This window comes from Oncorhynchus gorbuscha, linkage group LG15, assembly GCF_021184085.1.
Source record: "Oncorhynchus gorbuscha isolate QuinsamMale2020 ecotype Even-year linkage group LG15, OgorEven_v1.0, whole genome shotgun sequence".
In the NCBI taxonomy this organism is placed as follows: Eukaryota; Metazoa; Chordata; class Actinopteri; order Salmoniformes; family Salmonidae; genus Oncorhynchus; species Oncorhynchus gorbuscha.
This window is the reverse complement of record NC_060187.1, coordinates 49,467,734-49,585,669: the sequence shown is the minus strand read 5'-3', so window position 1 is coordinate 49,585,669 and position 117,936 is coordinate 49,467,734. Positions and strand designations below refer to the sequence as shown.

Genomic DNA, 117,936 nt, shown 5'->3' with positions numbered 1-117,936 from the left:
ATTTTCCTCATTAAATGACATTGCATAATTTTTTGTTGGCATTCATTTGCATTTTAGTTGGGGATTGTATGGTGACTAACCACAACCTGTGAAATCATTTAAGCAGATGATAAGTTGTAAAATTATGCATCTGTTCTGCTGAAAAATGTAAATAAAGTGAATGTACACAAGTGCGTCAAATTAGTTGCAAGTGTCAAAACAAGAAAATCACTTAACAAATATTCATTTTATTTTCAAGACAGCAAATAGCCAATCAAATATAAAACATGAGCGAAATTAAATACAAATTTCATTTGCAGTGAATAATTGTCTTGGCATCATTAGAGAAGCTAATTCACTACCCCAAAATGGAAAGGTTTAAAGACAAATGACATTCACCTGACACCACATTATATAATGCATAACCACGAACACTGCCCAAGTGTTTCTACCTGTCAAGAGGATTGATATCAAAATATCAGTCCTCTTATTAAATATACTGAAAATTATGTGGAATCAAAAAGGAATTTAGCCTCTCCCTCTCTCTTCATAGCAATGTGACACGGTTTGTTAGTCAACGTTTTCTACATAAAATTATAAAAAAAGACAGACTTATCCGGTTTTTTTTTAATCGTCAAAAACAGCAACCGTCCTTGGGTGCTCCGGAGTCCACATTAAAATGTTAAACTAGACACGTTGTTCTGGAGTTCTGGAGGCAGCAGAACATCGTTGGCGGTCAATCAAGGGCACTTTCTGTCCACACACTGCTTACCGCCCTCCTCGTACTCTTGTTTCGAGATCCACATTTGCTGGAAAGTTCCCTAGGGTAAAATAAAACATGACACTTATTAGGTCAAAGTAATATCATGTTATAATAAAAAAATGTAAAAATCCGGCAAACACACAAATCATAGTGAGCTAGTGACCAGAAGCATTGCAATACAGTAAAAGTATATGGAAGTGAACTCACTAGTGATGCCAGGATTGAGCCTCCTATCCAGGCACTGAACCTGCGCTCCACTGTTGTGTTGTTGGCTATCAACTTCAGCCTCATGCTCTGAACAGAGGAGAGAAGACGGGCACCGAGATTACTAACTTTAAGAGTACTACAAATGGATGAAGTAAGTATTTGAGTAATAGTTTAGTGTAGCACTCACAGGGGGGGTCTTCTGAGAGAGTTCTCTGGTGAGTCGGTCCGTGAAGCCAGAGATGAGTGTGTTGCCGCCGGTGACCACCACACTACCATAAAGACCCTGGGACAAAGATCAAAAGTCAGTTCTGTAGAACCTCTTCATTCAAGTGGGGGGAAAAGGTCAACTGGCCTCAACCTTGCTTTAACATGTCATTCAGAATGACAAACATACAAAGTGTCACTCACAAAATACATAGGTCTTGAATGTAGGCACCTACCGGCCGAATATCAATGTCACACATTCCCACACTGGTGGTCACCACGTGGCCGACTCCCAACATGGTGTTGCCAGACAGACCCTGTGGAGGAGAACCGGAACAGACGGTTAGAACACTGAACATTCTGAACACCACATTTCAGACAGGTCCGGTCACATAGGATGATTAAGGCTTTTTGACAATCGGTGATTCTTACCTTGGCATTGGAAGGGTCGAAAAGGCCCTCTGGAATCTTCAGCCTCTCTGCCCCAAAGTCACAGTTGTATCCATTGGGCAGCTCGTAGTGAACTGTGGGCATCTGGGCTGCAACTCTGTGGGAGAGAGGATTACATTTCAAAACAATGGAGAAATAACCCTTTAAGGGATGGAACTATTCTGCGGTGGTTATTGTGAAATGTTTGAATGGAGTAGATTATGGTGGACTCACTGTTCATCGTACGGAGAGTCTGAGACCTGCAGCACGGAGGCCTGGAAATCCTGGATCACAGTCTGGAGACAGGGCAAAAAACATTAAATACTCAAGCAGCAGGGCCTGACATTAACTTTTTTTAGCCACTTGTAGGACACATTTTCTTACTTGTCCAAAAGCTCAATTCACTTATCCCACCCCCCCCCCCCAAAAAAGATCCGTTATATATTAAGAGGGTCGATCTAAAGATGCATCAAAGAGCATGGGTAATATGACTCGGATTATGGCCTTTGACTGATTGTTAATTTGAAAATGAATAGAACATAAGAGAAATGATGGTTTCAATTAAGTGTTTTAAATCATTCTCAACATTTTCATGGTCGTATTTTTGGTTAGGCTAGGTTACTTTAAACCAAGGTGAGACACGATTCATAAAATGACATAAAACGTTCAGGTTTTAAACAATAACATTTATGGTTAAATAGTTTCCAAATGCTGACCACCTATGCACAGATTCAAGGTGGGTGATGTGCAAACAGGCACTATTTTATCTAAATGAACCGTGCCGAGTACATCGACAGAAACAAGCCTTTAGATGTTAATGTTAATTATGTTTGTCAAAAAATTACTGGCATTTAGCCTATATTTATGTAATTAGAAAGTCTCATTAAAGTTTGGCTACATTTTCTGGTGCCTCACTTGTGTCAGCATCAGTTTAGACATGAGGCTGTAGGCCATACGCACTTACAGGGCCTTCAGAAAGTATTCACACCCCTGTGACTTATTCCACATTTTGTTGTGTTACAGCATGAATTTAAAAAGGATTCAATTGAGATTTTATGTCATTGACCTAAACACAATAACATAAATTCCACTTTGACATTATGTTTTAGATGATTTACTTTTGAATATTAATACAAAATTGAAAAGCTGAAATATCTTGAGTCAATAACTATTCAACCTCTTATGGCAAGCCTAAATAAGTTCAGTCATATTTTTTTGCTTAAGAAGTAAGATAGTAAGTGGCAAGGATGTACTCTGTGCAATAGTGTTAAACATGATTTTTGAATGACTACCTCATCTTTGTAACCCACACATACAATTATCTGTAGGGTCCCTCAGTAGAGCAGTGCATTTCAAACACAGATTCAACCACAAAGACCAGGGAGGTTTAATGCCTTGCAAAAGGGCACCTATTGGTTGTTAGATGGGTAATATAAAAATATATACACTACATCAAATTGATGTTGTAAATTACCATTGTAGCTGGGTCAAAATGGCCAGAAACTAAGAACTTTCTTCTGAAACTCGTCAGTCAATTCTTGTTCTGAGAAATTAAGGCTATTCCATGTCAGAAATTGCCAAGAAACTGAAGATCTCGTACAACGCTGTGTCCTACTCCAATTACAGAACAGTGCAATCTGGCTCAAACCAGAATAGAAAAGGGGTGGGAGGCCCCGGTGCACTGAGCAAGAGGTCCACCAGTACATTAGTGTCTAGTTTGAGAAACAGACGCCTCACAAGCCCTCAACTGGCAGCTTCATTAAATAGTACCCGCAAAACACCAGTCTCAACGTCAACAGTGAAGAGTCGTCTCCGGGATGCTGGCCTTCTAGGCAGAGCCCCTCTGTCCAGTGTCTGTTCTTTTGCCCATCTTTTCTTTTATTGGCCAGTCTGAGATATGTATTTTTCTTTGCAACTCTGCCTAGAAGGCCAGCATCCTGGAGTGGCCTGTACGAGATCTTCAGTTTCTTGGCAATTTCTCGCATGGAATAGCCTTCATGTCTCAGAACAAGAATAGACTGACGAGTTTCAGAAGAAAGTTATTTGTTTCTGGCCATTTTGAGCCTGTGATCGAACCAGCAAACGCTTATGCTCCAGATACTCAACTACTCTAAAGGCCATTTTTTTTGCTTCTTTAAATCAGAACAACAGTTTTCAGCTGTGCTAATATAACTGCAAAAGGGTTTTCTAATGATCAATTAGCCTTTTAAAATAATACACTTGGATTAGCTAACACAATAAACTTAAGCACAGGGCCAAATATACACTGGGGTTGTTTACCAAAGATGACATTGAGTGTTCCTGAGTAGCCTAGTTACAGTTTTGACCTAAATCAGCTTGAAAATCTATGACAAGAATTGAAAATGGCTGTCTAGCAATGATCAACAACCAACATGACAGACCTTGAAACATTAAAAAAAAAGAATAATGTGTAAATATTGTACAATCCATGTGTTCAAAGTTATTTGAGACATACCCAGAAAGACTCACAGCTGTAAATCGCTGCCAAAGGTGATTTAACACGTATTGACTCAGGGGGGTTGACTACTTATGTAAGCGTTTTCTCATTGGTATTTTATTTCTTTGCCTTTTAAATTCATTTTAATCCTACATTGTAACAAAACATTGTGGAAAAAGTCAAAGGGATGAGAATATTTTCCAAAGCCACTGTAATAATAAATCCCCTACACTTTGACATGCAGCTAGGTTTTATTGTTTATGTACATGAACATGTGATTTGAATATTATTCCAATGTTGGCCTCTCTGATCCAATTCTGATCGGAGTAATTGTTTGATAGGCCTACTGTGATTCCCCCCCCCCCCCCCCCCCCCCTTCTTGTCCATACGGACAAAGTAAATCTATATTCTTCTTCTCCAACAAGAGGACAAGTGTTAACTCACAAGCCCTGTAGCAGTAATGAAAATTCACGAAAGAAAATGTAAATGATAAAGGCAGGTTTATATCACGTCTATGATCCATATGATTCGGTGACACATAGGACTGTTTATGACTTTCTGTTTATGATAGCACACATAACTACTTACATTACACATGTAGTTGTGCCAGGAACGGGTGACTTGGGGTAGTTTCTCCTTCTTCTTCCAGCTTGCTGGGGCTCCTTCACGTACTGCATCCTACAATGAGAAACGCTAAGATTAGCAGTGTGCCATCTCAATGGAAGAGAAGCACCCTGGTCCCAGATCTGTTTGTGCCGTTTATGGAAATGACCATAGGAGTTGGCGAGACAGCACAAACAGATCTGGGACCAGGCATAAGAGAGTGTAATAATACGGAGCCAGGGATAAAAGGCTACCAAGTCTTGATGTCAGGAATATGAGGAATTCCTGATAAATTCAGAGAAATCGCATCTCAGAGTGTGACGGGCGAAGACAATCGCAGGACAATGAAGAATGTCACATTTTGTGGTATGAGAAATCAAAAATATGAAGGATGAATGGGATTCCTGTGAAGTCGGGTTCCTAATCATGTTTCTTTCCCCTAGTGCTTATTCAATTATGGATATCGCTTTAGATTTTGTAGATTATGACTTTTTCAAGCATGCTGTGTGACATGCTCATTTAAATTCATGCTAATGCAAGTACAAGACAACAGAGAATGACAAGGGAATTCCAATTAACTAGACCACTAGACCAATGTAGGGCTTTTGGTATAGAGTTGATCAAACAAATTTTGTCTATACCAATTTTATGGCCCATGTCAACTTGATGTTCATGCACACAGTGTATGGGAACCAAAGACCTGAGTTAGAGCATCACTTGTATTAATTGTTATTGGTCAATCATTAAATTACAGACAGCCTTAATATTACATGCAGATACCCAAACAGACCCAAGTGACTAATGAAACGTCGAGCGGATGAAGGAAAATCCATGAGACAACATGAACATGTAAAGATATTTTTTAAATATCTAAGTACTTACACCACCCCACCACCGTAACTTGAGGAATAGCACCAAAAAAAAGTGAGATGTGGAATCTCTGAAATGAGTAGTTTTGACTTACTTTAGCAGGTCTCACCTTTGAGGCAATCATGTAAGGAGGGACTATTTCAACATTTAACTCTTGAAATAGCTCTCTACATTGCATGCTCATAAAATCCCCAGCAAGGGGAGACTTGACAATGCCTGAAACAAAATACCAAAAAGGTGTCACTGATTGTTTTGGGGAAAGGATATTGAAGACAGCATCATTTTCATTTGTCGTCATATCCAAAACACATTTAGAAAAAAAAAATGCTGTATCATCTATCATTTTATTTTCCTATCATTGGAACATACACTCCGTGCACAAAACATTATGAACACCTGCTCTATCCATGACAGACTAGCCAAGTGAAAACTATATTGGCGGTCAACTCTTAATCTACACTGATTTAAGTGAATGTATGCTTTTTGCTGGGGTTTTCACGCTCAACATTATCCTGTGTGTGTGTGTGTATCAAGAATGGTCCACCACCCAAAGGACCACCAGAGAACTGTGGGAAGCATTGGAGTCAACATGGGCCAGCATCCCTGTGGAACGCTTTCGATTCTTTGTAGAGTCCATTCCCCAACGAATCGAGGCTGTTCCGAGGTCAAGGGGGGATGCAACTAAATATTAGGAAGGCGTTCCTAGTGTTTTGTACACTCAGTGTATACACCAGCTAGGATGGCTTATAACATCTATGACATACACAGGCCAAGAAAACTGAATGACTTAACACCACTGTGAACGGAGGCCTTGTCCTTTAATGACCCTAACCTAATACTCCTTTTCCGAATTAACATTCCCTCATATTATATCAACTAAAAAGGCTTCATTGATTTCTGGGTAACACAATCCCCTAATTAATATGCCAGCCTGGACTCCTGTGCCATTCTCCTCAGTCTTGAATTTCAATGCAGCTCCGAAATGGCCTCACTGCAGAAAGCCTAGCCCTTGATACTTTGCCAATATGGTTGCTATAACCTAATAAAATAAAAAAATATGTATCTTTACTGTAAGGGGATGATTTGGAGGTGTATACAATGTCAAACCTCTTTCCTGCGTCTCTTTACTTAATCTTACTGCTACCATACTTTCTATGGGGGTTCAATTTGTTGTAGGGAGAGACAGAGGTGTTACCCAGTTAATAGATTTTTGGAGTTTCCACAAGCTTGGTATTCAAAACCAAATATGTATCTATATTAATTCATTTATACCCACATCATGAGACACAATAGCTTCAATGTGGATGGATGACATTTCTGGTCAAGTGTGTCCAAAAAGATTGTTATTGCAACTAACTCATAAGGGTAAGAGTTTATCATTCCTTTATTAGACAAATGTGTGGACATGTCCCATGAAAAGTAAAAACCACAAATCAAAATAGGAAGAGAGGGTGGCCGAAGAAGTGACAATTTACCTTGCTGAAGCACGTAACCGTCATGCACTGGAATGGCTGTTGTGTGTGTGGCTCCGCTGTCTAACACCAACCCTGTGGATCGTCCATTGGCAAAGCTCAGGCACTCAGAGTTAAGGAAAAGGCACATTTCCACAGAGATGAAAATGTATTTTAGGCCAAACCCTTGTGTCAAAGTCACATGAGCAATAGATAATGGCAAAATACAAATCTACTTTGGACGAGAGAAGTTTTCAATGAGACAAACCTGGATAAATAAAGGTTAAATAAAAGGAATAGAAAAACAAAACTATTCAGGAGATGTTGGGGTCATTATTAAACAGCAGATGAATCGAATTTGACTAGTGTTTTATTACAGTAACACCACCAATCCACCACTTCAAACTTCCAACAACATCCCCATTTCATGTCAATCTACTCTGCAAGCCTGGATGGCTTAAGGATACGAAGACAGCACTGCCGTTTTACACAGGAAGAAGGCGGGAATGTTGTAATGCTCAAACATTAGCTCGGTTAGCTTCTCCCGCTTGGCTCGTGTGTTCCACTGCACAGAGATGAGAGAAAAGAAGGGAAAACAGTGCTGTGTTCTTTAGGGCACACCATAGCAAAACGATTTTCAACTGAAAACGTGAACTAGCGTTTCTTACTGAACAAATATAGATAGTACCTTCTGTTTCAGAGTGTTTTTTTTTAATTTGGTGCCTAAACCAGCAGGACACCATATATACTTAATACCATATATCACAGTACTATATCACAGTATAGTAATTCCATAGTGGTTTGTTGTGATTCAAAATCAGGTGAGCCACTTTGGACATTGATGGCACGAGTGGCAGTTGGTGTTCACTGTCATTTCAACTTACATGGGGCTCATTCCATACTGAATGAGGTTATCACAAATCCAATGCACTATTACGGGGGGGGGGGGGGGGGGGTGAAAAAAATGACACAAGGCTCATTCCAAACTGAAGGTGAGGCCTACTCACCGAGGCTTCTGACATGAGTACAGGATGCATGCTGGGTTCCGACTTGAAGTGCATCTTGTAGGTGTGGTCTAGGATGGCCTGGAAGCTGTCCCAGTCCTCGACTTCACAGATAAGAAAACAAAAACGCAAATGAATGAGTAAGAGGATGTCACTGGTATCCAGTGAAAAATTGGCACAAAAATCTATAGACAACAGGGTGGGCCAAGGTAGTTTTCCTTGTATAAAATAAATAATAGACCGGGCTCGACATTAACACAAAAAATTGTCGGACAATAAGAATAGATTTGAGTTGTCTGAATGGACATGAAAAATAAAAATCACACAAATCGCAATATCAATAAATTACTCCAAATTAGAATTTGATCATTGTTCTATGGATGCAATGTATTGCTGTTTTCCCAATTTCTGCAGAGCACATCGAGTAGGATTGTAATTGCATTGACAGGCAGGAGAGGGCTTTCGATCATCCCCGGTTGTGCGCTTTGGAGATCAAAGCATGTGTGCACATTTGTTGATATTCCTTGCTAATTAGTGCATTACTTGCACAGTTAAGAGTTGTCACGATAGCAGAATTTTGACTACGATGCCAGGTTTAATCAGGCGTTGGAACTGGTTCAGGGAACAGAACTGAAAACAACTAAATTATTCAAGCAACAGAATCAGAACGAAAGTTAACTTTTTTTTTGTTCCGGGCATTTTACTCCAGTCCCACAAAAATCACAACAAAATGTCCATGCAAAGTCCTTACTCGGTCACTTAGAAACATATTCCAGGGTCTGCCTGCCAGCTGGAAATCTTTGCCGGTGGGTGTAGGGTACCTGCCCCTCTTCCTCCAAAGCCTAGGTTGCAGTAGCCTACTGATGATGTAGGCCTTTTAATTATAGAAGAATGGATAAACTTTTAATGATAGCCCAACTAAAGCTATCACGTTTCACATTGGATTAATTAACCACAAAAAGGTAAGAAGTGTTTTTAATTCTAGTGCTGCTCTGCACACACAAGCTAACTAGCTAAAGTTTGCTCTGGTCCAACATTAAGACAAGTCTCTGAAGTTCAAAGACTTGTCTGTCCATGGTGACTGGCAGCACAGTGCACAGTGTGTACGTTTGTTTTTCATTAGGATTAAACCATGCTTTTATGGCAGAAGACAATTTGCTCTTCACGGCTTTCCTATAAAGATTCAATAGTTTACCTGCTCTATAACAAGCTGCTCTATCTGCACTGATTGGTGAAGTAATTTAATGTTGAGCTAAATTAACAAAAAAAAAAGATTTGAGTTTTAAAAACTGACAGAGGAGCGATATGGGCCTCCCGAGAGGTGCAGCAGTCTAAGGCACTGCATCGTAGTGCTTGAGGCGTTACTACAGACCCGGGTTTGATCCCAGGCTGTGTCACAGCTGGCCGTGACTGTGAGACCCATGAGGCGGTGCACAATTAGTTTAGCGTAGTTCGGGTTAAGGGAGGTTTTGGCTGGGATTCCCGAGTCCAATCCCGCTCTAGTGACTCCTTGTGGCGGGCCGGGCGCCTACAAGCTGACTTCAGTTGGCAGCTGAACGGTGTTCTCTGACACATTGGTGCAGCTGCCTTCCAGGTTAAGCAAGCAGTGTGTAAAGAAGTAGTGTGGCTTGACAGGGCGTGTTTAGGAGGACGCATGGCTCTCGACCTTCGCCTCTCGAGTCCGTAGGGGACTTTTGTGATTTTGGATATCTCAAAATTGGGGAGATAAAGGGTTAAAAGTACAACAAAAATTATACAAATGATAATAATTGTATAAAAAAAAGGAATGATTATAAACCAATATTTCTTTGATGCGAACCGGTTCAGAACTTTATTTTTCTGGTCAGAACAACAACACAAAAAAAATGGTTATGTTCAAAATGAAACGATGGGGAAATAATTTGTTTCAATTCCTGGGTTTACTGTCACGAACACAAAACAAATATATAAAACGCAACATGCAACAATTTAAGATTTTACTGAGTTACAGTTCATAAGGAACACAGTCAACTGAAAGAAATGTATTCAACTCTAATCTATGTATTCCACAACTGGGAATACAGATTTGCATGTTTTGGTCAAAAATACCTTAAAAAAAAAAAAAAGAGTTAGGGGGTGTGGATCAGAAAACAAGTCTGTTTCTGGTGTGACCACCATTTTCATGCAGTGCGACACATCTCCTTTGCATATAGTTGATATTGCAAAGTTTGCTTGATATTGTCAGGAACTGGAACACGCAGTCGTACACGTCGATCCAGAGCATCCCAAATATGCTCAATGAGTGACATGTCTGGTGAGTATGCAGGCCATGGAAGAACTGGGACAATTTCAGCATCCAGGAATTGTGTACAGATCCTTGCGACATGGGGGAGTGCATTATCATTCTGAAACATGAGGTGATGGCAGCGGATGAATAGCATGGTTATGGTACTCAGGATCTCATCACCGTATCTCTGTGCATTCAAATTACCATTGACAAAATGTGTTCATTGTCGGTAGCTTATGCCTGCCCATACCATAACCCCACCATGGGTCACTTTGTTCACCCATCTACACACAATACCCAATAATGACAAAGTAAAAACATGTTTTTAGCAAATATTAGCTAATTTATTGAAAAGAAAATATAGAAATATTTAATTTACACTCAATACATTGTAGAAACACCTTGGGCAGCAATAATGGTTGTGAGTATTTCTGGGTAAGACTAAGAGATTTCCACACCTGGATTGTGCAACATTTGCCCATTATTCTTTTCAATATTCTTCAAGCTCGGTCAACTTGGTTGTTGATCATTGCTAAACAACCATTTTCAGGTCTTTGCCAAATAATTTCAAGTAGATTTAAATCAAAATGGTAACTCGGCCACTGAGGAACATTCACTTTCTTCATCGGTAAGCAACTCCAGTGTATATTTGGTCTTGTGTTTTAGGTTATTGTACTGCTGAATTAATCTCCCAGTGTCTGGTGGAAAGCAGACAATCAGATTTTCCTCTAGGATTACATTCATTTTTTTATCCTGAAAAACTCCCCAGTCCTTAACGTTTACAAGTATACCCATAACATGATGCAGCCACCATTGTGATTGAAAATATGGAGAGTGGTACTTAGTAATGTGTTGTATTGGATTTGCCCCTATAACATAACACTTTGTATTCAGGACAAAAAGAGAATTGCTTTGCCACATTTTTCGCAGTATTACTTTAGTGACTTATTGCAAAGAGGATGAATGTTTTAGAATATGTTTTATTTTATACAATGTTGTTGATTCATCCTCAGTTTTCTCCTATCACAGCCATTAAACTGATAACTGTTTTAAAGTCACCATTAGCCTCACAGAGAAATCCCTAAATGCGGCTTCCTTTTTCTGAGTTTAACTGAGTTAGGATGGACGTCTGTATCTTTGTAGTGACTGGGTGTATTGATACACCATCCAAAGTGTAATTAATGACTTCACCATGCTCAAATGGATATTCAATGTCTGCCTTTAATTTGTGTGTATGTATGTATGTATATATATATATATATATATATATATATACATACACATATATATATACATATATATACATATATATATATAAATACACCATCCAAATATATATTTGTATATATATATACATATATATATATATACAAATATATATATATACAAATATATATATATATATACAAATTAAAGGCAGACATTGAATATCCATTTGAGCATGGTGAAGTCATTAATTACACTTTGGATGGTGTATCAATACACCATCCAAATATATATATATTTGTATATATATATATATATATATATATTTTTTTTTTTTACCCATCTACCAATAGCTGCCCTTCTTTGTGACGCATTGGAAAATCTCCCTAGTCTTTGTGGTTGAACCGGTGTTTGAAATTCACTGTTTGACTGAGGGACCTTACAGATAATTATATGGGAGTACAGAGATGTGGTAGTCATCCAAAAATCATGTTAAATACTATTACTGCACACCGAGTGAGGCCATGCAACTTGTGACTTTAAAAAAATATAAAATGTACATTTCTAATCCTGAACTTAATTTAGGCTTGCCATAATAAAGGGGTTGAATACTTATTGACTCAAGATGTTCCTGCTTTTCATTAATAAAAAAATGTATCAAAACATAATTCCACTTTGACAATATGGGGAATTTTAAACTCAGGCTATAACACAACAAAATGTTAAATAAGTCAAGGGATGTGAATACTTTCTGAAGGCACTGCATACAGGTCATTTGCTGCTACAAATAAGGCCCAGTACTGTTGAATAATTAAGGTGTGCATGCATAGTGCATACGTCTCGTCACACAACTGAATCTTATTAGCCTACCTCTCATCTCTGTTGCTGGGTCAGATACTGAAAAGAAAAAAAAAGACTGATGAAATTTGCTAATTTTAGCGAAGTGTGCGAATAATGATCCAGGTCAGCACTCTAAGGAGGTTTCTGGTGCCAAAGTGCTCCTCTGCGTCAATTAAGATTGCTGTCACACTTCTCTAAATAGTCCAACTCCCCTGTACTGAATTCAGATTAACAACAGTCAGGTCATCATTACCTCCATATCGACAGCTTGAAGGACCATGTAAGCAATGTCCTAAATGGCAATCTCATAAAAATATTTAAAATGGGGTGGACAAAAACAACACCTCGTTTTCAGTTACTTCCCATTTCCCATTTGAGATGGCTAGCCTGTTATATTTACTGGCATCAAATTAGCACCATGGAAAGTTTGTGAGAAAGAAACCCAACACCTACGCCATGATGGCTCTCAGTCTGACCAATGAACAACCATCATTTCTCTTTTCTAACAAAGACCACCCTCTTCATAAACCTCAAATCACTGTTGAATGCTGATCATTTCAACATAGTGGCAAAGCATATACAGGGGAAGCCTCTGGAGACACTGACCACAGACAAACAGAGCAGTCCAGATAAGGATCCTCTCCCAAAACATTGTGCAGTGTCATAGATGATGAAGGCATCACTGAGCCTGGCATTCCCTCTACCATACTATCTAGGGGCCACTTCACAGGACCAGCAGCATTTGCTCCACCAACTTTGAGGATTTTAATTTCATCACAGCAGAATACTGTCTATACAACTTACACATTGCCTACGATCAAGTCAGGGAAGAGAGACTCACTCATGCCGTTTTTGAGCGGTGACATGACCTCCATGTTCTCGCGGGCCACCCTCAGCTGGTTGGTGTCGATGAAGTAGTTGGTGCCCTGCTTGCCCTTGTCCCCGCCGTCTGTCTCCATCGGGGTGCTGCCATCCTCTCTGTCCAGGGTCACGCCGATCACTGTGGGGAAGTCAGCCTATGTGCAGAAAGAAATGTATATAACATGGGCCAACTCAGAGGAATGGAGCAGGAGCACTCGGTTGTGTAAGTAGGCTAATTCTTGGGGCAGGTCTGAGATAATGGCATTTTAATCCATTGTTTCTATCACTACTGTCCAGAATACTGTCAGTGAAACATGAATGTATTTTCTCCAACTAAAGGTGGAACACCTTTTTGCTAGTTTGCAGAACAATGTAATTTGTTATGGCAAACAGCATCAGCAACAATGAAACAACTATAGCCTCGCCCTAGCCCTTGATCATGACTTTCAGTTCTATTACATTACACATGTGGGGGTCATAAGGCAACACTGAAAACACCAACGCGTTCGTGAGATTCTCATCTTTCCATATAGTGGTCATATATTAGACTGTAGACCGCTTGGATGCTACAGACATTTTCGTGAGAAGACCAATTTTCGGGACGCTTCATGTTCTGACAAACACTGCTGTAGCCTGGCCGCCTTCCACCGCAGATGTGGAAGACTGACACAGGCAGATGGATTGAGACGCAGCCTATGCAAAAAAAACATATTTTGATGGGGACTTTTAAAAAATTATGTTACTTGGATTGGTCAACAGACTTCTTAATAGAACATGTAAGGTCCTTGGACTAAGAAGTAATGTTAGGCTATCCTGTAGTCCAACTTTTTGTTGATTATGGTTTACCGTTGCCAACTGTTTCGCTACTGTGTGCACTAATGAATAGACCCCTAGATAGTGGCACCTTCATGTCTACTGATGGCAGAGGTGTTAATGGAGTTGGGCAAATGGGCAATTCCACAATAACAGTGATTCTGAAACTCAGATTTTTCAAACAAAAAAACAATTATTGCAATATTAAATCCTAAAACAATGCACAAGGACTGCGTTTAACAATTTCCACATCAAATTGTTACAAAAACATATTTACTTGAAGAACAGTGCAGTTTCAAAGTTTGGTACACACCATTCTGTTATCAAACTTTGGATGGACTGTTCTTCAAGTCTCAGCAGTTTGTTACCATGGAATTGCCCAAAAGCAAGTATGACAGGAACTGACTACCTAAAACTAATTCATGCTCACTGTCATGGGTTACAGTCCTCATTTCCTGACATTGATATACCCTCTAATTGAAAATGAATATGTAGAGGAAGATGCATAGTTAATCAGGTCACTAGACTAGGACACTTACCTTGGGACAATCTTCTCCAGCATAGCCAGCTCTCACTGTGTATGATCCTATGTCAAACACCAGGGCTCCAACCTCATCTGCAGAGAGAGTAAGCACAAGTGTATAAATGACACAACAGTAAGCAATGTGTTTACTTACGTCAAGACCAGAGGCTAGCTTAACACACTTGGCAACTAACGTTAGTTACATTTCTACTAAGGAAGCTAGAGAACGTTTTAAAAAGTCACTGAAAGCAATCTAAACTTGTTTTGGTAGAACTTGCAGATAGCCTAACTAGCTAAAATAGAAAGCAAGCTAACGTTATCGTGTAATTCATCTGCAAAGGGCTGTTAGCCATGCAGCTAGCGAGTTAGCTAGTAGCATCTTTCAGTTATTGTTGGCAGGCACGCTGGCAGTTCTGTTCGGTAAATCACAAAGTAAGAAGTGCATGAGAGAAAATAAATGATTTTGCCCGTCATTGATAACTAGCTATTAAGCTAGCTATATGCTAAAGATAACGCCAGTCTGCAGATCACCTACTAACAGGTTAGCTAGCTAGCAAGCTAGTTGTATGTAGTTGTCTCCTACTACTGTTAGCTAGTTATTGGTAGCTAACTACGGCACAACGTGGCGAGTTCATTCATTTAATTTTGACCGCAAAATCACACTCACCGCCTCCATACACTCCGCCACTCATCCTCTCAAATTATAAAAACAGACAAATATAACTTTGTGGATAATACGATTAACGAAAATTGCCCGTCAGCTAGCTAAACGTTTTATCACAACAAAAGAAATGCATAAACGTGAATCAACGTAACAGGCGCCATATAGCTGTTTACCAGGCAATCCAATCAAACGTTTCAACGGCACCACTAAATCCGCCTCTGTACGTGACGTCAAAGTTAAGTTACTATGAGAGGAAGAGGGGCTGTTTCAGATGACAGGGAATACATTTTGATAGAGTGAACCTAACTGTGTTTGACATTGTGTAAAATTTGAGCACAATTCAGTCCCTATACATCAATGGTTAGAGACTTGAAGAATGGTATGGTAAATATGACCAGTCAAATTGTCCATATTTGTTCATTTGTTTTAGTGTAATGGGCCTTATTATTTGACTGTCAATTGGTAGGGCAACTAACTGTGTTTGTGTGTGTGCGCGCGTGCATGTCAAAGACATTCATTTATAAATCAAAATAATATTGTATTTGTCATAAACAACAGGTGTAGACGAACAGTGAAATGCTTACTTACGGCCCTTCTCAACAATGCAGAAACAAAAAAAGAGAAATAGAAAAATAATAACACATGGAATAAATACACAACGAGTAACAGTAACTTGGCTACTATTAGCAGCCATTATCATGTATTTGCATATTTTGGCCAGGTGATTAATTGAATCAGGTTGCTGTCAGCTCTGACGGTTGCAGTGTGCAACTTGCATGGTATTTTAATGATTGCCATTATCAAGCTGCCCTCAGAAATAAAGTTCTATCCCTTTAAAAAAAATACTACCCACGGTCTCTTTTGCTCATGCCCCCCTCCAACACCCACCCACCCACCGCCTGCCAACACACACACACACACACACACACACACACACACACACACACACACACACACACACACACACACACACACACACACACACACACACACACACACACACACACACACACACACACACACACACACACATCCAGCCCTCAGCCTCATGCATCAGCTCTCTCTACATTACTGCTCTTCCTTGCAACATCCACAGTCACTGAGCATAGAGGAAGAACTGAAACCACACACCGTCTGTCTGCTTACAGTCCATGTACTTAAGGACGTATGTGGAAAACGCCTACTTCCTCTCCCACTTATCTGCACTGAAAAAAAGGTAAAAGCTGAATGCATTTTACTGTCAATGCTGTTTTTGTACATATTGTCTTATGTGTGTATGGCATGAGAAGATTATGTAGTAGGCAAGTCAGACTCACATCAGCTGTGAGTGTGGCTTCAAGCAAGGTGTGGTCTGTGTGTGTGTGTGTGTGTGTGTGTGTGTGTGTGTGTGTGTGTGTGTGTGTGTGTGTGTGTGTGTGTGTGTGTGTGTGTGTGTGTGTGTGTGTGTGTGTGTGTGTGTGTGTGTGTGTGATTATGTGTGAGTATGTGTGAGTATGTGTGTGTGTGCATTTGTGTGTGCATCATTGCCACGCAAGTCTGAGGTAATGGCTTGGTCTTTTCTTATGTCTTGAGCCTGGGGTGCACCAAAATGTCAAATCAAATTAATTGCGGGCTTATGCTTACTAATGAATTAGTAATCGAGTATCACAGGGTTTCGACTGTGAAGGGAGGTACAGTTTTTTTGTGTGTATCATTTTTTGATGAAGAGAGAGGGGCCAAGTGGAATTCATTTTTAAAATATCTTGACAGTTAATAGAATCAGAACAGTTACTGTCAATTCAGATCTGGAATGACCTTTTCCTCATTTCTCAAAAAGAGATGGAGAGCATGTCTCTGTTGAACATTTCAGAGATTCAACAGAGACATGACTTTGTCCTGAGTCACTTCATAGGAAACATACTGCAGGTCAGCTCAAGTCTTGTATTTTTAATTACATCTCTGATTTGAGCAAGTGTTATTGGGATTCCCCTGGACTGCCACACTGTCCTTTTCTCACTTCTTCTCATAGTCCATTTCCTCTTGAGCTTCCTCCCTAAAAACAAAAACAAATACTCATGCAGTTTAAGAGGCTACATCGCCTCAATTTGGTTGTTGTCTTTGAATGTGGAAACACTGCTGGTAGGTTCTCCCACAAAGTCAGAACCATTTAAAGTAAGGCACCATAGCAACTTTCCTGTGCCTGTGTTTATCCCTTGGCAGTGTACATCTGGTGTATACTTGGCCAACTCCATCTGCATAGTACTGAGGTGCACTATTACGATCAGTGTCACGCTTCTCTAGTGTGTGACTCAGACACCGCACGAGAGGCATTATCACAGAAATGATGAGGACACTTCAGCAAGCTGCCACTGTGACAGCCTCTTATGGGCCAACAATAGCTGTGAGATAAGACATTAACCTTCCAATGGAGCAGAGGTATTGCCTGTAGTTATGCTTTATGTTCACCAAGAGATTCGGATTGATTAATTGTTTTGGAAAACTACAGCATCAGTGGGTCCCGTTGGAATAGGTTATAGGGTTTATCACATTTAGGATAGGGAGCGAGGTTTACTGTTCATCTTATTGTCTTTTCAGACTTTGTTTCAGTGAGTATACAATCATCTTATGCATTCACATGTAGAAATACAGAGCAGGGCCCATATTTTCTATCATATGCAAAAGAGCACCAGTGTATATATAAGCAACGCCCGCACACAAGGCGAGACCAACCATCGCAAAACAATGGATGCCAAATTATATAAATGTTAAAGGATTTATTTTACAGTCTGTTCATCAGATGGCGAGATGGTTGATGAATAGTTGTTCCGAATGGCTCGTTTCAAATGGGTCGGGCCATGCCAGGCAGTGAAAACATGTGCAACTCTAGATGTGTCAATGTCTATTCTCCTCCACAGATGTAGAGTGGCAGAGAGGGAGGCGCTGAACCAGAGAGGTGCGCATATTTTAAGTCACTTTAGCACTCTTCAAGAGGGCCTTTTTCAATGATCCATTATGCATACAACTCTGGCTCTCCCTGGTATTTCTCCTACCTTCTTGACGTCAGTTGCCATTTGTGAGGGTTGCCCAGGCAACGGCCAACCTCCCCTGGAGATATGTCTGGTGGCCTGATATAGCCTTTTAAGGGTTTACTGTTTGCACACGTTTTAATTGCCTTTGATACACTGGCAGTACTACATATAGGTCATTGGAGTACATCAGGCATGAAAAAAAATGGGAACGCATATAAAAATAGCATATCAAAAGCTATTCTGGCATGATATCCCATTAGTGCTTCTCATCTCCTCTCAACTTGGGCACCTACATATTGTGTTAATGGCTGTTTCGGAGCAGTCCTCCAAGGGCATTATGTACCCTAAAATGGTAGCAATGAAGTTCAAAGTGAGATTATGTGATCTGGTATGATTGCTTGTTGCAGGCTATTAATTTGTAACACCCTATATGTGCTATTATAGTGTATGGTATTAAAGTAGGCATTGCCTAATTACTTTACCTACACTTGTATTATTACAGTCACATTTTTTACCATAATGTAAATAATTCCAGCAATCAAGGGGACATTTGTTAATTAAGGATATCAATGCATCATCGTCATCAGATACAGTATTTAAGCAAGCAAAATTCCCCAATCTCTCAATTTTCTCCTAAGTGTTTTATGAAGTGTTACTGTGTCTCAGTTTTAGACAGTTCCCATTGCAATGGTAGGTTAGGATGTGTGAAAATGGTTATCTGTCATGGCTGGAAGACAATAGAGATATTGTACACACAGGGTACCTGGTCCAGAGCTCTGAGGCTATTTATAGCTTCTGCAGCATCTTTTTTTTTCCAGACATCAAGCTATTGATGTTCTATTTTTACAGTGCAATTCGCTCCCTCCCTCTACTTTTGGTTGCCAAGCGATTGACCAAGGGATCAGATTGAAGAATGATGTGCCGCTTGCTGGACACCCTGACTCTGATTTTCAGTTGGTTAATGAACTCTTTCAATAAGGGATGGATGACACCTATGAGATGGTTGGAGGGTTGATTACAAAAACAATTACAAAAAAACCCAATGTGATTTAAGATAATAAATGCCATTGCTATTTTACCCTTCACATCTAATCACCAAGCCCGAAAGAAAGAAAGCCACTGGGATGCATTTCAGTTCATTTACTTGATAGTTTACTGACTTGATTGTTGTGGCCTTGCTTTTATTGGAAATAGAAATCTGTTATGATTTTTCATAGATTCATCTGAATTTGATTATTGGCTACAAAGCTACTAACATTATTGTTTAGTTGTCAAGGTGAGCCAGGTTGTCTCTACAACATTTATATACGGCAATATTAGGGCTGCCCAGGCCAGAATATTGCATTTAGCCACACCTAGGTGAAAAGGTTACAAAACAAAACTAAATGTAATTTCCCTGTGTTGTGTTACAGGGGACGTGACTAACACACAGGAATAGATTATGTTCTGTCTTGTTGTGGTGATGTTCACACCTCAGAATAGTTAAATGTTACATCATTTCAGTCATGAATTGGCAAAATCATTCGGTTGCATTTAAAGTTATGACATCCTGTGATTTTCATCAGTCTTTTTGATTGATGTTAATGGCCTCCACAGCATATCAAACCCTGCAACATAGGCCTACATCCTCGAATTAACAACATGTGACTCTCTACTAGCTATTATTTTAATCCTAATCCCTATAATGCATTTAGGAAAAGGGATCGACTGAGGTAATCTACTGCTGTGTGAATTCAATTAGACTTAATCTGACCCCATGCTATTCCAAAAGGAAACCAAGGGCTGTGCAACTTTAATCTCCCCTTCATTGATTATAGCTCTCGCAGAGATGAGGAAAAGCCTATCCCACTGCTCTCTTTCATTTGCTCCATAAAAAATTCAGCATGTCCTAATGGAGAGAAATCCTATTCTACTATTTACCCCCTTTACACTGGAGCCAGACCAGACACACCTTTCCCTGGTGCTATCTAGAATGATCAGAAATTACTAAACACGTACATGATGAATCATATGATACAGGTTCAGAACACCAGAAACATATAGCTACATTTAACTGGCACTTTTAGTATGTGCACAATGTGAGAGATCTCCAGGATTGGATGAATGCGCAGGCTTATAGGTAGTCTGTATAAGTATGCCCTAGGTGTGTATAATGGTTATCCCAATAATCATTTTATTTCAGTACTACAATATATCTAGATAATTAATTGGTACTTGCCTACATAAGCCAAAACATTTAGCCTATTACAGTAAGAAGTGTTTTTAAGTGTTTTGTATTGTAAGAACATAGTATTCAATATGGCAATTCATGTTTTGCATATCAAGAGAAAAATGGTGAAGGCCTAATCACACAGAACTGACAAAGTCTTCAAAACAACTTGCATTGATAATCACTTATGAACATTTAGAAAACACTGAATTACATTGTAATTGCCTGATAGTAAAGCACTCTGTCATCCCCTTCCTGCACACTTTAGCCTACTTCCCAATGCTTAATCCACTATATGGCTCCGAAGCCACAACTGTAACCATACAACATGATGAAGGAAGGAATAAAAGATGTAGTCGGCGTTACAAGCTCATTAAACCAAGAATAACATTTTAAAACAATATCGTATCGTTCAGACCTCCGCGATAGGTGTTCACCTACACTGTAACAATTTGTTTCCTGTACTCAGTTCTTTCTTTTTGTTGAGGGAGCTGACAGTCAATACCATTTTCCTGTGGGTGAAACAAAGCTATTGCGACACGATTGATTTGGTCCTTATTGTACAAGAAAACGGGACACTTCTCTAAGTGGAGAAAAATCACTGATATAAATCAAGATATTGTCTTAAGAATACGTTTAAACGTGTTTTAGGAAAGAGTAAAATGAACATGTACGACATCTCTGCGAGTGCACCCCTCGGCGTAGGCTGTTGCCATGTTCCCAGTTTCTTCATGGGTGTGGTGATTAGATTGCTTGGTGAACGTTCAGTCTAATCCTGCCAGAGTTGCGCGACTGGCTGGCCCTTTAAATCTGTTAAATTGTCTGAAAACTAATAGCGCTATCTTGACATTTCTTTCACAGCTGGGACCATGTATGCCATTTGAAAACGGACTACTGTGACACAGATTGGAACGACGTGGAAATCCCCCCCCCCTCAAAAAAATCCAGTTTCAGGTAATAACGTGTGCTCTGAAGAGCTGTATCTCTTAGCATTTTCTTTTCTGCCTTTTATTTCCTGCTTTGGGTAAACCCTAGGCTATAGCCTACAATACGGCGCGATGTCGGCCTTTGTTTTGCGTTGAGGTTGCAAAACATTAGGGGAGCAATTGATACGTTAAAAAGCGACGTGTTGAGTAGTGGTCATCTTAATAGCTAATTATATCTATTTCAAGGCTTGCTGTTTTTCTCGGTGAAGCTTTTATTGGTGAAAATTCGGTGTTATCGAAACGCGGCCTTTTACTGTCAAATCACCGTCGGACGGAAATTAACTAGCCTACTGTAGGCTATAGGATAAAAATATATATTCACGTATATAACGAAGCCTTATTCAGGTATGTAGAGCAAGATAACGGGAGTATTTTACATATATATTTTTACATTTACATTAATCAATTATAGATGACATTCTGCCTTCATTCGAGCGGCAATTTGTAGCAAGGCTGCCAATGTAACGGCGCGCATATTGCTTAGTTTCCTAGTCTTGAAAATGCATGCCACCATCATTGATATTGTTTGGAGATGATATAAAATCGAATATATCTCAATATTTAATCTTGTCAAAGCAACACGTGTTCAAGATTCTGTCAGAACCCGAGAACAGATAACCTTCCAGTTCTCTGTGTGTGTGTGTTGTGGTGCTGTTTGTAACAGTATTGTAACAAAGTTGGAACTTTCATGTATCTGCTAACGTTATCTGTCTTAATATTATCCACAATCCGCATCGAAATGACAGCCATCTTTTTAATCGTTATAGTCTAAGCCTATAACTAGCGCAGTGTTTGTTTTAGCTGTATGCCTATCAGTTATTGTTATACTTCTGCAGTATTATAGAGTTTTAAGCAATATCCTGACAAGACGGGTTTAATGAGTCCTCCAACAAGATCAGTGAGGTACAGATGTAGGACCTTAATTTGATCGCCCTGTTGCAGGAGAACTTGCCTGCAATGCAGGACATTTAAAACTTGTAGTGTATTTGAGGTTTTAAAAGGATTCTGAAGTTTGTAATTTTAACTTTGACATTTCAGATGTGATTTTCCTTTACGAAAATGTATCAACCCTTCCCAAAATGTCCATGAATTATAATTCACATAATAATTCACATTTCTTTATAATTTTTCTGCTGTAGCAAACTGGCTCAAATTAAGATCCTATATCTGTAGTGAAGTGTTGTAAAAGGGTAAACAGCATTACAACTGCTGTTATCATAGTATGCAAACTTTGACCAGTAATACTGTAGCTCTTTGTGCACAGGTAGGCTGTAGAAAAAACATACTGGGCAAATATTTTCATGGTCACAATTACAGTGGATTTGTGGTAGGCCTAAGTGGCAAATGATTTATTAGAGAACATATGAAGACCATGATTGATATCCATATGTGTCTGTCATATACTGAATGTATTTAATGTATTTCCATATGGCTGCACTTGACCAATGTAAATACTCAGCTTGTCCAGCAAATAATTTGAGAAGTCAAGTCACCTGATATTTGCGCCATTCTCCAGATGTTTTGGGTGTTCTGTGAACTGAACAAGTCGTCACCTGGTGGGGCTGCCCTGCCTCCTTTTGCTTTCACCCAATGTTTAGGCCACCTCCACCTCTCTGCAGAGATGTGTCACCTCATTGGAGTTAGAAGAACATACACATGGACATACGATTTCATCCCAAGAACATGTACACACACACACACACACACACACACACACACACACACACACACACACACACACACACACACACACACACACACACACACACACACACACACACACACACACACACACACACACACACACACACACACACACACACACACACACACACACACACGTGTGTTTGCACACAATGTCATTTAATTCTCTCAAGACATTTCCTACTCATATCACACTTTCATTGCATGATATGACCAACATCTACCACTCCAAACATTAACAATAACAAACATGGCTTTAGCCTATTGCAGGGGTTTTAACATGAAATCACACACATATCAGACCAAACCCATGCATTACACGTTAATGAATCCTATTCAGCCAGCAATACCTATTCACCAGAGACACTGTTACTTGGAAAATCAATCCACTTATTCAATATGAAGCTGGATACATTACACAAATATGAAACCATGGTAATCCCTAGGATTAGGTTACAGACAAGTCTGACATGGTGACCTTCCCAGGAGAGGTCAAGTTAATGGCCTTGTGATCAGACACAATATTCCCAATAGTATTACACTTCAAAATTGTAACTAAAAGTGGGTGTGCTAATTTCAGATGCAAGTGTAACGGTACAAATAAAAAATCTATTACTGCTCGGGCAACGTTGTTTAAATAGAGTGGATGTCAGGGAAGATGCAGCCTGGTAGTACTATGTGCTTTGAGGTCATCTAGGTGAATTCTGCTTTACCCCAGCAGACAGCGTCAGCGTGTGTCTGTGTTTGAGAGAGAGTCATATTTATGTATTTCATGTTGATTTGTGAATGCATTTATGCGCACACACACGTGTGTGTGTCTCGACATTGGTTACATTTGTGCTGAACAGGGCGGGCGGGCGGGCAGTGGCTGTCTTCACTGGGTAGAGTGGAGAGCTTCCCACCCATGGCCAGTCTTAGGGCCTGCCTGCTGAGGTGGTGCCAAGCAGCACTGCCACACACTGAACAATAGGGAGCCAGCGCAGAGCTCCCCTTTGTCATCCCTGTTTCTGTGCCATTCTCTGGGCCTCCCAATCTCCCACCACTGGAGGAAAGCTAGTCGGCCAGTCTGTATCCCACACACCACTAAATATGGGCAATTCGATTCTGGAACGGGGGGATAAGTGTGTCATTTGACCACAAACTGAAGTTTTAGAGTAGTTTACAAATTGTGAGAACAATTCAGATTGAACCATTAGGGCCGACTTTTAAAGTCTGTCGTTGTAGAAATGTAGTACCTACCTATTGAGGATTTTTGTTTTCGATTTGCATGTCATATGCGCAAGCTTTTGTGCATAGTCTTCTGCCTAATAGTTTAAATTAAATTAGCTTTTATGTTGGCCAGTGAGACATGTACACTAGTGTATAGCATAGGACCCACGTATTGTTGTTATATTCAGTGTTTAAGAAATATATTACCTTCAACAGTTTATTTATTTGATTTATTCTTATTTTTTAACAATGGCCTAAGAACAGTGGGTTAATTGCCTTGTTCAGGGGCAGAATGACAGATTTTTACCTCATCAGCTCGGGGATTTGACCTCGCAACCTTCCGGTTACTAACCCAATGCTCTAACCACTAGGCTACTTACTGCCCCTAACAGTGTTATATTGTGATCAAGCCATGTTTTGTGATTACTGGTGTCGTAAAAATGTTAGATAAGGCGTTACATGTTTGACATTTCAGTGGAAATGCTACTACTATCAGCTTTTTAGCAACAAAAGCAGTTTAGCAACAAAAATACTTCCCATATTATCGGCAGTTATTGGCTACCTTACTATTTTGTTCAATTACAAGATATATCTGTTTAATTTTGTTCTTAAAAGAGACACCAACCTCGTATCCGAACTGTTTACTTGATAGTTGACTAAAGTTAGTTGCCTAGCCTTCCAGTAAAAACAAAAAAAGACTTGCCTGTCAACTTTTCAGTGCGTAGACTTCTTCAGTGTTGTAACCAAATAATGTCTCATTATTTATTTTACAGATTAATCTTATGTTTTGAGAAAGTAGATTGACAGTTTAATACTAACATATAAACGAGTATGAATAATTTAGGTAAAAAACTGGATATTAAATTATGTGTAGTCTGTCGCGCAGTCAATTTTTACAATATACAGCGTGTCCCACAAAATGTGCATATATATATGACTTCTTTGAAGACTCTCAAAACCTAACTTAGCTATACATACGCTGCAATGAAATTGGTGGTCAGCTAGCTAGAAGGGTGTCTTTAGTTGCAAAACGTACAGTTATTTTCCCGGCCATTTAACTGTTGACCTCAAAGTGATTTAATCCTCCAGCCGCTAGAGAGTGTCGGAAGTTAGGGGGTGTCCGATGTTGGGGGGAAATGAGCTAGTGGATTATTTATTCAAGGATCAGAGTGCAGTAAGGCACCAGCAGCAGCATTTCACTGGTAAACTGACGTCAGGGGCTCTGCAGGTGGCTTGCGTCAGCAGGTGTCATGAAGGAAACGTAATTCCCAGGCAAAAGTGTTTCTTTCTCCACTGTCTTATTTTTGTCAGTGCGCTTCCTACCTGACGCCAAAAGCATGCAGACTTTTTGTAATTCTGCAGTCAGAAAAAATGGCAAACAGTCTCGACCTAAGCCCTAAATAATGTCGATTTTGAATGAAGTTGTAGAATAGCATTCAAGTGCATTATGTAGGCTATATGGAAGGAGTATGCTGTTATGTTTTTATTTTATCTTTATTTAACTAGGCAAGTCAGTTAAGAACAAATTCTTATTTTCAATGACGGCCTAGGAACAGTGAGTTAACTGCCTGTTAATGAGGGGCAGAACGACAGATTTTGTACCTTGTCAGCTCGGGGATTTGAACTTGCAATCTTTCGGTTACAATGATCTAACCACTAGGCTACGCTGCCGCCCCCCCAATTAAGATTATTTAAAACTGGACAACCTGACCAAATTCACATAGAAATATGTGTTAGATCTGTCATTCTAAGAAGTCTAAGAAGTGGTAAATCTGTTCTATGTGCGCAATGTCTGTGCTTTTAGCTACCAGGAAATAGCGGAGCGATTTCTGCATAGTGCAGAACATGGTTTAACATGGTTATTAGCGAAAAGGCCATTGACGCTTGGTTATTAATGCTTATTTAACACTTATTTAACACTTATTTGTTAACCTTATTTCATAAAGCATCATACACCCATGGGCATTAAATAAACAGAAATACCACCTGCTATGAATGCTTTGATGAGCGCTATTAAATGTGTAGCAAATCTTTTTGTTTTACTACATCATGAACGTTATTTGTTTTCCAATGTGGAACAAAAGAAATACATCTTACAGGCATGCTGCCCTAGCTGCTAATTATAGAAATGGAACTAAAACATTAACCCAGGGCTGTATTCTGGACAGCAGGCTGCAAAATGTCCTGGAAAATGAGGGGGGCCCAGTGCTCCAACAATTTCTGGAGAGTGTGTAAGTGCCTCGTGACCCACATTCAGAATCCCCTAGGTAAAGGATGTGGCGACACACACACAGCCCAGTGTGTGTATGTACAGTTTGTGTGCGTGCGAGCGTGGGTGTGTGTATAAACGCAGTCCACTCAATAGAGCTACAGTACAGTTACAGTACAGTTACACCCCTCCTTTGCACGTCAAATTATATTCAAACAGAATCAATTGCAGCACAGGGAGCTAATACAGCACAATGCAAAACACCCCGCTTGATTGAATTGAAAAGGTCAGTGACTCAGAGCCTTGTGCATTTAAATGGCCTTTTGAACCAGACTGGAGGTGATTGGTGCCTGTGTCTGGGTACAGGCCGGCGCCCCACGATTCGGGCCAAAGCAGCCCCATCCGCAGGATGTCTGTGTTTGTTACAGCCCAGGGAAGTGCTCCTCTGAAAGTGTGTCTGTCCGTCTGACTGACTGTCTATCTATCTGTCTGTGTTTTTCAGGTGTCAGCTGGTCTGTGTGATTTTTACAAACCCAGTTTTCCAAGTGGAGCGTGGCCTGAACACATCACAGAGGGACAATGAGCGAACTGGAACAGTTACGGCAGGAAGCGGAGCAACTACGCAATCAAATCCGGGTATGGGGCGTGTGTGTGTTTGAGTGTGTGTGTGTGCATGTGTGTCTGTATTGAATCCTTGACTCAAGAAATCTGAACAGTAAAGTTTCAGGTGATTATTTGATAGTATTGCTTGGCATTTTCAATCAGCCATTTAAATCATATTATAATATTAACACTGGACCACTTTCTGCAATATACTCTTTCTGTCTCTCGCAAACTCTGAACATTGCCATGTTGCTGTTGTGTTACAGGATGCTAGGAAAGCCTGTAGTGACTCCACTCTTTCGCAGGTAAGGGATTCAACAAGTTAAGATGACACATTTACTTACAATACATATAAATGCCGGTTATAGCTTGGATCAAGCTATCATGTGTGCTTGATATAAAATACAGCCAAACATTTACCTTTGTCTAAATAAACAGGACCCCCCTTAGGCTCTTTCCAATCACAACCAGTGAGCAGGTTCTTTTTTGTTACACTTGAATTTGATCCTCTTTTGACCACCTGAAATCCCAAGGTCTTTGTAGTCTTACCATGTACCATGTATCAGGGCGTACCATGTATGTCCAATCAAATTGTAGAAACATCTCAAGGCTGTGTGTAGATTGATTAGGGGAAAAAACAATGTAATCCATTTTAGAATAAGGCTATAACGTAACAAAATGTGAACAAAGTTGAGGGGTCTGAATAGTTTCCGAATGCACTGTAGGTATAAAGCAAATAGCCTAGCAATTAGTCTATGAAACTCACATGTTCATATTTGGACTAGCGTGAAGTTTATGAATGACCATGCTGGGTTATGCTGATGTTGTTTCTTTTGGACCTGGCGTATTGGTAGATCACAGCTGGTCTGGACTCAGTGGGCCGGATACAGATGAGAACGCGACGCACTCTCAGGGGCCACCTCGCCAAGATCTATGCAATGCACTGGGGCACCGACTCCAGGTCTGACAATACTACTGTTACTACTACTACTACTACTACTACTGCAATACTTCTACTGCTACTATGCTTCTATTGCTAATATACTTCTACTTCTGCTGTTGTTATTTTACCCCCCTTGATTCTAAATGATCTTTTATTTTCTTTTTATTGTTGCATAAGTCCTATGAGGTAACTCTAATGAAAAGTACTATACAAATGAAATGTATTATTATTATTAGTACTACTACTAGTTAGTACCACTACTACTAGTACTACTACTGCTACTATCCTACTAATATACTACTACTACTACCACTACTGCTTCAAAACTACACTACTACTACTACTAGTACTACTACTACTACTACTACTACTACTACTACTACTACTACTAAACCTCCATATTCTTAAGCACTGGCTGCTTGTGTCCTGTGGGTTTTGGACAGAAACTTTGTTCCAAACCAAAGCCATTAACATTTAAATGACAAAAAAGTCCATAGACTGCTAGTTCAATACTACTGTACATAGAGCAGTGGCACATTTTTACCAGTCAGTGTACTGTTGCCAGTCACACTAGTACAGTTGGACCGACTGATTTCCAATTGAGGCTTGATTTATATGTGAGCCATGGGACTACAAGTATGTATGCTTACCAGCTCATTCTTACTGCTCCCAAATACTTCTGAGTGTGCGTCTGCACTCTGGGTGAACCACCTGGAGGACAAACAGCCTGTGTTTATTTTATATACAGCAGTTGACATTTCAGCGGCACAGCTCTCCCTTTATTGTGTGCTTGGCTCGCTACAGATGGGTGCCAACCCACTTCCTATCACTGGAGAGACGGAAACACAAGCAGTTGGTGGCAGGGGGATGGGGGGTGGGGCAGGCTCTCTGTTTATCTTTCTCCCTCTCTCTTTCTTTCCTTCATTCTCTCTATCACCTCCCCTCTCTATTCTTCCTCCCTCTTTCTCTCTATTGTTTCCCCCCCCTCTCTCCACTTTTCTCTTGATCTCCATCCCCTCCTCTATCCTTCTCTCGTTCTATCTCCCTCTGTCTCTCCCTGCCCCCCCCTCGACTGTAGAGCCTTTCAGATGACTGAGGCCATGAATATTACATGAAATGGCTCATCCAAAGTGGTCGCTATCCTGGACGGTTCACACTGCGATCCTGGCATGTGGGGTGTCCCACCGGAGGGAGGGAGGGAGGGAGAGAAAGAGGGAGAGGGCTCTGGAGTTCACACCACATTTAAACTGCTTTGGAAGCAGCAGCCTTTCTGGCTACATTAGTTATGCATGCATTAGGTATGCTCTAACTAGTTTCATTGCTTTTTTTGTTCCTGTGAATATATGCCAGTGTGCTGTGCTGACAGGTCAAACTCTTCTTCAATATATTGAAACCATTCTCTTTTTTAAAATGGCGTCTAGGTTACTTGTAAGTGCCTCCCAGGATGGCAAATTGATCATTTGGGACAGCTACACAACAAACAAGGTGAGACCTACATTAAACTGCACCTGTGTAACCTTTCTCAAATAACATCAAAGACAAACAATCACCAGTAAAGTATCCTCTATATCTCCCCTCACACTGTAGCAAACAGTGCCATCCTCGTTGTCCTTGATTCTCCTCTGTATACTGCATGACATTCCACTCCCCTGGGTGATTGAGCTAAGGCACGTTTGGGGTCAATTCAATTACCATTTAGGTTATATTAGGAAGTGAATTCGCCTGAAAATAATTTCCTCCTATTTTCTACCAGGATATTTCTATTCCCAAATTGAATGGCAATTCACATCAGGAAGGTTCCTAACATAAGATCTGCACGCGTAACTTGCAGATCAGGTTACAGGTTATGCATTCAGATCTCAAGTTAGGATTTGGTCCTTCCTTTCAAGTCTTAACGCTTATGAATTTTTGATTGCAACCCTGGAGGTAACAGACGTTGATCGTGTGTGTGTATTCCGTAGATGCATGCCATCCCGCTGCGCTCCTCCTGGGTGATGACCTGTGCATACGCGCCCTCTGGGAACTATGTGGCGTGCGGAGGCCTGGACAACATCTGCTCCATCTACAGCCTGAAGACCCGTGAGGGCAATGTGCGTGTCACCCGCGAGCTGCCCGGACACACAGGTACACACTGGAGAAGGCTCTTTTTAAGAGGCGGAATACCTCAATTTTAGAAAGGAAATAGCACAATTTCACCTCATCAACTTTTTTGAGTGGTTTAAACCCAGATAACCTTTTTTCATTCCAAAAGCATTTCTCACCTCTGCCCTTATTCAATATCCCCTGCAGATCTTGGCCCGTTTCATAAAGCATCTCGGAGTAGGAGTGCTGGTCTAGGATCAGTTACACCCATAATTAATATAATCTTATTCATTATGATCTAAAAGGAAAAAACAATATTAGATCAGCACTCCTACTCTGAGATAGTTTATGAATACGGGTGAGACTAGTTCTTCTCCATATTGTTTACACCTGTCCACTACTGTCAAATATGTGGGGTGAACAAGGGCAGTGGATGCACTGAGGACCACAGTGATGGCTTGTTATGGTATTGATGTCAATCGTGTGGATTAAGCCTGCATGGTTATTTTCAACCTTTATTTTTCAGGCTATTTGTCTTGCTGTCGTTTCCTGGACGACAACCAGATTGTGACTAGTTCCGGGGACACCACCTGGTGAGTTTGTTGATCTAGTGTGGGAAGAACACTTATTTGGGGAACACAACTTGTGTCTAGATGATATCCTTTGTCCAATAGCTTTGCATCCACCGCTCTTATAAGGCTTTGTCTTGGTTTTGTTCTGCCAGCTCCCGTGAATACTACTCACACAGACTATTAGGGTTATGATAATACGATAGCATCGTCTAGTGACAATGATTGACATCCATCGTCAATGGTAACGGCATCGTGATGTGACCGACAATGCTTTAGCCTATTTAAACTTGACTGGTTGCCCCGCAGTAAAGAACGGGAGTCTCCAGCACACAGCAGGGCAGCACACAAGTGACATTCCGAGTAATTTGCTTATTCCTATTTGCTATAACCTATTTCAATAAATATGTTGTATACAGAATGCAAGGGAGGAATGTAGGGTAAACAGAGCAGAGAATTCCACCAAAACAGTACAAAAGGTCCAATATTCTCTCGCTCTCTCTCTCGGATGCATCGGCTTTTAGTCTATAGCCTGAACCTATTCATGTTTAATTAAAAAAAATAAGACAATCCTTATTAACCATCTTGTGTTTAGCTGTTTTAAAAGAACGTAGCCTATATTCCCTTCTCTCTCCATTCGATAGGCTACGCTTCATTTTATGCATGGCTTTTTCCCGATAAAACAATGAATGTAACGGCATTCCGTCTCAAAACGTAATTTGAGCCTAAAAACACAAGGTAGCCAGGGGACTAATAATGAGAGAGAACAAACAATATCAATAGCCTATAGGAAAATTGAATGACAAGTTTAATCAAGTTTGAGTTTATTAAGAAAGAAATTATCCATATGGGCCGGGAAAATCCCTCCAAACGAGATTAAAAAACCAAATGGCCAATAACTTATACTCATTCCTCTTACTGGCCTATCATAAAAGCTTTATGGCCAATTCAAGTTATGAGCAGCAGTTTAATTCCCAAATATTCTAGCCTATGAAGATGTTGTCCTAAAGTTGTGGCTTTCAAGAATGAAAGTCTATTGCCTAAGCCTAGGCATTTATGATAGATTGTATGATAGAACAAACTATTATTTATTTTTCTATTATTTTACGAGGCAAAATAAAGCATTTATTATCCAGTTTTGAGGACTGTAGACGGTTTCTATCCAGCCAATGACGTCACTGCGTTGACAGCCCATTCCTCAGAGAATCACGTCTCCATCACAGAGCGACAGACACACAAACCTGCTCTATGCTGAAGCTCCTCCACCAGAAAGGAATACTAGGACAAGATTTGCCTGCACTTAGCCTCTGCCCAGGATATCGTTGTGGTCCGTCCAGTCACATTCGATTTCACTCTATAGCCCAACTTATTTTCAATAAAAAACTCAATCAAATTGGGTTGGCCAATATGGGGCGGTAGCATCATATATCACAATGATTTATAGGTTACATAATCACGAGAGGACAAAGGTTGACATCGCTCAACCCTACAGACTACACTGACACACACACAGAGAGAGGAGAACCCAGTGCACCTCCCCATTCATCATCAATTCATTTCAAGTCTTAACATTTCCATTGTATACTCATACCTCCTCTCATCCCCCCCACTCTTGCTCTCAGCGCTTTGTGGGACATCGAGACTGGCCAGATGGCCACCAGCTTCACGGGCCACACGGGAGACGTGATGAGCCTGTCCCTCAGCCCTGACTTCAAGACCTTTGTGTCGGGGGCCTGTGACGCGTCCTCCAAGCTGTGGGATGTCCGGGACGGCATGTGCAGGCAGTCCTTCACTGGCCACGTGTCCGACATCAACGCCGTCTGCGTGAGTAGGAGGCACAGGAAATTATGTATCGTTTTGTTACGAAGAACCTTACATTGTAGGACGGTACTGTAAAGCAGACAAACATCTGTTACCAGACCGGTTACCAAACTAGATATTCAGTTTCTTTGCTAATACTGCAAGAATTTGACACAGATTTGCCTGACTATGTAATGTTAATCCTGAAAAGAGAAACTGAGCCTCAATTCGTTGGTGGTATGGACTAGGTGTCGAAAGCATTCCACAGGGATGCTGGCCCATGTTGACTCCAATGCTTCCCACAGGTGTGTCAAGTTGGCTGGATGTTCTTTGGGTAGTAGACCATTCTTGATACACACGGGAAACTGTTCAGGGTGAAAAATCGAGCAATATTGCAGCTTGACACAAACCGGTGTGCCTGAGACCTACTACCATACCCCTACAGTGCCTTCAGAAAGTGTTCAGACACTTTTTCCACAATTTGTTTTTACGTTACAGCCTTATTTTAAAATGGATTTTTTTAAAATTCCCTCATCAATCTACACACAATACCCCATAATGACAAAGCAAAAACAGGTTTTTCTAATATTTTTCTAATAAAACATTTAAAAAAATGAAATGACATTTACATAAGTATTCAGACCCTTTGTTGAAGCACCTTTGGCAGCCATTACAGCGTCGAGTCTTCTTGGGTATGAAGCTACAAGTTTGGCACACCTGAATTTGGGGAGTTTCTCCCATTCTTTTCTGCAGATCCTCTCAAACTCTGTCAGGTTGGATGGGGAGCTTTGTTACACAGCTATTTCTAGGTCACTCTAGAGATGTTTGATTGGGTTCAAGTCCGGGCTCTGGCTGGGCTACTGAAGGACATTTAGAGACTTGTCCCGAAGCCACTCCTGTGTTGTCTTGGCTGTGTGCTTAGAGTCGTTGTCCTGTTGGAAGGTGAACCTTCGCCCCAGTCTGAGGTCTTGAGCACTCTGGAGCAGGTTTTCATTAAGGATCTCGTTGTACTTTGCTCCATTCATCTTTGTCTCGATCTTGACTAGTCTCCGTGTCCATGCCGCTGAAAAACATCCCCACAACATGATGCTGGCACCACCATGCTTCACCGTAGGGATGGTGCCAGGTTTCCTCTAGACATGACGATTGGTATTCAGGTCAAAGAGTTTAATCTTGGTTTCATCAGACCAGAGAATCTTGTTTCTCGTGGTCTGAGAGTCCTTAAGATGCCTTTTGGCAAACTCCAAGTGGGTTGTCATGTGCCTTTTATTGAGGAGTGGGTTTCGTCTGTCCATAAAGGTCTGATTGGTGGAGTGCTGCAGAGATGGTTGTCCTTCTGGAAGGTTCTTCCATCTCCACAGAGGAACTCTAGAGCTCTGTCAATGTGACCATCAGGTTCTTGGTCACCTCCCTGACCAAGGCCCTTCTCCCCAGATTGCTCAGTTTGGCTGGGCGGCCAGCTCTCGGGAGAGTCTTGGTGGTTCCAAACTTCTTCCATTTAAGAATGATGGAGGCCACAATGTTCTTGGGGACCTTCGAAGGTGCAGAAATGTTTTGGTACCCTTCCCCAGATCTGTGCCTCGACACAATCCTGTCTCGGACTCTACGGACAATTCCTTTGACCTCATGGCTTGGATTTTGCTCTGACATACACTGTCAACTGTGGGACCTTATATAGACAGGTGTGTGCCTTTCCAAATCATATCCAGTCAATTTAATTTACCACAGGTGGACTCAATGGAAACTCAATTTAGAGTCTGATAGCAAAGGGGCTGAATACTTAAGGTTATTTAAGGTATTTCAGTTTTTTTCTAAACCTGTTTTTCCTTTGTCATTATGGGGTATTGTGTGTAGATTGCTGAGTATTTCCCTTTTCTTAAAAATCCATCTGTAACGTAACAAAATGTGGAAAAAGTCGAGGGGTCTGAATAATTCTGAAGGCACTGTGCAATCCATTTCTCAATTGGTTTAAAAATCCTTCTTTAACCTGTCTCCTCCCCTTCATCTACACTGATTGAAGTGGAATTAACAAGTGACATCAATAAGGGATTATAGCTTTCACCTGGTCAGTTTTATGTCATGGAAAGGGCATGTGTTCTTAATGTTTTGTACACTCACTGTATATTTACTGTTTGGGGTATCTCTACTCACTCGACCCTGTCGTGTTAAGGCATGCTTCCCAGCCGAAACAGTTCGGTAGAGTTCGTGCATATATTATGATGACATTTTGTGACGTTTTCGTTTCGACTTTTCGGGCACACAGCATTTATTCAGGATGCAAGCCGACGTTTGGAGCCGATATCTTCGACGGTGATTGGTCAACAGTAGGGATTCTTCCATAAAGTCTTTGTTGTCATTCAACGAGAGACGACTCGTTTTAATGTACATTTTTTCATTGTAAAATACTGCACCAATAATCTTAGTTAGATGTAAAATTGCGTGACTAACACCTCTTCGGCAAAAACGTCAAAATTAATGACAGATTTCTTGAGTTATCTTAAATGAATTCTGACTATTTTGAGGAAGTGTATACTGACTACGGTGTCTCAAAATGGACAAACAGTGCTATTGCACTTTTTTGTCATTTTCAACCAAAGGTCTTTTAAGGGTGTATGCCAGCACACACGCTTGTTCGTTTCGGCCAGCCGAGTTCGCTTGGTGCCAGCTGAGCTAGAGCATGTTGACGTCTTTAAAAAGGAACACCATAGAATATGACTGATACAGTAACACAAATTATTACAAAACTTCATGTCATAGACATTAGATTAAACAGTGAGTATTTCACAATACACTATAACAAAAATAACTTCATTCAATATACCTAACCCATCCTCTCTGTCTCTGTGGTGCAGTTCTTCCCCAACGGCAACGCCTTTACCACGGGCTCGGACGACGCCACCTGTCGACTGTTCGACCTGCGTGCTGACCAAGAACTGATGATGTACTCGCACGACAACATCATCTGCGGCATCACCTCGGTGGCCTTCTCCAAGAGTGGCCGCCTGCTGCTGGCTGGCTACGACGACTTCAACTGCAACGTGTGGGACACTCTCAAGGCCGAGCGTGCAGGTACAGTGGGGGGAGCTGAGGGACCTAGTGCACGGATTCCAATCCCTTTAAAAAAAAATTAAATGCAACCTTTTCTTGTTACCTCCCTTGAGGTTAGAGGAAGGGACATAATGCAGATTTTTGTGCTAGGCACAGATTTTTGTGCTAGGCACTCATTTGGCAGTCACGCTTATGGACAGCAACTTACAGTCAGTACATACAGTAGTTGGTGAAACACTGTCTGTACTATGACTCGCAATGCCTCCTAATCACCCTTAAATTGTTTCTCTTTCCCTCTCTCTTTCTAGGTGTCCTGGCCGGTCACGACAACAGGGTGAGCTGTTTAGGCGTGACAGACGACGGCATGGCCGTAGCTACGGGCTCATGGGACAGTTTCCTCCGAATCTGGAACTAAACCCTCCACATCACCTCCACCTCCTTCTCTATCCCCCCCTCCACCAACCCTCCCACCCACACCACAGGGCTGGACTTGAGGGTGAACACTGTGTCTTCTCCCCCCCCACCAACCCACCACCAACTCCACAACACAGGCAAAGTCCCCCCTGTCCAATTCATCCCCTCACCCAACCACCCTCCAACCAAGCCACAGCCAGCGCCGCTGTGGGAAAGTAACAACTCTTTCTACCTTTCCAAGTGACGTTTTTTTTACCCACCTATTACACAGAGGTTTTCAAGTACGTACAGTTAGTGTCCAATAAAAAATAAATAATGAGACGAGATTTTAAAACATTTGCAAAAAAAAAAAAAAAACTGGCATCCCCTCTTCTTTTCAGACAGGGGGGGAATAGAGTGCATGTTACCGTGGTTACCGCCAAATTAGAGGACAGTCTGTGTGTAATATGTAAATGTATATATAAATACAGTATATATGTATAGCATTATGTGTGTATATATGCATCATATATCCACATATAATGTGTATGTATATACTTTTGTAGTTTATTTCCCACCCTTGAGTTTTTTTGTTTTGTTTATTTTTTTTTGCCTTATGTTTTACTTGTTTAATGTATATAATATTCACAGTACTACACGATAACACAATTCCGATTTTGTCACTTGCCCCATGTACAACATAATGTACATGTCAGTATGCATGTGTGTGTGAGTGTGTGCGTGTGATGGTCTACCGGCAAAGGTATACACACGTTCTATAACTATAATACTGTATATTCATATGTTGATGATTGCGGTAACGATAGGAGTTGTGATCTGTTGGCATTCCTCTAAACAAACATGGCTTTCTTTTCTAAACAGAGCCGTTGTGGTCGTTTGTAGAGACAGCTTCTAGACTACAAAGGTTAGGTTTTAGTCTTGGCGGCGTTTTAGCCCAATCCATTTTCTAGAAACTGGTTTAACTAGGTATTGATACACAGCTCCCGTAGTTGTTTGGAGGCGCAGTCTCGCTAAGCCCCTCTAACAAACTCAAACAGCGTGAAACGACGGCCTAGAGAGACACTCGCAGGGGTCTCGGACTGTGTTCAAAACCGTTGTTGTATGGCGAATAGTATAACATCACTCCCACGCCTTGCAAATCAACAAGTGTGATATGGAATAAATATGTTGCGATCATTCACTAAGAGACTTTAATGCAGATACCCCAAAGCCTTTACGTCTCCACTGCGGATGGAGACGGGGGCCGGTCTGAAACCTAGGGCCAAAGGTCTGAAACGTGGGGCCCCAAACTGACGGGGGGGGGGCTACTGGGATCCTGGAGCTACTGGGAGCTAGCTCAAGCCTGTATTGTAAGACTGAATAAATACTGAGAGCCAGAGATGCTGGCAGTCTATACAATCTCTACCATAGGCTGGTCAGTAGAAGCATTGTGAAAAGATGTGAAAAGGAAAGACTGCTCACTATATGAGCAGTGAGTGACTATGAGTGGACATGAGGGAAGATGTCTGTAATAGCTTTTTGCTATGTCCTCTTCAATTCTAGGGATTTAAAAAAAAATCTTGATGACCATCAATAGGGTGGTTTAGTTGAGTGTGGAATGTAACGCTCTTGGTTCAGAAATCTCGTCAGCCACTCAAAATCACACTAGTGCCACCACGAGCCTGTAAAAAAAGAAATGCTTGAAAAAAAATTGTCTGTATTTAACACGTAACGTTTCTTCTCACCAAAACAAATGTTATGAACAGTTTTAAGTATTGCTAGCAAAGAAAGTACACTTGGTAGAGAGCTAGATAATGCACACATACACAACAAACTGTAGTCCAAATGTAAGCAAAGAGCACATGCAACATACTCACCAATAGAGGAGAGGGGGTATCTCTCACAATACTTTGTTAGTTTGTGCATCAGTCATTTTCTGTTTTTCTCGCAAGATAACTTTGGTTGGGAGGCAACGCTTCAATAAGGGTGCCTATTTTTGAGTTATACACCCTAACATCCTAAAATATCTAGATAAGAGTACATGGATTGGATCCATGTGGAATGGATCAGAATGGTCTGTGGCTTGAGATCAGTTAAATCTCCATTCTGCCTTACTGTACATGCTACGAAGCCAATCCCATTGCCAACATTGACCGGAACTGGTCAGGAACTCAAATGTTGGGCCTGCTTGTTCAAGACTTTGGCTTTTTATATCCACCTGTAGGGAGTTCACTTGACCTCAATCACTCAGTCGCCTAATGAGGCTCCACTATTTCAAGTGGGCCCAAGAGAATGTGAAAGTAATTGTCCAGTGAAAATCTTATTTTTAAAAGTTCATATTCTGTCAATTTTTAAAAGTTCATATTCTGTCAACTTGCTTAACTTGGGGACAAAACACTTTAAAAAATGTATAATAATAATTTCCTCATAGAGGATGAGCTGGCCAATCAGCGGGCTAATCTTTTTAATGACCGGTCAATGCCCACACAGTTCTGTTGTTGGGGTATGCCCACACCATTCCAACACAGAAAATCTGCTTTTTAACATACAATAAAATAAGTGATTTATAGGTCATATTTCATATAAATCTGGAAACACTGGACAGTTACTTTAAAAGATAATTGTCTCCTTTTCAAATATTGGCACTGGGTAAAGAATGAGGCAGGCAATAACCTGCTATAACAAAGTCAAATGATTTGCTGAAATCAAGCAATTGTGAAGCACAGAGACTCGTCAGTACGATAGTAAACACTAAAAGCCAAGCTTACAGATGACCACAACCGAAGAACTGCAAACAGCATGCATCTTCCAATAGCTTCTCGAAAGTGCTGTACATTATTTTATACAATTCTGCTTTCTGTCGTACAATTTGTTGTATTTATTGATTACAAAGAAAACCCTTTGATCATTTAGTGATTTATAGTAGCCGTTTATTTGGTTGTACGTTTTTAGCTGTTTTACCTGGCTTTGCATTAATTAATTTGAGAATAAATGTAAAAGAAATGGCTGGCGGTTTATTAAGCCCCAAAAAACACATCCTTGACCTGACTTGGATGTAAAATGTATTCCATATCAGTGTTGAAATTCTCACTGATCTGTGTGGGTAACATACATGCCGGTAGTAAGTGTTACTTTTCGCATTTGTGCCAATGTTACCCACTGACCCTGAGCTGTGAACTGAAAACATGTCATAATTGACATCTCATTCTGTTTCTTCGCTTGCTTACAGAAAGTGCCAGCTTTTTCCCCCTGAATCAAAATCTAATCCGTGTCATTTTTTTACACTTGGCCTGTAAGGTCCTCTGTTGACTTCATAAGGTGCCCAATAAAAGAGAAGTGTCCAGAACTTATGGATATTCCTTCAATGTTATTGAATCACTTTCTGTTTTGCTTTCATTTCCCCATATGAAATTAATCTACCCATTGTGAATGATGAGGATCCAATGAGAGAAATGTAGCCCTTTTAAGACAGGAAATACAGATGGCAGATAAAATGGCAGGATGAAGTTTGGTCATTTTACATCAACATGGCTGCCAGGGAACCTTACCCAAACTCCTGAAAGCAACTTTGAAGTTGGTTGTGTTGATTCTTCAGCTCAAACTTCATCTGTGACAATACAGCACCACAGCCCTTACTAGCCAAAAAAAGTATATTCTATAACACAAAGAACACCCCAGAGGCTTGACCACAGTGCTCAATAAGATGCAACAGTATTATTACTAAAATTGTGACCGCATTAACATGTGCCTGTGCAGTCCCAATGATCAGGTTAGTTTGCTGGGACCAATGGTTTCGAGGCATCAATAGTCAAAGGTGCTCAATCTCCCTGTATTTGACCATGTCATTGTATTTCCTTTGTCTCCTTTAGTTGTATTCATCATATGAAACAACTATGTCATAAGAGCAGTCGTGACAGCATGTGCTCTACCGGATGGGATGCCGAGACCTAGTCTGCAACGAACACAGCGTGTGTTGGTTTTCAAGTCTCCTTGACATACATAGCCAAAGTAATTGAAAAGCCTGAGCTTGTACTGGATTTACAGGTCTAAGGGAAAAGTAAGTAAGTAAATCAGCATGCGTTGCGTTTACATGTGAATTGTTCACTCGTGGACTGAGGTTGAATATTATCCATGCATCGAAGCAGTGTTTTAGAGGGGTTCTTTTAAAAATCGTAAAACGGAGTAGCGCATATCAAGAGAAACAAACACACGAGAATCAAACATTGAAGTTGTACCCCAGCTGTCCTTTTGATAATTAGCGTTACATTTTGCGATCACCACAAACACAAATTAATGCACTGCCTTTTGGCTCTGATGTATTCTGACAGTCTTATTTTTTGTGTTTTAAAGCTAGTGAAAACCAGGGACATGGTGCCATGATTTCTCTTACAGTGCTATTGTGTGAAATTATAATCACTTGTTATGGAATAATTTTTTATAGTCTTTTTCACACCAATTCTTTTTGTGTATTTGTACAGTGGCTTGGTGATACTGATATGTTGCCATGAGTTGATATTGTAACCAATAAAAAAAAGCTTTAACCAAGGATTGTGTTGAAGCCTATTATGTAAAAAAAAAAAAAAAACTTGAGGTTAACAAATTACTTTTCAAACATAGTTGCTTGAATGCTGACCATCTACCATTCAGTAAAAGTGCAGTCTTCAGTTTAATGTTGTTTCCATTAGAGACTCTACAGCAAAGCTACCCCATGTAAAATAAACAGAATCAATGACATAGAATATTATTTTAATAGATCCAGGTAAATCAGGATGCATTTCAATTCAAATTCATCATGAAAGGAAAACACTTTTTTACAAAGTGGAGATTGTTCAAATGTATTCTCATGACATGTCAAATTAGTTGAAACGGCAGAGGAAGTTATACAATGCTTCTATTTATCAAAACACCTTCAGCCGGACGTTAGTAATTTTGATTTTTTTTCTGAATTTATGTAGGTCCTTCACAAAAAAACACACACACACAATTCTATTTTAATGTAATTTTTTTTTTTTTGTAATTTTTTTTTAATACAATGGTGTAAACCAGAACACACACACACACACTTCAGGAGTTAGTGAAAGGCATATTCACAGTTATAAGAGCAGTAGTGTCAATGTACAGGCTACAGCACCCAACCTTCAATCTCATGCCAACCGAGTTTATGTCCTGACCTTCGGAACTGTATTCACACGACTGATTCACACAGTTACACAGATTTGTATTTGTGTTACAGGCAGTTTGGTTTGTTGAACTAATGGGCAGTTTGTTCTCTGCAATGTCCTTTTCTAAAGTGTGTGGAAGACTGGACACACTTCAACAAATCTCTTAGAGAAACATCTGTTCGGAGGTGGGGGAATACCGGGAGCAATATTGTCGAGGGTGGACCTATTTTCTCTGAGTGGAGAGGGGAGGTCAGGGGGGGAGAGTCAATTCCATTTGCTGGGACTGAGTCACTAGGGGAGCCAGTAGAGCCAGAGAGAGAAACCCAGTCCATCATTTATGGGGATTCAGATACTGGTCTGTAAAAGCCTCCAATTGCCTCTCAAACTCTGTGGCTTTGTGCCTGAAAATATATAGAAAAAGATGTTTACACATAGACCAAGATCTATTGGCACACTAATGATGTACAACCAATTATAATGAGGTGAAAATGCCTATCCAAATGAACCGTGTTGAGGTTTACTGACAAATGAATGCTGTTCACCTCAAGTGAAACTAAAAATAAAAAAACTACACGCATTCAGTTCAAATGGCATATCTCTGACCTTGAACCCTCATTACAACCAAAAGTGAAGTAACCTATTGGAGCAGGCTTATAAAGACACCCAAGCAGAGTTAACACTTCTCTTTTTCAGGGGGAAATGGAAGTTAGGTTAAAAATATGCCAATGGTGAATAAATGCCAAAATGTGACGATATATTTTTCTAGGAAAGAAAGACAGACTACCAAAGCATCAAAATGTTAAATCAAATGCATTGAGGATGTAAATGTTTTAAGGGGGGGGGGGGCAATAGATCTATGCAAGGGGAAAAGGTATGGGGTAACACTAGACATTGGAGGTAGCTAGACTGACCGGAGGGTCTTGGAGTGGCTCTGGACGGTCTCCAGAGTCTGGACCTTAGCGGTCAGTCGGCTGATCTCTCCCTCCAGCTCCCTCTGTGTCAGGTCCACCTGCTGACACAACCTCGCAAAAGGTCGTGGCCATCTCCCTGGGCAACAAAGGTCAAAGCGCTCTATCACTTATTTATTCACCACTTCACAGAAAAGAGGGGAGCGGGAGGGAAGTAAGGTAGCAAGAGGTGCATAGATTTGGCTTTCAGCAGATTTTTGCACTTAATATACATCAGTAGTGAATCGGTTCATAAAGCCAGAGTGTTTAGAAACATCTATATACGAGGCTCAAACATTAGTTACTGTACTGGGATTGAGGCCTGTAGATTTTTATTTATTTATTTTTATTTCACCTTTATTTAACCAGGTAGGCTAGTTGAGAACAAGTTCTCATTTGCAACTGCGACCTGGCCAAGATAAAGCATAGCAGTGTGAACAGACAACAGAGTTACACATGGAGTAAACAGTTAACAAGTCAATAACACAGTAGAAAAAAAGGGAGTCTATATACATTGTGTGCAAAAGGCATGAGGAGGTAAGCAAATAATTACAATTTTGCAGATTAACACTGGAGTGATAAATGATCAGATGGGCATGTACAGGTAGAGATATTGGTGTGCAAAAGAGCAGCAAAGTAAGTAAATAAAAACAGTATGGGGATGAGGTAGGTAAAAATGGGTGGGCTATTTACCGATAGACTATGTACAGCTGCAGCGATCGGTTAGCTGCTCAGATAGCAGATGTTTTAAGTTGGTGAGGGAGATAAAAGTCTCCAACTTCAGCGATTTTTGCAATTCGTTCCAGTCACAGGCAGCAGAGAACTGGAATGAAAGGCAGCCAAATGAGGTGTTGGCTTTAGGGATGATCAATGAGATACACCTGCTGGAGCGCGTGCTACGGATCGGTGTTGCCATCGTGACCAGTGAACTGAGATAAGGCGGAGCTTTACCTAGCATGGACTTGTAGATGACCTGGAGCCAGTGGGTCTGGCGACGAATATGTAGCGAGGGCCAGCCGACTAGAGCATACAAGTCGCAGTGGTTGGTGGTGTAAGGTGCTTTAGTGACAAAACGGATGACACTGTGATAAACTGCATCCAGTTTGCTGAGTAGAGTGTTGGAAGCAATTTTGTAGATGACATTGCCAAAGTCGAGGATCGGTAGGATAGTCAGTTTTACTAGGGTAAGTTTGGCGTGTCGTAATGCAAGGAGCAGGGGCCCAGGCAAACCGGCGACCCATCAAATGTTAGCAAAATAAACAAAAACGTCATGTCTTATCATTAGGTGAACGATAAATGGCAAGTAAAAGGAGGCTAATCAACATTTTAAAATGAATCGGTATTCATTTTATCGGTAATTTGGTAGACAAGTGTCATTATTTTGACCTCCCCAGAGTTCATTGGAAGAGGAAGTGTAAACTTAGAAATGTATCTTGGCACCATAGATAAAATGTTGCTGTTGTAAACACATTTTTCAGCAATTCTACAAACTGTTTCATTCAACTGAGAGAATATGTAGCTTTGTTGCAGCCTTGAAGCAAATTTACAGCAATTCTACACAGTTTAGCTGTAATTAGCTCCAATGACTAATTTCCTCCATATTAAAATGGAGTTTGAGATTTTGGCAATGAAGCCATTTATCTACTTCCCCAGAGTCGGATGAACAGTCATTGTGCTACCGCCAGTTAGCATTGGCTAGTGAAACTACTTCTAACTTCCTTCATACTGGACGCAGAGACATAAAAATAGTATTCACGATGGTATTCTGTTGCAGTTACGCAAGTCACATAAAATGTCCAAATATTTCCAAGAGGGAATGCCAATAGAGGGGAAAAATGTCATCAAGGCAAAGGGTGGCTACTTTGAAGAATCTCAAATATAAAATCTATTTTGATTTATTTTAACACTTTTTTTTGGTGCCTACATGATTCCATATGTGTTATTTCATAGTGACGATGTCTCACTATTATTCTACAATGTAGAAAATAGTAAAAATAAATAAAAACCCTGGAATGAGTAGGTGTGTCCGAACTTTAGACTGGTACTGTATATTGTTTTTGTTTATAATATAAATTGACGGACCACCTGCAGTAACTGACCCCAATTTTAAAACTCGTGTCCTAATGCACACAAAAGGATCTGATAACATGGAAATACTGATTGTCAGCCACTTTCGATAACTCAAAACTGGTTTAAAATAGAAACAAACCTAGATTTTAGAGTGAACTTCCCCCTTTAAGCTGATCCTTATTCCCAGAAATGGCATTCATACAGAATACAGCCTGTACTTACTGCTGGACCTGGTGGCTGCAGTTGGCACTGGTGAAGCGGACAATGAGTTGTAGTTTCTCTGTGGCGTAGTCCACAAACTGGCGCTTGAGCGCATGTTCCTTGGCCTTGGTGGTCCATGTGAGCTTCTCCCACAAGTAGAGTAGGCCGTACATGGAGGCCGACAGGGCTATGAGCCGCCAGCCCACCGTCCGGCACACCTAGCACACACACGGGTAAGAGAGAGGTGGTTTTCATTTTTTTGGTAGTGAAACTCTGTATGGGAAGCAGCACCCATATTAATCAGCTACATCTGTTGTGTTGGTTACACATCTGTATAGAGCCGTACATATACAATATACCAGGATTCTCGTCGAAAAATATTTTATTTTAGTGTGTGCTAAATATATCTATACTATAAATCAAATAGTCTAGATAAAGGATTTCTTTTTGCAACTTCATTTAAGATGGATTGAGATGTATGGATGCATGTATAGAGCATGGTCCGTACTGTATAGCCCATTATAATGACGAACGGGTTGCCAGATTAGGTGGGAGTACTATTACTCACCACTCCTCCAACGATGACCACCGTCATGGAGGTGCGGGAGGTGAGGGAGGCCAGGTTGGTGGCCATGGACATCATCAGCTCCTCATGGGAGAGCGCAGCGTCCTGGGGATGTGCTACCGCCACACTGGAGGGGCCACTGGAGGGCGTGGTGGACAGGGAGTGTGTAATCTTTAACAGGACATGAAGGAGGGACACAGTAATGACAAAGTAGACATTTTTGAAAATGCATGAATAAAAAATAAAAAACAGGAATATCATATTTACATAAGTATTCAGACCCTTTACTCTGTACTTTGTTGAAGCACCATTGGCAGCGATTACAGCCGAGTCTTCTTGGGTATGACACTACAAGTTTGGCACACTTGTATTTGGGGGCATTCTCCCATTCTTCTCTGCAGATCCTCTCAAACACTGCCAGGTTGGATGGGGAGCGTCGCTGCGCAGCTATTTCAAGTCTCTCCAGAGATGTTTGATCAGGTTCAAGTCCAGGCTTTAGCTGGGCCACTCAAGGACATTTAGAGACTTGTCCTGAAGCCACTCCTGCATTGTCTTGGCTGTGTGCTTAGGGTCGTTGTTCTGTTGGAAGGTGAACCTTCACCCCAGTCTGAGGTCCTGAGCGAGCAGGTTTTCATCAAGGATCTCTGTACTTTGCTCCATTAATTTATCCCTCGATCCTGATTAGTCTCCCAGTCCATGCCGCTGAAAAACATCCCCACAGCATGAGGCTGCCACCACCATGCTTCACCGTAGGGATGGTGGCAGGTTTCCACTAGACATTCCTCTGGCCAAAGAGTTCAATCTTGGTTTCATCAGACCAGGGAATCTTGTTTCTCATGGTCTGAGTCCTTAAGGTGCCTTTTGGCAAACTCCAAGTTGCCTGTCATCTGCCTTTTACTTCGGAGTGGCTTCCGTCTGGCCACTCTACCATAAAGGCCTGATTTGTAGAATGCCTGCAGAGATGTTTGTCCTTCTGGAAGGTTGTCCCATCTCCACAGAGGAACTCTGGAGCTCTGTCAGAGTGACCATCCGGTTCTTGGTCACCTCCCTGACCAAGGCCCTTCTCCACCGATTGCTCAGTTTGGCTGGGCGGCCAGCTCTAGGAAGATTCTTTGTGGTTCCAGACTTATTCCATTTAAGAATGATGGGGGCCACTGTGTTCTTGGGGACCATCAACGCTGCAGAAATGTTTTGGGAACCTTCCCAGATCTGTGCCTCGACACAATCCTGTCTCTGGGCTCTACGGACAATTCCTTCGACCTCATAGCTTGGTTTTTGCTCTGACATGCACAGTCAACTGTGGGACCTTATATAGACAGTTGTGTGCCTTTCCAAATCATGTCCAATCAACTGAATTTACCACAGGTGCACTCCAAGTTGTAGAAACATCTCAAAGATGATCAATGGAAACCGGATTCACCTGAGCTCAATTTTGAATTGCATAAAATTAAACTGTTTTTCCTTTATGGGGTATCGTGTGTAGATTGTTGAGAGAAAAATATCATTTGTATCAATTTTAGAATAAGGCTGTAATGTAACAAAAAGTGGAAAAAGTCAAGAGGTCTGAATACTTTCTGAATGCACCTTATCCTATACCAGGGATGTTATTGGGACAATGTACTATAGGAAAGGAGCTCCCAGCTCATTTGAATTTCTCCATTGTTTCACTGGTGAACTATCAGTGTGTGTGTGTGTGTGTAGGTGCATGCGTGTGTGTGTGCGTGTGTGCGCGTGTGTGTGTGTGTGTATATTCAAAATATACAAATATCAGCATATCAGTTAGGCCAGAATATGAAGGGGAAGAATAAGTTCACAGGACTAATATTGGAGAATGACAGGTTTGGTTGAAACTGTATTTTAAAAGTGGTATCGACATCCGGTCTACTCTACATTATCCATTACACACTAAAACATATTGAGTAGTGTGTATTATATCTAACCCATGTGTTTCAACTGTGGTTACCTGAAAGTTCTTGTTGACCAGCATCAAGACTATTAACAATTATTAGTCGTATATCATATCACACTACAGCTACGACAGACATGACCAAAGGTATGTGGACATCTGCTCGTCGAACATCTCATTCCAAAATCATGGCCATTAATATGGAGTTGGTCATCCGTTTGCTGCTAACAGCCTCCACTCTTCTGGGAAGGCTTTCCACTAAATGTTGGAACATTGCTGCGAGGACTTGCTTCCATTCATCCACAAGAGCACTAGTGAGGTCGAGCACTCATGTTGGGCGATTAGGCCTTGCTCGCAGTCTGGCGTTCCAATTCATCCCAAAAGTTTTCGATGGGGTTGAGGTCAGGGCTCTGTGCAGGCCAGTCAAGTTCTTCCACATCGATCAACAAACCATTTCTGTATGCACTTTGCTTTGTGCACAGGAGCACTGTCATGCTTAAACAGGAAAGGGCCTTCCCCAAACTGTTGCCACAAAGTTGGAGGCACAGAATCATCTAGAATGTCATTGGATGCTGTATCATTAAGATTTCCCTTCGCTGGAACTAAGGGGCCTAGCCTGAACCATGAAAAACAGCCCAAGACCATTATTCCACCTCCACCAAACTTTACAGTTGGCACTATGCATTGGGGCAAGTAAAGTTCTCCTGGCATCCGCCAAACCCAGATTAGTCCGTTGACTGCCAAATAGTGAAGCGTGATTCATCACTCCAGTTTCCACTGCTCCAGAGTCCAATGGCTTTACACCACACCAGCTGACGCTTGGCATTGCGCATGGTTATCTTAGGGTTATGCTTGGCCATGGAAACCCATTTCACAAAGCTCCCGACAAACAGTTCTTGACGTTGCTTCCAGAGGCAGTTTGGAAGTCAGTAGTAAGTGTTGCAACCGAGGACAGACTATTTTTATTTGCTACCCACTTCAGCACTTGACTGTCCCGTTCTGTGAGCTTGTATGGCCTACCACTTCGTGGCTGAGCCATTGTTGCTCCTAGACGTTTCAACTTCACAATAACAGCACGTACGATTGACCGGGGCAGCTCTAGCAGGATAGATATTTGACAAACTAACTTGTTGGAAAGGTGGTATCCTATGATGGTGATACGTTGAAAGTCACTGAGCTCTTCAGTAAGGCCATTCTACTGCCAATATTTGTCTGTGGAGATTGTATGGTGTGTGCTCGATTTTATACAACGGTCAGAAACGGATGTGGCTGAAATAGCCAAATCCACTAACGTCATGGGGTGCCCACATACATACATTTTACCAAAGTACCCATCCCCATAATTTCTCACCTTCGTATTTTACTGGAATAACGAGAAGTTGCCCCAAGACCCTGATCCTGAGACATTTTTACATTTCCCCCACTAATGGTTAAGGTTCGGACTGTGGGAAGGAAATCAGATCCTAGATCTGTAAGTTGGGGAAACTTCTTCCTGTAGCTGTCTTACCTGCGTTACTTGGAAGTTCCTGTCGACCAGCATGAGGGCCCGCTTTGCATTGGTAGGCCCCAGGAAGCGGTTGACCAGTGCCGTCCAGCCCATTGAGAACTGGAACTCAATGTTCTCCTGGAAGTCTGAGCAGAGCGTGGCGCAGTTCAGGTTGTAGCTCAGGTCAAATTTGCGGCTTGGCACAAGCGTTTGTATCTGGCTCTGAACAGCAGGGGGCAGCAGAGGCTGCATACTCTCTGGTGGTGGGGAGAAACAAGGAAGGAAACAGACAAGTCAGGTGACGTCACTGAAATCGTCTAGATGACTTTTGATCCAAATACTTCCTGCTTCCCTTGTTCCTTGCAGTCCTCAGAGATCTGACAGAACTGGATCAGTGGAAGCTATGTAGTAGAACCCTCTGAATAGGCCCCCTACCCAATTGTGTTAGATTACATAAAAGAAGGTAGGATTTAAAACAGTGCCTTCCTTTCCATGACCGTCTCTAAACACACAATGAGCTGAGAGGAATAAATGGGTGAGAAGTGTGCTGGGCGTACTTTTCCTCAACCAATTGGTTTACTCCCTCAAAGTAATTTCATAGAGGTCCATTAGATCTTTGCCAATCTGCTTTATGACTGGTTGCCTGGGCACACACACGGGATCGTGAGCCTATGAGCCTGTGTCATGACCAAACCTGAACCCAGATCTGCTTGTGTTGTCATGCCAACTCTTGACCATAAGAGTAGGGAAGACAGCATTAACAGATGTGGGACCAGGCTAATCATGACCAGGGCTAGCCTAAACACAGCCTGTTTTATGGGGTGGTGTTACGTGCTGCACCAACTACCTACCGATCATGTCTCTCTGGGAGGACTGCAGGGAGGCGTTGACGGCATTGGAGCAGCGGAAGGCCAGGTTTTTGCCCATGCCCTCTTCAATATGGCTCAGTAGATCCTGTACACAGGGTGAGGGCGGGCAACCGCAGGACATGGTCAGAGATGGAACAGTCAAGGAATGGTCATGGAACGGTCACAGAAAAAGAGGTCACTACTACTGTGTTAGAGTCATGATGCTCCTAACCTAAATGCTCAGTCTGTTACATTAGCGACAAAGCTTCAATTTCAAGGAGAAGCTGCCATAGAAAGCAGACCTGTGTCTGCCGTGGCAAGTCTTTGGTGTAACGAAAAATCAAACTCACTGATTTGTAGAGCTTGAGGACGTGGGGCGAGGGTTGGAAGTCCGAGTGGAACTCCTCAATTAGCACGTTGAGACGACAGATCTCTTCGCCCATGGCGCTAGACACCTAGAGAAAACGGTTGTATTAGTGCCTGGGAAAATGTTTTTAAATGTGCACCACTTGTGGTAACCCTTGGAATGGATTGAGTTACGGCTGTAATAAATCCAGAAATTGTAGTTGGCAGTATGACCCTGAAGGGACAGAGTTGTGCTTCCCTGCACTGTTAAGAGGCTTAGGATGGGCATATTTCACAAACATATTGGAAAAAAATTCATGTTATCAGAATAGAATGATTTACCTTGCTCTCCACCTCTTCTGTAATGGCCTTGATCTTCATCTTGATGTCCTCTATGAGCAGGCTGAGCTGGTTCTTCACAAACTCCAAACGATCCATCTGGTATTCACGGTCCTCCAATGAGGCCACTCTATACGGCAGTCAGGAAGTGGTAAGGTGAGACACAGGAAGTCAGTGATTCCACCAGGAAGTACACGGATTGCGATCCAATGTCCATAGCATACGACTAAACTGCTATTACAACAGATACCAAGGTATCGTAATATCCATTGGATAAAAATATTGAATTGTAATAAAATGTAAAAGTGCTACAGGAACATTTGGCAACGATTAAACAGAAGACCACCCCGAAAGAACAGAGTGATGCAGGGATGGAATGGGGGACACCCACCTCTTCTCTGCCGCCTCGATGTTGATGGCATCCATGATGGCTTTGACTGTTTCAGTGATCTGCTTGGCCCTTATAGTGTGCTGCTCAAACTTTGTTTTCACTGCTGACTGCGAGATACACTCCTGCGAGGCCATACAATAGCACACACGTCACTGTGAATGGGGTCTGCGAAACACACACACAGGGTGGCGACACACACAGTGGTGGTGGGACGAAAGGGGACAAGATAGACAACTGCTGAAGCAATTTAAGAATGTAGGAAAAAATAAATAAATGGCATTTGCCGTCAGCAGCTCTGTATCAAGAGTCCCACAGCCCCGTTGGTTCTAGGTTCACAGTAACGTGTTAAATGAAGCAATAGCAAAATCATAGGAACAAAAGTCAACACAAGAAACAACAATCCTAAGAAAAGAGGATTACTATTTAAAACAACTCAGAAAATACTAAATGCAGGCAACAGAATCAAACATGAGACAGGGTGAACAGAATGAAAATGTAACTGAAAGAAACAGATGATCCTCGCCTAAGCAAATCTAGACTTCAGCAATGAAGACGCAGATTGATGGCAATGTGCACATTGATTGGCCTAAGCAAGGGTTCTGAGGCGCCGGCTTGGCGACTCGCGATTGGTGGAGAGAGACTAGTAGTTCGGAGATGAGTTGGAGGTCGAGACTACAGGTTTCTCTCGCAGCACAGGATCATAGAAATAGAGTGATTAGAATGGTTCACCACTCACATCTGTAGTGGCATGGGACAGAATCTAGTTAACATCCTATTCAACAGTTTTTCCTTTAGGTGTCCGACCCAATAAAGAGGTAAACGGTATGAGGCAGCATAACTACAGAATATTCTCTCTTGTAAATCTTTTCTATACCATTTCTCTACGCACACGCACACATCCACAAACAGCAGCAGCTACCATTGTGCTTGAGCAGGTGCCCCTGGAAAATCTCTGTCACATTAGGAGGAAGATAACAGGGCTGGGAATTGCCAGGGACCTTACGATAGGTGCCGATATGATATGTATTGCGATTCTATATGCATTTCCATTCGATACTGTGATTTTATTGCAATTTGATGGTCCAAACATTGCTCACTATATATGTCTGCTGCAGAGAGACGGGAGAGCATGAGAAAATGAGTTTTGATCAATCAGGGAAATAAAAGTGCTGAAAACATGTTGGCTCACTATTTAAATAGATGGAGAACAAACTATTGGATGAAAAATAACATCGTTTTGGCACTGCCAATAGAGGCAAAAAAAATGAGTGGAGTCAAATATCAATTTAATATTATTGTGACATGTAAACTATCAATTTATTTCCCCTAGTCACTAGAAGGTAAATGTGATAAGTGCCAGTTCTGGCCATCCTCTCAGATCGCTCCAAATCTAAGTCCAGTGTCACACTGGCAAAAGCCAGGAAGGAGAATTCAGAGAGAGAGAGTGAGTTTGACTGAGGAGCCATGGCGTTTGGCTTGACTGGACTACACACCGATTTCACTTCATTTTGAGAAAAAAAAAAAAAAAAATCCAAAGTAGTTCTGCCATTTAATTTGAAATGAATTACTTCATACTGTGGGGTTTTCATATACATTTCAGAGGAGTTGGAGACGTTGCATCTAATCATTAAACAATCTCCATGTTTGAGGCTGAGAACGAGTGGTGTTAAACATCACACACACACACAAACAGACACGCACACACTAGAACTTGCCTCAAATATCCTCTCGAAACTCTGGAACTCCTTGAGCCTCTCGTGGAAGCCTTCTGCTAAAGCTCCACCTGAGAAAGCGGCACACTGTCAAACAAAAGACCACCACATCACAGCACCATTATCTCTCCATAACGGAGTGTAGCACACTGCCATTTTGGCTTCAAACTCCTACGATGATTTGGTTGCACCAAAACCTTGTTGTGGGGTCAGCATTTTATTTTTCTAGTTTAATGATCTTATATAAACCGATTCAATGTGCTTCATTCAAAGTGTAATAAAATGGTGTGACTCAAGAAATACTGTATGTCCAAGCAGGAATGCATGATTCACGATACTTAATTTTCCCCCATCAGATTATGTAATCCTTGTTATGTGTAATCCATTACTACCCAACCCTGGCCATGAGAATCTACTAACTAAACCAACTAACACAATTTGGATGAAACGGCAACATGTATGTACGTTGAAAATAAGATCAAACTTGCAAAAAGTGAAACATCCCTTCAACCTAGAAAGGATGTGGATAAAGTATAACCAGGTGGAGAGAAGATGCCAGGCTAAAAGCAGAGCTCACAAGACCACATTCACCATAACACTCAAACGAAAGGTCATTTTGGAGCATGTGAGCCAATGGATTGCATAAGTGGCTTGATCCCATGTAGGGTGGTGTTAGCCAGAGTTGATAGGGAAGTTTTAGTTTGATTGTTTTCTAGCTTGGCTGGGGATGTTTTGTTTAGATATACACTGTGGATCTAATTTGGGGAGGCCGAGAAGGCATTCTGCACACAGTGTGGACAGGACACAACCTTTGACCTGAGTGAGCCTGCCACACACCCATCTGTCACTAATACAGCCACCAACACACCCCCAAACCGAGCAATTAATAATTAACAAATAGGACAATTCTGCTTAATTCTGTGTTTTCATGGGCTCCACTCTAGTTCCCTGCAGCTAATCTGGGCTGTATGGTCACTGGAGATGGCTTGAGCTGACAAATGAGTTAAAGACTGCATTACATAGACAAGATGTGGTGGGTTTAGCCGAGATAGCCAGGAGGAGTTAGAACAATTCCTCACTGTCTCAAAATAATCCTTACATCTGGGAAACTAAGCAAAGGTGGGGTTAAGACAACAACTAACGTGCAGATAACAACAGGATGAACCCAGAGTGGCTTATGATGCTCCTTGGTCTGCATGAGGGGGGTTGAACCAACCATGACTGAGCATTGTTAGTGCCAGCTACATATAGTACTCTGCATTTGTGTAAAGGTTAGGTTACTCGGTCCAACACTCAAGGGTGGGGGGGGGGGGGGGGCGCGACCAGACTCATTACTACTATAATTAAATCGATATTAAATAAAGATGCTTGTTTGAAGAAATTACCAAATCTTTCTCAGTACTGAATTTCCACGACACTACCCACTGAACTACTTACTAGAGGTGTGAACGCTTAAACGTTTAAATGAAATTGGGATCCTTAACGTTAACAACAATTCTTAAGTGTTTTCCCCCCCACAAAATTTGAATCACAGCGCAGTTATCACAAAACGTATTTTCTGTGTTATAGCCTAACTAAATGTAAAAGGCAGAGTGGGTCAATTTCCGCAACAACTAAGACCTGGCTACCTCGCTGTGAACAGCGTGAATCAAACCCGTACACACCAATCAGGCCTGTGTGTGACCGTGAAGTGTTGCATCTTGACTATTTGTTGATGATAGGTCCTGTTTTACTGAAGTTGTGAGACATTGCAAGCCAACAAATTGTGAGATACAGCACTGTGAGATTTTGATTGCCGATAGATAGGCCTAGTGCACAGTTCTGCCTGGTGCCCCTCCCCTCTCTCTCCATCCCTCACTGGCGCACTGAAAGATGCAAGTGTTTGTGTTTTCGGAAGTATGGCTACTAATCAGTCTCCTCCGTTATAAAAATACATCATCTTAGGAGTCGATTCTGGTATCTTGACACTCAGAAATAGGTATCGACATGTAAGGAATCGATTATTTTGGAGTCGACTCTCACTACGTCATCATCGTTAACAGTTGGAAAAATGGCAGAGAAAGGCGAGGGACAGCAGCAAAATCCTGTATGGCAATACTTAGAGAAGTTAAATGAGAAGGAAATGCGAACTTTGCGTGGTGGAGTTGAGGGACAGTAATGGTAGTACAGGTGCAATGCTTAACCATCGAAAAGGGATGCAGCGTGAGACCGGTGCTGGCAGCAGCACAGCTGCGTTGTGAATTCACATGGAATTTTAAGATTGTTTTACCAGAAAACACAAAAAAATGGCCGTTTAAACATTAAGAAAAAACTATGTGACATCCTTACTACCTACCAACAACAATACACACCTGGTTTGACCACTGCGGACACCAAAACACACACACACACACACACACACACACACACACACACACACACACACACACGCTTGCCTACCCACCCATCGACACGCCCACAGCCTCCTGGTTTGACCACCGTAGGGCTTACCGGACTCTGGCATACCCTGAGCTCGCTGCATGCGGGAGTTGAGCACCTCTTTGGCCGACACAAAAAAGATGCGGTCGGGCGCCTGTTCCCGGTCCATTACCTTCAGCTCATCCACCAGGAAGTTGACACAGCGGTCCGTGTGCTGCTTCCGCACCTGTAGGGGGAAACGTTACTGCAGCATTACCACATAGCACTAACAAAAACACTCATGGAGTCAAACATAATTTGCACTTCAGCTCGAGGCTTGAGTGCTATACTGTATATGCCATATATGGCAGTGGAGGCTCCTCAGAGGAGGAAGGGGAGGACCTTCTCCTCAGTGAATTTCTTTAAAATTATGAAACATTTTTTAAAAAGTGATCCTTTATAAATAAAACAATACTAAATATACAGTTGAAGTCGGAAGTTTACATACACCTTAGCTAAATACATTTCAACTCAGCTTTTTACAATTCCTGACCTTTAATCCTAGTAAAAATTCCCTGTCTTAGGTCAGTTAGGATCACCATCATTTGTGAAGTGCACCAGTCCCCCTGCAGCAAAGCACCCCAACAACATGATGCTTCACGGTTGGGATGGTGATCTTCGGCTTGCAAGCCTCCCACTTTTTCCTACCAAACATAACGATGGTCATTAGGGCCAAACAGTTCTATTTTTGTTTCATCAGACCAGAGGACATTTCTCCAAAAAGTAAGATCTTTGTCCCCATGTGCAGTTGCAAACCATAGTCTGACTTTGATATGGCGGTTATGGAGCAGTGGTTTCTTCCTTGCTGAGCGGCCTTTCATGTTATGTCGATATAGGACTCATTTTACTGTGTATATAGATACTTTTTTTTTTACCCGTTTCCTCCAGCATCTTCACAAGGTCCTTTGCAGTTGTTCTGGGATTGATTTGCACTTTTTGCACCAAAGTGCGTTCATCTCTAAGAGACAGAACGCGTCTCCTTCTTGAGCGGTATGATGACTGTGTGGTCCCATGGTGTTTAAACTTGTTCATCTATACAAACAATAGTACACGTGGACCTTCAGGCATTTGGAAATTGCTCCCAAGGATGAACCAGACTTGTGGAGGTCTACAATTGTTTTTCTGAAGTCTTGGATGATTTCTTTTGATGTTCCCATGATGTCAAGCAAAGAGGCACTGAGTTTGAAGGTAGGCCTTGAAATTCATCCACAGGTACACCTCCAATTGACTCAAATGATGTCAATAAGCCCATCAGAAACTTGTAAAGCCATGACATCATTTTCTGGAGTTTTCAAAGCTGTTTAAAGGCACAGTCAACTTAGTGTATGTAAACTTCTTACCCACTGGAATTGAGATAGTGAATTATAAGTGAAATAATCCGTCTGTAAACAATTGTTGGAAAAATTCCATGTGTCATGTACAAAGTAGATGTCCTAACCGACTTGTCAGAACTATAGTTTGTTATTAACAATAAATTCATGGAGTGGTTGAAAAATACGTTTTAATGACTCCAACCTAAGTGTATGTAAACTTCTGACTTTCAACTGCACATATTTATTTTAATAGCATCCCCTTGTCTGTACTGCCGGTAATACCATATGCCCAGGTACGGTACAGGAACAGAATAAAAAGGTATGAAAATCTTGATACTGCTCAACCCTCTTTCAGCACCAGTGGCTAATTCTTCTATTCTGAACTTTCAAAAAATGTATTAATGCCCCGTTATTGTTGGTAAGACACTCACATCCTCCATGTACTCTGGCTCGCTGGCCGAGGCATCCCACCGGTTGTTGAGGATGAAGATGTTAGGTTTGGAGAGTTTCTCGTTCACCTTGTGGAAGAAATGCTTCTCCTGGAGGACACACAAAAAAAAATGCACGGTCAGAAATAGTTAGCGCACCAACAAAGAAACAGCCTTACTAATATCAAAGTGCTGTGTTAACCTTTACTTTAAAAAAAAATATATATATATATATATATATATCAATAAAATTTATTTCATTTGACAGGACAGTTGGAAGAGAAATCGGTGGATAGATATTGGAGGAGGAGGCAGAGACAGTTGGTCGAGGTGGGGCTCGAAAACCCGGTTGCCAAGGACGTATGTGGTCCGGAGTCTAAAACTTTACCGACTACACCAGACTGCGGCAAGTGTTTAACCTTTAGCCACAATTCAGAGATAAGGTGTCCCAATGTACTGTGTACATACAGTCTGTGTGTGTAGGTGACCCACATACATAAACACTCCAATACATAAACACTCCAATACAATAGGGAACGTGTAGCACACACACACACACACACACACACACTCACTCACTCACTCACTCACTCAGTATATACGGGAAGGAGATGTGCCAAGGGCTTTTGTCAAGTGTCACAAAGATAGGTCATTGGCTAATTCAATAGAGAAGGGCTCCATTCATTGAAAGACTGTTATTGTCTGTTGTTTATCAAACAGTTGAGTTTCATTCAAAAACTAAACTTAGCTAGAACAAGTGCTCATTAACTTGAATAAGACATTGTGTTTGTCCAAGAGCAAGGTATTATCAGTCAAATAATGCATTTCTACTATATAGAGTACTTCAAATATATAGGGTTCTATGATTTAATTAAACAGAGGCTGGGTATCCTAGGGTGCTTATTCAAAGAGTGATTTGGCACAGATAACGAGCGAGCTCGGTGATTGACTATGTGCCCTGACATTCTGTGAATGCCTCGGCAGACAAACAGAGCTGGTCCTGAGTGCTGGACAAAATGGAGACTGCCCTATCCTAGACTATAACAAGCAGTTCACATACCAATTCTCACACTTAAAAGAGGCATCATTCCAATATGACAATTGGGTACAAGCTGCTTAATATGCACAGATTTTCTTGAAAACATCGTTGAAATATGTTGACAATTCCTTCTAGTTGTTTCGAAGAACAATTGTGCTAATTTGTTGCTTCATAGAACAGAGTGCATTAGGAAAGTATTAAAACCCCTCGATTTTTTTACACATTGTTACGTTACAGCCTTATTCTAAAATGTTTTAAATTACATTTTTTACTCATTAATATACACAATACCCCATAATGGCAAAGCGAAAACAGGGTTTTAGAAATTATTGCAAATGTATAAAATAAATATTTACATAAGTATTCAGACCTTTTGCTATGAGACTATAAGCCCAGGTGCTTCCTGTTTCCATTGATCATCTTTGAGATGTTTCTACAACTTGATTGGAGTGCATTTGTGGTAAATTCAATTGATTGGTCATGATTTGGAAAGGAACACATCTGTCAATATAAGGTCCCACAGTTGACAATACATGTCAGAGCAAAAACCAAGTCATGAGGTCGAAGGAATAGTCTGAAGAGCTTCGAGACAGGATTATGTCAAGACACAGATCTGGGGAAGAACATCAAAACATTTTTGCAGCATTGAATGTCCCCAAGAACACAGTGGTCTCCACCATTCTTAAATAGGAGAAGTTTGTAAACACTTCGATCCTTCCTCGAGCTGGCCGCCCAGCAAAACTGAGCAATCGGGGGAGAAGGGCCTTGGTCAGGGAGGTGACCAAGAACCGATAATGACTCTGACAGAGCTCTAGAGTTCCTCTGTGGAGATGGGAGAACCTTCCAGAAGGACAACCATCTTTGCAGCACTTCACCAATCAGGCCTGTATGGTAGTGTCCAAACAGAAGTCACTCCTCAGTAAAAAGGCACATGACAGCCCGCTTGGAGTTTGGCAAAAGGCACCTTAAGGACTCAGACCATACATAAGAAACAAGATTCTCTGGTCTGATGAAACCAAGATTGAACACTTTGGCCTGAATGACAAGCTTCACATCTGGAGGAAACCTGGCACCATCTCTTACGGTGAACAAATGTGTAAAGTACTTAAGTAAAAATACTTTTAAAGTACCACATAAGTAGTTTGTTGGGGTTTACTACTTAAATTTTTGACAATTTACTTTTACTCCGCTACATTCCTAAAATAAATAATATACTTTTTATTCCATACACATCCCTTACACCCAGAAGTACTCATTACATTTTGAATGCTTAGCAGGACAGGAACATTTTCAAATTCACACATTTATCAAGAGAACATCCCTGGTCATCCCTACTGCCTCTGATCTGGTGGACTCATTAAACACAAATACTTTGTTTGTAATTTATGTATGAGTGTTAGAGTGTGCCCATGGATATCATTATATTACAAAAAGAAGAAAATTGTGCTGTCTGGTTTGCTTAATATAAGAAATGTGAAATGATTTATATACTTTTACTTTGATACTTAAGAACAATTTTAATTTTGCACGCCCAATCTTTCCATTTTTGATTTGTTAAAAAAGTTTGAAATATCCAATAAATGTCGTTCCACTTCATGATTGTGTCCCACTTGTTGTTGATTCTTCACAAAAATAATACAGTTTTATATCTTTTATGTTTGAAGCCTGAAATGTGGCAAAAGGTCGCAAAGTTCAAGGGGGCCGAATACTTTCGCAAGGCACTGTATATTTTTGAAATTACACTTACTTTTGATACTTAAGATATACTTAAATACTTTTAGACTTTTTCTCAAGTAGTATTTTACTGGGCGACTCACTTTTACTTGAGTCATAAGGTATCTTTACTTTTTCTCAAATATGACAATAGGGTACTTTTTCTACCACTGATGGTGAAGCATGGTGGTGGCAGCATCATGTTGCGGGGATGTTTTTCAGGGGCAGGGACTGGGAGACTAGTCAGGATCGAGAGAAAGATGAACGGAGCAAAGTAGAGAGATCCTTAAACCTGCTCCAGAACGCTCAGGACCTCAAACTGGGGCAAAGGTTCACCTTCCAACAGGACAAAGACCCTAAGCACAAAGCCAAGCATTATCGCTTTACTTGTTACCTCAATTACCTCGACTAACTTGTGCCCCCTCACATCAACACTGTACCCCCTGTATATAGTCTCGCTATTGTTATTTTATTGTTGCTCTATCATTATTTGTTATTCTCTATTTCCTTATTTATAATTTTATTTATTGTTTACTTCAGTTTATTTAGTAAATACTTTAACACTCTAATAACTGCATTGTTGGTTAAGGGCTTGTAAGTAAGCATTTCACTGTAAATTCTACACCTGTTGTATTCGGCACATGTAAGAAATACAATGTGTGATTGGTCAGATCTGTCTCGGTACCACCTGGAGGATCAGCTTGTGAGCACTCTTACCGTGTTCATGAGGGTTGATTCGGAGTTTGCCACCAGCACGAAGACGTCGGCGTCCAGGCAGAAATTGTCAATCCAGCTGTCCAGCTGTGTCGTGACATCTGTCCCAGGGCTAAAGAAGATGGCGGATAGGGTTAGAAGGTCAAGGTCATAACTTCGCCTAGTAATACAGTTTAGTCAACCTCTGCTTATTGATGGTCAATCCTTCCCATGGGACTTGGGACACCGGTGGATGACGGCTAGTCTAGTTAGGCTATTTAACAATACTTCAGATCATACCGTATGGCATAGCTACAATTGCAATCGTCATATACAGGGACACAGGAAAGCAAAACAGATTCACGCAGGTTCACTTCTTCAGGCTTTTATCGCTGTTCAGTTGATAGGTGATCCCCATACACAGCGCATCAGTGTTTATTTGAATAAAAAAATATATACAATAGTGTATATGTAGCTATAAAGCCATATCTAGCTATAGTAAGACCAAGGATCAGTCACTTTAACTATACATTCATGTACATACTACCTCAATTGTGCCGACCAACCAGTGCTCCCGCACATTGGCTAACCGGGCTATCTGCATCGTGTCCCGCCACCCGCCAACCCCCCTTTTACGCCACTGCTACTCTCTGTTCATCATATATGCAGTCACTTTAACCATATCTACATGTACATACTACCTCAATCAGCCTGACTAACCGGTGTCTGTGTGTAGCCTTGCTACTTTTATAGCCTGTCTTTTTACTGTAGTTTTATTTATTTACTTATATAATGTTCACCTAATACCCTTTTTGCACTGAAAGCATTTCCTGTAAGTAAGCATTTCACGGTAATGTCTACAGCTGTTGTATTCGGCACACGTGACAAATAAACTTTGATTTGCTCTGATCGTGGACTAAAGGAAATGGGGGAGGTGAGCACGCCCCCATCCACATCGTTGGGGGCTAAAGTGGAATGGGTCTTGAGATTCAAGTTCTTTGGTGTCCAAATGACTAATTACTTAAAATGGTCCACACATACGGAAACAGTCGTGAAGAAGCCACGACAGCAGCCATTCCCCCCCCAGGTTTAAAAGATTTGGCATGGGCCCTCAAATCTACAGTTGCACCATTGAAAGCATTTTGACTGACTGCATCACTGCTTGGTATGGCAACAGCCCTCAATCATATGGCACTACAGTGGGGGATGCAGACAGCCTAGTACATCACTGGGGCTGAGCTCCCTGCCATCCAGTGTCATTGGCACTGACTCGGTATACACTGAATATACCAAAAATTAGGAACACCTTAATATCGAGTTGCACAGGCCCATTTTTGCCCTCAAAACAACCTCAATTCATTGGGGTATGGACACTACAAGGTGTCGAAAGCATTCCACAGAGATACTGGCCCATGTTGACTCCAATGCTTCCCACAGTTGTGTCAAGTAGGCTGGATGTCATTTTGGTGAAGGACCAACAGGAAACTGTTGAGCGTGAAGAACCCAGAAGCACTGCAGTTGACACAAACCCACCATCATACCCTGTTCAAAGACACTTAAATATTTTGTCTTGCCCACTCACCCTCTAAAAAGGCACACTTAGACAATCCGTCACAATTGTCTCAAGGCTTAAAAATCCTCCTTTAACTGGTCTACACTGATTGAAGTGGCTTTAACAAGTGGCACCAATACAAATTACATTTAGCTGTGTTTTTGTAGCAACGGTGATGGTAGTTTGCAAAACAAATAACTACTGGATAGATGCAAATAATCATGATATCCTTTTGCCAGGTAAGCACAGCCTACTTTGTAGTTAACATACGCTCCACACCGCGTGGCCGCTGCCACCCTAATCTGGTGGTCCCAGCGCGCACGACCCACGTGGAGTTCCAGGTCTCCGGTAGCCTCTGGAACTGCCGATCTGCAGCCAACAAGGCAGAGTTCATCTCAGCCTATGCCTCCCTCCAGTCCCTCGACTTCTTGGCACTGACAGAAACATGGATCACCACAGATAACACTGCTACTCCTACTGCACTCTCTTCGTCCGCCCACGTGTTCTCGCACACCCCGAGAGCTTCTGGTCAGCGGGGTGGTGGCATAGGGATCCTTATCTCTCCCATGTGGTCATTCTCTCTTTCTCCCCTTACCCATCTGTCTATCGCCTCCTTTGAATTTCATGCTGTCACAGTTACCAGCCCTTTCAAGCTTAACATCCTTATCATTTATCGCCCTCCAGGTCCCCTCTGAGAGTTCATCAATGAGCTTGATGCCTTGATAAGCTCCTTTCCTGAGGACGGCTCACCTCTCACAGTTCTGGGCGACTTTAACCTCCCCACGTCTACCTTTGACTCATTCCTCTCTGCCTCCTTCTTTCCACTCCTCTCCTCTTTTGACCTCACCCTCTCACCTTCCCCCTACTCACAAGGCAGGCAATACGCTCGACCTCATCTTTACTAGATGCTGTTCTTCCACTAACCTCATTGCAACTCCCCTCCAAGTCTCCGACCACTACCTTGTATCCTTTTCCCTCTCGCTCTCATCCAACACTTCCCACACTGCCCCTACTCGGATGGTATCGCGCCGTCCCAACCTTCGCTCTCTCTCCCCCGCTACTCTCTCCTCTTCCATCCTATCATCTCTTCCCTCTGCTCAAACCTTCTCCAACCTATCTCCTGATTCTGCCTCCTCAACCCTCCTCTCCTCCCTTTCTGCATCCTTTGACTCTCTATGTCCCCTATCTTCCAGGCCGGCTCGGTCCTCCCTCCCGCTCCGTGGCTTGACGACTCAATGCGAGCTCACAGAACAGGGCTCCGGAAGGCCGAGCGGAAATGGAGGAAAACTCGCCTCCCTGCGGACCTGGCATCCTTTCACTCCCTCCTCTCTACATTTTCCTCCTCTGTCTCTGCTGCTAAAGCCACTTTCTACCACTCTAAATTCCAAGCATCTGCCTCTAACCCTAGGAAGCTCTTTGCCACATTCTCCTCCCTCCTGAATCCTCCCCCCCTCCCCCCTCCTCCCTCTCTGCAGATGACTTCGTCAACCATTTTGAAAAGAAGATCGACGACATCCGATCCTCGTTTGCTAAGTCAAACAACACCGCTGGTTCTGCTCACACTGCCCTACCCTGTGCTCTGACCTCTTTCTCCCCTCTCTCTCCAGATGAAATCTCGCGTCTTGTGACGGCCGGCCGCCCAACAACCTGCCCGCTCGACCCTATCCCCTCCTCTCTTCTCCAGACCATTTCCGGAGACCTTCTCCCTTACCTCACCTCGCTCATCAACTTATCCCTGACCGCTGGCTACGTCCCTTCCGTCTTCAAGAGAGCGAGAGTTGCACCCCTTCTGAAAAAACCTACACTCGATCCCTCCGATGTCAACAACTACAGACCAGTATCCCTTCTTTCTTTTCTCTCCAAAACTCTTGAACGTGCCGTCCTTGGTCAGCTCTCCCGCTATCTCTCTCAGAATGACCTTCTTGATCCAAATCAGTCAGGTTTCAAGACTAGTCATTCAACTGAGACTGCTCTTCTCTGTATCACGGAGGCGCTCCGCACCGCTAAAGCTAACTCTCTCTCCTCTGCTCTCATCCTTCTAGACCTATCGGCTGCCTTCGATACTGTGAACCATCAGATCCTCCTCTCCACCCTCTCCGAGTTGGGCATCTCCGGCGCGGCCCACGCTTGGATTGCGTCCTACCTGACAGGTCGCTCCTACCAGGTGGCGTGGCGAGAATCTGTCTCCTCACCACGCGCTCTCACCACTGGTGTCCCCCAGGGCTCTGTTCTAGGCCCTCTCCTATTCTCGCTATACACCAAGTCACTTGGCTCTGTCATAACCTCACATGGTCTCTCCTATCATTGCTATGCAGACGACACACAATTAATCTTCTCCTTTCCCCCTTCTGATGACCAGGTGGCGAATCGCATCTCTGCATGTCTGGCAGACATATCAGTGTGGATGACGGATCACCACCTCAAGCTGAACTTCGGCAAGACGGAGCTGCTCTTCCTCCCGGGGAAGGACTGCCCGTTCCATGATCTCGCCATCACGGTTGACAACTCCATTGTGTCCTCCTCCCAGAGCGCTAAGAACCTTGGCGTGATCCTGGACAACAAACTGTCGTTCTCAACTAACATCAAGGCGGTGGCCCGTTCCTGTAGGTTCATGCTCTACAACATCCGCAGAGTACGACCCTGCCTCACACAGGAAGCGGCGCAGGTCCTAATCCAGGCACTTGTCATCTCCCGTCTGGATTACTGCAACTCGCTGTTGGCTGGGCTCCCTGCCTGTGCCATTAAACCCCTACAACTCATCCAGAACGCCGCAGCCCGTCTAGTGTTCAACCTTCCCAAGTTCTCTCACGTCACCCCGCTCCTCCGCTCTCTCCACTGGCTTCCAGTTGAAGCTCGTATCCGCTACAAGACCATGGTGCTTGCCTACGGAGCTGTGAGGGGAACGGCACCTCAGTACCTCCAGGCTCTGATCAGGCCCTACACCCAAATAAGGGCACTGCGTTCATCCACCTCTGGCCTGCTCGCCTCCCTACCACTGAGGAAGTACAGTTCCCGCTCAGCTCAGTCAAAACTGTTCGCTGCTCTGGCTCCCCAATGGTGGAACAAACTCCCTCACGACGCCAGGACAGCGGAGTCAATCACCACCTTCCGGAGACACCTGAAACCCCACCTCTTTAAGGAATACCTAGGATAGGATAAAGTAATCCTTCTCCCCCCCTTAAAATATTTAGATGCACTATTGTAAAGTGGTTGTTCCACTGGATGTCATAAGGTGAATGCACCAATTTGTAAGTCGCTCTGGATAAGAGCGTCTGCTAAATGACTTAAATGTAATGTAAATGTAACATTTAATTGAGAAGGTTTTTGGGAAAGCCTTGCCATCTATCAGAGGATTTTTCATTAGCATCATCACTAATGTGGTAGAGACGCGCACAGCACATACACAGACAGGGGGAATTCTCGTTACCTCTTCATAAAGTTGCAGGAAATACCAATCACTTATGCATTCTGTTCATGTCTTAACATAAACTTGGAAAAATTCATGAATTTCCAATACATTTAGTTTATTCCCTACTAAGTTCAATACATTTTTAAACAATGTTGAATTACATTTTAAATGTCTGGTTTCTGTGATTCCGTCCGTGCTCTCCACATTGTGGATTTTATAGGGCCCTACTCTTAGGACCAGCGGTGTAAATGGAGGTCAAGTGGGGTCATTGGCAGCATTCCGTTGCCGTACCTGTCTACGAGAACCAGATCGTCTCTGAGCAGGGCACACTTGGTCTTGGGCCAAAATACTCGGACCAGGCAGCCTGCGTCCAGACTCTCGTCCATGTGCAGAGCGTGACCCAGCTGGTTCACAGTCTAGAACGAGAGAAGTCGTCACAGTATCATTTACTGGATTTCAATCAATCTCAAACTTTGCTTGCCTTACAATTTGTATGTAATGTATAATGGCAGAATCAAATATAGACGTTTTTATTCCTCAAAACAACCAGAGTAGAGATCTTAAATTAAAAAAAAAATATTTTTTAAACATACTGCACGTGAAGGTGAGGCATCTCTTTCCTTTAAAAAAAATACTGTTTGATAACGCTAAGGCTCTGTTCCCCCGGATGCAGATATGAAAACAATTAATGTGTTTGAGTGTTTACAATCAACTGAAGGAAAAGTATCTGCTGATTTTTTTTCCTTTTTACAAAGGTTCTAATGGTCTCTACAGCATTTTCCAATAGACAGTGCATTATATCATGGATAATAGGTTGAGGCTGAGGGTAGCTCTAGCTTAGATCTCTTCCATACGGGGTTCAAGCATGTCCATTCTTTAATGCCTTCCTTCTACCTATATTTGTCCTGTGTAAACACAGGCTTTTGTTAGGGTGTTGAAATACATCGTTTTAAAAATATTTTTCCAATGGAGTAGAAAGTTACGACTTCAAGTGTGCACTACCACTCGATATTTTTATAAATATCCTTTATTTAATGTTTACCTGTGATTGTCGTGATTGCTATAACCTTATCTAGACTAAAGTTGTTTAATGATTAATTGCTTAGTCAGAAATCAAAACGTGACAGTGAGGGTACACTTTATGAGCGGTAAAACGAGTTAATCATCTTCAAGTATCTCAATCAGGTAGCCCAATTCCAACCTCACTGAGGATGTATTGCCTAGTATATGAGTGGTAATAAGAGCTAGCCTAATCTTCCATGCATCTAGGCCTAAGCCAATATATCCACATCTCCGGTGAACTTACCTTGATGCTCTTCTCCTCCTCGGAGCCCTCGGTCTTGAGGTAGGCGTGGTCTGCGTCCGTTCCCTCCACACTCAGGAAGCAGTTGGTGGTGTGACCCATGCCACTGGGCAGCACCCGGTCCCTCAGCATGGCATTGACCACTGTACTCTTCCCATTACTCGTCCTAGGCACAGACGATCATGTAAGAGGAAGTCTAACTACCTTGCTTTTACCTCATACATACAATCTCAAATAATTTTAAATAAAATAATTGGTTACTTTTATTATTATTTTATTAGTTTTTTTTTCAAACTGCTTTGTTGGTTAAGGTGCTTGTAAGTAAGCATTTCAGTGTAAGGTGAAGATTACCACACCTGTTGTATTCGGCGCATGTGACAAATAAGATTAGATTTGAAATCATTATTACAGAAATGTTGGCCAGATGTGATTTACTGGATTATGAATAGGCAATCATGTCATGATGAATCTTGTCAAATAGCTAGTTTGTGGTAGTGCATCCCACAAAAAAATAGCGCACCTTGCGGTAATACCGTATAACCTGGTATGAAAATCTGGATACCGCCCATCCCTAAAGTCAGTGCCGGTTCTTGCCATTCTGCCTCCATAGGCAAGACCAAAAAATGAAACCCCTCGCAAAATTAGAATAGTCCCAGTAAGCAAAATGACGTTGAAAAGTCGTCGAAAATACTTATTTTCCAGACGTTGAAGAGGTTCAATTTAGGCTCTGAATGAAAGTTGAAAAGGTATTTTCCGTGTGTTTAAAATACATATTTTCTAGAATGTTGAAAAGGCATATTTTCCTGAATTTGAAAATTAGTTCTTTTTAAGAAGTTGAAAAATACATATTTTCCAGAAGTTGAAATCAGGGTCACTTTCGGTACTGAAAGAAAGTTGAAAATAAGTAATTTATAGACGTCTATGTTTGGGCCAAATTAAGGCTGGCCCAGACCGGATTTTTTTTTGAACAAAACATAGACATCAAAGATGGACCGGACCAAAAATCTATGTCCGTGGATGCGGAATCAAGGTCGGTGCGGAACTGCACCCAAAAAATAAAAAATAAAAAAGGCATCTGTCCGTGCTTACTGAGGTGTAGCCTACCATGTCCGACATGCAATGGAATTTTGTGGTAAACCCATAATTTGTAAAACAGGCCATTGCATTGGCTTTATTAGTCCTGATTCTTGTGACTAATCAAGTTGGCTATTTAAGCACTGAACAAGCCTATTTGCACAGCGGGAAATGCGAAAGTATTTTTTAATTAATTTTTTTACAAATTTGAAACCCTTGATCATGACAATGAGGTGAAACTCCTGAACAACAGTTGTGATTGTCCATTTCACTTTGACCTGTCCTGTTTTTAGGATATGTTGCTTTGTTAACATGACAACTCATTTTTGGGGGGGGATTGAGCGCCATTTAGGTTAGACTACTTGATCGGAGAAACCAGCATGATGTAAAGTGTCCGTGTCATTACATTGCCATTCATTTTATCTCCAGCCTGTATGCTACAGAAAAGACCACATACTCTTTCTACCATTTCCTATATCTGCTACATGATTGTCATTTTTGACTGAACGTTGGTGGAGTGCTGCAGAGATGAGTCTCTCCAACAGCACCCAGGAGAGGCATACTGGGAATGGACAAGCAAAATATTTTGTGCCCCTGCCTTTGACAAAGTTGGCACCTCTTATCAGAGCGCTCACCTAAAAAGCCCTTATGCCACTAGATGAAAGAAATTGTCATGGTTTTTGTTCAGAATTGTGAGGTTTTATGTGTTGTTGGAGGTACGTCTTAGTCAGTTTAGCTCAGAAAATGCCGCCCTCGTCAATCTGCCAAATCCTGCCTAATGAGCGGACCGGCCGTGCCCAAAATATGCTTCAATAAACCAGCAATAAAAAGGAAACTGAGTCGCACGTCACATTTTCTTTATTATCCTCAATTAGCAATGCTGAAAGCGTGGGAAATAAGCATCTACTACAGCACAATACCGTGCTTTGTATCCATGGTGTAATGAGAATAATCTAAACGGATTAATAAAAGCAAAACTCAATATCATGATGCATTGATCTCTTAACTGCAGCTGTCTGTTATCTACCCATATTTATGTTTTAGTCTCTAAGCTGTGTACTACAGATTTGACAAACAGATCATTTTGCTTCAAGTTTAAATTGTCCAGAAAAAAATCTGTGTCAATTTACAATGGGGAATAATGGTTCGATTACGTATGTATGACCGCTAAGGCAGGGCAATTAAGTTACATCTACCACAACCCTTTACAGACATAGAACGCAGCTACAGTAAAATGTTGATTGCGACAATTGATAACCTTTCAGACTATTTTAAAAAAAGTGCTGCATCATGTTCAGACAGTAGAATTCTCCTCCAGCGTAAAGTAATCCTTTTCATGACAACAATAAACGTTGCTGACTGATGTGCTGCTGTGTTGTTTTTTAATGCAGTTTTTTATGGCATGATAGCTAGATGTGTTTTATTTCTACTAAATGTTTTGGTAAATCACAGTATTTAACTGTTTTGGGGAGGTAGAGGTCTGCGAGCAGCAGCTTACAATTATTTGATTGACAGTTCTGGTTGCCTATTGATGGACTTTAGTCCTGCTTCAGAAGCGACATTCCTTTACAGATAAGTAAAATGTCTGTTAATATCACCAGAGGTTTCGTGTCCGCATTTAACAAACTGTAGTGTAGCCTACCTTGACAAACACACCGTTTCCGAGGCCCTTTCAAGCAGCCACATTCCATTATGTCTGAAAAGCGTAATTGATACAGGCTACCAGTAGCCTACTGTAATTTTATGAGGCAAAAATGAAGTAGGCTACCCTGTGCTCACAAGACTGACCCGAAGACATCGGTGCCATGAATAGGCTAGGATATTCTACACACAACAGACTAAAGATTGAACACACAATTGCATCCTTAGCAGGCAGGCCAGCAAGAGGGAGAGAGGCAGAAGAAGGCAGAAACGCACTCATATTTTGGTCATCTGCATCTCACAATGCCTCGTCTTGCACGCTTTCCAAATTCACCAAGTAGCCTAAAGTTCGCCTCTTCCTCTCTGGTTTTACTTGAATTACACAACTTCCCCAGGCCTTTATATCCTTTCGGCTATAACACAAAAAATAATATGTTTTGTGATAACTGAATTGTGATTTTAATTATCTGGGGAATAAAACAAAAACTTTTTAATGTTTTTTTACTTAAAGTTAAGGATCTGAACTTCGCTTAAAATGTTCACACCCTTACTGTGTACACTAACCTCAAACTAAGCACATGCAAAACAGCATCCGAACTACACTCATTTACCTGCCAAAGAAGGCCACCTTCATGTGTCTGCGTGCAAGCACATCTTTGATAGTTTGCAGTTTGCCAGCATACGCCTGAATCTCCTCCTGTTGGTCACGACTTGCAATGTTCTCCAAGGCTTCATTCTGACACGTTTCTGACAATCACACAAGGAAAAGTGAAAAGAGAACAGTGTATTAATTAGCCTACTTTGGAATTCAAAATGTTGCCAACATACCTGATTTACTATACACACTCACCTTCTACAAATGCTGAGCCTTCCTTCACATACTCCAGCAGTTGCTCAAACACATCACCGATCTTCTTTTTGGCCACTACAAAGCGTTTGAGTGGAGAGAAGTTCCCCTGAGCTGAATCCATGCTTCAGCTTTCTGACCTTGGGGAAAGCATGCCAATTACAAAAGGTGGAATGTGTGTCATACTTTGTGCACTATCAAGTGGCACCACATATCAAGCTATACAATAGGGACATGTCTGTTGCATGACATATGCAATAGCCCTAGTGTGTGCCTTAACCAGGACAAATGCTAGAAAGAACATATTGTCATTACTTTCATACAGGAACACAGCTTGCTAAGTGAAATGTAGACCACGACAACAACTTCAAAATAGATACAAAAATTCAAATGTAAACCTTCATGAGTCGTATACATGTGACTATTCATTGCATGTACGTGGAGAAAACTTGCTTGCGTCCCCAGAAATATTTGCAACTAGTGTTGTGTTATGAAAGCTAATAGACCGAAGTATGAAACAGTTGGCTAGCTACTGTACTTGTCTGGCTAGCAAATATATATATATTTAAACACTGCGGTTGGCTACAAAACATCTCATCAGTAGACAACATTACCAGCTAGTTAAAGCACGAGTAAGTTAATCGTACACCGGCAAGACAGATATTGTATGACATGTCAACAAACATATTTAGCTGAAACTGGCTAGCCAACGTTAGTTAGCTACTATATACTAGTTGCACCGTTAGCTAACTAGCTAGCAAGTACGTAGCGGAAACAAAATACACAAGAGTGACATTTCTACATAAACTGTTATTTGTTATATCACATTACTAGCGAACTAGCAAATTCGTGTATTATTGAAATGCATCGGTTTTGTAACGCGTGTCGTGGCATGGTCTCGTGTCAGGTATCTACTGTAACGTAGCTATAGTTAGCTACTTTCATGTATAATGATGTTAGTCCATTGAATTTTCCCTTACCACAACTTCAAGCGAGATGACCAAAGTTACCTTTTCATACCACAGACAGGGGTAAATCCTCTAAACCGAAAATGAATGGTCAATATTTGGTCAAGTTTCTAAGGTCGCCAGCTAACCTTTCATTTGTTATTCGTGTCTCAGACAGCAGCAGCTCCTCGCAGCCAGGGAAAAGGGGCGGGGCTATAGATCAACGCGTTGATGTGTGACCAATCAACGGCTAATAAAATGTTGACAACCCCTTAGTGTACCCTCTTCCAGGGTTGCCAGGTCAGAACAACATTTCTAGCCCAATGACCAACAAAAAAAAACCTGTCCAACCATTAACTACTGGTGTTGACCCTAGCACTCAATAATTCAATAGGATACTTCATAATTATCAACATTCCAAGTTTAGGAGTCAGAACTCATCACCGTGGTATATGGTCTGATATATATATAAAATGCTCATCTAGAGGCGGCGCTCCTAGTGGCCTCATTTCTACCAGTATGTTACATGTGCAACCAGAGGGAAAAAAAACAAAGCTCCCCTTGCCCTCTATTTGGAAAATCTGACAATAACTCTATCCTCATGATTCCTGCTTACAAATAAAAACTAAAGCAGGAAGCACCAGTGACTCGCTCAATACAGAAGTGGTCAGATGACGCAGATGCTAAGCTACAGGACTGTTTTGCTAGCACAGTCTGGAATATGTTCCGGGATTCTTCCGATGGCATTGAGGAGTACACCACATCAGTCACTGGCTTCATAAAAAAGTGCATTGATGACATCGTCCCCACAGTGACCATACGTACATACCCCAACCAGAAGCCATGGATTACATCCACTCTGAGCTAAAGGGTATAGCTGCCGCTTTAAGGAGTGGGACTCTAACCCGGACGCTTATAAGAAACACTGAAGCATGCATGAGAGTACCAGCTGTTCCGGATGACTGTGTGATCAAGCTCTAGGTAGCCGATGTGAGTAAGACCTTTAAACAGGTCAACATTCACAAGGCCGCAGGGCCAGATGGATTACCAGGACGTGTACTCCGAGCATGCGCTGACCAACAGGCAAGTGTCTTCACTGACATGTTCAACTTCTCCCTGACCGAGTCTGTAATACCAACATGTTTCAAGTAGATTATGATTTTTTTCAATGCCGATACCAATACCGATTATTGGAGGACCAAAAAAAGCTGAAACCAATTAATCGGCCGATTATATATATATATATATATATATATATATATATATATATATATATATATGTGTAATAATGACAATTACAACAATAGTGAATTAACACTTTTATTTTAACTTAATATAATACATAAATAACATCAATTTAGTCTCAAATAAATAATGAAACATGTTCAATTTGGTTTAAATAACGCAAAACACAGTGTTGGAGAAGAAAGTAAAAGTGCAATATGTGCCATGTAAAAAGCTAACGTTTAAGTTCCTTGCTCAGAACATGAGAACATATGAAAGCTGATGGTTCGTTTTAACATGAGTCTTCAATATACCCAGTTAAGAAGTTTTAGGTTGTAGTTATTATAGCAATTATAGGAATATTTCTCTTTATACCATCTGTATTTCATATTCCTTTTACTATTGAATGTTCTTATAGGCACTATAGTATTTCCAGCCTAATCTCGGGAGTTGATAGGCTTGAAGTCATAAACAGCGCTGTGCTTCAAGCTTTGCTATGAGCTGCTGACAAACGCAGGAAAGTACTGTCACGCCCTGGCCATAGAGAGGCTTTTATTCTCTAATTTGGGTAGGCCAGGGTGTGACTAGGGTGGGTATTCTAGTTTCTTTATTTCTATGTTTTCTGTTTCTATGTTTTGGCCGGGTATGGTTCTCAATCAGGGACAGCTGTCTATCGTTGTCTTTGATTGGGAATCATACTTAGGCAGCCTGTTTTTCCACCTTTGTTGTGGCTAGTTGACTTTGTTAGTGGCACTATAGCCCTAGTAAACGGCATGGTGGTGCTTTGGGTCTTGGGTTGTTGGTAACATTTACAGTGGGGCAAAGAAGTGGTGGCTGACTAAATACTTTTTTGCCCCACTGTACATCGGCTACGGAGAGCGTGATCACACAGTCATCCGGAACAGTGATTCCCTACTCTATTCAGTGTTTGTTATCTCACATATAAACTGAAATTGAGCAAAGAGTGTAGAATTTTAGAAACCAGGAAATGACAGTGATTTTCACTAAATAACACAGACACAAAGTCAAAACAGCTTTCCCATTTTGACAGCTGATGCCTCTCCGGCAGCAGAAATCAATACGCCAATATCACAGCCATGCACAACACTGGCGGGAAAGTAATACTGAGAAACACTATCATTCCACTATTACTGCAGGTATATTATGGACATTTTCTGAAATTATATAATTTTCTAAAAATATAAATAAATCATATCTGTAGCACCTTTTATAATTTTCACCTTCATTTTGAACTGGCCTAGGCAGCTGAAAGTGGGCTGAAAGTGGGCGCTAGATCTGCACTATGTTTACATGCACACCTATATCCCGTTATTATTCGGGATACTCAAGTATTCTGTTTTTGAGTTGATAAACATCATATCCTGTTTCCAATAAACCCCAAAAGCTTGTATTCCGGTTATGAGAAACCCGGATAAGATGCCTTGGATATGCTGATCTTAGATGGAATACTGTGGCATGTAAACATCTTATATCCCGTTTACTATAGTTTTTTTGCAGTCTGCACAGGCTCAGTTTCGCATATCATGTGTGTTGTGTGTTTTCATCTGATTGACAAACACATCTTACCTGCGCAGTTCGATCCACCATAATTCCATAATAAATACTTTTCCTGATACTCAGTACTGGACCATATATCATACTGGCTACTTTCACCCCTAATTAAGATGACTGTCATGACGTGCCCTGGGGGGAGGATAATAGCCCCCACTCTTCCTCTCTCTCTTTCTCCACAGGTTTATGATTTAACGACAGGTCGTACATTCCTGGTAGGGACCCTCTCCCCCTTAGGACATGCAGTATTGAGGGAGAGAGATAGAGACAGTACAAAGATCTTGACTTGGCCAAACTTCGAATCTCCAAAATGGGAGAATTAAACAATACCTCTACATTTGAGAATCTGGGAATGGTCCGTGGACACTTAAGGGACAGTTATGACGAGTGAGTTTCATTTGGTGATCTCATGGAGGACAGGAAACACACATAACGGTATCTCTTAAAGTGTACATTTCCCAGCTGTCAGGTTTACATCTGAATATTGTGAAACTTATGTGATTAAACATGAAACTATTTGTGAAAAGTTGTAATGTCATATTAACCTTCTAAATGAGATACAGATTTTCATGTAAAGGTAAACTAGTCAGTGGCCACACCTCCGTGAGCCCAGACATCACATTAGGCGTTTTAGGACCGCCCTTTTCTCTGAAGAGGATAAAACCCACTACAGAAGAAATTCACACCAGACCAAAACATGACAGGTGACGCTGGTGTGTAAAGTGGTTTAAACTACAAAATACCAAAGAGACCCTTGGTAAGCCGGACGTCTCGAATGCTTAAGAAGATTAGAAAACATGTAGCTAAAGCTACGTATGAAATGGTTTAAAACTACAAGATCGGAGACCAAACAGCTGTAGTTTGGCTACACGGCTGGAAATGGTGAGACAGTCGATCACTACAGAATAAGAGCAAATCTTAGACACATAATTACTAGTCTGCAGCTAGAAATGACCTAAACCTAGAACGAGAATACAGACAACCGCCGAAGCATCTATTCTATGAACAAAAGATTGTGACTTCAATGAAAGTTAACCAGAGACTCTGATGAACCCTACAGGACAATTGAGGATTCCAACAGAGAAGACGGCAATGACATACGGGCGTAAATATATATACATTGCAATTATTCTCTAATGAGCTCATTCTCCAATGAGCGTTCATGTGCAGAGGATTAACATTTTAATTAATATAATTATAGACTGTGTGTTATGAATCCATTTTGTCTTTCCCGCTCTTTCTCAGTCCCACCCCTTTCCTTTTTTCTACCAAGCTGTCATATCGGCTTAGCCCACTAGGGACTTTTCTATCATTGTTAGTAACCAATATCTATGGTTTGTTATGTATTTCTGTGATGATTTAGTTAGTAAATAAACAATTAAGCCAATTTGTATATTGCTGATTCATTATGGAAACTAGGGTTCGTGCAGATAACCAAGAATTTTGCAACATTCAGATGAGACTGATAGAAGGTAAAGAATAATTAATGACTGATGACTGAAATGTAAGAGATCTTTCACCTGTCCTTGTTATTGTCTCCACCCTCTCCAGGTGTCGCTTATTTTCCCTGGTGTCTTTATCCCTGTGTTTCCTGTCTCTCTGTTCCAGTTCGTCTTGTATGTTTGTTAAGTCAACCAACACGTTTTTTTCCCATACTCCTTTTTCTATTCTCTTTTGCTAGTCCTCCTGGTTTTGTCCCTTGCCTGTTTTCTGGACTCCATTCCCGCCTGCCTGACCATTCTGCCTGCCCTGACCTCGAGCCTGCTTGCCTTTCGGTACCTACTGGACTCAGAACTGGTTTTGACTTTGTGCCTGTACACGACCATTCTCTTGCCTAACCCTTTTTGGATTAATAAACATCTAAGACTCCAACCATCTGCCTCTTGTCACGTTCTGACCTTAGTTCCTTTGATTTGTCTTTGTTTTAGTATGTTCAGGGCGTGAGTTGGGTGGGTTGTCTATGTTCCGTTTTCTATGTTGTGTTTGCGTTTGGCCTGGTACGGTTCTCAATCAGAGGCAGGTGTCGTTAGTTGTCTCTAATTGAGAATCATACTTAGGTAGCCTTTTCCCACTTGTATTTCGTGGGTGTTTATTTTCTGTGTCTGTGTGTTCCACACGGAACTGTTTCGGTTGGTTATTTCACGTGTCGTTTATTGTTCTTTTTCAGTGTTCGCTTGTTTTAAAGAGCATGAACACCTCCGATCCTTACTACTCCTCCTCGCTGGAGGAGGAGGAAGACAGCCGTTACACCTCCTGTGTCTGCATCTGGGTCTCGCCTTGTGCCCTTATAAGATCTTGAGATCTCTAAGTGTTAATTCGGAAGACCGAACTCCTCAAATAAACTTCTCTGTGGTGCCCCAGATCATTAATGAGTAAATTGTTGCATGATTTAATTAAATCACGTAATCAATTAAACATTAGGTAATGGATTTGATAAAATAGCATGTCATCACATTAAGGATACTAAAGACACGTCACAACTTTCTGCTTTTGGTAAGGCCATTTGTTTGTCAACTATATTTACAGTGCCTTGCGAAAGTATTCGGCCCCCTTGAACTTTGCGACCTTTTGCCACATTTCAGGCTTCAAACATAAAGATATAAAACTGAAGTGGAACAACATTTATTGGATATTTCAAACTTTTTTAACAAATCAAAAACTGAAAAATTGGGCGTGCAAAATTATTCAGCCCCTTTACTTTCAGTGCAGCAAACTCTCTCCAGAAGTTCAGTGAGGATCTCTGAATGATCCAATGTTGACCTAAATGACTAATGATGATAAATACAATCCACCTGTGTGTAATCAAGTCTCCGTATAAATGCACCTGCACTGTGATAGTCTCAGAGGTCCGTTAAAAGCGCAGGGAGCATCATGAAGAACAAGGAACACACCAGGCAGGTCCGAGATACTGTTGTGAAGAAGTTTAAAGCCAGATTTGGATACAAAAAGATTTCCCAAGCTTTAAACATCCCAAGGAGCACTGTGCAAGCGATAATATTGACATGGAAGGAGTATCAGACCACTGCAAATCTACCAAGACCTGGCCGTCCCTCTAAACTTTCAGCTCATACAAGGAGAAGACTGATCAGAGATGCAGCCAAGAGGCCCATGATCACTCTGGATGAACTGCAGAGATCTACAGCTGAGGTGGGAGACTCTGTCCATAGGACAACAATCAGTCGTATATTGCACAAATCTGGCCTTTATGGAAGAGTGGCAAGAAGAAAGCCATTTCTTAAAGATATCCATAAAAAGTGTTGTTTAAATTTTGCCACAAGCCACCTGGGAGACACACCACACATGTGGAAGAAGGTGCTCTGGTCAGATGAAACCAAAATTGAACTTTTTGGCAACAATGCAAAACGTTATGTTTGGCGTAAAAGCAACACAGCTCATCACCCTGAACACCCCATCCCCACTGTCAAACATGGTGGTGGCAACATCATGTTTTGGGCCTGCTTTTCTTCAGCAGGGACAGGGAAGATGGTTAAAATTGATGGGAAGATGGATGGAGCCAAATACAGGACCATTCTGGAAGAAAACCTGATGGAGTCTGCAAAAGACCTGAGACTGGGACGGAGATTTGTCTTCCAACAAGACAATGATCCAAAACATAAAGCAAAATCTACAATGGAACGGTTCAAAAATAAACATATCCAGGTGTTAGAATGGCCAAGTCAAAGTCCAGACCTGAATCCAATCAAGAATCTGTGGAAAGAACTGAAAACTGCTGTTCACAAATGCTCTCCATCCAACCTCACTGAGCTCGAGCTGTTTTGCAAGGAGGAATGGGAAAAAATTTCAGTCTCTCGATGTGCAAAACTGATAGAGACATACCCCAAGCGACTTACAGCTGTAATCGCAGCAAAAGGTGGCGCTACAAAGTATTAACTTAAGGGGGCTGAATAATTTTGCATGCCCAATATTTCAGTTTTTATTTTGTTAAAAAAGTTTGAAATATCCAATAAATGTCATTTCACTTCATGATTGTGTCCCACTTGTTGTTGATTCTTCACAAAAAAATACAGTTTTATATATTTATGTTTGAAGCCTGAAATGTGGCACAAGGTCGCAAAGTTCAAGGGGGCCGAATACTTTCGCAAGGCACTGTAGATACATGCAGCTTCTCTTCTGTCATAACTTGTTGCTCCAGAAGACTGAATAAAGTAGCGTTCACCAGAATGTCTTACATTGATAGAATGAATGCATTAGTAATCTATTTAACACTGATAAATTTGTCTTTTCTTTTAGGGACCAGGGAGAAATCACCATAACTCCAAAACAATGGAAAGATTGTCCCTGTGCAATATGTCCAAATGCCATCAGTTTGATGGGTTTTAAGGAAATGAAAAGCTGAGAAAACAATTACAATTTTTTCAGTTCTTCTTGGGTGCATATTTTATTCTTGGTGATATTTTTGACCTTCCTGTGACGTCGGGTGCTATAGGTGTGTCCTGGAGGGCAGGTAGCTTGCGTTGTGCAGACCGCACCACCCTCTGGAGGGGCTTGTGATTGTGCATCTGTAAACATTTGTGAGGGTTTTAGGTGACAAGCCAAATGTCTTCAGCCTCCTGAGGTTGAAGAGGCACTGTTCCACCTTCTTCACTACACTGTCTGCGTGGGTGTACCATTTCAGTTTGTCTGTGATGTGTATGCCGAGGAACTGAAAACTTTCCACCTTCTCCACTGCTGTCCCATCGATGTGGATAGGAGGTGCTTCCTTTGCTGTTTCCTGAAGTCCATGATCATCTCCTTTGTTGACGTTGAGTGAGAGGTTGTTTTCCAGACACCACACTCCGAGTGCCCTCACCTCCTCCCTATAGGCTGTCTCGTCATTGTTGGTAATCAAGCCCACTACTGTTGTGTCGTATGCAAAATTGATGATTGAGTTGGAGGCGTGCATGGCCACGCAGTCATGGGTGAACAAGGAGTACATGAGGGGGCTGAGCACACACCCTTGTGGGGCCCCAGTATTGAGGATCAGCGAAACGGAGATGTTGTTTCTTACCTTCACCACCTGGGGGTGGCCGGTCAGAAAGTCCAGTAACCAATTGCACAGGGTGGGGTTGAGACCCAGGGCCTCAAGCTTAATGATGAGCTTGGAGGGTACTATGCTGTTGAATGCTAAGCTGTAATCAATGAACAGCATTCTTACAGAGGTATTCCTCTTGTCCAGATGAGATAGGGCAGTGTGCAGTGTGATGGCGATTGCGTCGTCTGTGGACCTATTGGGGCGGTATGCAAATATATTTTATTTAATGAACCTTTATTTAACTAGGCAAGTCAGTTAAGACCAAATTCTTATTTACAATGACGGCCTAAACGGGGAACAGTGCCTTGTTCAGTGGCAAAACGACAGTTCGGAATGGGTCTAGCGTGGCAGGTAAGGTGGAGGTGATATGATCCTTGACTAGTCTCTCAAAGCACTTCATGATGACAGAAGTGTGTGCCTTCCTGGGTACAGGGACAATGGTGGCCATCTTGAATTATGTAGGGACAGCAGACTGGGACAGGGAGAGATTGAAAATGTCCGTAAACACATCAGCCAGCTGGTCTGCGCATGCTCTGAGGACCCAGCTAGGCATACCATCTGGGCCAGCAGCCTTGCTTGGGAACACGTTTAAATGTCTTTCTCACGTCGGCAAAGGAGAAGGAGAGGCGGGACTCGCAGTCCTTAGTAGCGTGCCGTGTCGGGGGCACTGTATTATCCTCAAAGCTTGGAAACAAGACGGTGTCTGTGACATGGCTGGTTTTCTTTTTGTAGTCAGTGATTGCCTGTAGACCCTGCTGCATATGTCTCGTGTCTGAGCCGTTGAACTGCGACTCCACTATGCTCCTATACCGACATTTTGCTTGTTTGATTGCATTGCGGAATGAAATAACTACATTATAATCGGCCATATTCCCAGTCCATCTTTCCATGGTTAAAGGCGATGGTTCGCCCTTTCAGTTTTGCGCGAATGTCGCCATCTATACACGGTTTCTGGTTAGGGTAGGTTTTAATAGTCACAGTGGGTACAACATCTCCAATGTGCTTCTATATGAACTCACTCACTGAATCAGCGTATAAATCAATGTTATTCTCTGAGGCTGCCCGGAACATTTCCCAGTCTGCATGTTCAAAACTATTTTGAAGCGTGGATTCCGATTGGTCAGAACAGCATTGAATAGTTCTTGTCATGGGAACATCCTGTTAGAGTTTCTGCCTACAGGACGGTAGTTGCAAAATGGAGTCGTTGTAAGTCGCTCTGGATAAGAGCGTCTGCTAAATGACTTAAATGTAAATGTAATGTAAATGTTGTCAGATTTGCCGAAGGGAGGGCGGGGGAGGGCCTTGTATGCATCGCGGAAGTTAAAGTAGCAGTGATCCACTGTATTACCCGCACAAGTGCTACAATCAATATGCTGGTAGAATTTAGGTAGCCTTGTTCTCAAATTTGCTTTGTTAAAATCCTCAGCTACAATAAATGAAGCCTCAGGATATATGGTTTCCAGTTTGCATAGAGTCCAGTGAAGTTCCTTTAGGGCCGTTGTAGTATCGGCTTGAGGGGGGATATACACGGCACTGACGATAATTATTTTTGGAGATAATATGGTCTGCATTTAATTGTAAGGAATTCTAGGTCAGGTAAACAAAAGGACATTTCTGTATGTTGTTACGATTACACCATGAGTCGTTAATCATGAAGCATACACCGCCACCCTTCTTCTTCCCAGAGAGATGTTTATTTCTGTCGGTGCGACGCATGAAGAATCCCGGTGGCTGTATAGACTCCGACAACATATCCTGAGAGTCATGTTTCCGTGAAACAGAGAATGTTGTAATCTTTGATGTCTCTCTGGAAAGAAACCTTTGCCCTAATTTTGTCTACCTTGTTGTCTAGAGACTGGACATTGGTGAGTAATATACTCGGAAGTGGTTGGTGGTGTGCACACCTTTGAAGTCTGACCAGGAGGTCGTTATGTCCACCTCTTCTGCGGCGACGTTGTTTTGGGTCGGCCTCTGGGGTTAGACCCAATGCCCTGGGTGGTGGTGCGAACAAAATATCCACGTATAAGTCGTATTCCTGGTCTTAATGTTGGTAAGTTGACGTTGCTCTGATATCCAATAGTTCTTCCCGGCTGTATGTAATAACATTTAAGATTTTAACAATGTAAGAAATAATACATTAGTAAAATAATAAATACTGCATAGTTTCCTAAGGACTAGAAGCTAGGCGACCATCTGTTGGCATCATCTTGCTTGTGGTTGAAATACTGTCTACTTGCATAGTGTCAACGAATGCATTACACTGGCTTTGCATTTTCTCAAGAGATGCTGAAAGAAAGAAATTACATTTCTCCACTGCTGTTCCCGAGACAAAATTAACATTTGTTGTATCATTTTACTGCAAGAAATGCATAATTCTGCAGGAGTTAATATTACGCTACATGTGAGAGGTTATAGGCCTAAAGTCAGTGTCCAGATTTCAGTTACTATTCAATTTAGGAATATTCTGTTTTTTCATGGTTACAGATATATTCGTGGGTGTCACGTTCTGACCTTTATTTCATTTGTTTTGTCTTTATTTAGTATGGTCAGGGCGTGAGTTGGGGTGGGCAGTCTGTTTGTTTTTCTATGTTTGGTTTCTGTTTCAGCTTAGTCTGGTTTTCAATCAGAGGCAGGTGTCGTTAGTTGTCTCTGATTGAGAATCATACTTAGGTAGCCTGGGTTTCACTTTTGAATTGTGGGTGTTTGTTTCCGTGTGAGTGTTTGTCGCCACACGGTACTGTTTCGGTTTTGTTAATTCACGTCATCGTTTATTGTTTTTGTTCGAGTGTTCATTTGTCTTTATTAAAATGCATTATGGACACTTACCACGCTGCACCTTGGTCCGATCCTTTTTCCACCCAAGACAACCGTTAAAGTGGGCAGGATATCAAAGGTGCATGTTAACAGATTATCCCGAATATGACCTTATGCGGGATATGAGTTACTATCTGCAATACTGTAAATTCTAGCTAGCTAGCTAGCATTCGGGGCGGCAGGTAGCCTAGTGGTTAGAGCATTGGGCCAGCATTGGGTAAAAATGTGTTGTTCTGCCCCTGAACAAGGCAGTTAACCCACTGTTCTTAGGACGTCATTGTAAATAAGAATTTGTTCTTAACAGACTTGCCTAGTTAAATAAAAATACCCATGGGTAACATTGCACCTGTAATTTAGTAGCCTACAAGATTTGCCCAATACCGCTGACTACATGAAATAGCCTAAATAAAATAAATACAAACAGGTAGGCAATGTACTGCCCTCCTGGGAAAGAATGTGTATAACTTAAGAAAATGGTCTATTGGAATTATATTACACCCTATTCAAAACAGACCTCATTATAATTCATAACATAAAAAAATATTCAAGGGTCAGCCACAAACTGATTTATGTGCATAATTTCCATGCCAGTGATGATAATTTGTTGCAGGAATGGCCAGTCATCTTACTACATAATATCAAAGCATTCTTTATTGATACACTATGAATACACACTGTCAGTGCTGCTATGGAAGGGACAGCCTTCTAGCATCAGTGAACTGTGGCAGTAACCCGGTGACTGTCATCATCTGTCAAAGTCGATACCATACCACGACGTATGCACATGAAACACTACCTGCCTGCAGGACCTCAAGCACCGCTTCAATTTTCACCAAGCAATCAGAGGGACTCTAATCCGAATAAGTTAGATTTTTCCCTCAGATAACCGACCATCACAAGGACTTGGATTTAATTATTTCCCTCATCTGACTTTCAAAACGTGCGGCTATAAATCATGGAGCACTAAAATGGAGAGGAAGAAAAAGGTGTTAGTGTTCGAGTAAGTATTACTTCTTTGTTTTTGTATACAGTTCAATAGTATTCTGAAGTTGTAATAAAGTAACACACTTTTAGGCTATAGGACCTACATTGAATTATGTCAAGTATAATTGAATTTGAAGTACACAAATATTTATGTGCTCATTTTGTAAATAGCATCACTAAACATGGTTTAATGTTCCACCACATAGCTTCAGACTTATGAATTAATGATAACATGGATACACACACATAGCTCTCCCAGGATGATATAGATTTCATCACATGCCAGGTGTACTCAGAGATATTCTCTGTGTGGCCGAATACAAATTAATGGACATTTTATCTTCCCTTTACACGTATTGGACTATATTGTCTCTAATTTTACACATATATGTTCTTGAACTATGACTTTGACACTCATTATAAATGCTCCCTAAACATTTATACATGTTTTTTCCCCCCAATGTCAAAGTCTGATTACTTTCAGTGGTGACAAACCATTTTTCTGTCAGTTTCTCTATTATGTAGGTGCCATTGTGACTGTGCGTGGCACAAGAGCTTGGTGTATTGTCTCTGTGTGTATGTGTGTGACCTTACCCACTACATTGTACCCTGTTCTCCAGCACTTTCTCTCTCTGTGAAATTAGATCACCTACCATGATCGAAGAATATTACCACAAAAGAAACAAGTACATTTTATCGTCTCTCTCCTTTCCTCTTTTATTGATTGAACATATTTTTCAGAGAATAGTTGTTACGAAAATACCATTTGGGTATGGCACAGATATGCATAGTAGGAATGCAGTCAATAGCACAAGGATAACTATAGCAGTGTTTCCCAACCTTGGTCCTCGAGTACCTCCAACAGTAAACATTTTTGTTGTAGTCCTGGACAAACCCACCTCATTCAGCTCATTGAGGGCTTGATGATTATTGTGACAAGTTGAATCAGGTGTGCTTGTCCATTGTTATAATAAAAATGTGTACTGTTGGTGGTACTCGAGAACCAGGGTTGGGAAACACTGAACTATAGGGTCTACTCTCAAACAGATGGTGATGGGGGGAAGGGGTGACATGGTTTCATCCATGTTTCTTCTTTCAGAATTTGTGGAAGCATGATGTGGGATGGATAGAAACAGTGCAACCTCTACTGTGAGTAATGTTTTGTGTGTGAAAGTTTCTTATTTTCTTTGGCATGATTAATATGTATAATATGTATAGGCCTATATCTACTGTATCTACTGTATGTCTATGACCCTGTTGACCTTCAACTTAGCTACTGTATATGGGGCAGGTTGGGAGATAGACCCTTATATGGATGGGAACATTTTGCTATTAGGATTTAATTTTCTTTCATTACAATTATTAGTATTTTTATTATTATATGTATAACTAATTCCCTTGAGGACTGACTTAGTTTAAATGAATTGTCTGTAGAGTGTGCAACTCCATTCTCTACACAAAGGTTAGAAATAAGAAAACTATTTGTGATTCATTTAAATAAATAAATACATGTGCACTCACCAACTACAGTTTTTATTTTTTATTTAAACCAGTCGCATTAGTCACAGATACTGATTTGTTTTAGGGTATAACTTTTGTCAGTGTACATGTTACTCTGGTGATATAGAGGTTAACCCGTTTGCTGACTTCTGCAACCGTAAAAGCCTTGGGTTCATGCATGCTAACCTCAGAAGCCTCCCCCCTAAGTTTGCTTTATTCACTGCTTTAGCACACTCCGCCAACCCTGATGTTCTAACCGTGTCTGAATCCTGGATTAGGAAGGCCACCAAAGAATTTGAAATTTCCAGCTCCCAGCTGTGCCCTGGACACCATCTGTGAATTGATTGCCCCCCATCTATCTTCAGAGTTTGTACTGCTAGGTGACCTAAATTGGGATATGCTTAAACACCCCGGTCATTCTACAATCTAAGCTAGATGCCCTCAATCTCACACAAATGATCAAAAAACCTACCAGGTACAATCGCAAATCCATAAACATGGGCACCCTCATAGATATCATCCTGACCAACTTGCCCTCTAAATACACCTCTGCTGTCTTCAACCAGGATCTTAGCGATCACTGCCTCATTGCCTGCGTCTGTTATGGGTCCACGGTCACTGTCGAATGCTCCCTAAAACACTTCAGCGAGCAGGCCTTTCTAATCAACCTGGCCTGGGTATCCTGGAAGGATATTGACCTCATCCCGTCGGTAGAGGATGCCTGGTTGTTTTTTAAAAGTGCTTTCCAGATATAGCCCTTGGTTCACTCCAGACTTGACTGTCCTTGACCAGCACAAAAACACCCTGTGGCGTACTGCACTAGTATCAAATAGTCCACGCAATATGCAACTATTCAGGGAAGTCAGGAACCAATACACAGAGTCAGTTAGGAAAGCAAAGGATAGCTTTTTCAAACAGAAATTTGCATCCTGCAGCACTAATTCCAAAAGGTTTTGGGACACTGTAAAGTCCATGGAGAATAAGAGTACCTCCTCCCAGCTGCCAACTGCACTCAGACAAGGAAACACTTTCACCACTGATAAATCCACATTAATCGAGAATATCAATAAGCATTTCTTTACGGCTGGCCATGCTTTCCACCTGGCTACCCCAACCCCGGACAACAGCTCTGCACCTCCCGCAGCTACTGGCCCCCCCTCGCTTTACCTTCACCCAAATCCAGACAGCTGATGTTCTGAAAGAGCTGCAACATCTGGATCACTACAAATCAGCTGGGATAGACAATCTGGACCATCTCTTCCTAAAATTATCCACCACCATTGTTGCAACCCCTATTGCTAGTCTGATCAACTTCTCTTTCGTATCGTCTGAGATTCTTAAAGATTGAAAAGCGGCCGCGGTCATCCCCCTCTTCAATGGGGGAGACACGCTAGACCCAAACTGTTACAGACCTATATCAATCCTGCCCTGCCTTTCTAGAGTCTTCGAAAGTCAAGTGAACAAACAGATCACCGACCATTTCGAATCCCACTGTACCTTCTCCGCTATGCAATCTAGTTTCCAAGCTGGTCATGGGTGCACCTCAGCCACGCTCAAGGTCCTAAACAATATCATAACCACCATCGATAAAAGACAGTACTTGTGCAACCGTCTTCAATGACCTGGCCAAGGCTTTCGACTCTGTCAATCACCGTATTCTTATCGGCAGACTCAACAGCCTTGGTTTCTCTAATGACTGCCTCGCCTGGTTCACTAACTACTTCTCAGATAGAGATCAGTGTGTCAAATCGGAGGGCCTGTTGTCCGGACCTCTAGCAGTCTCTATGGGGGTGCCACAGGGTTCAATTCTCGGACCGACTCTTTTCTCTGTATATATCAGTGAAGTCGCTCTTGCTGCGGGTGATTCTTTGATCCACCTCTACACAGATGACACCATTCTGTATACCTCTGGCCCTTCTTTGGACATTGTGTTAACTAACCTGCAGACGAGCTTCAATGCTATACATCTCTCCTCCCGTGGCCTCCAACCACTCTTAAATGCTAGTAAAATTAAATGCATGCTGTTCAACTGATCGCTGCCCGCACCCGCCCGCCTGACTAGCATCACCGCTCTGGACGGTTCTAACTTAGAATATGTGGGCAACTATAAATGCCTAGGTGTCTGGCTAGACTGTAAACTCTCCTTCCAGTCTCACATTAAGCATCTCCAATTCAAAGTTAAATCGGCTTCCTATTTCGCAACAAAGCCTCCTTCACTCATGCTGACAAACATACCCTCGTAAAACTGACTATCCTACCGATCCTTGACTTCAGCAATGTTATTTATAAAATAGCCTCCAACACTCTACTCAACCAATTGGATGCAGTCTATCACAGTGCCATCCATTTTGTCACTAAAGCCCCATATACTACCCATCTCTGCGACCTGCATGCTCTCTTTGGCTGGTCCTCGCTACATATTCGTCGCCAAACCCACTTGCTCCAGGTCATCTATAAGTCTTTGCTAGCTTAAAGCCCCGCCTTATCTCAGCTCACTGGTCACTATAGCAGCACCCACCTGTAGCACGTGCTCCCGCAGGTATATTTCACTGGTGATCCCCAAAGCCAACTCCTCCTTTGGCCTCCTTTACTTACAGTTCTCTGCTTCCAATGACTGGGGTTGTTGGAGACATATCTCCCTCACTAACTTTAAGCGTCATCTGTCATAGCAGCTTACCGATCGCTGCAGCTGTACACAGCCCATCTGTAAATAGCCCATCCAACCAACTACCTACCTCATCCCCATATTTGTTTTTCTGCTCTTTTGCATACCAGTATTTCTACTTGCACATCCTCATCTGCACTCATCGCACCGCTTTGCTTTATCTTGGCCAGGTCGCAGTTGTAAATGAGAACTTGCTCTCAACTGGCCAACCTGGTGAAATAAAGGTGAAATAAAATTTAAATAAACATACGTCTTTGGGACCTCAGAGTACATGAATATTGTATTCAGGGAGAAAGGGGTTACTCTCCTCATTGAACTTCATTGAACCCATAGTGATAGGAGAGAGTTTGATGGTTAAATTAGCAGCGGTGACCTTAGCCCCTTACACACGTGGAGAGAGGTTGTGGTTTGTAAACCATTTGAGTGGTTTTCGATACTAAATAATAGTATGTTGATAGTAAATGGAGGCAATATCCTACATTGTTGAGCATGTGTGTAAATCTTCTGACATCACTTGCTTTCCCTATAGATGGCCTCTAATGACCCCAACCCTTTTGACCCCCCTGGGACCCCCCAGCCTGGTGACCTCATTGAGATCTTCAGACCGGCCTATCAGCACTGGGCTCTGTACCTGGGAGATGGTTATATCATCAACTTGACACCTGTTGGTCAGTGAAAGCAGTGTGGACATGAGGACAAATCCTAGCTTGAGTTAGGATATGTTGTATGTGTGTCGTATTGGTGTTTTATGTATCGTATTGGATCTTACAGAATGTGAACGCTTTAAATGCATTAACTTGCTCAATACGTTTGAGTTTTAAAAAAACACACGCATAACAAGTCAACACCCCTTTGTGAATGTATTCAGCATTGTGAAAGGGTGGGATTCACTCAAATCCACATTTATCCATGCAAGTTTGAATGAATTCCAACCACTCTATAACCATAATAATGCTACCCCTTCACACCCATTTAATATTGTCTCCCTCCTGTAGACGAGAGTCAGGCTGCAGCCATCTCCAGTGTGAAGTCAGTGTTCAGTCGAAAGGCAGTGGTCCGAATGCAGCTTCTAAAGGAAGTGGTTGGAGACGACTCGTACCGGGTCAACAACAAATACGACGACGACCACACTCCATTGCCTGTCGATGACATAATTCAGCGATCTCAAGACCTCATTGGCCAGGAGGTGTCTTATGACCTGTTGGGCAGTAACTGCGAGCACTTTGTCACCTTGCTGCGCTACGGGGAGGGGGTATCTGAGCAGGTCTCTCAATCCTTCTTTCTCTCTTTCTCGCACTCTTCCTGTCTCTATCTTCCTGTGTATGCTCTGTATTTTCTCTCTCTCAATGTCTTCGCTGATGCCCAATCCCAAATCGATATCCAGCCACTCCCCATAGGTTTCAGTGTCCAATCATGATTTGATAATAGTTTACCGGTATTATACCTTCTTACAGGGCAGGTAGTTTCCACTATATTTCATATACTTATATAATCCTCTCAGATTTACATGCATATGTGCCTCGGTGACAATTTGGATATTTGGCATTACTCTCTCCTTTTTTTCTAATGTATAAAATGCCATTCTAGCCCTCATCACGACTTGAAATCTATATATTGTGGTATAAGCCACTATGTTGTCTCCCTTTCCACCACCATACACTTATAATTTCATGATACTATATTAGATGTTATTGTATTCAAGTTACAATTGTGTTTTTCCCACGTCCACAGGCCACACGGGCCATTGGAGCTATCAGTTTGGTGACGGCTGCAGCAAGTGCCTTCTCTGTTCTTGGACTGATCAACACACGCTCCAGAAACCGACCCTTCTGAAGCCCCTCAACAACAGCAGCACTGTCCTGTGCTACTACTGTTCTGGGAAACAATCTTCTTTTGGTTAAGAGGATAGATGGATACTCATTTTTACCCACTGTCATAAAACATGAATGCAATGACCTTTTGTATCATCATTTGTATGAGGCCAAGCAGACAAAGTACTGTATACAGTAGAGATGTTGCCAACATTACAATTAATGCAGTATCTTGCTGGAGATACACATTTGAAGATGTTCAAAGGATTGGTTGTGTGAGAATGAAGTTAGAATGAAATGTAAAATGTAACAAAAGAAGAATCAATAAAGAACTGAAATAGTATCGCATCCATTACGAAAGGAGACTGAAGTTAGAGTGCAGTATAACTACAGTATGTTGCAAATACTACGTCCAAAGCAACAGTTTTTTTTACTGCAGTAATTTTGCATTGTAACTGCAGTTAGAGTGCAGTATAACTGCAGAATAACAGAGCAGTTGAACTGCAGTTATACTGCAATTACTGCATCCAAAATACCACAGTCAACTGCAGTTACTGCACGTTTCCTACAGTTTCAAAAATCTTTATTCTTTATTATGTTGGGTTTGATTCTTCATATAATACAATCCTGTCAAGAACAGACAGTTTAACACATCATCTAAAATTCTAACGTAGAAAAACTGACAAAACGAATTGAATAATAATCAAAAACAATGTAACGTGAATGTACTTTACATATACAAATTAAAGGCCTACTGTTTTTAGTTACAACAACTCAATAACGTTTCCAGGCGTCAAACTGATATGCCAGTTAGATTTCATGCGCAGAGAAGGTGGTTGACGATATGCGTCTGTCATATGTAAATCATATTATTCCAAAGGAAACGCACAATTTTCGTCTTAAGTGATCAACAACGCCAGCAAACATGGGGAACAAACTCAAAGTTGGAAAGACCAGAAAATATAATTTCCACCACTTAGCAAAGGAAACAGGTAGGATCTGTCATCTTTCTCCAGACACATCGTGCTATTAGTATTAACGTTAGTCCCATTTAAATGGACTAATTTAACTAGCTAGCTAAAGATACAGAAAGCTACTCTGGCTGTACTGTGTGCTTCTGAGTTTGAGAAGATATACTTGACCCATATACTTAGCCATCAATACTCAATAACATAGCTAGCTAGTAACGTTAGTTTCTAACTGGCTTTTCAGGGTTCTGATACAGTAGTTGAAGCCAGCTGGTTTGTTTTGAAACAGCTAACTTAGCTATGTAGACATTGGCTTGTTATATGTGTTTAATACTTGCTTTCCACTCCTTCAGGATATCGTTCACGTTCTTCCTTTAAACTTATTCAGTTGAACCATAAATTCCAGTTCCTGCAGAAGTCCAGGGCTCTTGTGGACTTGTGTGCAGCTCCAGGTGGTTGGTGAGTAGCAAGCATCGTCACCTGTAAAGTATTTCAATATACACTCAAACCCTACTGAGTGATAGTCAAATTGTAGGTAGCACAGCGGTTAAGACTGTTGGGCCAGTAACCGAAAGGTCACTGCTTCAAATCCCTGAGCTGACTAGTTGATAAATCTGTCTATGTGCCCTTGAGCAATGCACTTAATCCTAATTGCTCCTGTAGGTCTCTCTGGATAGGAGCATCTGCTAAATAACAAAACATGTTAATCAAAGACCTATCATGTCTTCCAATGAAGTATTGTTGTTTTTGCTTGTTTTGAACAGTTGCTACTGTATTGTTTATATTTTGTTTACATTCTTTCTCTCGATCATACCTTAGGTTACAGGTGGCGTCCACGTTTATGCCCGTCTTCAGTCTTATTTTTGGTGAGCCAAACCTCCTCTCTTCCACCACTAATATACAGTGCATTCGGAAAGTATTCAGACCCATTGACTTTTTCCATATTTTCTAACATTACGTTTGTAAAATTGATTAAATAAAATGTTTTCATCAATCTACACACAATATCCCATAATGACAAAGCAAAAATAATTTTTAGCATATCATTTTTAGCATAAGTATTCAGACCCTTTGCTATGAGACTCGAAATTGAGCTCAGGTGCATCCTGTTTCCATTGATCATCCTTGAGATGTTTCTACAACATGATTGGAGTCCACCTGTGGTAAATTCAATTGATTGTACATGATTTTCAAAGGCACATACCTGCCTATATAGGATCCCAAAGTTGACAGTGCATGTCAGAGAAAAAACCAAGCCACGAGGTCGAAGGAATTGTCCGTAGAGCTCTGAGACAGGATTGTGTCGAGGCACAGATCTGGGGAAGGGTACCAAAACATTTCTGCAGCATTGAAGGTCCCCAAGAACACAGTCGCTTCCATCATTCTTAAATGGAAGAAGATTGGAACCACCAAGACTCTTCCAAGAGCTGGCCGCCCGACCAAACTGAGCAATTGGGAGAGAAGGGCCTTGGTCAGGGAGGTGACCAAGAACGCAATGGTCACTCTGACAGAGCTCCAGAGTTCCTCTGTGGAGATGGGAGAACCTTCCTGAAGGACAACCATCTCTGCAGCACTCCATCAATCAGGCCTTTATGGAGGAGTGGCCAGAAGGAAGCCACTCCTCAGTAAAAGGCACATGACAGCCCGCTTGGAGTTTTCCAAAAGGCACCAAAATACGCTACGATCATAAGAAACAATATTCTCTGATCTGATGAAACCAAGATTGAACGCTTTGACCTGAATGCCATGCGTCACATCTGGAGGAAACCTGGCACCATCCCTACACTGAAGCATGATGGTGGCAGCATCATGGTGTGGGGATGTTTTTCAGCTGCAGGGACTGGGAGACTAGTCAGGATTGAGGGAAAGATGAATGGAGCAAAGTATAAAGATCCTTGATGAAAACCTACTCCAGAGCGCTCAGGTCCTCAGACTGGGGTGAAGATTCACCTTCCAAAAAGACAACAACCGTAAGCACACAGCCAAGACAATGCAGGAGTGGCTTCAGGACAAGTCCCTGAATGTCCTTGAGTGGCCCAGCCAGAGCCTAGACTTGAACCGGATCAAACATTTCTGGAGAGACCTGAAAATAGATGTGCAGCAATGCTCACCATCCAACCTAACAGCTTGAGTGGATCTGCAGAGAAGAATGGGAGAAACTCCCCAAATACAGGTGCGCCGAGCTTGTAGCGTCATACCCAAGAAGACTCGAGGATGTAATCGCTGCCAAAGGTGCTTCAACAAAGTACTGAGTAAAGGTCTGAATACTTATGTAAATGTAATATTTCCGTTTTTTTTTTTTTAAGCATTTGCTAACATTTCAAAAAAACAGTTTTTGCTTTGTGATTATGGGATACTGTGTGAAGATTGAGCGGGAAAAAACAATTGTATCTATTCTAGAATAAGGCTGTAATGCAAAATGTGGGAAAAGTCAAGGGGTCTGAATACTTTCCGAATGCACTGTATACCAGCTAATTCATTTTATATTACTACTATCGCAGTTAAACATGATGTTTTTTTATGGCGTTATGACGTTCTTCTCTTTTCTCAGGTGTCGACTTGGTCCCAATCGAGGCTATTCCCAATGTGGTCGCTATGACAGAGCACATCACCACAGAGTAATGCCGACAGGTAGGTGCTTATGCTAAGGTCAGAGTTCAAATGAGTGTCAGTGTGTTACTTGACCATACAGGATTGCGGTTAAAATTTTAAATACTACAAGATTCTGGCAATAATGAACTTGTGTGCTTGACGTCACTGCTGTTTTTGCCAGGCTCTGGAAGGAGCTCCAGACATGGAAGGTGCACATAGTCCTAAACGACAGAGTTCCAAATGTTGGAGCCAACTGGGTGCATGATGCCTTCTCTCAGGGTAGGTAACAGCACTGATAACACCTACAGTTGAAGTCGGAAGTTTTTCACAAGTCCTGATATTTAATCCTAGTAAAAATTCCCTGTCTTAGGTCAGTTAGGATCACCACTTTATTTATGAATGTGAAATATCAGAATAGTAGTAGAGAGAATGATTTATTTCAGCTTTTATTTCTTTCATCACATTCCCAGTGGGTCTGAAGTTTACATACACACTCAATTAGTATTTAGTAGCATTGCCTTTAAATTGCTTAACTTGGGTCAAACATTTCGGGTAGCCTTCCACAAGCTTTCCACAATAAGTTGGGCCCATTGGCCCATTCCTCCTGACAAAGCTGGTGTAACTGAGTCAGGTTTGTAGGCCTCCTTGCTCGCACACGCTTTTTCAGTTCTGCCCACAAATTTTCTGTAGGACTGAGGTCAGGGCTTTGTGATGGCCACTCCAATGCCTTGACTTTGTTGTCTTTAAGCCATTTTGCCACAACTTTGGAAGTATGCTTTGGGTCATTGTCCATTTGGAAGACCCATTTGCGACCAAGCTTTAACTTCCTGACTGATGTCTTGAGATTTTGCTTCAATATATCCACATAATTTCCCCCCCTCATGATACCATCTATTTTGTGAAGTGCACCAGTCCCTCCTGCAGCAAAGCACCCCCACAACATGATGCTGCCACCCCCACGCTTCACGGTTGGGATGATGTTCTTCGGCTTGCAAGCCTCCCCCTTTTTCCTCCAAACATAATCATGGTCATTTATAGCCAAACAGTTCTATTTTTGTTTCATCAGACCAGAGGACATTTCTCCAAAAACTACAATCTTTGTCCCCATGTGCAGTTACAAACCGTAGTCAGTCTTTTTTATGGCGGTTTTGGAGCAGTGGTATCTTCCTTGCTGAGTGGCCTTTCAGGTTATGTCGATATAGGACTCGTTTTACTGTGGATATAGATACTTTGTACCTGTTTCCTCCAGCATCTTCAAAAGGTCCTTTGCTGTTGTTCTGGGATTGATTTGCACTTTTTGGTACCAAAGTACACGAACATGCTTACACACAGATGTCCTCATCCATATATAGTGCTTTAAAATGACTGTTGTAATTATAAACCCATTGGTTCTCTTACTCCGTGACCTCTGACCTCTGATCTGATATGACTTCCTGTCCTTGTTTGACCTCCACAGGACATATTTTCTGAATTGGATCTGGAAGGAGATGCAGAGAGCGAGCTACGGCAGACACAGGTACTACAGAACTAGGACCCCACAGGTACATAGTGCATGGCTGCATTTCAATATACTCAAGTGGCGTCCTCATCTCCTTTCCATCATTGCATGAAAGTATTTGATGGGTGTAAGTATCCACCATATTACTTTCACCTATCTTGTGTTTTCTGACCAGTGTGTTTGAAGGAGAGGACTCCATTTTAGACTATTGCAATTCATCCATGGAGAGAAAGTGAAGGAAAGTGAGAGAAGAGTGTTGAATGAACCTTTTGTAACACCTTTGTTTTGTCTCCAGCCAAGGGGAAGAAGAGAAAGGCCCAAGAGGAGCTGGGGACGGCCCAGCTGGAGGAGGAAGACGCGGGGACATCAAAGGAAGCCGGGGAAGAGGGGGATAGCGACTCGGATGATGTTGACAACAGCAGCGACTCAGATGATGAGAGGTCAGGGCTCATGTCAATTGACTTATTAATGAATAGACTTAGTTTAACGACTTTGCAGGATTCTGATAGCAAACAGCTAGTTACTGGATTTGGCTATTTCAGCCATACACTTTGCTGACAGGTGTAAAAATAAATCAAGCATGCAGCCATGCAATCTCCATAGACAAACATTGCCAGTAGAATGTCCTGACTGAAGAGCTCTGTGACTTTCAACGTGGCACCATCTTAGGATAACATCTACCCAACAAGTCAGTTCGTCAAATATCTGCCCTGCTAGAGCTGCCCCGGTCAACTGTAAGTGCTGTTATTGTGAAGTAGAAATGTTTAGGAATAACAATGGCTCAGCCGCGAAGTGGTAGGCCACACAAGCTCAAAGAACGGGACCGCTAAGTGCTGTAGCGCGAAAACATCGTCTGTCCTTGGTTGCAACACTCACTACTAAGTTCCAAACTGCCTCCGGAAGCAACGTCAGCATATTAACTGTTCATCGGGAGCTTCATGAAGTGGGTTTCCGTGGCCGAGCACACAAGCTCAAAGAACGGGACCGCTAAGTGCTGTAGCGCGAAAACATCGTCTGTCCTTGGTTGCAACACTCACTACTAAGTTCCAAACTGCCTCCGGAAGCAACGTCAGCATATTAACTGTTCATCGGGAGCTTCATGAAGTGGGTTTCCGTGGCCGAGCAGCTTCACACAAGCCTAAGATCACAATGAGCAGTGCCAAGCCTCGGCTGGAGTCGTGTAAAGCTCACCGCCATTGGACACTGGAGCAGTGGAAACGTGTTCATCTGGAGTGATGAATCACGCTTCACCATCAGAACGCTACCTGCCTGAATGCATAGTGCCAACTGTGAAGTTTGTTGGAGGAGGGATAATGGTCTGGGGCTGTTTTTCATGGTTCAGGCTAGGCCCCTTAGTTCTAATGAAGGGAAATCTTAAACGCTACAGCATTGCGGCAGGGTAGCCTAGTGGTTGGAGCGTTGGACTAGTTACCGAAAGGTTGCAAGTTCAAATCCTTGAGCTGATAAGGTACAAATCTGTCGTTCTGCCCCTGAACAGGCAGTTAACCCACTGTTCCTAGGCCGTCATTGAAAATAAGAATTTGTTCTTAACTGACTTGTCTAGTTAAATAAATAAAGGTAAAATAAAAATAAATACAATGACATTCTAGACGATTCTGTGCGTCAAACTTTATGGCAACAGTTATGGGAACACCCTTTCCTGTTTCAGCATGACAATGCCCCCGTGCACAAAGCGAGGTCCATACAGAAATGTTTTGTTGAGATTGGTGTGGAAGAACATGACTGGCCTGCACAGAGCCCTGACCTCAACCCCATCAAACACCTTCAGGATGAATTGGAACGCAGACTGCAAGCCAAGTCTAATCGCCCAACATCAGTGCCTGACCTCGCTAATGTTCGTGGCTGAATGGAAGCAAGTCCCCGCAGCAATGTTCCAACATCTAGTGGCAAGCCTTCCCAAAAGAGTGGAAGCTGTTATAGCAGCAAAGGGGGACCAACTCCATATTAACGATTTTGGAAGAAGATGTTCGACGAGCAGGTGTCCACATACTTTTGTTCATGTAGTGTATCTTAGATTTGATTTTAGATTGATATTAGATGGCACCGTCTATTATTTGACAGATTCCAATGGGGGTAATGCTGGTAGACATTGTCACTTGGCTTATGACCAAATTATGCACTTTGCCAAGATCAGCTAAAAGTGTAAACAACGTGTGGTCTACAGGAGCTTCGCTCAGATGTAGAAGGCTAAAGCGTCCGGCGGTATTCAAGGTGATGCCAACGGTGATGACTTCCAGGTGGTGCCAGTGCAGAGCACCAGTGAGTAAAGAAAACATCGCTAGGGGGAGGGCCTTACAGAGTGACTCATAGCTGTTTCGACCAATGGCTAGGTTTAATCTGTTCTGAAGCTTTAACTGGTGTGTGTGTGTTACCCCAGGCAAGCATGTTTGCGTCATGAATTCAGATGGTATGGCCCTGGGCTGTCAGATTGCCACGTCCAAGAAGCGAGAGAGGGACCTGGTAGATGGCTCCTTTCACAGGCAAGATTAGATGATTACTGTGCATGTGTGTTCACTAATGACGCTTGCAGGCACACTATATGAATGAACAATAGTAATTTTATTTAGCCATGCCTTGTATTATTTCTGCTTTCAAGTGTGACAGTGTGTGTGTTCAGGTTTGTGAGTTCGGAGGACCAGTGCGAGGTGCTTGAGTGGTTCGTGGATGACGAGAAAAAAACACAGGAATAAGCCCATCCCCGTCACCAAGGAGATGGTGGAGGAGAACAAGGCAAAATGGAAGGAGATCAACGCCAGGCCCACTAAGCGAGTGGCCGAGGCTAAGGCCAGGAAGAAGAGGAGGGTAAGAGAGGGAGCGATGGGGATGGAGAGGGGGAAATTATGGGATGTATGGTGGAATGAGAGAAGAATGGTGAGAAAGGAGGGGAAGTGAATGAAAGCAAGGGAGAGGGGGAAAGAGAAGGGAATTGAGAGGAACCTAGCAGTTAAGAGCATTGGGCCATTAACCTAAAGGCTGCTGGTTCTAATCCCCGAGCCGACTAGGTGAAAAACCTGTCGATGTGCCCTTGAGAAAGGTAAGTCACTCTGGATAAGAGCGTCTGCTAAATGATTAAACATTTAAATGCAAAAGGTGGGAGCAGAGGGAGAAAGAGTGAAAAGGGCAATGTGGGAAGAAAAGGGTAAATAGAGGGAGAGAAGGAAAGTGGAAGAGGGGGGTTGATAGCTGTATATTCAAGAGGGGGGTTGATAGTTGTTTATTCAAGACAAAGATGGAGGATAGGCAGTAATATATGACCTGTTTGTGTGGTGTGACAGATGCTGAAGAAGATGGAATCGGCCAAGAAGAAGGCAGAGGCGGTGGTCAGCACAGTGGACATTGGTGAAAGATGGCTCAGCTCAAGAGGTACGACCACCATTTTAAAGAGCTCAAGAGCTAAAGAGCTTAAAAGACCTTAAGAGGTATGACCGCCACCATAAAAACCACATGTACCATAAACATTTTACACTCCTACACCTGTGGCAACGACATGTACCACCACCAACTTTTACTTTACTATACCTGTGGCAGCCAGCTACATCTCCTCTGGCAGTGACATGTACCACCACCATTTTACATTAGCAAGTGAAGTTCATCCTCTCTCTTTCTTTTACTATCTATAAGGCGGCGGGCGTGGGTAAAGGGAAAAGAGAGGTCAAGTACGTTGTGGCCAAGAAGGGCTCCGGAACCAAGCGGGTGCGTCGGCTGTGCGGCGTCAAGGGGAAGTTGAAAGTGGTGGACGGCCGCATGAAGAAGGACATGTGGGGCATGCAGAGGAAAGATCAACGCGAGAGAGGGGGCAAAACGTAAGCATTTCACTGTAAGGTGACCTGTTGTATTTGGCGCATGTGACAAATAACATTTGATTTGATTAGAAAAAGGGAGGGAAAGGGAAAGGAGGCAACGGAAAAGACAGAGCAGGAGGAGGTGGATTTAAGGGTGGAAGGGGAGGATGAAGGGATGGAAAGGACATCCTGACAGGAAATGAGAAAAGAATACAGCTCTGTTCCCTCCTTTGTTTTTTGGGTGGGTTAAATGGGTTACACCATTATCGTCTCTTGATGGGTCAACATCACTATATTCAGACTGCTAGATGAGTGGAGTTCTCACTTTTAGTTCAATGGAAGGACATAAATCAAAGTGTCAGGGTTTCGGTGTGGTCATACTGATGATTTGTTGCCGCAGATGTTTTGTTTAGATAGCTGGTTAGAATAACTAACGTGGCAGGTTAGAAGAACTAATGCAGCAGGTTAGGTGAATTAACGTAGCAGGTTAGGAGAAAACGTTTTTTGAAATTGTATAAATCTGCAAAAATGTCTAAATACCTGTTTTTGCTTTGTCATTTTGGGGTGTAGCTTGAGTGTGTAGCTTGATGAGGGACATTGAAAAAAAAACATTTTTAGAATAAGACTGTAATGTAACACAGTGTGAAAAAAGTAAGGGGGTCTGAACACTTTCCAAATGCACTGTACATAAGTTTTCAGAACCTTTACTCAGTACTTTGTTGAAGCACATTTGGCAGCGAAATACAGCCTCAAGTCTTCTTGGGTATGACGCTACAAGCTTGGCACACCTGTGTTTAGGAAGTTTCTCCCAGTCTTCTCAGCAGATCCTCTCAAGCTCTGTCAGGTTGGATGAGGAGCGTCGCTACACAACTATTTTCAGGTCCCTCCAGAGATGTTCGATCAGGTTGAAGTCCGGGCTCTGGCTGGGCAACTCAAGGGCATTCAAAGACTTGTCCTGAAGCCACTCCTGCATTGTTTTGGCTGTGTGCCTAGTTTCGTTGTGCTGTTGGAGGGTGAACCTTCATCCCAGTCTGAGAACCTGCTCCAGAGCACTCAGGACCCCATTAAGGAATTCTCTGTACTTTGCTCTGTTCATCTTTCCCTCGATACTGACTAGTTTACCATGCCCTGCGGGTGAAAAACATCCCCACAGCATGATTCTGCCAATACCATGCTTCACCGTAGGGATGGTGCCAGGTTTCCTCCAGGTGTGGTGCTTGGCATACAGGCCAAAGAGTTCAGCGTTGATTTCATCAGACCAGAGAAACTTGTTTGAGACTCCTTTAGGCGCTTTTTGGCAAACTCCAAGTGGGCTGTCATGTGCCTTACAGAGGAGTGGCTTCCATCTGGCCACTCGTCCACAAAGGCCTGATTGGTGCAGTGCTGCAGAGATGGTTGTGCTTCTGGAAGGTTCTCCCATCTCCACAGAAGAACTCTGGAGCTCTGTCAGAGTGACCATCACCTTGGTCACCTCCCTGATCAAGGCCCTTCTCCCCCAGTTGCTCAGTTTGTCTCTGGCGGCCAGCTCTAGGAAGAGTCTTCCAAACTTCTTCCATTTAAGAATGATGGAGGCGGCTGTTCTTGGCGACCTTCAATGCTGCAGAAATGTTTTGGTACCCTTCCCCAGATCTGTGCCTCAACACAATGCTGTCTCAGAGCTCTACACACAATTCCTTTGACCTCATGGCTTGGTTTTTTCTCGGACTTGCACTGTCAACTGTGGGACCTTTATATAGACAGACAGCCTTTCCAAATCATGTCGAATCAATTGAATTTACCACATGTGGACTCCAATCAAGTTGTAGAAACATCTCAAGGATGATCAATGGAAACAGGATGCACCTGAGATGAATTTCGAGTCTCATAGCAAAGGGTCTGAATACTTATGTAAATGAGGTATCTGTTTTTAAAACATGTTTTCGCTTTGTCATGAGGGAAAACGTTTATTTAATCAATTTTAGAATAAGGCTGTAACCTAACAACATTATGAAAAAGTTGAGGGTCTTAATACTTTCCGAGTGCACTGTATTTCAACCTGAGTGTCAAAAACATTAGGAACACCTGCTCTTTACATGACAAAGACCAGGGTTCCCCAGCTGGCGGGTGGTTTTATTTAGCCCCAAAGTTTTCTGAGCAAAGAAAATTGTTGGACACAAAGTGATTTTATGTTACGAAGTCTGTTCCCATGTAATTCTCATGCATAATAAATAGAGAGACGAGATCATATACAAATGGAAGCAAGGTTTGCAATGATTATGTCTTTGTCAAACATGTCTGTTTGGGCTTCTTGCAGTCAATTTGCAGTCTACAAATTATTTGTAATTAAGTTCAGGACCCCCGACCATCCACTCAAGGAACAAATCGTCCTGCAGCTGAATCTAGTTGATGATCTCTGACAGACTGACCAGGTGAATCCAGGTGAAAGCTATGATCGGTTATTGATGTCACTTGTTAAATCCACTTTGTGACAATTGAGACATGGATTGTGGAATGCTTGACACCTTGTATCGTTCATGTCCCCCCCAAAAATTGAGGCTGTTTGGAGGGCAAAAGGGCGTGCAACTCAAAATTAGGAATGTGTTCCTAATGTTTTGTACACACAGTGTACCGTTTAATTTCATCCTTACTGCTCGCTGCAAGTCCCTGCCTCCCATCTACTCATTGGTTTTCACAAGCATTAAAACCCACGTAGGTGCTTGAAAGATGAACGAGGAGAGATTAATCAAAGATAACTAACTAGGATTCCACTTTTATCTGTGGATTAATGATCGGAGTAGAGAAACACACAATTTTATATGACTCCAGGTCACACAAAATAAAATACAAATACAAATATCCAGATAAAAAAGGATCAAATGCACTTACGCTAAAATAATATCCCACAACAAACTAGTTAGCAACAGCAACCTAGCTAAATGTCAATGAATGTTTCATGTGTGTTTCAACCTGGACCCAAATTAATACAGTTATAGTTGATTTTGGTATTTTAACCTGCGTGTCATTAAAGCATTTGGCGGGGATAGACAATCGAAATGCTTAATGGCCGAGACACGCGCAGCTGGTCTGGCGATGTCAAACTAACAGATGTCTTCGGGTCTCCGGCAAGGTTCTCATCATAAAGCCATGGATCATCAAACCACACTTTTGGTGTCCAACGATGGTCACCAACTTGACAAAAGTGATAGCTCGAACACGCCAAAAACCTCAGTGGGACCAACATCACATGTGCACATGGAGCAGAAGTGCCGATGTCATCACGTCATCCAAAAACGTGGAAAGTGTTATTCGGCTTCCTTGGGATGTCCCTACCCTAAACTCTAACCATTTTAAATGTAACATTTAACTGGCTAGGGTTGTTCCAAGGATCCCGGAAAGCACAAACCGATATAAAATGTTAATAGTCTTGTTCGACATTGAAGTCGACAGTGCAGGCGACTGCCAATTGACTGATCTACAAATCACATTGCATCATAAATAACGACTCATTGTTATTTGTAGCTCTGTTAGTCACAATTTACCCATGATACATCACAATTTTGATTTTCCGAACACGACCTGTGAGTGACAAATATTTGAATAATTCAATGGATGTTTTGTGCACAAAGGAGATGACTAGTGTCTTATTAGGAATTTTCAAATCTGACTTCTCTAACCGCTGAATTAACACGTGTTAGAATCTGTGAGTCTTTCTGTGTACGTCTCTAAGTGCTTTGCACACCTGGATTGTACAATATTTGCATAATATTCTTTAAAAAATTCTTCAAGCTCTGTCAAGTTGGTTGTTGATCATTGCGAGACAGCTATTTTCAAGTCTTGCCATAGATTTTTAGTGCCTGTTCTTAGCTCTATTACGTTATTTTTATCCCAAAAAACTCTATAGTCCTTGACGATGACAAGCATACCCATAACATGATGCAGCCACCACCATACTTGATAATATGAAGTGTTACTCAGTGATGTTTTATGTTGGATTTGCCCCAAACACACAACACCTTGCATTCAAGACAAAGTTTCTTTCTTTAACACATGTTTTGCAAACAGGATGCATGTTTTTGAATGTTTATATTCTGTACAGGCTTCCTTTTCACTCTGTCATTTAGGTTAGTATTGTGGAGTAACTACAATGTTGTTGATCTGTCGTGGAAATTCTTGACTCAAAGTCAATCTTAAATGAATCATTGTTTATTTGTCAGCGCTGGAGAGGATCCAACCAACTCAATGCACCATAGTACACATGTCAATCAGGAGCTGTGCCTGGGCAGTCCCAACAGTTGTCTTATATACAGCTATACACAGACAAGTTATATTTGCATAATTAATTCATCATTCCCGATTTATTTCATTCATGTGACCGACCAATACTGTATTCATAACATGTGACAGACCAATACCTCACAAGGCTCCTTCTCTCTAAGCTGAGACCTTAAAACTGAGATGTCTTTCGTTAATTCTCAAAACAAGGTCTGGGCGTATGCCAAATTGCAGCTACTGATAGTGAGGATTTGTTCAGTCAGTCACTTGCATGAACACAGATATTGGTTTATAGAACAGCACATAAATAGAACACAGAAATGAGCACAAACATTACAATTCCATTATAGATTCATCCTCAGTTTTCTCCTATCACAGCCATTAAACTCTATAACTTTTTTAAAGTCACTATTGGCCTCATGGTGAAATCCCTGAGCGGTTTCCTTCCTGTCTGGCAACTGAGTTAGGAAGGACGCCTGTATCTTTGTAGATCCTAGGTGTATTAATACATCATCCAAAGTGTAATTAATAGCTTCACCATGCTCAAAGGGATATTCAATTTGTGCTTTATTTTTTATTTCTTACCCATCTACCAATAGGCACCCTTCTTTGTGAGGCATTGGAAAACCTCCCTGGTCTTTGTGGGTGAATCTGTGTTTAAAATTCACTGCTCGATTAAGGGACCTCCCAGATAATTGTATGTGTACAGAGTTGAGGTAGTCATTCAAAACAAGTATTTAGGCTTGCCATAACAAAGGGGTTGAATAGTTTGCGATAGGTCCAGAGGGATTCCGATCTATGCGGTAGCGAGGTGTGTTTGTAAACAGAGGAAGAGTTGGCTTTTTAACTTACAAAAATCTAAATTACATATTTAAATGTTCACAGAATGGTACTCGGCCGGTTCAAGAAAGGGTCAAAGAAAATCCTTGCTCAGTTCAGAGCACTTCACTGACAAACCAATGATTCTTTCGAAAATCAACAAATTGTGGCTAAGCTTGGCTTTTGCTCGCGGCTCCGGGAAATCGCTCACGCACATTTTGGGGAATCCTGTGACATGGACGTTGGACGAAAACATTAGAAATCTGGACCATTGAATGGTAGCTGAGTTTTTGTCGGGGTGGAACAGCGGCACAATGCTGTGGACAGGACAAGATGGCGGGTAGAACTACGCCCAAATGGTTGTCGGATTTGGAGATGGCCACAGAGCAGAGGAACCCATAGAGGTCGGTAAGAAGGCAGGCAGGGAAAAAAGGAAGAAAGCTCAACATATTAAGAGTATATACGGAGTGCTGCAGAAGGAAATTTAACATAATGAGAGTGAGGATGAATTAACTGCGGTGGCAGGTGGAGTGAAGACTGCCGAGATGGAGCCTCATTCAGATGGTGATGAAGACGATATTGGCCTAGTGGGAGTGAGGTTTTTGGCGAGAATGGATCCTTGTAATCTGGCTGATCCATATGTGGTGTCAAATTGGTTGGATAAGAGGTTAAATGTTGGGTCGGTGACTCAAATTGTAATCGTGTAGATTTTTTTTTGTTGCCTTTCTGCAATCCAGAGGGAGCCTGCGCTCCGCACCACATGACTGGGGACAATAACTATGACTAGCTTTCCTCTCCGGTGCAGGACACAGTTGAAAGGAGTGATAACTGGAGTGATGTTAAGTGTAGAGGAGGGTCAACTGAAGTTGTTATAGAATCTCACAGTTCTGTCTGGCTTTGGAATGAGAACTGTCGGACTAGACCAGGCGCTGTGGGACGACATGATAACTCTCTTACTCCCTCTCTGGCAATTTACAGGGATTCTGTAAGGCCTTAAGTTTACTCTCTTGCCTAGCTCTGTCTGTGTATATATGATGCTGGATGTGATCTGTATTCCCTGGGAGGGAAGAGGATACCTCCCAGTGTCAGTCCACTAGGGCCCGTAGGTTCTCCTCTGGCGGAGGTTGCTCTTGTTGGGAGCAGAACATAACATCTGCATTTCTTTCATGGTACTCCTTCATAAGGTTGATGTGGTATAGCTGTTTAGGTTTTCGTCGAACTGGCTGCTTAACTCTGTAGTTTACAGGGGATACTATTGCCATTACTTCGTATTGACCCCTCCACTGAGTTAAGAACCTATGCTCCTCTGTCGGAATTAAAACGTTGGGTCTGTGCAGTCATGCTGTAGGCTCTCTGTTGCGCTTGCTGCACGCTCTCCATGTGTTCCTTCACTTTTGGCCACACCGTAGCCATCTGTTCTCGCATTAGGGTAACATGCTCAATCAGATTTCTGTGTGGACACGGCTGGGCTTCCCACCCCTCTTTGGCGAGGTCCAGGATCCCTTGGCATGGCGTGGCCTCCCATATAACAGCTTGAACGGGGAGAAGCCCATTGACGACTGGGGCACCTCCCTAAGAGCAAAAGACATGTGCCAGTTCCTCCCGTCCCATTTCATAGCCTTTTTTAGCTTTAGTCTTTAGTGTTTTATTCAAGCGTTCTCCTAAACCATCTGTCTGAGGATGATATACACTTGTCTATTTTTTAAATCTGGTACAAGACACACAAGTCTTTCATTACCACCAGTATATATTTGTGGCCCCCAGCCAGATCCATGGCTACAAGCTCAAAGGGCGTTTCAGTGATGGGAAGGAGGGGGAGCGGGTTTCTGTAATTGACTGTGGGGGCTTTCTTTTGGCACTGGTAACATGGCGCTGGTCACATTACTCCTTTACATCACTAGTAATTCAGGTCCAGTAGAATCTACTCATGATGCGCACTTTAGTTTTTCTACTGCTAAGTGGCCTCCCAACACATGCGAATGCACCACATACAACTCAGGGTTTCTACAGTATATACTCTAGGCACCATTAAGAGCTCTAGCACTTCACCCCTTCTCTTAACCACCCAGTACAGTAAGCCCTTCTTTATGCAGTAATCCTTTTGGGGATGCGTTTTCTCTGAGTGTACCAGTGACTGCTTCACATTGCTTATGCATCACCCCCACCTTCATAGTGCACTTGCCTCGGGGAGTAACTAACGTAGCCTGCACCACTGGGTATCTGCACATATCCCCATGGATACCGGAGACTGACATTTGTTCCTGACACAAATCTCTCTCCTGTACTAAGTGTGGCAGAACTAGGGTAATCATCCTACCTGAGTCGAGCCTTACATCTGGGTCCTCCTTGGACAATCATGGACGGGGCTCCCTCTGCAGTCCAACACTGTGGGGATATAGTACATGGACGCACGCCCCTTGGACCGGAGGAAGGGTTGATGGGCATAGATTTGTCATTAAGGGGACACTGCCGGGAGGCTGGCCTTCTAGGCAAATTTGCAAAGAAAAAGCCATCTCTCAGACTAGCCAATGAAAAGAAAGATTGAGGTGGGCAAAAGAACACAGACACTGGACAGAGATGTTTTTTTCTTTGCAACTCGGCCTAGAAGGTCAGCATCCCGGAGTCGCCTCTTCACTGTTGATGTTGAGACTGGTGTTTTGCGGGTACTATTTAAAGAAGCTGCCAGTTGAGGACTTGTGAGGCGTCTGTTTCTCAAACTAGACACTAATGTACTTGTCCTCTTGCTCAATTGTGCACCGGGGCCTCCCACTCCTCTTTCTATTCTGGTTAGAGCCAGTTTGCACTCTTCTGTGAAGGGAGTAGTACACAGCGTTGTACGAGATCTTCAGTTTCTTGGCAATTTGTCGCATGGAATAGCCTTCATTTCTTAGAACAAGAGCAGACTGACGAGTTTCAGAAGAAAGTCCTTTGTTTCTGGCCATTTTGAGCCTGTAATCGAACCCACAAATGCTGTTGCTCCAGATACTCAACTAGTCTAAAGAAGGCCAGTTTTATTGCTTCTTTAATCAGGACAACAGTTTTCAAGTGTGCTAACATAATTACAAAAGGGTTTTCTAATGATCGATTAGCCTTTTAGAATGATACACTTGGATTAGCTAACACAACGTGCCATTGGAACACAGGAGTGATGGCTGCGGATAATTGGCCTCGGTATGCCTATGTAGATATTCCCTAAAAAATATGCCCTTTCCAGCTACAATAGTCATTTACAACATTAACAATGTCTACACTGTATTTCTGATCAATTTGATGTTATTTTAATGTACAAAAATTTGCCTTTCAAAAACAAGGACATTTCTAAGTGATCCCAAACTTTTGGACGGTAGTGTATGAGCTCCTTGCACCGGAAAAATAGTCTCTCGCAGATCTCGGGTGGACGGGTACCTCCTCTGTGCTGGTTCGGGGTGCTCTCTCGCCTCCTGTTCAGGTCTCCCTGGGGCCTTTCTGGCGTATTCTTTAGACTGGGCATTGGTACCGGTGCAGGCCGATCTGCTCTAGATGTGCTCACCAGCTCCGCTGTGGCTTCTTGGAAAGTCTTTTAGCTAGACCAGTTGATCTGCTATCTTGGGGTTGCCTTGCCCTACCACTCACTGCATCTCGGGAGCGAGGGCTTTGAGACACCTGTCCAAAACATAACCAGTTTTTCGATGCATCGGTTCCTTTCTCTGGTTCTAGCCCATGCCTGGTCAGACGTATTAATTGGTACATTTGGGCTCTTACTGACTCGTTGTGAACCATGAAAACCTTGTGAAGACTTACAGAAAACGTTTGACCTCTGTCATTGCCAACAAAGGGTATATAACAAAGTATTGAGATAAACTTTTGTTATTGACCAAATACTTATTTTCCACCATAATCTGCAAATAAATTAATTAAAAATCCTACAATGTGATTTTCTGGAATTATTTTCTTCTCATTTTGTCTGTCATAGTTGAAGTGTACCTGTGATGAAAATTACAGGCCTCTGTCATATTTTTAAGTGGGAGAACTTGCACAATTGGTGGCTGACTAAATACTTTTTTGCCCCACTGTATGTATGTATATAAGTGTATATATATATATATGTGTATATTATTTGTGTGTGTGTGTATTTATACATCCCAGCTCTGCAGATTTGCTGCGAAGAGACAGAATCATTAGATATTTTCTTTAGGTACTGTCCATATGTAGCTTGTTTTTGGACACAGTTCTAGGAATGACTGAAGAAGTGCAACATTTTCCTAGAGCTAACTCTGCAGATGGCACTACTAGGTGATTTGATATGTCAGACAGTCAATCAATTATATAATAATACTTTTTGAAAACATTTTTATCTTTAATCTGTAGAAACTATGAGAATAGAAAGTTTCACACCTTTTGTAAAACAGCACAGTTAAGTATATGGCAAATAGAAATAAAAATGGACAGTGTTGGTGGATAGATGGGAGGGGTTACATGGAGTTGAAGGGTGATATTTAAAAACAACAAGATAACTAATGTCAAATGTGCTGTGTCCCGTAAATTGTATATGGATTCAGAACTTTTGTGAAACAGCACAGTTAAAAATATATGGCAGAGTAGAAATTAAACTGGACGAGCTTCGGAGATGGATGGGAAGGGTTGATGGTAGCTGAAAGATGGGATTAAAAACAAACAAAGGATAATTGTCAAAAGGTGCATTGCGTCCGTTAAATGTATATAGCATGTATAAACTGGAATTAGAAGCCTAAGTGTTGTTGTCCATTCGTTTACTTGAATTAGGAGAGGGGTGGGTAGGGTTAGGGGAAAATAATTCAGAAAAATATATTTAAAAAAAGACATGTGTGTATGTATATACAGTACCAGTCAAAAGTTTGGACACCCCTACTCATTCAAGGGTTTTTCTTTATTTTTTACTATTTTCTACATTGCAGAATAATAATGAAGAGATCAAAACTATGAAATAACACATGGAATCATGCAGTAACCAAAGAAGTGTTAAAGAAATCAAAATATATTTTATATTCTTCAAATAGCCACTCTTTGCTTTGATGACAGCTTTGCACACTCTTGGCATTCTCTCAACCACCTTCATGAGGAATGTTTTTCAAAAGTCTTGAAGGAGTTCCCACATATGCTGAGCACTTGTTGGCTGCTTTTCCTTCACTCTGCGGTCCAACCCATCCCAAACCATATCAATTGGATTGCGGTCATCTGATGCAGCACTCCATTTCTCCTTTGCCAAGATAATCCATCCACCTGACAGGTGTGGCATGTCAAGAAGCTGATTTAAAAAGTAGGGTCATTACACACATGCACCTTATGCTGGGGACAAAAGGCCACTCATGTTTCAGCAAGATAATGTATGGCCCCACGTCACAGGGATCTGTACACATTTCCAGGAAGTTAAAAATGTCCCAGTTCTTCCATGGCCTGCATACACACCAGTCGTCACCCATTGAGCCGGTTTGGGATGCTTTGGATTGACGTGTATGGCAGCATGTTCCAGTTCCCGCTATTGAAGAGGATTGGGACAACATTCCACAGGCCACAATGAACATTTGGATCAACTTTATGCTAAGGAGATGTGTCGCGCCCCTACTTTTTTAAAGGTACACTACATGACCAGAAGTATGTGGACATGTTTTCACTGCTGCAGAGTCCAATGGCGGCGAGCTTTACACCACTCCAGCCGACGATTGGCATTGCACATTGTGATCTTAGGCTTGTGTTCGGCCTTGGAAACCCATTTCATGAAGCACCCGACGAACAGTTCTTGTGCTGACGTTGCTTCCAGAGGCCGTTTGTAACTCGGTAGTGAGTGTTGCAACTGAAGACAGACGATTTTTACACGCTTCAGCACTCAGCGGTCTCGTTTTTGAGGCTGAACCGTTGTTGCCCCTAGATGTTCTCACTTTATACCAGCACTTACCGTTGACCTGGGCAGCTCTAGCAGGGCAGAAAATTTGACAAACTGACTTGTTGGAAAGGCGGCATCCTATGATGGTGCCACATTGTCACTGAGCTCTTCACTAAGGCCATTCTACTGCCAATGTTTGTCTATGGAGATTGCATGGACATGTGCTCAATTTTACATACCTGTCAGCAATGGGTGTGGCTTAAAAAAGCCAAATCAATTCATTTGAAGTATCCAAATACACTATATATATATATATACACAAAAGTATATGTTACCACTAGATGCATATCTGTATTCCCAGTTATGTGAAATCCATAGATTAGGGCCTAATGAATTTATTTAAGTTGACTGATTTCCTTAAATGATCTGTGACTCAGTAAAATCATTGAAATTGTTTAATGTTGCATTCATATTTTTGTTCAGTATAGATTGAAACAGCATAGTTGTAGAAACCTCATAGCAGCAATTAAAATCCCAAAAGGTGCTTCAGTACACAACAGAAATTAATAAGGAATTTTGGTCGTTCTACGGAAGCTCATATTCCTCTCAAGGGAAGCTTGACAAGCAAAAGCTGGAACGCTTTTTGACAAACTTAAAACTACTTCATTTATCAGAAAAGGACAACGCAATGCTAGAACAACCCATTGAGTTACAGGAGATCTTACTAGAGGTGTTCAAAGACTCCAACATGTCTTCAACACTTCCTCCCCTCGATGCACATAGTCATTATTGCTTTAAATTCACAAGACCAGGACAGAACCTCTGGCTCCAGGCATCTATACCCAATTTCCCTCCTCCCCTCTGATGAAAAGGTGCTGGCTAAAGTACTTTCTAGTAGACTGTCTAAGGTAGTGGGTATTATCATTAACCCGGACCAGTCTGGGTTCATACTACAAAGATTTTGTATCGACAAATTTAGACGACTGGTCAACCTACAGTAGCCTATGCAGGACAACTTCTCCAAGTATTGCTCTCTCTCTCTCGATGCCAAAAAGGCATTTGATGGTGTGGAATGGGAATATTTGATGTAGATAAACATATTTTGATTTTGTAATCATTGTATTTAATAGATTAAGACTTTATATGATGCCTCTTCATCCTCTGTGTTAACAGCCTCCTCTCAGAGCCCTTTGAGCTTCAACGTGGGACCAGAATAGGTTGCGCATTGAGTCCACTAAATCAAAACCAAATTTTATTTGTCACATGCGCCGAATACAACAGGTAGACCTTACAGTAAAATTCTTACTTACAAGCCCTTAAACAACAATGCAGTCAAGGGGGAAAAAAACGTATGGAGCAACATTATAATAACAGTAGCGAGGCTATATACAGGAGGTTCCGGTGCAGTCAATGTGCAGGGGGTCACAGGTTAGTGACCAGAGGGTTACCACTGACTAGTGCAGGGTTAGTCAAATCCGGTCCCAAAGAGCTTCTAGTTGTTCTAAGTGTTCAATCCAGCCCTGTTATAACACACCAGGTTAAAGTATTCCATATGAAACTATCAATCAGTGTTACTATAGGGCTGGACCCTGGACCAGTGAGTGACCATGTACTGTACAGCATGACATGCTGACCCTGGATGGTACCCACTACCCACCATGGCGGTAAGGACATGGTGAACCCAGCCCTGGCATGGCTGAATCCGGGTGGTGTTGTGGCCCTCTATCCACAAAAGAGTCCCACGATGCCGAGGGCTGCCTGCCAGGGCAACTCAGCCACTCTCTAAGAGGAAGGCAGAATAGGTAAGGAGGAAGAGGTCATGAGTGAAGGTGTAAGAAATGCAGATGGAGAGAGCAAGCAAGTGTACAGCTTAGAGGGAGAGAGTGGAGGTAACGGTGCGCGACAGAGGGATGGAGAGGGAGTGAACGAGACAGAGAGAGGGATTACCATCATTCACGTTGCACTCAATCACCCTCTATTGTACAGGCAGACAATGGGGGCCATGGGTAGAGGGTTTAAAAAGGATAGACTCACGCAGACAGCAAACCACCCAGCACAGAGACAGCAACCAACAGGTATCTGCAAACTTTCCTTCTTTTTTTTTACATGGATATAAATGGACTATATACAAAAACACATTATAGCAACAAGAATATAAGGGAACTGCTCTTTGGAGAAAGCTCACTTTCTATCTTTGGTCTGTTATTTCAGTTATTTCAATCAAAAGAACAAATATAATTAAGAGTATAAATGGGCCAGTTAACATTTGATTTAGCATTTGGTCTTCGGATGCATTGAGGCTGCTGCAGGAATTGAAATGGCAACTATGGAATATTGTACCCTTACTTCACCATCGTGCTGCCCCGAAGGGCTGGGATGTTTCTTCACCATCGTGCTGCCCCAAAGGGCTGGGATATTTCTTCACCATCGTGCTGCCCCGAAGGGCTTGGATATTTCTTCACACCAGATCTTTTTGCATTGCCCTTCCAGCAGGGTTCCAAGCAGCATATGGTGGATGGTTTGGTTCGGCTCAGTAGTTTGGAAAGGGTATTGGTACCCCATCACGCTGGTCACAGAGCAACATGCTGACAGATCTATTGCTCAGCATTAGAAGATTAGTTGTGATGCGCTGGGGGAATTAGTTGGAAACAATGGTTTGAAATCAGCCTGTTCAGCACTCTCATTGACATGCAGTTATTTTGGTTAAGTGCTTTGTTTGGTAAAATGTGCAGGTTTTTGCTTTTGTTGTTGGTGGCTCTTGATCAGATAGGTGGAAATATGCATTCAATAATGTTTAAATGACATTTTAATGGATTAGAAATGGAGTTAACTTGAGCAATCTTTTTTTTGCAAAAAGCTTTGCATGGTGACTAGAAGTGCAGTTGTTGTTAGTGTGCTTATATTTGGGTAGGTGTCACAACCACATGCCATTAAAACTTGATGTGTCCGCTCTGAAGCCTAAAGGTGTTAGGGTTGACTTCCAAATGAAGGCCCTGCTTGAACTTCAAAAATGCATCCTTCCTTCAGTTCTTCCTTCAAGCCTACTTTCGCCTATGAAAGGATGTCAGATAAGACCCAAGTAAAGATGCATTTCATAAAATTGAGCGCAAGGCTGTTTGCAATGCCACCGTTGTAATGTTCACCCCAACACGTCCACCCGTGTGTCCCCCCCCCGGCATTTTTGTTGTTGTTACTTCCTCGCCCAGTCTTCTATCCAATGTATGCCATAAGTTCAAAGCGTGGTTTTTTCCTTCTGCTCTGTTCGACAAAACAGGTGGTAAAAACTCGACCACATGGTACACTTTTTAAAAAGTTACAAATGTTATCCTCCACTTCGAGATGATTTTGTTCAAGCTTGTATTGGTTGGAGTGATACATAGTGATCAACTCTTTCAAATCTTCATTTAGTTTTCATTTTTACCTCAAAACAGTTGCGGTGCATTTAGGAGGACTGTGCTATCCCAGGCTTCTCCTTGATGCTGTACACTTTAGCAGGAGGGGGCACACTCTGTGGTGTGGCCGCCCTCGTGCTCCTCATAGTCTCCACGGCAACCGACTTCTGGATGCAGTACCGCTACTCAGGCGCCTCGGCCAACCAGGGCCTCTGGAGGTTTTGCATCAATCACAAGTGCCATGCCCACACCATCACTGTGGGTGAGTAGTACAATCTACTTTTAACTAATAATTTAGGATCCACTATGAATTTTTCTTACTTTGAGGGGATTTTGGCATGCAAATAAGAGCATGCTACCTGGGGTCCATTGACAACAAAGAAGCACTGAGAATCAATGCTAATGTGGCTAAGGCAGATAGTGGCTATGGTTATTTATAAGCTGGGTGGTTTTGAGCCCTGAATGCTGATTGGTTGACAGCCGTGGAATATGAGACCGCATACCACGGGTATGACGAAACATTTATTTTTACTGCTCTAATTATGTTGGAAACCAGTTTATAATGGCAATAAGGTACCTCGGGAATTTGTGATATATATTGCCAATATACCACGGCTAAGTGCCGTGTCCAGGGACTCCGCGTTGCTTGGTGCCTATGAACAGTCCTTTGCCGTGGTATATTGGCCATATACCACATCTCCTCAGGCCTTATTGCTTAAATATACATTATTTTTTTCTTGGCCCATAAACTACTTTCAAGGTAAGGAACCTACAAGTAATTTTGTATTTTTGGTGAACTACCCCTCAACTTGTGATCAAGAGTCTGTTTTTGGCCTAACCACTAAAACTGACCCTGAATGATAACGATTATGAATAGCCTATAGAGATACTGTAAGGTGAGTCAAATTATAGTTACATAAAACCACTAACTATTTGGATTTTATGAATCACACATAATTATAGTTACATAAAACTGCTAACTATTTGGATTTTATGAATCACACATAATTATAGTTACATAAAACTGCTAACTATTTGAATCACACATAACTACAATACACATGTTGGCCTACATACCAACCTATAAATAAAACACTTTTGATAGCTACGAAGGAGATTTCTTACCAATGCTAATATACTAAAGTATTCAGACCCCTTGGCTTTTTACACATTTTGTTACTTTACAGCCTTATTATAAGATTGATTAAATATTTTCCCCCCTCAGTCTACACACAATACCCCATAATGACAAAGCAAAAATAGGTTTTGAAATTTGCGAATGTATTAAAAAAAGTGAAATATCACATTTACAATAATCAGACCCTTTACTCAGTACTTTGTTGAAGCACCTTTAGCAGCGATTACAGCCTCGAGGCTTCTTGGGTATGACGCTACAAGCTTGGCACACCTGTATTTGAAGAGTTTCTCCCATTCTTCTCTGCAGGTCCTTTCAAGCTCTGTCAGGTTGGATGGGGAGCGTCGCTGCACAGCTATTTTCAGGTTTCTCCAGAGATGTTCGATCGGGTTCAAGTCCGGGCTCTGGCTGGGCAACTCAAGGACATTGAGACTTGTCCCAAAGCCACTCCTGCATTGTCTTGGCTGCGTGCTTAGGGGTTGTTGTCCTGTTGGAAGGTGAACCTTCGATCCAGTCTGGGGTCCTTAGTGCTCTGGAGCAGGTTTTCATCAAGGATCTCTCTGTACTTTGCTCTGTTTATATTTCCCTCAATCCTGACTTGTCTCCCTGCCACTGAAAAACATCCCCACAGCAGGATGCTGCCACCACCATGATTCACCGTAGGGATGGTGCCAGGTTTCCTCCAGATGGTTTCATCAGACCAGAGAATCTTGTTTCTCATGGTCAGAGTCCTTTAGGTGCCTATTGGCAAACTCCAAGCGGGCTGTCATGTGCCTGTTACTGAGGAGTGGCTTCTGTCTGGCCATTCTACTATAAAAGGCCTGATTGGTGGAGTGTTACAGAGATGGTTGTCCTTCTGGAAGGTTCTCCCATCTCCACAGAGGAACTCTTGAGTTCTGTCAGTGACCATCGGGTTCTTGCTCACCTCCCTGACCAAGTCCTGCTCCCCCGATTGCTCAGTTTGGCCAGGCGGCCAGCTCTAGGAAAAGTCACGGTGGTTCCAAACTTCTTCCATTTAAGAATGGTGGGGGCCACTATGTTCTTGGGGACCTTCAATGCTGCAGAAATGTTTTTTGTACCCTACCCTAGATCTGTGTGTCAACAATCCTGTCTTGGAGCTCTACAGACAATTCCTTAGACCTCGTGGCTTGGTTTTTGCTCTGACATGCACTGTCAACTGTGGGACCTTATATAAACAGGTGTGCCTTTCCAAATCATGTACAATCAAACGAATTTACCACAGGTGGACTCCAAGTTGTAGAAACGTCTCAAGGATGATCAATGGAAACAGGATGCACCGGAGCTCAATTTCAAGTCTCATAGCAAAGGGTCTGAATACTTATGTAAATAAGGTATATATATATATATATATATATATATATATATATATATATTTTTTTTTCTTAAAAATATAAACCTGTTTTTGCTTTGTCATTATGGGGTGTGTAGATGGATGAGGAAAATAATTACATCTATTTTAGAATAAGGCTGTAATGTAACAAAATGTGGAATGTCAAGGGGTCTGAATACTTTCCGAATGCACTGTATATGACGCTGTCCTCTCTGCACAGCCTTCTGGGATGCGACGAGGGCCTTCATGCTGCTGGCCGTGCTGAGCTGCTTCGCTGGCGTGGTGCTGGGCCTGAGTGCCTTCGCCAATGGCACCAAGAGCCGGAGGGTCCGGATGGGGGGTATCGCTCTGCTCCTCTCAGGTAAACACCAGGGGCCATATTCATAAAGTGTTGCAGAGTAGGAGTGCTGATATAGGATATGTTTTGGATTTTTAGATCACAATGAATAACATTACATGGACATGGGGGACCTGATCCTAGATCAGCACCTACTCAGATGCTTTATGGATACCGGCCCTTATGTGAAAAGACAGGAAAGGAGAAAGCATGGAAGGCCAACAGGGGGTTTGCCTGGATCTGTCCAGTTCCTTCAAGGAGAATACACCAGTTTACACAATGGAAGTAGAAAGTATGGGATAGCGGACCAGTCAGGAAAAAATATATAGTGGGGTGAACAAGTATTTGATAACCTGCAAAATCGGCAGTGTTTCCTACTTACAAAGCATGTAGAGGTCTGTAATTTTTATCATAGGTACACTTCAACTGTGAGAGACGGAATCTAAAACAAAAATCCAGAAAATCACATTGTATGATTAAGTAATTAATTGGCATTTTATTGCATGACATAAGTATTTGATACATCAGAAAAGCAAAACTTAATATTTGGTACAGAAACCTTTATTAGCAATTACAGAGATCATACATTTCCTGTAGTTCTTGACCAGGTTTGCACCTGTGTACCTATGATAAAAAAAATTACAGACCTCTACATGCTTTGTAAGTAGGAAAACCTGCAAAATCGGCAGTGTATCAAATACTTGTTCTCCCCACTGTATAGATAATAAATCAGGAATTACATTTTGTAGAATTGTATAGACTTGAACAAACATCAACATTATTTAAAAAAACTTCTGTCTTGGGCACATCGACATGTTTCTCTCTTTTGCCCCACCACATTTTCTTCCATCCCTCAGGTTTTCTTGCTCTGTTAGCTCTGGCCATCTACACGGGCGTGACTGTCAACTTTTTTGGCAAGCGCTTCCTTGATTGGCGCTTCTCCTGGTCCTACATCTTAGGTTGGGTGGCCATCATCTTAACGTTCGTTGCTGGTAAACTCCTCTAATAAACCCTTTGGTCTTTAAAGGGATAGTTTGAGATTAAAAAACCCTCTGGAGTCTAAGCGGGGTGGGGGGCTAACATGGAATTGTTTTACGTTGGTCATACCAAGAATCATTTAGCTATTTGATTTGGAGTTTTAGGACCCCTTAACTTATTTGGCTTTACTGCTATTAGCCCATAGAAACACCGGTGGTGGAAAAAGTACCCAATTGTCATACTTGAGTAAAAGTAAAGATACCTTAACAGAAAATGACAAGTAAATGTAAAAATCACCAGTAAAATACCACTTGAGTAAAAGTCATTTGATTTAAATAGACTTAAGTATCAAAAGTAAATGTAATTGCAAAAATTGTAACTATAAATCATCCCATTCTTTATATTAACCAAACTGCACAATTTTCTTGTTAACTTTTTATGGATACCAGGGGCACACTCCAACACTCAGACATAATTTACGAACAAATCATGTGTTTAGTGGGTCTGCAAGATCAGAGGCAGTAGGGTTGACCAGGGACGTTCTTTTGAATGCTAAGCATTCAAAATGTAACAAGTACTTTTGAGTGTCAGGAAGTAAAAGTTGTCAAAAATATAAATGGTAAAGTAATGTACAAATACTCCCAAACAACAACTTAAGTAAACTTTACACTACTGAGCAATGCATTGAATAACAGCTTTGTACATGCATAATCAGATTGTCCCCAAAAACATTTTAAAGGAAGTTTGTTCTAGATCTGAGATATAAGATCAGGATTTTTTTGTTGTAATTTACATGCATTTACCCTTTATTTTAGGCACAAAACTATATTCATATTTACTTCCATTAATTAGATTTTTTATCTGGTTCTGTCTACCTCTTCCTAGGGCAAAACAACCGATAAGTATGTGTTAGTGTGTAGCCCAAATGGTTCAGACGCTACAGGCAGATGTTGCAGATCGGATGTACGAACTTAGAAGAGTCCCGTGTTCGTGAAAGTCTCACCTTTCCATATAGGGGTTATAATAGTTTGTGGGCCACACCGTCCAGACGTTTGTGAGAAGATCGATTTTCGGGACGTCTCATGGTCTGACAACACAGCTCTAGCTCTGCCACATTTCACCGCAGATGTGGAGGGCGACGTCGGCGGATGCAGTGGATTGAGATGCAGCCCATGCAACAAAAAAAAAATCTCTAGCTTAAACTACTGGATTTTGATGTGGATATCTTTGTTATTAATGCAAATTGGATTTCTCAGAACCGCAGACACAGACTCTAGGGGGTTAAGCACTTTTTTTCTACTTATCCAGAGTGCGTGCAGTTTGAAGGATGTTGAAGGTAGCTTCCAGTAGGTGCTCCTATAGACTTCATCATTGCGCCAATGCTAGTTAACAGTGGCTCCAGAAACTACCTTCAAACTGCACACAGCCAGAAAAATGGTATCCATGAGTTCATCGAACTTTAATCTCAAACTATCCCTTTGTGTTTAAGATGTTTTTTTATTTTTACATCAGCTACATTACAATATACAAGCTGGTTGAGAGAATGCCAAGTGTGTAAATCTGTCAACAAGGCAAAGGGTGATGACTTTGAATAATTATTTTAACACTTTTATGGTTACTACATGATTCCATGTGTGTCATTTCATAGTTTTGATGTCTTCCATTATGTAGAATTTTTATTTTATTTTAATTTTTCTATTTAAAAAAAAAAAAAAAACTTGAATGAGTAGGTTCCCAAACATTTGACTGGTACTGTACAATCTGGTGTTACTGTTGTAGTGGGGTTAGGATCAGCTGCAATCCATTGATTAGCAACACTCACGATCCTTCAACGTACATACCATACATCTTCTGTGGTTCGGATGGATCCAACTTCTGCCACCAACGGACAGTGCTGTAGATATTGTGTCTAGGTCCCATGGGTTAGCTGGGTTGCAACTAGCTTTTCAGGCTGTCCAAATTCAGACTTTTAAAGAAGTCCCTCTCAGCACAGGCTCTTTGAAACTATTCCATGTTGTGACTCATCCATTTCATTGTTGCTTGATCTTTCAGGTGTGTTCCAACTCTGTGCCTACCAGAAGAACATTTCCGAACCACCTCCTCCTAACATTCAAGAAAGCTAAATGGAGCACATCTCTTACTTGCACAAAACATAAAAACGATCAATCTCTCGTTTTTAGCATTATCATTGATAGCAATGTGACCACAAGGGAAACTACCAGTGTCCTTTGGCAAAATCTACTGAACAGAATAAATAGGAATATTTGACTGTGGCCTGGTCTCTTTACTTCATTGCTTATACATATCCTTTGATCTGTTTTCCACATCCATAAGCCTGGGGCATGGTTTCAAGCGATGTAATCTCAGGGGGGGGGGCCTGTCTTTCAAAGATAATTCGTAAAAATACAAATAACTTCACAGATCTTCATTGTAGTGTTTAAAAACACTTTCCCATGCTTGTTCAATGAACAATAAACAATTAATGAACACGCACCTGTGGAACGGTCGTTAAGAGACCAACAACTTACAGACAGTAGGCAATTAAGGTCACAGTTATGAAAACTTAGGACACTACAGAGGCCTTTCTACTGCCTCTGAAAAACACCAAAATAAAGATGCCCAGGGTCCCAGCTTATCTGCGTGAAAGTGCCTTAGGCATGCTGCAAGGAGGCATGAGAACTGCAGATGTGGCCAGGGTAATAAATTGCATTGCAAGTGCTGTGAGAGGCCAAAGACAGCACTATAGGGAGACAGGACGGACAGCTGATCATCCTCGCAGTGTCAGACCACGTGTAACACCTGCACAGGATTGGTATATCCAAACATCACAACTGCAGGACAGGTACAGGATGGGAACAACTGCCCGAGTTACACCAGGAATGCACAATCCCTCCATCACTGCTCAGACTGTCCGCAATAGGCTGAGAGAGGCTGGACTGAGGGCCTGTTGTAAAGGCAGGTCCTCACCAGACATCAACAACATCGCCTATGGGCACAAACCCACCATCGCTGGACCAGACAGGACTGGCAAAAAGTGCTCTTCACTGACAAGTGTCTCACCAGGGGTGATGGTCGGCTT

General features: G+C 41.9%; 5 protein-coding genes across 7 annotated transcripts; 3 read left to right on the top strand and 2 right to left on the bottom strand.

Annotated features, from left to right (window-relative positions):
* Window positions 1-207: 207 nt before the first annotated feature.
* Window positions 208-15,319, bottom strand: LOC123997444 (actin-like protein 6A). Of its 2 annotated transcripts, none has more exons than XM_046301692.1 (14): window positions 15,145-15,319; window positions 14,494-14,570; window positions 13,122-13,296; window positions 7,972-8,072; window positions 7,432-7,529; window positions 6,989-7,083; window positions 5,608-5,729; window positions 4,629-4,718; window positions 1,817-1,878; window positions 1,586-1,700; window positions 1,390-1,470; window positions 1,137-1,232; window positions 950-1,036; window positions 208-800 (listed from the first exon to the last, which is right to left on the bottom strand). In XM_046301692.1, the coding sequence occupies exons 1-14, from the start codon at window positions 15,167-15,169 to the stop codon at window positions 720-722; spliced, it is 1,305 nt and encodes a 434-aa protein (XP_046157648.1). In that variant the 5' UTR covers window positions 15,170-15,319; the 3' UTR covers window positions 208-719. The 2 variants fall into 2 exon arrangements, with proteins under 2 accessions (XP_046157648.1, XP_046157649.1); XM_046301693.1 differs by having other exon boundaries at window positions 5,623-5,729.
* An 896-nt stretch (window positions 15,320-16,215) lies between these two features.
* Window positions 16,216-40,450, top strand: LOC123997443 (guanine nucleotide-binding protein subunit beta-4). Of its 2 annotated transcripts, XM_046301690.1 has the most exons (11): window positions 16,216-16,357; window positions 21,220-21,312; window positions 26,969-27,102; window positions 27,336-27,374; window positions 27,924-28,030; window positions 29,434-29,497; window positions 29,974-30,136; window positions 30,621-30,687; window positions 32,286-32,487; window positions 35,316-35,532; window positions 35,820-40,450. In XM_046301690.1, the coding sequence occupies exons 3-11, from the start codon at window positions 27,046-27,048 to the stop codon at window positions 35,924-35,926; spliced, it is 1,023 nt and encodes a 340-aa protein (XP_046157646.1). In that variant the 5' UTR covers window positions 16,216-16,357; window positions 21,220-21,312; window positions 26,969-27,045; the 3' UTR covers window positions 35,927-40,450. The 2 variants fall into 2 exon arrangements, with proteins under 2 accessions (XP_046157646.1, XP_046157645.1); XM_046301689.1 differs by lacking the exon at window positions 16,216-16,357 and having other exon boundaries at window positions 21,106-21,312.
* A 183-nt stretch (window positions 40,451-40,633) lies between these two features.
* LOC123997442 (mitofusin-1-like) lies at window positions 40,634-70,502 on the bottom strand. Its single transcript, XM_046301688.1, is given in 19 exon segments — window positions 40,634-41,467; window positions 41,978-42,096; window positions 42,098-42,113; window positions 44,306-44,502; window positions 44,853-45,020; window positions 48,263-48,498; window positions 49,093-49,195; window positions 49,440-49,544; window positions 49,777-49,903; window positions 50,165-50,286; window positions 51,880-51,947; window positions 54,367-54,520; window positions 56,078-56,185; window positions 59,544-59,652; window positions 64,772-64,896; window positions 65,787-65,949; window positions 69,110-69,245; window positions 69,349-69,485; window positions 70,326-70,502. Coding segments are annotated over 18 exon segments (2,247 nt in total). The 5' UTR covers window positions 69,470-69,485; window positions 70,326-70,502; the 3' UTR covers window positions 40,634-41,397.
* An 11,155-nt stretch (window positions 70,503-81,657) lies between these two features.
* Window positions 81,658-88,237, top strand: plaat1 (phospholipase A and acyltransferase 1). The gene is made up of 5 exons (XM_046303372.1): window positions 81,658-81,934; window positions 83,018-83,067; window positions 86,613-86,751; window positions 87,079-87,347; window positions 87,815-88,237. Exons 2-5 carry the CDS (start codon window positions 83,041-83,043, stop codon window positions 87,914-87,916), a joined length of 537 nt encoding a protein of 178 aa, XP_046159328.1. The 5' UTR covers window positions 81,658-81,934; window positions 83,018-83,040; the 3' UTR covers window positions 87,917-88,237.
* A 21,417-nt stretch (window positions 88,238-109,654) lies between these two features.
* Window positions 109,655-117,123, top strand: LOC123998059 (lens fiber membrane intrinsic protein-like). The gene is made up of 5 exons (XM_046302899.1): window positions 109,655-109,739; window positions 111,096-111,318; window positions 113,763-113,903; window positions 114,737-114,871; window positions 116,910-117,123. The coding sequence occupies exons 2-5, from the start codon at window positions 111,141-111,143 to the stop codon at window positions 116,978-116,980; spliced, it is 525 nt and encodes a 174-aa protein (XP_046158855.1). The 5' UTR covers window positions 109,655-109,739; window positions 111,096-111,140; the 3' UTR covers window positions 116,981-117,123.
* The last annotated feature ends 813 nt before the right edge of the window (window positions 117,124-117,936 follow it).

Coding starts and splice junctions, on each gene's coding strand:
- LOC123997444 (XM_046301692.1), bottom strand. CDS start 15,169: ATGAGTGGCGGAGTGTATGGAGGCG. Junction 8,073..13,121: donor ACCGCTCAAAAACGGCATGA/GTGAGTCTCTCT, acceptor TTATCTGTGAAG/TCGAGGACTGGGACAGCTTC. Junction 1,471..1,585: donor TCGACCCTTCCAATGCCAAG/GTAAGAATCACC, acceptor TCTCCTCCACAG/GGTCTGTCTGGCAACACCAT.
- LOC123998059 (XM_046302899.1), top strand. CDS start 111,141: ATGCTGTACACTTTAGCAGGAGGGGGCACACTCTGTGGTGTGGCCGCC. Junction 111,319..113,762: donor TGCCCACACCATCACTGTGG/GTGAGTAGTACA, acceptor CTCTCTGCACAG/CCTTCTGGGATGCGACGAGG. Junction 113,904..114,736: donor TATCGCTCTGCTCCTCTCAG/GTAAACACCAGG, acceptor TCCATCCCTCAG/GTTTTCTTGCTCTGTTAGCT.
- plaat1 (XM_046303372.1), top strand. CDS start 83,041: ATGGATAGAAACAGTGCAACCTCTACT. Junction 83,068..86,612: donor GAAACAGTGCAACCTCTACT/GTGAGTAATGTT, acceptor CTTTCCCTATAG/ATGGCCTCTAATGACCCCAA. Junction 87,348..87,814: donor GGGAGGGGGTATCTGAGCAG/GTCTCTCAATCC, acceptor CCACGTCCACAG/GCCACACGGGCCATTGGAGC.
- LOC123997443 (XM_046301690.1), top strand. CDS start 27,046: ATGAGCGAACTGGAACAGTTACGGCAGGAAGCGGAGCAACTACGCAAT. Junction 27,103..27,335: donor AACTACGCAATCAAATCCGG/GTATGGGGCGTG, acceptor GTTGTGTTACAG/GATGCTAGGAAAGCCTGTAG. Junction 27,375..27,923: donor GTGACTCCACTCTTTCGCAG/GTAAGGGATTCA, acceptor GCGTATTGGTAG/ATCACAGCTGGTCTGGACTC.